The 144179-nt window shown below is 42.4% G+C and overlaps 1 protein-coding gene, 1 non-coding gene and 3 pseudogenes across 2 annotated transcripts; 1 reads left to right on the top strand and 4 right to left on the bottom strand.

The window, feature by feature from the left end:
• Positions 1–70520: 70520 nt before the first annotated feature.
• Positions 70521–70723, bottom strand: LOC116274396 (annotated as a pseudogene).
• Positions 70724–95477: 24754 nt separating this feature from the next.
• LOC116274360 lies at positions 95478–95582 on the top strand. The gene has a single exon (XR_004182986.1). It is a non-coding gene; the product is annotated as a small nucleolar RNA U13 (small nucleolar RNA).
• Positions 95583–107353: 11771 nt separating this feature from the next.
• Positions 107354–110569, bottom strand: LOC108585965 (annotated as a pseudogene).
• A 5854-nt stretch (positions 110570–116423) lies between these two features.
• GSX2 (GS homeobox 2) lies at positions 116424–120802 on the bottom strand. Its single transcript, XM_021939149.2, has 2 exons — positions 119915–120802; positions 116424–119252 (listed from the first exon to the last, which is right to left on the bottom strand). The coding sequence occupies exons 1-2, from the start codon at positions 120486–120488 to the stop codon at positions 118912–118914; spliced, it is 915 nt and encodes a 304-aa protein (XP_021794841.2). The 5' UTR covers positions 120489–120802; the 3' UTR covers positions 116424–118911.
• Positions 120803–132912: 12110 nt separating this feature from the next.
• On the bottom strand, positions 132913–136197 carry LOC101024205 (annotated as a pseudogene).
• Between the last annotated feature and the right edge of the window lie 7982 nt (positions 136198–144179).

Genomic DNA, 144179 nt, shown 5'->3' with positions numbered 1-144179 from the left:
CCCTGATTAAATGGCAGGCACGACCAGTGCTCTGTGGTCAGGCAGTGCTGTGGGAGGCCATCGTCACTGTGGGAAGCCCAGGCTGGTCTGGTGCCTCAGGAAATCTTCCCTGAGGAGATGATTTATTTATTTATAATTGAGACAGTGTCTCCCTATGTCGCCCAGGCTGGTTTCAAACTCTGAAAATCAAGCCTAATTCTCCCACTACAACCTCCCCAGTGCTGGGATTACAGGCATGCGCCGCTGCACCCCACAGTAGGTGATATTTAAAGCTTCGTGCAATTCTGAAGAAAGATGCCACATTCAGCTATTATTTTTAAGTCATTCAGAAAATACATGTCGCATAAGAAGTGTATGTATAGGGCAGGAACATACATAGCAAAGTACACTCCTCTGTCTCTAGAAACGATAGTTTTTATGTCCCAAAGGAACTGTAATGATCTGATATTGAATCACAAAATGACTGAACTCACCCAACTAGGAAATTGTCTTTGTTCAAAAGAGACAATTCAGTTCCCCAAGGATAGGCTATCATGAAATTTGAATGTAACTGAGACTCCAGACTAGTGACATCTCCAAATCTGATGCTTCTCTGTCATCCTGGTGGAGTTATCTTGGAGCGATAAGAGAACTGCGTGCTGTCATCCCGCTCCATGAGCTAATGTTTCACAGGCTGACAATGACAGGGTGATTGGCTTTGATTAAAGCATATTTTCAATTATTCCTTGGGTACTTAACAGCATGTTAGGTTTGCATTATAAAATGAATCCAAGGTCCTCCAAGGATCCCACAAGACGGTCCAAAGTCCTTATTGTGTGTGCATTTGGTTAATTATTGGATTGCTCAGAAACGTATTCATGAATTGACTTCACTGTGCAGTAGATGTCTAAATGGTTAATGAGGATTCCTCCTCGGAGAAAAACCGGACCCGTTTTTGACCCTCCTGCAGGGCTGTGATTTCTAAACCACTAGAGGGAGCAAGAGGCCACCTCAGAACTAAGTCCACCGTGGGCGAGTCCTCATTTTGGTGCCTGAAACCAAGCCAAGTGTTCCCAAATGTTCTGGAAAGGAACCAAGTCAGGGCGTCTCCCATCTCTAAGCCTCCCCAGGCACCCCTGAAATCTGGTGCAGTTCCAGGCCACTCCTCAACAAGCCTGAGGTTCCACTTGAAGGCCCGACGCTGTTTGGAGTCATCCTCAGGACACTGGGGCTCGTGTGTCAGTGCTGGGGGAGGGGAGGAGGAAGTGATGCGATTCCAGCTGCAGCCGCAACCATTCCACCGCGGGCCAGGCCCTATATAGGCGCACAAGTTATTTCAACTGGAAGAGGAACAAATATAAAGCCATGACCACACGGAATCGAGGCGCTTTACGCAAACTAAGGTTTGGGGGGGCGGGGCGGGGGGCTTCTTGGGCTGCTGTCTGGGCTGCCTTTAAGAGTAAGAAGAACCGGGCCTGGGGCGGTGGCTCATGCCTGTTACCCCAGCACTTTGCGAGGCCGAGGTGGAAGGACCACGAGATCAGAAGTTCGAGACCATCCTGGCCAACATGGTGAAACCTCGTCTCTATTAAAAATACAAAAATTAACTGGGCGTGCTGGCGCGTGCCTGTAATCCCAGCTACTCGGGAAGCTGAGGCAGGAGAATCGCTTGAAAAAAAAAAAAAAAAGAAGAAGAAGAAGAAGAACGGGCCGAGCGCGGTGGCTCACGTCTGTATTCCCACCACTTTGGGAGGCCGAGACAGGCGAATCACTTGAGGCTAGGAGTTCGAGACCACCCTGGGCAACATGGAAAAACCCTGTCTCTACTAAATATATAAAAATTAGCCGGGCGTGGTGTCGCATGGCTGTAGTCCCAGCTACTCGGGAGGTTGAGGCACAAGAATCGCTTGAACCTGGGAGATGGAAGTTGCAGTGAGCCGAGATCGTTTCACTGCACTCCAGACTGGGCGACAGAGTGAGACTCTGTCTCAAAAAAAAAAAGAAAGAGAAAGAAAAAGAGAGAAAGAGAGAGAGAAAAACGACCAGAGGTGTGTTTCTTCTAGAGGGAACTGCATGAACAAATGCATAGGGACAGGAGTGGGGAGAGGGTTGGCCGTGAACTCCATCAGTGGCTGCGACCTGATGGCCGTGAACTCCATCCGGGTCTTGCTCCTATAGGCACTTTTGAGTAGATTTAAAATGCAACAGGGCTCCAGCAACTTCAAAGAGATAAGGGAGGAGCTAAACTTAAATTCCACTCAAATTAAATGTCTAAAATTGACTCCTGTAACATAGATCCGTGGCTCATAATGTCCACTTTGCATCAACTGCTGAAATTCTCAAACATTAAAAAAAAAAAAAACTTGGCTGCTGGTAAGAAATGGCATAGTAGGTTTTGCATTTATTATCACAAAAACAGTATTTTGACAGACTAGTCTTCATCGTGGAATTAAAAGATTTAACTTTCTGAGGTTTTTCCATAAAAACAACATTCTAAAACAAACATTCATTATAGAAAATATTTATTATCAAATACTATCCTATCAGCCCTGTGAAAAACCTGATATTATTGTTATTGTGGAAAGCCGCATTTTGTTCACTTGAGAAAATAAAGGTTGGCTGAATCAAAATGATTTATCCAACTACAAGATTCATGTATTTGTGGTTATGTTGCTACAGCCACCAGTAGCACCACACACACACACACACAGACACACACACACACACACACACACACACACAAGATATTGCTAATTCAGATTTAATGCCTGCCTCTATTCTGGTCAAATTCAGGCATGATCATGATGATTTCCAAGATTTGTGTTTATTCTCTAACATTAACACACATTGTACTAAATAAGAGTGCAATGACATATTTTTATTTATAAAGATACATGAAAGTAAACTTGATTTAAGGTATATTTCAATACTCTTTGAGACAATTAGAGACATACCAGACTATCACACACACAAAAAGTAAGGAATGACTAATATAAATTCTGTCAAAGATTCCTGTGGGTGATTCGAATTTGCCAGTGACAGAATCTGGATTAGATTAGGCAGTTCTGGCCTATGTAACTGTTGCAGCCAAAAATCCCTTGAATGTCAGCAATTCGTTTGGTTTAACCTAATACCCACCCATGAACCTAGTTTATTGCCATAGAAGTTTGCATCAAATCTTTATTCTGCACATTTAATAAACAAGTTGTCTAGGGCTATGTGTCATAGATTTAAGTTTTGCCCTTAGCATCCAAATGAGACTGAAAGTATTTCCAAATAATAGGCAATTTAAAACTGCAGGCTCACACTTCAGATAGTGGTTATCTTATCTGCCTGTCTGAGTCCTGTTTGCTTTCACTAAAGCCACTAATAGAACCTGAGAAAGTGGGATTGGAGATTCAAGAGTTCCCTTTTCACCCCACCCGGAGGACGAAGGAAGAGCTTTTCTGATAGGCGCTGCTTAGTACTCCATCTTGGAGCACAGCTTAAAATTCACAGCCCTCTCTGTAACCTTTTCAAGTTTCATTCTAAAGCTGTGTGACAAGTACCTCATCCTTGTGTCACACGTGCAATCACACACACCACCTAGAGGATAAACACCCGCTGGGTCTACATTTTACCTGAAAGTTGAATGAAAAATAAACATTTCAATTACCCTGATACTTCCAAAATCCCGATGGACCAATAGAAGTATACAGGTCATTTCCTTTCAGTTTAGTTTTGCTATTCCATTTTATATGGCCCGGTATTTCCAATGCCATTTTACTCCTTCCAAAGCATATCTGAATATATGAGCTTATTTGATGATCCTCACAGCCACGGAAAGAAAGGGCAGTGATTTATCACCATTTGCACACAGAAACTGAGTAGAAGGCCAGGCATACTGGCTCATGCCTGTGGTCCCAGTACTTTGGGAGGCTGAGGTGGGCAGATCACTTGAAGCCAGGAGTTCAAGACTAGCCTGGCCAACATGGTGAAACTCTATCTCTACTAAAAAATTAAAAAAAAAAAAAAAATTATCCAGGCATGGTGGTGCACACCTGTAATCCTAGCTACTCAAGAGACTGAGGCATGAGAATCGCTTGAACCTGAGAGGCAGAGGTTGCAGTGAGCCCAGAGGGCACTCCAGCCTGGTGATGGAGCAAGACTCTGTCTCCAAAAAAAAAAAGAAAGAAAAGAAAAAGAAAAAAAGAAACTGAGTAGGAGAGGTCACTGATTTACTCAAGCTACTGTCATACTCAGATAAGGAAAGAACAGGGACCCTCCTGGCTCCCAGCAATGATATCTCAAACATCATTGTGCTCTTTGCCATTTGAAATAATTTATGTGCACATAATGGGGACAGAGTTGCTAACCAAAGAACTCAAAGGAAAACATTCTTTTTCTCTTTTCATCTAAATGGGGTGGGCTTTAGTGTTCCTTTGTCTTTTTAGTGTTCCTTTGTCTTTTTATTTTTTTTTCTTTTTGAGACAGGTCTCGCTCTGTCACCCAGGCTGGAGTGCAGTGGCACAATCACAGTTTACTGCAGCCTCAAGCCCCCGGGCTCAAGCAATCCTCCAACCTCAGCCTCTTGGGTAGTTGGACCACAGGCGTGTGCCACTACACCTGGTTAATTTTTCTGTTTTTTGAAGACATGGGGTCTGGCCATGTTGCCCAGGCTGGTCTCTAGCTCCTGAGCTCAAGCAGTCTGCCAGCCTCCACTTCTCAAAGTGCTGGGATTATAGGCGTGAGCCACCACAACTGGTCTCCTGTGTCTTTTTCCTAGCATCATGGTTCACACTGTATAAATGCCACTAAATTCAAAAGGTAATTTGGATACAGTATCTTCTACATGCAAGGCTGAGTACTTGGTGACCAGGAAGAAACAGCGAGGAGATAAGAAATAGAAAGTAATTTCCCAGAAGTTTATGAACAAATTAGCATATGCACAAATGCATGGAACCAGTGACTCAGTGCCTGGGTGGGGCATCGATTGACCAGAACAATGACAACTTTTGCAAGACAGGATTTAGATTCTCACCAGATCACAGGAGTCAACAAATCCTATTCAAGCTCCTGTAAATCTCCTTCTTGTCCTGTATTATCTCAGTTGTCGATGTCACAGTTCCAAGGGTCCCTTCAGCCTGGACATTGTCCTTGACTAACCCATCCCCCTCCCCATGAGAATCTGCCCAGTTCCCTGAACTGGGAAATCTCCAGACTGACCTCCCAAATCATTCTTGGCACCAGGTCTTTCTTTCATTCCTTCTTGCCTCCAGGGCCTTAGTTCAAGTCCTTGCCTTCCCTTGTCCAGACTATGGTCACAGCCTCTTAACTACATCTCCCAACTCCAATCTTTACCTCTTCTCCTCACCCCCCACAGTCCTACCATAATGATCCTTCTGAAATGCGAACCACACTGTGCTATTCAAAGGTGTTCAATGACTATAAGCTTGAGTGCCAGAATCCTCTGCAGAGCCTACCATGCCTACCATATAATACAGGATCCCCGATGCCCTCTCCTGCCTTGCCCCAGACACCCCCACCTGCACCCTGCAGCTCCAGCATCGCAGCTCTTTCAACATTGTGTTGTTTGGGTCAGAACCTGGGCAGCTCAGAAAACACTCTTCGTTTTCCGTCCACTTTGTGTTCTCTGGCTAGTACTTTTGTTTCCTTTCCTTCTTATCCTAGGAAAAGTCTTTTCTTTAATTGCAACACTCCCTGACCTAAAAAGAAGACATGGGAATGTTCCACTTTCTGGCCAAGAGAGAGGAATGCAAGGATATCCTCATCACTTTTCTGGTGGCAGGAGTTTGCTTGTCAGATCCAGAGCTAAAGGAGTGGAGAAGAGTTGGAGGAGAGACTGTGAAATCCTAGGAAGAAAATTCTTTTGAATGTGAATGTTCCCTCTTTTTGTCCAGAGAGTCCTTGTCAAAGCTGGCAAAGCTATAGGTGTCCTGAGTCATTTTGATTTTCTCCATTTCCTCTAAAATCAGCCTTGCACCAATAGACGTGATGGGAAGCCTTGAGTCCTGAACTGTAGATTTTCACCCAAGCTTGATTCTCCCCTAGACTTTCCTGTCTCAAATAATAACACCACCACTCAGTAGCCCAGGCCCCAGATCTAGTAGTCTACTTTGTTCTTCCTTTTCTCTTAACTCCCATTCAGGCCAATAGCAAGCTTTAATTTTTTTTAATTTTTAATTTTTTGTGTGAGGTGGATTATCACTCTGTGGCCCAGGCTAGAGTACAACGGCATGATCTTGGCTCATTGCAACTGCCACCTCCTGGCTTCAAGCAATTCTCCTGCCTCAGCCTCCCAAGTAGCTGGGATTACAGGTGTGCACCACCATGCCTGGCTAATTTTTGTATTTTTAGTAGAGACCGGGCTTCACCATGTTGGTCAGGCTGGTCTCGAACTCCTGACCTCAAACAATCCACCTACTTTGACCTCCCAAAGTGCTGGGACTACAGGCGTGAGCCACCGTGCCTGGTCAATGGCAAGTTTTATTGATTTTTACCTTCCAAGAGTCTCTCAAGTCTGTCCACTCCTCTGTTGCTCCACGGCGTCAATCTAATCTCAAGAGGTTCCTCTCTCCAGGAATCACCTTCCAGTTGCTTACCTACATCAACTCCTGCCTTTGTCAATTCATTCTCCACACAGCAATCAGGGTACCCTTATTAAAACATAAAGTCTTATTTTTGGCCTGGTGTGGTGGCTCATGCCTGTAATCCCAGCACTTTGGAAGGCCGAGGCGGATGGATCACCTGAGATCAGGAGTTCAAGGCCAGCCTGACCAACATGTTGAAACACTGTATCTACTAAAAATACAAAAATTATCTGGTCGTGGTGGTGCATGCCTGTAATCTCAGCTACTCGGGAGGCTGAGGCAGGAGAATCGCTTGAACCCAGTAGGTGGAGGTTGCAGTGAGCCGAGATTGCGCCATTGCACTCCAGCCTGGGCAACAAGAGTGAAACTCCATCTCAAAAAAAAAAAAAAAAAGTCTTATTTTTTATGCAAGTTATATGTAGGTTAATGAAATATAACGTATATTGTATAACTCAGTGGTTTTACGTAAAAGAGGATACTCATGTCACCAATGCCAGATCAATACATAAGACATGACCAGCATCCCAGACATCCACTCATGCCCCTTCCATGCTACCTCCTTCCAAGGGAACCACTCTCTTTTTATTATTATTATACTTTAAGTTCTGGAATACATGTGCAGAACGTGCAGGTTTGTTACATAGGTATACACGTGCCATGGTGGTTTGCTGCACCCATCAACCCGTCATCTACATTGGGTATTTCTCCTAATGCTATCCCTCCCCTAGCTCCCCACACCCCAACAGGCCCTGGTGTGTGATGTTCCCCTCCCTGTGTCCATGTGTTCAGAACATGCGGTGTTTGGTTTTCTGTTCCTGTGGTAGTTTGCTGAGAATGATGATTTCCAGCTTCATCCATGTCCCTGCAAAGGACATGAACTCACCCTTTTTTATGGCTGCATAGTATTTCATGGTGTATATGTACCACATTTTCTTTATTCAGTCTGTCATTGATGAGCATGTGGGTTGGGGAACCACTATCTTTACTTCTAACACCATAAGATTGCTTTTTCCTGCTTTAAAACGTTATGTAGTAGAATCATCCCATGCATCCTCTTCTGTACCTGGCATCTTTTATTCAACATTTTGTTGATGAAATTCATCCATGTTGTGGCTTATAGTTGCAGATTGTTTAGTCTTATTCCTGGGAAGTATTTCATTGTATGAATTTACCACAATTTATTTACCCATTCTACTCTTGATGGATACTTGAGTAATTTTCAGCTTTTGACTATTATGAGTAATATTGCGATGAGCATTCTCATGCCTTTCTTCTGGTGAGTGTATGTATGCATTTCTGTTGAAATATACCTAGGAATGAAATTGTTGGGCATGGGGTATGCATACTTAAGTAGATATTGCCAATTTCCCAAGTACTTATACCAATGTATACTCTTACTGGAAAGATATGAATGTTCCATTTGCTCTGTATTTTGCCAAGATTTGATGTTTTTTTAATCTTAGCCATTCTCATGGGCAGCATGCTCTTTCGTAAATCTGATTAATGTCACCTCCTACTTAGTGGCCATCAGTGGCTTCCCATTGAATTTAAAACAAAACCCAGACATCTAAATGTGGCTCTGCCTACCTTCTCCAATGTCATCTCATACCACTCTTTTTCCTTTCTACAATGGTCTTTTCCTTCTTAAGATCTATCAAGCTCTTTCCCACATCTGGATCTGCAGACTGCTTTCCTCTGCCTGGAAAACTTTCCTCCATCCACCTTCTTTCCCACCTCTTCGCTAGCCTTCCTCCCTACCCCTCCTATCTCAGATTTAATATCTGTCCTTAGGAGGGAAGTCCTTGACCCCTCCTTCCTGTTCTTATTCTCATCATAGGACTACCACATGGCACTGACCCACAGTTTATAGGTACATATTGATCTCTTGGTTTATTTGTTTGTTCCTCTCTTTAGAGTATAAAGTTCATGAAAACAAGGAGCCTCATTACTTCATAAGCCACTCTAGTGTCTGTGCCTGCCAGACAGTGCTTGGCATATACTGGGCATTCAACAAATGTTTTTTGAAAGAAAGAATGAATGAATCCAGTGTATTTCAGACAATGTGTACATTGACCCATTTTGAGATAGGGTCTTGCTCTGTCGCCCAAGCTGGAGTGCAATGGTGTGATCATGGCTTGCTACAGCCTTAACCTCCTGGGCTCAGGCGATCCTCTTGCCTTAGCTTCTCTAGTAGTTAGAACTATGGGCATGAATGATCATGCCCATTTAATTTTAATTTTAATTTTTTGTAGAAACAGGAGTCTCACTATGTCATCCAGGCTGGTCTCAAACTCCTGACCTCAGGCGATCCTTCCTCCTCACCTTCCTAAAGTGCTGGGATTACATGAGCCACCATGCCCAGCCAAAATAATGTCAAATATCACCTTTGGGTATGGAATTTTGACACTCACTGAAGATACATGGAAAACATGGCCGAAAGTGGACTTGGCGAGGGTCTGAGTGGCAGACCAAGCAATGCATAGACAGGCAGCTCAGAGCTTGTCTGTGAGCCAGGAGCCTCGAGAAAAAAGCGTCAGAGGGGAACCCAAAGAGGGTTCTTGAAGAAGGAGAATGTGGCTTAAGTCCTGGGGGAGGGTTTGGGTCTTCTAGGAAATACATTTTTTGTTTGTTTGTTTGTTTGTTTGTTTGTTTTCGACAGAGTCTTAACCCTGTTGCTGGGGCTGGAGTGCAGTGGTGGGCTCAAGGCTCACTGCAACCTCCACCTCCCAAATTCAAGGGATTCTCCCACTTCAGACTGGCTGGTCTCGAACTCCTGACGTCAGATGATCCACTCACGTCAGCCTCCCGAAGTGCTGCAATTCCAGGTGCGAGCCATCACACCTGGCCTAGGAAATGAATTTTTAAAAATAAACAAATAGCCCTCCATGCCTCCAAAAAGCACCCTAATGTTTTCCAGAAGACAGAGCCCTTAGAAACCAGCTGGCTCATATCCTGAAGCCAGTAACTTTGGTGTGAGAAAGAATATGCTTCTAATATTCTAACGTTTCAATAACAATGGAGACAGAATTTGATAACGTGAAAAACAGTATTCCTGGGAAGGAATTTGAGAATACATTAATTATCATAAACTGTTAATTTTGTTCATTTCTGAAGTATGGTCATCCTCTCTTGTGTGAACCTGGTTTCCCTCTATTGTCTGCTCAATTAAATAGCACCCATCTGACAACTACGGCTATGTATTTCCTACTGGACTGGAAAGGCTGAACATCCTCTATGTGTGAATAGAATAGCAAAGCACAGAGCGTTCAAATGACAGCAGGAGCAGGATTTATTGTTATTTTCATTTAAAATGCCATATTAACTTTCCAGATAATTGGGAAACATTCATCCTCCATGACGTATGCATTTAAAAGGTTTACTTTTTGCTCCAATAATCCTACCGATTTTTAGCCACAAAACTGTTTCAAATCCTGAGTTACATGCTCAGCACATCTTAGCGCTATTTAAATGCGCATTTCTGCAAGGCATCTGGTCTTTTAAATTAAATCTATTCATTTTATTGTGTAAAATATCTAATTTCAGGGGAAAAAAAGGTGACAGGTCATATCAGTAATTTTTTTTCTTAAGAGACAAGGTTTCATTATGTCATCGAGGCTGGAGTGCAGTGGCATGATCATTTCTCACTGTAGCCTCAAACTTCTGGGCTTGAGGTCCTCCCACCCGGGCCTCCCAAAGTGCTGGGATTAAAGGTGCAAGGCCCTCTGCCCAGCCCTCAGTGAACTCTTGAGGGTCTCCTGGATGCTCAGGATACAAATATGTCCAAGCAGGTCAAAGAGCTTATATATTTAATGGCCAAAGAGACAGATAAACAGGCAATTGCAGTAAAATGTACTTAGGGCTCCAATAGGGGTAATTATAGTTGATGTGGGACCCATAGGAGTAGTCTACCCCAGACTTGGTGGAAATGGGGATTGTCAGTTAAAACCTCTAAGCAGCTGTTCTTTCTTACTCAATGCCACTCCTCAGAGAAGTAGTCCCAATATCTTGGCTGTAATGTTCCCACGGTAGTTCTCTAACCCCTCTCTGCAAATTATATTCATATCACTGCTATTTGCACACTAAAGGTGTGAGGTGTAAAGGGGAAACCATAATGTAGCAGTCAAGAGTGTAGACTCTGATCAGACAGCCTGAGTTGGAATCTCACCTGCTTCTTATCTGTAACACCCTATTTAACTCTCTATGCCTCAGTTTCCTCATCTGTATGAAGATTAAATGATTTTTCCTGAGTAAAATCATAGAGCACTGCCTGGCATGTACTAAGTGCTCAGTGAGGGTTCTATTATTCCATGACTATCTTTTCTCTTTCACTACATTGTCAGTTTCATAGCAGCAGTTATTATCATATTTATCTTTGTGTCCTACCCATGGACCCCATGGGCCTAAACCATTCTTCAACCCCTCCAGTGTCTAGCATGGTCCCCTATGCACTACAAGTGGGATTAAAAAAAAAGTTCACTGAATTGATGAGGGTCTACAGGTGCCATGTGGACCAAATCCGAGTTCCCTGGGATCATTTTTAAAATGCAGAGACACCATCATTTATATCGAACGCTTACTTAGATACACTATGGCCAAATTATACCTATTTTTTTTTATCCTTGTTGTCAGTTAAGTTCAGTTACCTAATACTTATTGAGCGCTTACTACATGCTGGGCACTTAGTTAAGCATGTTACACAAATCATGTTGCTTAAGTCTCACTTAAAATTTATAAGTCACTTTCGTACTCTTATAGGAAGCCTGAAAAATGGCCATACACCCATTTTTTCCTGGCACCAAAAATAAAACATTGTTAAGCAAATTAAACTTTATACTACACATGTACAATACAGTTAGATTATATATTATTTCAAAGCCATTTTGTTCTGAAAACTTGCTATAATTACAGTGGTATTGTACTTCTCCATGTTATAATTGTAAAATTACCATGTGCATAGAGGGGAGATTCCTTTGTACCCTCATAATAGGAGTCTTCTCCAGGACTCTCAGAGGGGCACATACACAAATGCACAGTCAGCTACGTTGCTAGAATATGTTGTACAGGTCAAACCATAATTAAAATAATTATTATTTATGTAGCACCGTAAATGTATCCACTGTTTGAGTCATAATCACAGTAGAGACAGAAAACAGCAATTATATAATCCAGTCAACTCCAGCAAATGCATGTCAGCCAAGATCCCAGCAGAGATCTGAGAATTAACTTCAAGCAAAAATAACAGGCATATGGAATCACACTCTATTCCTGGGTTTCCATTCGCTTCATTTTTGTGTGGTTTCCGTCCATTCATTTACTCCTTCATTCATTCACTCCTTCAACCTAGTTTCTATGTTGCTTATCATGTGCCTGCCATTTGCTAAGAACAATGTCTACAAGAATAAGAAATGGGCTGGGTGCAGTGGTTTATGCCTGTAATCCCAGCACTTTGGGAGGCTGAAGCGGCCAGATCACTTGAGGTCAGGTGTTCAAGACCAGCCTGGCCAACATGGTGAAACCCCATTTCTACTAAAAATACAAAAATTAGCCGGGCATGTCAGCAAATGCCTGTTATCCCAGCTACTAGGGAGGCTGAGGCAGGAGAATCACTTGAACTCGGGAGGTGGAGGTTGCAGTGACCTGAGATGGCGCCACTGTACTCCAGCCTGGGTGACAGAGCAAGACTCCTTCTCAAAAAAAAAAAAAAAAAAAAAAAAGGAAAAGAAATGGTCTCTGCCTTCAGGGAGTTCTCAGTTCCAGAAGAAGAAAGACAAAGATGAGCACACTCAGAGCCTGCCCCCAGGGGACTTATAACCAAATAGGACTGACTGGCATACATGCAAATAACCCTAACACGGCTGTCATGTGAAACAACAACAACCAGTGAACTCTTACTACATGCGAGACACTGGGCTGGATGTTTTATATATGTTATTTAATTTAATTAATTAATTTATTTATTTTTTGTGACAAGTCTTCCTCTTCACCCATGCTGGAGTGCAGTGGTGCAATCACGGCTCACTGCAGCCTTGACCTCCTGGACTCAAGCGATCCTCCCACCTCAGCTTCCCAAGTAGCTGAGACCACAGATGTGTGCTACGAAGCCCAGCTAATTTTTCTTTTCATTTTTTGTAGAGATGGGGGTCTCCTTATGTTGCCCAGGCTGGTCTCAAACTCCTGGCCTCAAGCAATCCTCCCATCTCTGCCTCCCAAAGTGCTGGGATTACAGGCATGAGCCACCATGTCCAGCAGAGGGAAATTTATTTAGAGAGAAAAGAGGACATTCACTTGGTGTTCTTCAACAGCTAACCCAGATGACCAAAACCCTCTTCCAGAAGCTCTTAACATATCCTACAACACCAAAAAAATGATTTATGCCAATGCCCCATTTCAAACAATAAGCTTCTAATGCAGAATTAGTGTCAAATGAAGTACAAAATATTTAATCACTATCCTTTACTATCATGTTCTCTCTCAATTTACATAACATCCTGATCTTTTACTTACCAAAATCTCAGTTGACACAAAAAGCCTGTGAAGTAGGCAGGGCAAGTAAAATTATCTTCATGTTGGCCGGGTGCAGTGGCTCACACCTGTAATCCCAACACTGGGAAGCCAGGGCGGGTGGATCACCTGAGGTCAGGAGTTCAAGACCAGCCTGCCCAACATGGTGAAACCCCATCTCTACACAAATACAAAAACTAGCCAGGTATGATGACTTGTGCCTGTAATCCCAGCTACTCGGGAGGCTGAGGCAGGAGAATCGCTTGAACCAGGGAGGCAGAGGTTGCAGTGAGCTGAGATCACACCACTGCACTCCATCCTGAGCGACAGAGCGAGACTCTGTCCACCCCCACCAGAAAAGTGACCTTTCATGTCATGGATGGGAAAACAGACTTAGAGAAGTTAAATGACCTACCCCAGACACAGTGCCAGTAACAATATTAGGCTAAAACATAGCTCTCCAACTCCCCGAAGATTGACCCCTTCTACTAAGTCTGGTGATTCCTGACCCCTTAACTCTGGGATCCAGTCGGGACCCCTCTCTGCTTTTGTATGAATGGTTTACACAAGCATTTGCCCCCTAATGGGCTATCAAAGGTATGGCTAACATCAAACACTATGATTTCACAGTTAACCAAATGTAAATAAAGCGGAAATCTGCTACCAAACATCCTAAGAAACAAACACAAACCCAATAACTTTTGAATTCTATTTTTATTCAAAACTGGACTTGAATTTGTTCTCTTACTCAGTGTCATTCCAACAGTGAATCAATCCAAAAGTATTTATTAACCACTACTAGGGTCTGAATATGTCCCCCAAAATTCATATGTCAAAACTTATTTGCCAATGTGATAGTATTAAGAGCTAAAGACTTTAGGAGGTGAGGAGGCCATAAGGATGGAGCCCTCATGAATATGATTAATACCCTTATAGAAAAGGTTTCAGAAAGCTGCCTGGGTCTTTTGTCCTTCCACTATGTAAGGACAGAGCAACAAGTGCCATCTTGGAAGCAGACAGCAGCCCTCACCAGACAAGGATCCTGCCAGTGCCTTGATCTTGGACTTCTCAGCCTCTAGAACTGTGAAAAATAAATTTCTGTTGTTTATAAATTACCCTGTCTAAGGTATTTTATTATAGCAACCTGAACTGACTAAGACAACCATTCACCATGCAGGAAGAGAGCCAATTATAAGAAGTCATCCCTGACCTGAAGGGGTTTGAGTCTAATTGGGGGAAATGATAAACACAGAAGAAACAATCAGTAAGTAATGTCAACTGTGATAGTGTCTGAAGGAAAAACTAGGCTCAGGATGTAGATAAAACAAGCCACCCCGCTGAGGTGTATCCGTTAGAGCTGTGCTGAGTGAGCCCTTCAGAGGACAGAGATCAGCCCTCTGCACAGTAGTCTAGTCTTCATGCCTCACTATCCTATACTGAAATCTCCTTAAGTGAGGAGGTGCACATCTTTATTCTCACAGCTTTATTGTAGTGAGTTGTCAAAGAGTGTGGCCTCTGGAGCTAGACTCTCTGGGTTTGAATCCTGTCTCTGTAACTCACAGATTCTGTAACCTTGAACAAGTTATTTAAACTCTTTGTTTTTTTTTTTTTTTTTGGAGACAGAGTCTTGTCAACCAGGCTAGAGTGGCAGTGGCGTGACCTCAGCTCATGGCAACCTCTGCCTCCCAGGCTCAAGCGAGTCTCGTGCCTTAGCTTACCAAGTAGCTGGGATTACAGGCGCGCACTACCACACTTGGCTAATTTTTGTTGTGTATGTGTGTCTGTGTGTTTTTAAGTAGAGATGGGGTTTCACCATGTTGGCCAGGTTGGTCTCGAACTCCGGATCTCAAGTGATCAACCTGCTTCAGACTCCCAAAGTGTTGGGATTACAAGTGTGAGCCACTGCACCCGGCCTATTTAAACTCTTTATGGCCAAGTTTCCTTATCTGGAAAACAAGTACCATTTCATGGGGTTCTTATGAGGAGTAAATGAATTATTAAGTACTTCATGTCAAGGTTCTAGAAAAATGGCTGATACACATTAAATGTTCCATACATAATAACTATTAATACAGTGGTTTGTGCTTGGTCAAGCTCTGTCTGTTCAAACAGAGTATAAAATGATGAGAACAAAAGTGTTGTTGTTGTTGTTATTTGAGATAGGATCTCACTTTGTCACCCAGGTTGATCACGGTGTTATCACGGCTCACTGCAGCCTCAACCTCTCAGGTACAAGCGATCCTCCCACCTCAGCCTCCCAAATAGCTGGGACCACAGGTGACTGCCACCACTAATTTCTGCCACCAGAAATTAGACTGCTGGCTAATTTCTGTATTTTTTTTGTAGAGATGGTGTTTCACCATGTTGGCCAGTCTGGTCTTAAACGCCTGACCTCAAGCGATCCACCCACCTCAGCCTCCCAAAGTGTTAGGATTACAGGCATGAGCCACCGCTCCCAGCCAAGAGCAGGTTTTAATGGCTAAGCCTTTTGAATATACTGATTAAGCAGTCTTTATTGAGCATCTATGTGTCATTGCGGATATAATGGTGAACAAGCTAGACCAGGGCCCTTGAGGAACCAGCAAAGATATGAGATATAGTAGAAGATAGAGTTTCCTTTCATCATGAAAGCTGATCATTTTAAGTCTCTTTTTAAAAAAATTATTACACTTTACTTTTTAGAGCAGTTTTAGGTTTACATAAAAATTGAGCAGATAGTACAAAGAGTTTCCATATACTCCCATCTCCCCTAGTTTTCCTTATCATCAATGTCTTGAATTAATGTGGTACATTTGTTACAATTGATGAACCAATATGAACATATTGTTATTAACAAAGGCCATAGTTTTTTTTTGTTGTTGTTGTTTGTTTTTTTTAAATGGAGTCTCACTCTGTCACCCAGCCTGGAGTGCAGTGGTGCGATCTCGGCTCACTGTAACCTCCACCTCCGGGCTCAAGCAATTCTCCTGCCTCAGTCTCCCGACTAGCTGGGATTACAGGTGTGTGCCACCATGCCTGACTAATTTTTGTATTTTTAGTAGAGACAGGGTTTCACCGTGTTGGCTAGGCTGGTCTCAAACTCCTGACCTCAAGTAATCCTCCTGCCTCAGCCTCCCAAAATGCTGAAATTACAGGTGTAAGCCACAACACTCGGCAAAGGCCATAGTTTATATTAGGATTCACTCTTTGTGTTGTACAGTTCTATGGGTTTTGACAAATGCATACCATCACATATCCACCATTGTAACCGTGATGCTTCACCCATCCACTCCTCCCTCCCTCCTCTCCAACCCCTGGCAACCACTGATCTTTGTACTGCCTCAAAGATTTTCCTTCTCCAGAATGTCATATACGTGGAATCATAAAGTAACCTTTACAGACTAGCTACTTTTAGAAATATGCATTTGAGTTTCCTTCATGTCTTTTCATGAGTTGATAGCTCATTTCTTTTTTATCACCGCATAACATTCCATTTTAAGGATGTACTACAATTTACTCATTGATCTCTAAAAGGACATCTTGATTGTTTCCAGTTTGGGGCAATTATGAATAAAGCTGCTATGAATATCAATGTGCAACTTTTTGAGTAGACATAAGTTTTTAATTCATTTGGGTAAAAACCCAGGAGCACAATTGCTAGATCATGTAGTAAGAACGTTTAACTTTGTAAGAAACTGCCAGACTGTCCTCCAAAATGGTTGTACCATTGTGCATTTACAACCAGGAATGAATGAGAGTTCCTGGTGCTCCACATCCTCACCCAGCATTTGGTGGTATCAGTGTTTTTTTAAATATATTTTTACCATTCTAAGTATATGTATATGTATATGTATATGTTTTGAGACAGAGTCTTGCTCATTCTAAGTATATGTATCTACATTCTATGTATATGTATATGTATATGTATATGTGTATGTGTATGTATATGTATATGTTTTGAGACGGAATCTTGCTCTGTCGCCAAGACTGGAGTGCAGTGGCACCATCTCGGCTCACTGCAACCTCCACCTCCCGGGTTCAAACAATTCTTCTGCCTCAGCCTCCTGAGCAGCTGGGATTATAGACACCCATCAATATGCCTGGCTAATTTTTGTATTTTTAGTAGAGATGGGGTTTCAGCATCTTGGCCAGGCTGGTCTTGAACTCCTGACCTCATGATCCACCCACCTTGGCCTCCCAAAGTGCTGGGATTACAGGCATGAGCCACTGAGCCTGGCCTAAATTCTTTATCAGATACATGTTTTACAAATAATTTCTTCCAGTCTTGTCTTTTCATTCCCTTAAGAGTCATACTGTGGCCAGACACGCCTGTAATCCCAGCAATTTGGGAGGCCGAGGTGGTGGATTGCTTAGGCCTAAGTGTTTAAGACCCGTTTGGCAACATGGCAAAACCCTGTCTCTACTAAAAAAATTTAAAAAGACAAAAACAAAAAACAAAAATTGGCTGGGCATGGTGGCACACGCCTGTAATCCCAACTACTCGGGAGGCTGAGGTGGGAGAATTGTTTGAGCCCTGGAGGTCTAGGCTGCAGTGAGTCATGATCATGCCACTGCACTCCAAACTGGGCAACAGAGTGAGACCCTGTTTCAATTTATTTATTTATTTATTTTAAAGAAGAGTGATATTGTTTTGAATGCAGGTTAATATTCCTTAATCCCCTGAGGTCAGTGTTGCCCAGTGCCATAGCTTTAAGACTACCTTCTTTCACAAAATAGATGAGAAAGGAAAAAACAGAATGTCTCATGCCTGTAATCCCAGCATTTTGGGAGGCTGAGGCAGGTGGATCACTTGAGGTCAGGAGTTCAAGACCAGCCTGGCCAAGATGGTGAAACCCTGTCTCTACTAAAAATACAAAAATCAGCCAGGCATGGCAGCAGGTATTTGTAGTCCCAGCTACTTGGCAGGCTGAAGCAAGAGAATCACTCAGACCTGGGAGGCGGAGGTTGCAGTGAGCCGAGATTGCACCATTGCACTCTAGCCTGGGCAACAGAGTGAGACTCCATCAGGGAGGGAGGGAGGGAGGGAGGGAGGGAAGGAAGGAAGGAAGGAAGGAAGGAAGGAAGGAAGGAAGGAAGGAAAGAAAAAAAATCCTGAAGATCTCAGAACAGTCTCAAAGTGCTTACTTATGTATGTTCATAGCCATACTGATGACATCAAACATTTTTTTGTAATTAAAAATTATAATAAATAACGTAATGTAATGCATATGCTAATTAGCTTGATTTAGACACTCCAAATTTCAAAACATTATGTTGTATACCATAAATACATACAATTTTTATTTGTCAATTAAAAAATAGAAGATAAAAAATAATTAGGATAAATAAGCTCAAAACATTTAAGAAATTACATGTGAATGGGGCTTCATAAAAAAAAAATTCCATCCTAGCCAGGCGCGATGGCTCACGCCTATAATCCCAACACTTTGGGAGGCCAAGGCGAGTGGATCACCTGAGGTGAGGAGTTCGAGACCAGCCTGGCTAAGATGGTGAAACCCCATCTCTACTGAAAATATAAAACTTAGCCAGGCGTGGTGGCGGGTGCCTGTAATCCCAGATACTCGGGAGGCTGAGGCAGAGAATTGCCTGAACCCGGGAGGCGGAGGTTGCAGTGAGCTGAGATCATGCCACTGCACTCCAGCCTAGGTGGAAAAGCGAGACATCATCTCAAAAAAAAAAAAAGAAAGAAAAAGAAAATCCATCCTAAGTAAATGTTTGGGAATAAAGGCTAGGTTTTTTCCCCCTCTGCTTTTTTACGTCTATTGAGTTTCTTCGCTTCAGAATGAGCCTCTGTATTAATAAGATCCTCTGGAATCATATTCACAAAAGGGTATTAAATCCTTGAAGGGTTGTTATAAATCTTGTGTCTTGGCCATATTAATAGAAATCCAGCCTAGGAACACCTCCCTCATCCCCGAGCCCCTTCCCCAATGTCAGTTAATCATCCACATCAATGACTTTACCCATCACCTACAGGCAGCCAGTCTGACTGGCTGACCCGTGGCAGTCATTCTGCCTCAGAAATAACTCCGAAGGACAACCCGGGCAGGGAGGAATATGGGAAATTATAAGAAGGACCTAGGCATGGATGTGGACCAGCTGAAAGTTTTCCAGGAACATTTGAAACACTCTTTTTACGCTTGTGACAAGTGACATGGGTTTTCTTAATGAGCACATGCAGCCAAAATCCCAATTCATGCACTGGAAGGAGAAGTCTCATAGAACAAGCAGCAGAGCTCTGAGGAATGGATTCAGAAACGATTCCAGACCCAGAATGTGAAAAGTTAGCTTTAAATACCCTGCTCTCAGACCACCCAGGAATGGTATCCAGACCTCATCCTGGCCTCTAGAGAATTCCCAGGGCCACCTGTCAAAGTGACTTGTCAAGCATGAATAAAAATGCCATCGGGGGAAGGAAAATGCAACCTAAAGCCTTCCAGCAGAGGAAATATAAAGAATAATATTTTCCACACGACTGAGCTAAAGGGTTCATTTAAAGAAAAAACCACTTGTAAGTACTAGGGAAAATTCCAGGTAACTGTACTTAAAAAAAAAAAAAAAAGCCCAAAAATCTAGTAAATATTTTGCTGGGAAATTCACACTTAAAGAAATGGCCTTTTAGGCCCCTGGGGAGAGGGCATTAAGCTGACACATTTTTCAAATCAAAATGGCTGCTCTAAAAACATAAACCTTCAAAATGAACACCGCAGAGAGCCCGTTTCTTCCTGTGCTGAGCACGCTCACTACCCACTCAGAGTGCCCTGTGCCAAAGCAAAGTCAAACCCCGTAGAAACCTGATCCCCACTATGGAAAAACCTGTGCAGCACCCTTGTTTTCTGTTGTGCTTTGTTTTGTATTTCAGATGTGCTGGTCACATCTGTTCCTTATCTCCCCTCTTCCACTGTGATTTTGTTTACAGGATCCCAGAACAACGGGGACTGCAGAATCTCCACATGGATGACAGGAGACAAGGCTCTCAGGGGGTAGTCACTGTCTGCAAAAAGTGGAGCCAAAGGCTTTCAGAGCAGCTGCCAACACTCCAAGTTACTCAGGCTCATGGACTGGGAATGACTGGAAAGGAGACTGCCTTGTCTGGGGAAGATCCAGAAACACAGACACAGTTTTTAAAAAGTAATCTCTTTACAACGGCCTGCTCATCTCCTCTCTCTGCTTAGAAGTTTTTGTATTCTGTAAGGAGCCTTCTAATGGGCTTCTGTCTGCCTTGGCTTCTGTCCCTTTGGTTCTCCCAGTCTACTCTCTCTCTCCTTTCTTTCATCCCTAGATTCCAGGAAGTCAAGGTCAGGGCAACTTACCAGTCCCTAAACACCATTATTTTGGCAGGATGCTTTGGCAATGGAATGAATGCCTACAGAAGGCCTCATCTAGTCACCCACAAATTCATGAACATAGGTGTGACTTTTCAAAGTAGAATCCAGGCTCTTAGTCTTTGTTTTTTATCTTTTGTTGTTGTTGTTGTTGTTGTTGAGACAGAGTCTCACTCTATGGCCCAGGCTGGAATGCGGTGATACCATCTTGGCTCACTGCAAACTCCGCCTCTGGGGTTCAAGCAGTTCTCCTGCCTCAGCCTCCTGAGTAGGTGGGATTACAGGCACCCACCACCACCCCTGGCTAATTTTTGTATTTTTAGTAGAGATGGGATTTCAGCATCTTGGCCAGGCTGGTCTTGAACTCCTGACCTCGTGATCTGTTCACCTCGGCCTCCCACAGTGCTGGGACTACAGGTGTGAGCCACCACACCTGACCTGTTTTTTATCTTATTTTTAAAAGTCATATGTTGAGCATGAAAAAATCTAGACTACAGTGTTACTCAAACTGGGGGTTGCTAGCAGACAGTGCTTCTCATGACTCTTACTATTGGTCAATGGAGAAATGAAGAAATTGAGAGAATGCATTTAGAAAATTTCAGAGCACTTTCACAGAATAATCTTATGTCTGTTGAATCTAATAATAAAAATTGGAGAGTCTATGTTTTACATGTCTTTGGTTTGCTATTTCACTTTTCTAGTTATTCATTTTTAGTATATTTACAAGGATATCAGTCCATAATGGAATGGAAATAATTCAAGAAGAAGGAAACTTTTTCACACACAGTTTGAAAAGCAAACCACAGACAATACAAAAAAAAAAAAAAAGAAAGAAAGAAAGAAAAAAAGAAAAAAAAAAAAAACACCAAACACTCATTTAGCCATTACTCAGGCTTTGTCAAAACTTAACATTTTGGTCGGGCGCGGTGGCTCACACCTGTAATCCCAACACTTTGGGAGGCCGAGGCGGGCGGATCACGAGGTCAGGAGATCAAGACCATCCTGGCTAACACGGTGAAACCCCGTCTCTACTAAAAATACAAAAAAATTAGCCGGGCATGGTGGTGTGTGCCTGTAATCCCAGCTACTCAGGAGGCTGAGGCAGGAAAATTGCTTGAACCCAGGGGGTAGATGTTGTAGTGAGCCGAGATCGCACCACTGCACTCCAGCCTGGGCGACAGAGCAAGAAACAGTCTCAAAAAAAAAAAAAAAACTTTAACATTTTACCATATTTGCTTTTGCCTTAATTTTTATTGATTGGTTGATTGATTGAGACAGACTCTCACTTTATCACCCAGGCTAGAGTACAGTGTCCCACATGGCTCACTGCAGCCTCAACCTCCCGAGCTCAAGGCATCCTCACACCTCAGCTTCCCAATTAGCTGGGACTAAAGCCCATGCCACCATGTTTGTCTAATTAAACATTTTTTTTTTTTTTTTTTTGTAGAGACAGGATCTCACTATGTTGCCCAAGCTGGTCTCAAACTCATATGATCTTCCCACCTTGACCTCCCAATGTGCTGGGATTATAGGCACGAGCCACTGCACTTGGACATTGCCTTTTTTTTTTTTTTTTTTTGAGACAGAGTCTAGCTCTGTCACCCCTAGGCTGGAGTGCGGTGGCCCAATCTCGGCTCACTGAAACCTCCACCTTCCTAGTTCAAGTGACACTCCTCCCTCAGCCTTTCGAGTAGCTGGGACTACAGGCATGCGCCACCACGCCCAGCTAATTTTTGTATTTTTAGTAGTGACAGTGTTTCACCATGTTGAACTCGAACTCTTAACTTCAAGTGATCCACCTGTCTTGGCCTCCCAAAGTACTGGGATTACAGGCATGAGCCACCACGCCGAGCCTAGCCATTGCCTTTTTTAAAGAGATAAAAAATTACACAATTTTCCTCACCTTTCCTCTCTTCCACCCTTCTCTTGACCCTTCCCTCCCTCTTCATTCTCTTTCTTTTCCCTCCTCTTCCTCCTTTCTTCCTTTCTCCTTCTACGCACCCCACTTCTATTCCCTCCCCTCCCTCCTTCATCTGCCTTCCACTTCTCACTTTCCTTACACTGCTTCCTCCCTTCTCTCTTCTCCCTTTCCCTCTATTTTTTAGGTAAATTGAGCATGGTAGACCTCCATAGTTGGGAGAGAGAGGAATCCACAGTGGCCCAGCATGAGGAAGCAGAGCCTGGGCAGGATGCATAAGTGGGATGCCAGGTGAAGGGATGTGGAATGTCAGTGCCCAGGAGAGGTGAGCAGGTTGTCCATGCAGCAGGGCAGTCTCTGGCATGGGGAGTCAGGGCTCAAACAGGAGAGAAAGCCTGTCACATGGGAGAATGAGATGGGAGATTAGCTGTACTCCAGAAGATTGATCAAATAAATGAATGTGATAAGGATAATGAGAGTCAAGTCTCTATGGAAAGGGAGAAAACTAGGATAAATTCTAAACTGTTGAACTAGAATTAGATGCTTTGGTGAAAACTTAAAGTTTTTCATACATAGAGATCAATGAATAATATAGTTTTAAATGTGTATATATGCATATATATTTCTATTCCCTAGCTCCGTGTGCTGAGAGCAGCAACACCCGAAGAGCAGTGAACACACCTAGTGCTCAGATCTGGTTTCTAAATATTGTTTTTCACTAAAAGGAATGAGGACTTCTTGGAGAGCTGGCTGATTCTAGAGTTAGGACTGAGAATGCACACGATGAGCTTGGAACATCTTGTACTAGAAATCAAGACAGTATCCCAACAGTGATGAGGGTCTGTCAAAGGACACGGAAGTGAACTTGAATGGGCTTCCCCTGGCCAGTGTGGTCAGGATTTGAACATTAAATAAATAATGATAGTAACAAATTATAATCTATTTGCTAAAATAAAGATCATGAGCCCATGCAGATGTACATTAAAACATGAGTAAATTAAGAGTTTGAAGGGATGGGAGATTTACACAGTTATTCATTATAAAGGAAAAGAGAGTATCTTTACAGTGAAGAAGCTGGCAGACACCACAGTAATCATGTGATCCAGCTGAACACCATCATTGCTTGAGCCCAAGAGTTTGAGCCTGCAGTGAACTGCGATCATGTCACTAGACTCTAGACTGAGTGACAGAGCAAAACCTTATCTCTAAAACAACAACATTATTCTGGTTTCTTAGAGTGTGTTTAAAAAAAATTATACAAAATGAACATCATCAGTGTTAATTAAATAAAACTTAATAGGAGGGCATTGTTTAGACTGGGCTCCTACCCTAGGCCCAACAGACCAAAATGGAGTTAAACCAAGCCAGAACTAAGTTGTTTATCTGACCTTCCAAGAAATCAGGAGGAAAAATAGCCAAATCCCTAAACAGGCCAGTTTCATCCAGCACGATAAGGAAGTTCCCTCTGCTTTAACCCTTGCAAAAAGGTAACCTGGACCGGGTGTGGTGGCTCACACCTGTAATTTCAGCACTTTGGGAAGCTGAGGTGGGTGTATTGTTTGAGACCAGGAGTTTGAGACCAGCCTGGCCAACATGGCGAAACCCCATCTCTACTAAAAATGCAAAAATTACCCAGGTGTGGTGGCACACACCTGTAGTCCCAGCTACTGGGGAGGCTGAGGCACAAGAATCGCTGGAACCCAGGAGGAGGAGGTTGCAGTGAGCCAAGATCATGCCACTGCACTCCAGCCTGGGCTATAGAGTGAGATTTTGTCTCAAAAAAAAAAAAAAAGAAAAGAAAAGAAAAGAAAAGAAAAAAGAAAAAAAGTAACCTGAAGTAACTTAACATTGGCCAATCAGCTTCGTTTCTATTGTTCTGTTTCCTTGTTCTCACCTTACAAAATCCACTTCTCTATTGCCCCCTGCCAATCTATTCTTCCATTTTGTAGAATAGAGGCTATCTCAACTCATAAATTCCAAATAAAAGCCAATTAGGTCTATAACTAAACTAATGATTTTGTGTTTTGACATCAGTAATGGGACAAATTGAAATTGTGCACCATCTGATACCATACAATGAGAAGTACATGACATTGCTTCTGTGATCATCCTGCTACATGAATCTAATCACAAGGAAATATCAGAAAAACCCAAATTGAAGGGCATTTTACAAAATAAGCTAACTACAAGCTTCAAAACTATCAGGGCCATAAAAGTCAATAGAAGACCAAGGAACCTTTATATATATATATTCTATAAATATATATATATTTTTTCTACAATTTAAAACTTTTAATTAAAAAGTAAACTTTAATGTCGAAAATGCAAACTTGGGGAAGAGAGAAATGCTCACACGCAAGGCTGTCACTTCACACTTGGAAGGTTGCACAGCGGCCAGGCAGAGGCGTTCCTTACTTCCCAGACCGGTGGGGCGGCCAGGCAGAGGTGCTCCTCACTTCCCATATGGGGTGGCCTGGCAGAGGCGCTCCTCACTTCCCAGACGGTTGGCGACCGGGCAGAGGCGCTCCTCACATCCCAGTCAGTTGGCGGCCAGGCAGAGGCGCTCCTCACTTCCCAGATGAGGCGGCAGCCAGGCAGAGGCGCTCCTCACTTCTCAGACGGTTGGCCACCTGGCAGAGGCACTGACCAAGGAAACTTTCTATAATGGAGTAGATTAAAGGAACATGATAAACTAAACATAATGCCGATTTGGAATTGAATCCTTTTGACCTAAGTGGCAAAACTTGAATGGGTTGTGAAGATGAGAAACTAACAATGTTAATATTAATTTCATCTTTTTTTATTAATATTCTGATGATGGAGTCTCGCTGTGTCACTTAGGCTGGAGTGCAGTGGTGTGATTTTGGCTCACTGCAATCTCTGCCTCCTGGGTCCAACTGATTCTCCTGCCTCAGTCTTCCGAGTAGCTGTGACTACAGGTGCCTGCTACCATGCCTGGCTAATTTTTGCATTTTTAGTAGACATGGGGTTTCTCCATGTTAGCAAGGCTGGTCTCGAACTCTTGACCTCAGGTGATCCACCAGCTCAGCCTCCCAAAGTGTTGGGATTACAGGCATGAGCCACACAGCTGGTCTATTTATTTATTTGAGATGGAGTCTTGCTGTGTCACCCAGGCTGGTGTGCAGCGGGGCAATCTCAGCTCACTGCACACCTCTGGGCTCAAGTGATCCTCCTGCCTCAGCCTCCCAAGTAGCTGGGACCACAGGTGCATGCCACCATGCCCAACTAATTTTTGTATTTTTTGGTAGAGAGAGAGTTTCACCATGTTGGCCAGGCTGGTCTCAAACTCCTGACCTTGACTGATCTGCCTGCCTCAGCCTCCCAAAGTGCTGGGATTACAGGTGTGAGCCACTGGACCCAGCCTCCAGCCTCATTTTTTCTTTTCTTTTCTTTCTTTTTTTTTTTTTTTTTTTTTCTTAGAGGTGGAAGCTTGGTTATGTTGTCCAGACTGGCCTCACACTCCTGGGTTTGAACTCCTGGGTTCAAGGGATCCTCCTACCTCAGCCCCTGGAGTAGCTGGGACCGCAGGGATGTACTACCACACGCGGCTCATTTCCTTAATCTCCTCACCTTTAATATTTTGTCTCTACCCTATCTTAACCATACACTCCCATGGCCTTCTCTAGATTTTGTCTTTCTTAACATTTTCTTAAGCCTTTTTCTATAGCCTCAATCAAGCATCCCATTTTTATATTTCCAGCTCATTCCTTCCCATATTCGGACCTCCATTCTTCTGGTTGCTCAGACCAAATACTTTGGAACCATTCTTGATCCATTCCTTGTGGCAGAGGAGAGGAAATGTGTAAAGGAGGGTGAGGCCCTACAGCCAAGAGTCGGGATAGCATGAATGCAAAGAAGAGTAGCACTGGGGCTGGCTGCAGTGGCTCATGCCTGTAATCCCAGCACTTTGAGAGGCCAAGGCATGCGGATCATCTGACCAGTCTGGCCAACATGTTGAAACCCCATCTGTACTAAAAATACAAAAATTAGCCAGGCATGGTGGCTCCAACCTGTAATCCCAGCTACTTAGGAGGCTGAGGCAGGAGAATCTCTTGAACCTGGGAAGCGGAGGTTGCAGTGAGCTGAGATCACACCACTGCACTCCAGCCTGGGTGACAGAGCGAGGCTCCATCTTAAAAAAAAAAAAAAGAGTAGCATTGGATTTGGGAGTGTAAGGTTACAGGTGAACTTGCAAACAGGAATGTTGTTGGAGGTGGGGACAAAATCCTGATTTTTTTAATGTTTTGGAGACAGTCTGCCACTAAGGCTGGAGTGCAGTGGTGCAATCATGGCTCACTGTAGCCTCAAAATTTTGGGCTCAAGCTATCCTCCTGCCTCAGCCTCCAGAGTAACAGGGTCTATAGGTACACCACCGCACCTGACTAATTTTTATTGTTTATGGAGATGGGGGTCTCACTGTGTTGTCAAGACTGGTCTTGAACTCCTGGCCTTAAACAGTCCTCCCTGTCTTGGCCTCCCAAAGTATTGGGATTACAGGCATGATCAGCCAATCATGATTTGAATTGAGGAAATAATCATAGTATTTCTCAAGGAATTGCTTGAATCTGAACACTCAAGAAGCACTTATTAAGCAATCAAATGATGTGGGCTAAGTCATTTTCAAAAGTCTTGAACCTTTAGCTTTGAAAGTCGGACTAATGAGTTTGTGCCTTATTTGTTTCTGAAGGTCTTTTTGAGTCTTGCCTTAGGAAATTAATCTGGCAGAAGCAGGCACAAAAGATCTTGTGGGTTGAGGAGTCAATAAAAAGACTACTGGAATAGCCCAAGTACGAGCTTATGGGACACTGAGATGGGAGCCGGAGGTTAGGGGGTGGGCAGAAGTGGGGAGAACAGTGGCACTGAGAATCACAATAAAAGGAAGGAAAATCCACAAACATGCCATAGAAAATAAGTCAGATTTGGAACTGATTAGATGTGGATGGGGAGAGAGGAGAATCAGAGAATGAGTCAAAGCTAGCCAGGAGTGTTTCAACCTGATTCCTGAGAATCTTGTTACCTAGCAGGAGACACTGTTTCTTAGATTTGGTTTCAGGGGAAGATGATGGCTTTGGTCTGAAATTGTTGGGGTTTTTTTGTTTTTTGTTTTTTTCTCGAGACGGAGTCTTGCTCTGTCTCCTGGGCTGGAGTTCAATGGCATGATCTTGGCTCACTGCAACCTCTACTTCCTGGGTTCAAGCAATTCTCCTGCCTCAGCCTCCTGAGTAGCTGGGATTACAGGCAGGTACCACCATGCCTGGCTAACTTTTTGTATTTTTAGTAGAGACGGGGTTTCACCATGTTGACCAGGCTGATCTCGAACTCCTGACCTCGTGATCCACTCACCTCGGCCTCCCAGAATACTGGGATTATGGGTGTGAGCCACCGCACCTGGCCTTAAATTGTTTTTTTTTTGTTTGTTTTTGAGACAGAGTTTTGCTCTGTTGCCCAGGCTAGAAGTTCAGTGGCGCCATCTTGGCTCATTGTAACCTCCACCTCCTGGGTTCAAGCAATTCTCCTGCCTCAGCCTCCCAAGTAGCTGAGATTACAGGTGCATACCACCACACCCAGCTAATTTTTTGCATTTTTAGTAGAGACGAGGTTTCGCCATGTTGGCCAGACTAGTCTGGAACTCCTGACCTCAAGTGATTCACCCGCCTTGGCCTCCCAAAATGCAGGGATCACAGGTGTGAACCACTGCGCTTGGCCTTAAATATTTTTAATTTTAATTTTTTAAATTGGTTTTTGAGATGAGAACTCACTCTGTCACCCATACTGGAGTGCAGTGGCATGATCACAGCTCACTGCAGCCTCAACTTCCTGGTCTCATGCGATCCTCCTATCCACCTGAGTACATGGAATAACAGGTGTATGCCACCATGCCTGGCTAATTTTTTAATTTTTTGTAGAGATGAGGTCTCATTATGTTGCCCAGGCTAATCTCAAACTCCTGAGCTCAAGCGATCCTTCCACCTTGGCCTCCCAAAGTGCTGGGATTAGAGACGCCAGCCACCTCGTCCCCTAATATTTTTCACTGATAGACCTGGAAGACAACCTGGGAAAGGCAGTAGTTAGAAATTAGGTCATAGAAGTAGAAAGGGCACTTGAGGCTGCAGTCTGTCAAGTTGCATGGAAATGAAAGTTGAAACCCTAAGATATGATGAACCACAGTCGTAACTATAACTTCCTTTTAATGAGACTTGCTTTCTTCCAACAGCTGCCTTAAATATTCTAAATATTTCTCTCCCACTCGTTATGGTACAGTGTAAGTAAGTGTTGTTATCTCAGTATTGCAGACCAGAAAGCTAAGGTTCAGGGGAATTAAATAACTTGTCGTCTTCACAGAACTCACAAGTAAAGAACCAGAACTTGAACCCAGATCCGCCTGATCCCATGTAGTTTGATGTCAGAATTTGGTAGTCAAAGGAGTCAATGAAAGAGACAGAGAAGCAGTTGTTAGGAGAAAGAAAATTATATATTTATTTTTATTTTATTTCATTTTTATTTTTATTTTTTTGGGACGGAGTCTTGCTCTGTTGCCCAGGCTGGAATGCAGTGGCGCAATCTTGGCTCACTGCAACCTCCCTCTCCTGGGTTCAAGTGATTCTCCTGTCTCAGCCTCCTGAGTAGGTGGGACTACAGGCGTGTGCCACCATGCCTGTCTAATTTTTTTTTTGTATTTTTAGTAGAGACGGGGTTTCACCATATTGGTCAGGCTGCCCTCGAGCTCCTGACCTCGTGATCCGTCCACCTTGGCCTCCCAAAGGGCTGAGATTACAGGCGTGAGCCACCGCGCCTGGCTTATATATTTTATTTGCTTATTTATTTATTTATTGAGATAAGAGTCTCACTTTTTCATCCAGGCTAGAGTGCAGTGGTGTGATCTCGGCTTATTGCAACCTTTACCTCCCAAGTTCAAGTAATTATCGTGTCTCAGCCTCCTGAGTAGCACAGAAACACCCCACCATACCTGGCCATACTGTACACCATACCCATTACAGAAGCACCCCACCATACCCGGCCAATTTTTGTATTTTTAGTAGAGGTGGGGTTTTGCCATATTGGCCAGGCTGGTCTTGAACTTCTGACCTCAAGTGATCCACCTGCCTCAACCTCCCAAAATGCTGGGATTACAGGCGTGAGCCACCATGCCTGGCCTAGAAGAAATAAAATTATAATGTTGTGGGGCTACTGAGGGTAAAGAAAGAAACCAAGGAATTTCAAGAAGGAAAAGTTCACCAGTCAAATACTGCAGAACTAAGAAAACACAACAAAACCCACTGAGTTTGGGTGTTAGTGTTGGTTTCAGTGGATGGAGAAGAAAGGTAGATTTCTAGGGTTAAATCTGAACATAAGCCCAGAGTGAGCAGAGGATCCTCTTGGTATTACGGTCACCAACTGTCCGAATGCGTCTAGGACTGTCCCCTTTTTAGCACAGAAAGTCATACATTTCAGGAAACTCCTATATCCTGGGTAACCCAAGGCCACCCTACCCATGGCAGCTGATGTAACCACCCCACCCCCAGCCCTACCTTTTTTTTTAGACAGAGTCTGCTCTGTGACCCAGGCTGGAGTGCAGTGCAACCTCCAATACCCAAGTTCAAGTGATTCTCCTGCCTCAGCCTCCTTAGTAGCTGGGATTACAAGCGTGCGCCACCATGCCTGGCTCATTCTTGTATTTTTAGTAGAGATGGCATTTCGCCATGTTGGCCAGGCTGGTCTCAAACTCCTGGCCTCAAGTAATCTGCCCACCTTGGCCTCCCAAAATGCTGGGATTACAGGCGTGAGCCACGGTGCCTCGCCTTGGTGTAAACCCCTTTTAAGAGAGGTGGAGCAAGGGAAAGCTGAAGATAAGTGGATTGCTTCCAGGTGTAGCAAGGTCAAGGAAAGGTTTTTTTTTATTATTTTTTATTTTTTAGGGTTTGTTTTGTTTTGTTTTGTTTTGATAAAGAAAACTTGAGTGTGTTAATAAACTGGGAGAGGAGATTGGGAAGTGAAATAATTGTTGGACTTGATCCCAGAGGAAGCGAGACTGCATTGTCCTGAAAGACAGGCGGCAATGTCCCCTGTTTCTCACAGCCCTCACAGTGCTAGCTCGGAGTTGCCTGTCCTGGGACTCTGAACAGGCAGTGAGTGCTGGATTCCAGCCTCTGTGCATGCCTTCACCCGACAGTGCTGCGGAGCAGGGTGTTGGATAAAATCAGACACATCAGGGTTCTGCACTACTGTGACTGTGGCTGTCACACCTTTCTGGGCCTCAGTTTCCTCAACTGTAAAAGCCAATAATATTACCAAATAAAAGTGGGGAGCACAGTGCCTAACACATGACAGGAACGGGTAGAGTGTCCCTTATTCCCTTATCCAAAATGCTTGGTACCGGAGTGGGGTTTTGTTGTTGTTGTTTTTGTTTTTGTTTTTGAGATGGAGTCTCACTCTGTCACTCAGGCTGGAATGCAGTGGCACAATCTCAGCTCACTGCAACCTCCACCTCCCAGGTTCAAGCTATTCTCCTACCTCAGCCTCCCGAGTACTTGGGATTACAGATGTGTGCTACCACACCTGGCTAATTTTTGTATTTTTAGTAGAGATGGAGTTTCACCACATTGGCCGGGCTGGTCTCGAACTCCTGATCTCAGGTGATCTGCCCGCCTCGGCCTCCCAAAGTGCTGGGATTACAGGGGTGAGCCACCCCGACTGGCCTAAAGTGTTTTGAATTTGGAATTTTTTCAGATTTTGGAATTTTTTCAGATTTTGGAATATACATAATGAGATACCTTGGGGAGGGGACCCACGTCTAAACACAAAGTTCATTTATGTTTCATTTGCATCTTCTACACATAGCCTGAAGGTAATTTTATACAATATTTTAAATAATCTGTGCTACCTGTCTCATGAGGTCATGTGTGGAATTTCCACTTGTGGCATCATGTCGGTGCTCAAAAGTTTTCAAATTCCGAAGCATTGCAGATTTTGGATTTTCAGGCCAGGGATGCTCCACCTTTATTTAATAACTGTTGAGCATTTTGAGAAGCTGAGGCAGGAGGACTTCTTGAGCTCAGGAGTTTGAGAACAGCCTGGGCAACATGGAGAAACCCCAAAAATACAAAAATTAGCCGGGTATGGTGTTGCGTGCCTGTAGTCCCAGCTACTTGTGAGGCTGAGGCGAGAGGATTGCTTGAGCCAGGGAGGCCAGGACTACAGTGAACCATGACTACACCACCACACTCCAGCCTGGGTAACAGAGTGAGACCCTGTCTCAAGAAACAAACAAACAAACAAACTGTTGCAGTGAGCTGGACTCTAGTTTTCTCAATTCTCTGCTTAAGGTGCACATATTTCCTCTTCCCCCAGGCAAATCCCCACTGGCGTCTCCCCATCAGACAGAGCCTGCCTCCCAGAAGTCCCATCCTGTAACTGATAGGGAGATGGGCAGGGCTTATCAGCATAAATAGAATTTAAATTACTCTAAAACAAGTATTGGGAAATGAAGTTGATACTGATAGCCACCAAGTGTCCTGAGATAAGAGAAGTCCACCCATTTCCCGGAAGAAAGAACTGTTTTTTGATTGCTAAAACTCTCTCTGTGAGAAAAATATATTTCCTGTGAGAAATTTAAAAAATTAAATATGGCATCAGATTCAGCTTTTCGTTATTGTATAATCAGAAATTGGTATTATCATTTCCACACCTTATCAGGATAGGAATATTCAAATTCATAATCTAAAGAGAAGTAGTACACCATTGTGACTAAATCTACTGGCTTCAGAGTCAGAAAACATGGCTTGGATGCCCTCAAGCTTCTGGGCTCAAGGGATCCTCCCATCTGGGAGTATAGGCACCCACCACCACACCCAGCTCCATGGCCCGTAATTCTAGCTCCCCCTAGCTGTGTGGCTATAGTCAAGTTACTTAACCACTCTGAGCCTCAATTGCCTCGGTTATATAAAGGGAATAGAGAATGATAGTACATATCACATTGAATTGTTGGGAAGATTAAATGAGATAGCACATGCAGGGCATGTATCATAATGCTATGAACAGTATTAATTATTAAGTTCACAAATACCTAAAATTATGTATAGTATCTTTTTGGCCTTAAATGCAGTTATTATGTACTAAGTTTTCAAAAACTAATTATCTGTATTTGGCATATCTCCTAAAGCTCTGATAACTGATTAATGTAGGAAATGACTATTTACTGAATGAACTGCACAGTACAATCAGTTTGAGTTTGGGCCCTGTATTCTTCTTTGTTAGCATAGCTTTCTAACTGTAGCTTTTTGAACATGTTCATGTGGCTAGGAAAAGTTAATAAAGGTTTCGAAGAATTTCCCTTTACCACCTAAGAAAACTTTAGGTGCTAGGAGGTTCTGACTCAATTTACCCCAAACACAAAGGCTGAATTAACAATCGGCCCACATTTTCTTTTAATCAATGGCATTGATTTTATTTTTAAGTGCAATAAATTAAAATTTAGACTACATTTAAAAGGATCTTATCAAAAGAAAATACATGCAATGAAAATTAATTCAATGTTTATAATTCAAATTTTTAACTTGTAACATTGTCATTAGCAACTGCCTATTTACATGACCTATAGTACCTAACTTTTTTTTTGTCAGCAATTCTCTCCACTGTAGCAAATAGATGCAAAGATAGAAACATGCTAAGAGGTTTCAGGGTTTTTACTTCTTTGCTTTCTCAAATATACTCCTTTGTAAGAAACTTATTTAAATAATGGTTTTAAAATATTATTTTAAAGGGAGCATCTGTATACACTTTTTTATTTCACAAGCTAGGAATATACTTTGAGAAATTTATTTTATGCAAAACATTTACCTTCCTTTTAAATTTATTTTCAATCTTCACACACATGTAAGCATGACATTTTAAAAAGGAAAGACAGAATTTGTGTTTATTTTATTTATTTATTTTTAAGAGACAGGGTCTCACTCTGTTGCTCAGCCTGGAGTGCAGTGGCGGCAATCATAGCTTACTGCAGCCTCAAATTCCTAGGCTCCAGTGATCGTCCCACCTCAGCCTCCTGAGTAGCTAGGAAGATAGGCATGTACCACCACACCTGGCTAATTTTTTGTTTTTGTAGAAACGAGGTCTAGCTATGTTGCCCAAGCTAGTCTTGAACTCCTGGCCTTAAGCAATCCTCCCACTTCAGTCTCCAAAGTGCTGGGATTATAGATATGAAGCTGGCACAATGGCTCACAGCTGTAATCCCAGCACTTTGGGAGGTCAAGATGGGAGGATTGCTTGAGTCCAGGAGATTGAGACCAGTCTGGGCAACATAGTGAGACTCCTTCTGTATTTTAAAATTTTTTTAAAGTATTTTATGGTGGCTCATGCCTGTAATCTCAGCACTTTGGGAGGCCAAGGCAGGAAGATCACTTGAAGCCAGGAGTTTGAGACCAGCTTGTTAAACATGGCGAAATCCCATATCTGCTAACAATACAAAAATTAGCCAGGGGTGGTGGTGTGTGCCTGTAATCCCAGCTACTCAAGATGCTGAGGCAGGAGAAGCACTTGAACCTGGGAGACAGGCTGCAGTGAGCCAAGATCACACCACTGCACTCCAGCCTGGGTGACAGAGTGAGATTCTGTTTAAAAAAATAAAAGAAATTAAATTTAAATTTTAAAAAAGTAAATATAGGCGTGAGTCACTGCGTCCAGCCCAGTTTGTGTTTAGTATTTTTAATTAGGCCTCCCAGTAAATGTTGAAAGGTTGTGGGAGTTGGGAAACGAGTTAGGAGACTATTGAATAGTTCAGGACAGGTGATTTTTGGCTTTTCCTAGAGGGTGACAGTAGGTAACAGAGAGAAGTAACAAAGACCAGAGATGTTTAGCAGGTAGAATTGAGAGGATTTAATGTTTGATTAGATTTGAAGAATTAAAAAGGTGCAAGAGGCCAGCAAAATTTCTGGCATGAGCACCTAGGTAGGTGGTGATAACTATGGGAGTAGGAAAGGGTAACGTGGAAAAGCTGAGATGAAGATGTCCAATGGAAAAAATGGATGTTGGTACTTGAAACTTAGAGGAGAAGTCTCAGCTGGAGCCTTGGATTTAGGAGTCATTGGCATTTAAAAGGTATTTTTGCCAGGTGTGGTGGTGTGGTGGTGCACCTTGCAGTCCCAGTGACTCTAGAAGCCAAGGGGCAAGAGGATCACTTGAGCTCAGGAGTTTGAGACCAGCCTGAGCAATATAGTGAGGCCTCATCTTTAAAGAAAGACTGGGCATGGTGGCTCATGCCTGCAATCCCAGCACTTTGGGAGGCCAAGGCAGGCAGATCACCTAAGGTCTGGAGTTCGAGACCAGCCTGGCCAACATGATCAAACCCCTTCTCTACTAAAAATATAAAAAATTAGCTGGGTGTGGTGGCAGGCACCTGTAATCCCAGCTACTCAGGAGGTGGCAGGCACCTGTAATCCCAGCTACTCAGGAGGCTGAGGCAGGAGAATCTCTTGAACGTGGGGGGCAGAGGTTGCAGCGATCTGAGATTGTGCCACTGCACTCCAGCCTGGGCAACAGGAGCAAAACTCTGTCTCAAAATAATAATAATAATAATAATAATAATAATAATAATAATATAATAAAGTGAATGCGATGGCTCATGCCTGTAATCCCAGCACTTTGGAAGGCCAAGGTGGACAGATCACTTGAGGTCAGAAATTCGAGACCAGCCTGGCCAACATGGTGAAAACCCATCTCTACTAAAAATACAAAAATTAGCTGGGCATGGTGGCATGCACCTGTAATCCCAGCTACTCGGGAGGCTGAGGCAGGAGAATTGCTTGAACTGGGGAGGCAGAGGTTGCAGTGATCTCAGATTACGCCACTGCACTCCAACCTGGGTGACAAGAGTGAAACTTGGTCTCAAAAAGAAAGAAAGAAAGAGAGAGAGAGAGAGAGGGAGGGAGGGAGGGAGGGAGGAAGGAAGGAAGGAAGGAAGGAAGGAAGGAAGGAAGGAAGGGAAGGAAGGAAGGAAGGAAGGAAGGAAGGAAAGAAAATAAAAGAAAGATAAGACAAAAAGGGGAATTTAAGTCATAGGAGTAGATGAGAGATATCCAGAAATGTGATATGTGTGGACTCAGAAGAAAGCAACAATACTAGAATATAAACCTGAAAAAGTCCAACATTTTAATGTTTGAGTAGAGAAGAACAATCTGAGTGCTGTATTACAGACACTAGGAAGAGAATGTCTTAGCAGAGAGCCACTGCACGCGTCGAATTAATGAGCTGTCAAATAAGAAAAGTGGGTTGGGCTGCGGCTCACGCCTGTAATCCCAGCACTTTGGGAGGCCGAGGCAGGCAGATCATCTGAGGTCGGAGTTCTAAACCAGCCTGACCAACATGGGAGGAAACCCCGCCTCTACTAAAATTACAAAATTAGCCAGATATGGTGGCTTACGCCTGTAATCCCAGCTACTCAGGAAGCGTCGAGGCAGGACCTGGAGGCGGAGGCTGCGAGCCAGATCGCCACTGCACTCCAGCCTGGGCAACAAGAATGAAACTCCATCTCAAAGAAAAAGTGAAAAGAAATTCTTCTGGACTTACCAACATTGAATGGAGATCATGGAAAGCCTTAAGGAGAATGGCTGGGACACGTGAAGGTGGGCCTGGAATGTCAAAAGACAATGTTTGTTTTAGTACAGTCCAGTCGGCACTGGAGACCCACCGAAGGTATCCCAGCAAGGGCCGCGATTGTAGATGTGCTTAAGAGATATTAACCCGCCAAGCCGCGGCTCACGCCTGTAATCCCAGCACTTTGGGGAGGCCGAGGCGGGCGGATCACAAGGTCAGGAGATCGAGATTCACCGTGAAACCCCGCCTCTCTATTAAAAATACAAAAAAAAATTAGCCGGGCTGCTGTGGGCTACTTCGTAGTCCCAGCTACCGGGAGGCTGAGGCAGGAATGGCTGGAACCCGGGAGGCGGAGCTTGCAGTGAGCCGAGATTGGCGCCACTGCACTCCAGCCTGGGGTACAGAGCCAGACTCTGTCTCAAAAAAAAAAAAAAAAAAAAAAAAAAAAGAGATATTAACCCATGGGCTGGTGTGGTGGCTCACTGTAATCCCAGCACTTTGGGAGGCCGAGGTGGGCAGATCACGAGGTCAGGAGTCTGACCAGCCTGACCAATATGGTGAAACCCTGTCTCTACTAAAAATACAAAAAATTAGCTGGGCGTGGTGGCATTGCCTGTAATCCTAGCTACTCAGGAGGCTGAGGCAGGATAATCACTTGAACCTGGGAGGTGAAGGTAAAGGAACACAGCTTGCACCACTGCACTCCAGCCTGGGTGGCAGAGTCATAAACTCTGTCTCCAAAAAAAAAGAGAGAGATTTTAACCAGCAGGGAAGTAGAGATCAGAAGGCACAGACTTGGAGATAGCCTGTGAAGTTAAGAGAGGCAGTCCAGGCAAGAGGAAAGATGGCCTGGAACTAGGTGCGCTTGAGGCAAAGTTGAAACCAAGAGGCACAGATTGTTTCAGTGATCTTTCACTTGCAAGTGAGGAAAAACTTTGGTTTAAATAATAACAGACATTATTGGCCACATCAGCTTAAAAACCCAGAGGCAATGTTACCCCAGGCAGAGCTGCATCTAGCGGTTCAATAATGTTTGCATGACCCATTTTTCTATATGTCTCTTTCTGCCTTCTATGGTCTGCCTTTACTCCCCAGGACTCCACTTTGTGGCTCTCGGCAACTCTAGGATCTCCTCCCTCTGCTCATAGAAAAAAATGACTTCTGGCTGGGCCTGGTGGTTCACACCCAATCCCAGCACTTTTAAGTGCGTCAAGGTGGGTGGATCACCTGGAGGTCAGGAGTTCAAGACCAGCCTACAACATGGTGAAATTCCATCTCTACTAAAAAATAAACACATTAGCTGGGCGGGTGGTGCGGCCTGTAATCCCAGCTCTCAGGAGGCTGAGGCAGGAGGATCGCTGAATCCGGAGGTGGAGGCTGCAGTGAGCCGAGATCATCCCACTGCACTCCAGCCTGGGTGATATAGCAAGACACAGTCAAAAAAAAGAAGAAAGAAAGAAAGAGAGAGAAAGAGAAAGGAAGGAAGGAAGGAAGGAAGGAAGGAAGGAAGGAAGGAAGGAAGGAAGGAAGGAAGGGAGGGACTTCCTTAATTCTAGTTCTCACACTATGCAGGGAAATTGCCCAGCTTTTCCACAACAGAAGGCCAACAAACATCTCCTTGTGTCTTGTTATCTCTGACTGTGCAGTATATTACCCCAGACCAATCAGAGCCCACCCCTGTCATTTGGAGTAAAGTTGTTTCCACCCAAATCACATGACCAAGAATGAGGGAAAGACATTGTGGGGTAAAGATAAAGGGAAAATGGAAGACGGATGCCAGGGAAGTAACCAATAAATGATCATTACCAATATGAAAAGTAACTTTTCTTTTTCTTTCTTTCTTTCTTTCTTTTTTTTTTTTTTTTTTTTTTTTGAGACAGAGTCTTGCTCTTGTCACCCAGGCTGGAGTACAATGGCATGATCTTGTCTCACTGCAACCTCCACCTTCTGGGTTCAAGCGATTCTCCTGCCTCAACCTCCCAAGTAGCTGGGATTACAGGCACCTGCCACCACACCAGGCTAATTTTTGTATTTTTAGTAGAGACAGGGTTTCGCCATGTTGGCCAAACTGGTGTGGAACTCCTGACCTCATGATCTACCTGCCTCAGCCTCTCAAAGTTCTGGGATTATAGGGGTGAGCCACCATGCCAGGCAAAAAGTAACTCTTCGTTGCTTCACTCTTTGAAATTTTGTTTCAAGAGCTTTCAGATAAATTTACTAACGGAGTTAATACAACTCAATTAATTCAGTTTTGGTAAAAGTATTCTAAGTAAGATGACTTCGCTAGGAAACAAATAGAATTTACTTACAGATAAATTAGTTGAGTATTTTAAAAGAACATATAGCATGTGGAGCTAACTATTGAACAAGAAGAATTCATTTTTAGGAAGGATGGGTTTTGATAAAGAGATTAGCCTCATTTGTTATTATATTAAAAAATGCCAAAATTATTTAAAATAGATTATCCTCCTCAATAAGTTAATTGTATTTCTGTACAAACCCCATGAGTTGTTCCTATTTTGTTTATTTACAGCCTCCAATCTGCAAATCAAGATCTATCTATAAATCCCAGTATCTTCTCTTTTGCACTATGTCCCTGCAACTGTGCCTACCTCCCTAAAGTTCAAGGACAGTAGCCAGAAGTTCCCAAAATCTTTAAGCAACTTTTGTATCACCCTCTGTCAATCCTAAGGCAGGGAGAAATTAAAATCTTCCTGCTTCAGGCAAACAGCTAAGTAAGGCTCTGCTGATCTTGGCTGGCTGTCTTACTGCTCTAAGATGGCCTTTGCAAGACTCTCTCCCATGTCATCTCTCCTCCTCCAGCAGAATAGTCCAAGTTATTTACATTGGCAGTAGCAAGGCTCCACGAGGGAGAATGAGAAAGTACAAAACCTCTTGAGAGCTAGTCTCGGAATTGGCATGCTGTTTCTTCTCCTGTATTCTCTTGGTCAAAGCAAGTTACAAGTTCAGACCAGATGCAAAGGATGGGCAACAAGACTCCATTTTTTTTTTTTTTTTTTTTTTTTTTTTGAGATAGAGTTTCACTCTTTCCCTCAGGCTGGAGTGAAGTGGCACTATATTGGCTTACTGCAACCTCCATCCCCCAGGTTCAAGTGATTCTCCTGCCTCAGCCTCCTGAGCATTTGGGATTATAGGCGCCTGCCACCATGCCTAGCTAATTTTTGTGTCTTTAGTAGAGATGGGGTTTTGACATGTTGCCCAGGCTGGTCTCTAACTCCTGACCTCAGGATATCCACTGGCCTCAGCCTCCTAAAGTGCTAGGATTACAGGCGTGAGCCACCATGCCCAATCAAAACTCCATTTTTTGATGAGAGCTGCTGCAATACCATGTTGCAAAGGGCATGGATACAGGGAGGGCATTAATTAGAGCCTCTAATGCGATCAATCACATTAACTAGAAGAAGTATATGAGTTCAATTTTTGTTGTGGAGTATCTAAAATGTAATAATGGGCAAATGGATACCTTCGATGATAGTGGTGGCAGCAGCAGTGATAGTGTCTATTGAGGTTTTGTGCATGTTTTTTGAAACTTACAACGTGCATCCATTTCAAAGAGTTTTATCTTTAAAAAATTATAAGCAAAGAAATCTGAAAACAGATTAAGCCTTTTAGAAGCACACTTTTCTAAACCATCTACATTCTTATCAATGTTTTTCTAAACAGTTTGACAAATTGAATATTACATTTTTATGGTAACTGCCATACTTCTTTATAATTTGGGACAAAGATTACATCTTTTTAAAGAAAGAAACAGGTGCGTGCTTACCTTCTTCTCCTTGTAAATGGTTCCAGATGGTGACTATTCATTTCAGAAGCTTCTTAAGAAACATCTGTTCACAATATTTATATTTGACTTTATTATATTTTCCAAAAATTGAATTTTAAATACAGTTTCCTTTAAATTAAAAAAACATTCATTTTTCCTATTCATAAGAAAGTCTTTCTGTTAGTTTTGTCACACTTTGTGCACAAGCTCTGCATTATTATATCACAAACAAAGCTAGATTTAAATGGCAACTTTGTGAAAGGAAAGGGAAAGAAATACATCCAGCCTTTTAAAAATAATATTTGAATATTGTCTTACACAAATTAATTATTTCTTGATTAAAAAATCAAATTGATTTCAGTTTCTTTTTTCAATTTCTGTACATACAGTTTTACAACTTATTTTAAATATTTTTGGGGAGGAAAAAAAACCAGGTTGTCCTTGGATATTGATCACGAAGCTGATCATTCCTCTTGCTGTGTGAAGAGCTTTTATGACAAAATGCATTCTCCCGAAACAAAGTACATAATGATTATAAATGCAGCAAAATTGCACACTATGAAAAGCCAAAATGCAATGAGGGATGAAAAAAGAAACCCTTTTCAACATTTAAACAATAATATAGCAAAACCCTGTGTACATTGTAAGGAGCAGCTTTCTTAAGGATTTGTAAGAATTCTAACTTGTGATATGACAAAGATAAACAGAAAAGAAACAGAAAAGTGGACAGTCTACTTAGTACTTGGTTCAGTTAGTCCTTAGGATAAAATGATACTGGGGTTGGTCAAGTATCCAGCCTCAACCTGGTTGATCTCATCATCCCTCTGCCTCCTTAGTCTCCCTTATTCTTCTGAATGAAGAGATTCAGAAGATTCATGTTATGGGATAATGTGGATATTGGTTCACATAGCCTGGCCAGTGTTCATTCACTCTTCTTGGAGTTAAGTATAGGTGTCCCTCCTTTCTCTTGGGAACCCACTGCCCATTGTCAGTCCCTGTAGCTGAGTGAGTGGGGTCAACCACATTCTCAGCTCCTTTTGTTGACTGCTAACTAAGACCAGACCAATCAGAGCATCTCTTCCCTTAGCCACAGTGACTGATTCAGGAATGGCACCCACCCAATCAGACCCACTCTGAACCAATCCCACAACTATTGCTGAAGGGACCAGAAAAGAGGTATTTTTTGTTGTTGTTGCTGGATGCAAGTTGTGAAGATTAGGTGAAGTTCTGCTGGCCTTCACCTTTCTGACAAGGACCTTCCAGAGACTAAAGTGTACATGAGGGAAATTCTAGCCAAGAGATGGACCTGACTCAGTGACATAATTGAATCCCGAAATCCGGCCGTGTGCAAACTGGTCTGTGTGAAAAGCCAGTAGAGTTCCCCATTTTGCTCTGGGAAATTTTATTAATAGTAAGAGTTTTTCTGGCCTTTGCAACTACAAGAATTCAAACAAAGAGAAGGAAAGGGGAAGTCAAGTTGCATGCCTTGAAGAGAAAGAGCACATTTCTCTATGCCCATTCAAATCTCACTAGGGTAGGGACAGTGCCATTGACTTCATCATATTCCCGATACTGCAAAGACATTATTTTCTAGAAACTTGATACACATATATTAATATGACTTAACAACAAAGCAAGTGAAAGGCAGCCATTCACAGTCCGCGTGGTATGCAGTGAAGGTCTAGGTAGTTGGTTAATATGGGCAAAGCGCAAGAATGAAATAAGAGAATGCAATGTCCAGATGCCCCCTTCAGTTTCTGTACCTGTCAGCTAACAATTGTGCCCCAGCCGAGCAAAAGGATTTTCTTCCACTGGGTAGGAGAGGCACTCTCCGATGACCCAGACTGGTTAACTGCTTCTTTCTTTTGAGGAAACGCAACACAAATAATTTTTTCAACTTTTATTTTATGTTCAGGGGATACATGTGTAGGTTTCTTACTTGATACATTGCATGACACTGAGGTTTGGGGTACAGATGGTCCCATCACCCAGGTAGTGAGCATAGTCTCCTATAGGTCATTTTCCAGGCCTTGCCTCTCTCCATCTCTCCTTCTTGTAGCAGTTGTCAGTGTCTACTGTTCCCATCTTTATGTCCTTATCTACCCAATGTTTAGCTCCCATTTAAAGTGAAAACAGGCAGTATTTGGTTTTCTGTTCTTGTGTTAACTTCCTTAGGATCATGGGCCTCCATCTGCATCCATGTTGCTACAAAGGACATGATTTCATTCGTTTTTATGGCTGTGTTGTATTCCATGCTCTATGTGTATCACATTTTCTTTATCCAGTCCACTACTGATAGGTATCTAGGTTGATTCCATGTCTTTGCTATTGTGAATAGTGCTGTAATGAACATACAAGTGCATGTGTCTTTTTGGTAGAACAATTTATTCTCTTTTGGGTTTATACCCAGTAATGAGATTGGGTAGATCTGTAATGGATGGAATGGTAGTTCTGTTTTTAGTTCTTTGAGATATCTTCAAACTGCTTTCCATAGAGGCTGAACCAATTTACATTCCCACCTTCAGTATATAAGCATTCCCTTTTCTCCACAGCCTCTCCAGCATCTGTTATTTTATATTTTTTGAGACCGAGTTTCGCTCCTGTTGCCCAGGCTGAAGTGCAATGTCGTGATGTCGGCTCACCACAACCTCTGCCTCCCTGATTCAAGCGATTCTCCTGCTTCAGCCTCCCTAGTAGCTGGGATTACAGGCATGTGCCACCACGCCTGGCTAATTTTGTTATTTTTAGTGTTTACATGGTTTCTCCATGTTGGTCAGGTGGTTTCAAACTCCCAACCTCAGATGATCCACCTGCCTCACTCAGCCTCCCAAAGTGCTAGGATTACAGGTGTGAGCCGCTGCAACCAGCCAGCATGTTATTTTTAGTCTTTTTAATAGTAACCACTCTAACTGGTATAAGATGGTATCTTATTGTGGTTTTGATTTGCATTTCTCTGAAGATTAGTAGTTTTGAGCATTTTTTCATATGTTTGTTGGCCACTTGTATGTCTTCTTCTGAGAAGTATCTGTTCATGTTCTTTGCTCATTTTTTAATGGGGTTATTTGGTTTTTGCTTGTTAAGTTCCTCACAGATTCTGGATATTATACTTTTGTCAAATGCATAGTTTGCAAAAATTTTCTCCCATTCTGTGGGTTATCTGTTTAGTCTGTTGATAGTTTCTTTGCTGTGCAAAACCTTTTTAGTTTGGTTAGGCTCCACTTGTCAATTTTTTTTATTGCAATTGCTTTTGAGGACTTAGTCAAAAATTCTTTGCTAAGGCCAATGTCCAGAATGGTATTTCTTAGGTTTTCTTCTGGGATTTTTATAGTTTGAGGTATTACACTTAAATTTTAAATCAGCACTTTGGGAGGCCGAGACGGGTGGATCACGAGGTCAGGAGATCGAGACCATCCTGGCTAACACGGTGAAACCCCGTCTCTACTAAAAAATACAAAAAATTAGCCGGGCGCAGAGGTGGGCGCCTGTGGTCCCAGCTACTCGGGAGGCTGAGGCAGGAGAATGGCGGGAACCCGGGAGGCGGAGCTTGCAGTGAGCTGAGGTCCGGCCACTGCACTCCAGCCTGGGCGACAGAGCGAGACTCCGTCTCAAAAAAAAAAAAAAAAAAAAAAAATTTTAAATCCATCTTGAGTTAATTTTTGTATATGGTGAAAGGGAGGGATCCAGTTTCATTCTTCTGCATATGGCTAGCCAGTAATTCCAGCACCTTTTATTTTATTAAATAGAGAATCCTCTCCCCATTGTTGTTTTTGTCAACTTTATCAAAGATCAGATGGTTGTAGCTATGCAGCTTTATTTCTGGGGTTTTCATTCTGTTCCATTGGTCTGTGTGTCTGTTTTAATACCAGTATCATGCTGTTTTGGTTATTTTTAACCTTATAGTATAATTTGAAGTTGGATAATGTGATGTCTCTGGCTTTGTTCTTTTTGCTTAGGATTGCTGCAACTATTCAAACTTTTTTTTTCTTTTATCTATTTTGGCTACATATGAATTTTAGGGCTGGGCACAGTGGCTCACGCCTGTAAGTGTGCCTCAGCCTCAGAGACCAAGGTAGGTGGATCACCTGAAGTCAGGAGTTTGAGACCAGCCTGGCCAACATAGTGAAACTCTGTCTCTACTAAAAATACAAAAATTAGCTGGGCATGTTGGTGGGTGCCTATAATCCTAGTTACTTGGGAGGCTAAGGCAGAAGAATTGCTTGAGCCTAGGAGGTGGAGGTTGCAGTGACCTGACATTACACCATTGCATTGAGCAAGACTCTGTCTCAAAAAAAAAAAAAAGAATTCTAGGTTAGTTTTTTTCTAATTCTGTGAAAATGACATTGGTAGTTTGATAGGAATAGTGTTGAATCTGTAGATTGCTTTCGGTAGTATGGCCATTCAAATGATATTAATTCTTGCAATCCATGAGCATGGAATGTTTTTCCATTTATTTTTATCATCTATGATTTTAAATAATTTTTTAGAACAAAGGAATCATTGGATGTCCTGCCAAAACTAGATGGGAGAAAGCCATATGTATCTATCAATTGTGATTTCACATTTTTTCTTGTGAAGTTGTTCTCATGTTGTAAAGAAGAAAAAGGAAAAGGAAATAAAAAGAATAATGGTTTTGACTATCACAACTGAAATACAACTTCATAATCATTTTGTTCCATCTTTTTTCCATCTCGCCCGCAAGTTTTCTGACGGCAAGCGTGTCGCCGCTGCCGCAAGCCGCCGAGATCGACCGATTGATTTATCTTTAGTGACGGTCCGATCCGATCCGTCTTGGTTTATATCCTAATGGTATAAAAGAGTAGGTAACTGGCTGGGCGCCATGGCTCACACCTGTAATCCCAGCACTTTAGGAGGCTGAGAGGGGCAGATCACCTGAGGTCAGGAGTTTGAGACCAGTCTGGCTAACATGGTGAAACCCTGTTTCCACTAAAAATACAAAAAATTAGCCAGCGTGGTGGTGCATGCCTGTAGCCCCAGCTGCTCAGGAGGCAGAGGCAGGAGGATCTCTTGATCCCAGGAGGCAGAGGTTGCAATGAGCAGAGATCATACCACTGTACTCCGGCCTGGGTGACAAAGGGAGACTGTTTCAAAAATGAAAGAAAGAAAGAAAGAAAGAAAGAAAGAAAGAAAGAAAGAAAGAAAGAAAGAAAGAAAGAAAGAAAGAAAGAAAGAAAGAAAGAGAGAGAGAGAGAGAAAGGGAAGGGAAGGGAAGGGAAGGGAAGGGGAAAAGAAAAGAAAAGAAAAGAAAAGAAAAGAAAAGAAAAGAAAAGAAGAAAGGCCTGGCGCATTGGCTCACGTCTGTAATTTCAGCACTTTGGGAGGCCAAGGTGGGCGGATCACCTGAGGTCGGGAGTTCGAAACCAGCCTGACCAACATGGAGAAACCCTGTCTCTACTGAAAATACAAAACATTAGCCAAGTGTGGTGGCACATGCCTGTAATCCCAGCTACTCGGGAGGCTGAGGCAGGTGAATCGCTTGAACCTGGGAGGTGGAAGTTGTGGTGAGCCAATATCATGCCATTGCACTCCAGCCTGGGCAACAAGAGCTCAACTCTGTCTCAAAAAAAAAAAAAAAAAAAGAAAAGAAAAGAAAAAAAAGTAGGAAATAGTCCAGTATGATATGTGGGTTGAAAGATTACTAAACTTTTCAACATAGGACAAACTGATTTCACCTTTCCCTTAATTCCTCAGAGCTAATGATTCCCAGAAGAAAAATCTGGGCTCTACTCAGAGTTCCCCACACCCCATGCATTTCTCTAGGAAATGCTGTCAGGCCACTTGACCTTTTAGCACCCATTTCTTTTCTTGCAAGATAGAAAGTGTCTTGATCTAAGCATGTACTTCCCTTCCTGTCTCATGGGGATGAGAGTAAGCTTGGCTACCGGGTGTTAGGAAATGCATTCACCCACAGGAAAATCAGACTATTTGTGTTTGCTGGTCACTGGAGGGCTGCAGATGACAAGCATCATAGAAATTAGAAATATTGATTATGGGTGGAGCGTGGTGGCTCACGCATGTAATCACAACACTTTGAGAGGTCGAAGCAGGAGGATCATTTGAGCCCAGGAGTTAGAAAACAGCCCAGGCAATATAGCCAGACCCTGTGTCAACAAAACATAAAAAAAAAAAAAAAAATTCGCTGGGTGTGGTGGCATGCGCTTGTAGTCCCAGCTACTCAGGAGGCTGAGGTGAGAGGATGGTTTGAGCCCAGGAGGCAGAGGTTGCAGTGAACTGACATTGCATGCTGCACTCCAGCCTGGATGACAGAGCAAGACCCTGTCTCAAAAAAAAAAAAAATTACTGTATTACATAGTTTCATTTTAAGGTCTAGACTAATGGGTTGTTGTCATATCCAACTGTGACAAGAATTTTCTAACTTAATTTCTGCCTTGGCATGTTACATAAGCTTAATAACCAAAACAAATCTTAAATGTGAAAATATTTCACAGGCAGTTTCCAAAGAAAAACATATTTATTAACTGTTGAGAGACTTCTTAGAATGTCGAGACATTTGAAAAATACTACCTACTGCCTTTTTTTCCAGTACAGAGTTTAGTTTTCTTTTTCCTCTGATTCTTTTTTCAATGTTATGGTGTTTGAGAGTATATACATCCACCTTATAATTCCATTTGCTGAAGCTGCCGCTTGTTCTTTGTGCTGTTATTTTGAGACAGGTTCTTGCTTAGTTGCTCAGGCTGGGTCTCCAACTACTGGGTTCAAATGATCCTTCAGCCTCAGCCTCCTGAGTAGCTGGGATTATAGGTATGCACCCCTGCACCGGGCCATATCCATCCTTATGAATGCGATTATTGTTCTTATTAAAAAGAAAAAATGGTGGCTGGGCACGGTGGCTTGCACCTGTAGTCTCAGCACTTTGGGAGGTGGAGGCAGGCGGATCACTTGAGGTCAGGAGTTGGAGACCAGCCTGGCCAACATGGTGAAACCCTGTCTCTACTAAAAATACAAAAATTAGCCCGGTGTGGTGGCGGGCACCTGTAATCCCAGCTACTTGGGAGGCTGAGCCAGGAGAATCTCTTGAACCTGGGAGGCGGAGGTTGCAGTGAGCCAAGATCACACCACTGCACTTCAGACTTTAGCCTGGGTGACGGAGGGAGACTCTGTCCCCCCCAAAAGAAAATTGAAGAGAGCAGCCTAGTATCTTTTGTCTACCATCACTTCCACCACGTGAGAACATAGTGTTCATTCCCTCTGGAGGATGTAGCAACAAAGCTGCTGTTTCCAAGCAACATCTTGGAAAACAGAGACAGAGTCCCTATACGACACCAAATCTGTCTGAGCCTTTAACTTGGTCTTCCAGATATATATATTTGGAACAGCATTGTATGACCACACATTTGAAAATGAAGATGGAAGGGGGAAGTAAGAGTCTCTTGATTCAAAATACATGAACAGGGAAAGGAGAACCATCTTTTATCAGATAAAAAGATCAAGAATTTGAAGAAGCCAAGAGATTAGAGGAACTAGGAAAAAATGAAAAAGGGGAGAGAAAAAAAGGGAACAGAACAGGAAGGGTAAATAGAAAATGCACCTCAGTGTCATTAATCTATTCGATAAAAACATGCGGAGCACCATCTAAGTGCCTGGCACTGTTGGATTCTGGGATACAATGCTGTGCAAAATCAGTGTTGGGCCCCACCTTTGCAGAACTTCTGAATAACAAGGAAGACATAAATAATCAAATAATCACATAAGCAGATGTAAAGCAAGTGCTACTCAGTATCCAGAAGGTCCATCAGAGACAGTGGGAGAAAAGGCAGAAAAACCAACAAAGTGGACCCATCACCTACCCTGAGTTCCAGGGTGGAATGGAGGCTGGCACGACAGAGCTGCCTAATGAGGTGCTGACTGGGCTGGCACAATGTCCAAGAAACACAACAGATTTGGCTCTCAGGGCTTTGTTCGGAAATGGTCAGCTCCTGTGACTTCCAATCCACTTAGGCTAAATGAGAGGGAATTCAGCTGCAGAAACTACACAGAGGGCAGGTGAGCAGGCCAGGGGATGTGGAACTCAGTCCCCGGATCTGCAGGGCAAAACTCCAGTGCCCTACGGCAGGACTGGCAAGAGGAAAGCAAAGCAGCAGGAGCTCAGTTCTGCGCAGGGATTTACAGAAGGGTTTCAGCCAGTAAGGCCTGAACCAGTAGGGGCCAGGATCCCAGATACAGACAGGAAAGGATCAGAGGTGGAGGATAGAGACTGGGAGCGCTACGAGGCCAGCCCATCCCTCAGGCCACTGAGGTCAGGACTTTAGACATTTAGGGGTTCCAGGGTTCATGGAAGTAATTTAAGACATGGAAACAAATTTTAATTGGCAAAATCAAAATTAATAAATGGTTAATTAAATGTCTACAACACATTGCATTATGTCCCTGTCACGCACTTATTAATTTATTTTATTTTATTTTTTATTTTTTGAGACAGAATCTGGCTCTGTCACCCAGGCTGAGTGCAGTGGCACAATCTCAGCTCACTGCAACCTCTGTCTCCCCAGTTCAAGCAATTCTCCTGCCTCAGCCTCCCAAGTAGCTGAGATTACAAGCACCCACCACCTCGTCTGGCTAATTTTTGTATTTTTAGTAGAGAAAGGGTTTCTCCATGTTGGCCAAGCTGGTCTCGAACTCCTGACCTCAGGTGATGCACCCTCCTTGACCCCCCAAAGTGCTGGGATTACAGGTGTGAGCCACCACACCCGGCCACTATTAATTTTTATTTATTTATTTATTTAGAGACAGAGTCTCGCTCTGTTGCCCAGGCTGGAGTGCAGTGGCGCAATCTTGGCTCACCCCAACCTCTGCCTCCTGGGTTCAAGCGATTCTCCTGCCTCAGCCTCCCGAGTAGTTGGGACTACAGACGCCCACCACCATGCCTGGCTAAGTTTTGTATTTTTAGTAGAGACGGGGTTTCACCATATTGACCAGGCTGGTCTCGAACTCCTGACCTTGTTATCCACTTGTCTCAGCCTCCCAAAGTGCTAGGATTACAGGCATAAGCCACCGAGCCTGACCTATTTTTATTTTTTTAAGAGACAGGGTCTCACTCTGTCACCCAGGATGCAGTGCAGTGGTACAATCACAGCTGACGGCAGCCTCCACCTCCCGAGTTCAAGCAATCTTCCCACCTCAGCTTCCCTAGTAGCTAGAACTACAGGTGCATGCCACCACATCTGGCTAATTTTTTAATTTTTTTGTAGAGAACAAAGTCTTGCTATGTTGTGCAGGCAGGTCTTGAACTCCTGAGCTCAAGCAATTCTCTTGCCTCGGCCTCCCAAAGTGTTGGGATTACAGGCGTGAGCCACTTCACGCAGCATACTGTTAATTAGTGTTCATAAACATTTCACTACATTTGAAAATCAGTTGTAGGTTAGATTTTTTGAATTGCAAGATTTTTGTATTATGCATGGTGAATTGTTGAGAAATCGTATTATGCATGGTGATTGTTGAGAAGCTCAAGGTCTGCCATAAATTTAGTAAGATTCAGGAATAAATATTTTCAAAGGCAAAGTCAAAGCAATCCCCACCATTTTTCCCTAACAGACTTATGTGTACTTTTATTTAATGCAGGATGCCATGGCAGCAAAAGATCACAATGAAAGGCAAACTCTAATCAGACTCTGGAGTCACACCGCCCAGTTAAAAGCTCTTCCTCATTCTAGTAGTGTTGACTGGGACAAGACACCTGTAAAATGGGATAATAGGCCTGGCGTGGTGGTTCACGCCTGTAACCCCAGCACTTTGGGAGGCCGAGGCGGGCGAATCACGAGGTCAGGAGTTCAAGACCAGCCTGGACAACATAGTGAAACCCCATCTTTACTAAAAATACAAAAATTAGCCTGGAATGATGGCACATGCCTGCAGTCCCCGCTGCTCGGGAGGCTAAGGCAGGAGAATCACTTGAACCTGGGAGATAGTGGTTGTAATGAGCTGATATTGTGCCACTGCACTCCAGCCTGGGTGACAGAGTAAGACTCTGTCTCAGAAAGAAAAAAAAAAGAGGGATAATAGTAGTACCTACCTCTAGAAGACTGTGGGAAGTAAATGTGAAGTGCTTAGAACAGTACCTGGCACAGAGAAAAATAATAAGTGTCTGTTGAATGAATGGATGAATGAACAAATACATAGATAATATGGGCAGGGGCTTCCAAATGTAAATGGATGAAGCCTTAAGAAAGTCTCAGAATGACTCTGGACTAATGGGAATTTGGGGGTGGCAGCAAAGAAAAGGAAGTAACTAAACAGCTGAACTGGGTCATTAAAGCATTCTAGGGTCATTCTAGAAATTGCATCCAAGTCTTAACAGTCTTACTGCTTCCCCGTTGCCCTCTCTAATCTACTTTCTGGTCTGCAGTCACATCATCTTTAAAACATAGGTCAGACTATGTCACCTCAATGAATTCCCATAAAACTTGAGGGGAAAAGTCCAAACTATGTGCCATATGAGGCCCCAAATAAAAGACTGTAAACTAGTGACCCCCATGTCATAAGGAGTTCACAAATGGAGTTAAATACCCAGTTTAGGTTTTTTTGTTTTTGTTTTTGTTTTTTTCAAGGCAGGGTCTCACTCTGTTACCCAGGTTGGGTGCAGTGGCACCATCATAGCTTACTGCAGCCTCAACCTTTCCAGCTCAAGCAATCCTCCCACCTCATCCTCCCAAGTAGCTGCAGCCACAGGCACATGCCACCACACCTGGCTAATTTCTGTATTTTTTGTAGAGACGGGATTTCGCCATGTCACCCAGGCTAATTTTTTTTTTTGTTTTTGAAACGGAGTCTTGCCATGTTGCCCCGGGTTCAAGCCTCCCGAGTAGCTGGGATTACAGGTGCATGCCACCATGCCTGGCTAATTTTTTGTATCTTTAGTAGAGATGGGGTTTCACCATGCTGGCCAGGCGGGTCCTGACCTCATGATCTGCCCACCTTAGCTTCCCAAAGGCTTACAGGCCTGAGCCACTGTGCTTGGCCACTCAGGCTAGTCTTGAACTCTTGAACTCAAGGGATCCACCAGCCTCTGCCTCCCAAAGTGCTGAGATTATAGGCATGAGCCACTGGGCCTGGCCAATTTACTCATTTAAAAAAACAAAATCTTTCCAAAATAAGTGACCAAAATTTAAAAATTTAAAAATTGAGAGTTCATGTAAAAATGTGGGTTTATGGCTTCTCCTGAAACCCTATGAGACAAGTATTATGTTTAACCTCCATTTTATAGGTGAGAAAACTGAGGAATGGAACCCGAAACTTACATGAAATCACAGTGTTAGCAGAGGGAGAATGGAGACTTGAACCCGGGAAGTCTGGTTCCTTGTCTGTACTCTTTAACTCCCATGTCATATCCCTGCCAGTTAGATGGGATTAGTGCTCTCCAGCCCTCCTCTCTCCCTGTCGCCCCATCCTGGGACCCTCTCATACACATACTTCTCTTTTTCCTGGGACACTCCCTCTACTCTAAGGCCACCTGGCTCTTCCTCATCTTTCTGCCAACTTAAATGTCACCTCCTTGGAATACACTTCTCTGAGCAAACACAGAGAGTCCTACCTAATTTTTCTCTGTTGCTGACATTTGTGCTTCCTTGATAAAGCCTATCACTGTTCCTAATTAATTCTTGTTTGTGACTATTTTATCTGTGTCCTCCACTAGATTATCAGCTCCAAAAAGGTAAACACCATTTCTGTGATTGCTATGGTTTGAATGTATGTGTCCCTCCAAAATTCATGTTGGAACTTAACCCCTAAGGTGATGATAACAACAAGCTTGGGCCAGGCTTGGTGGCACATGCCGGTAATTCCAGCATTTTTGGGGAGGCCAAGGTGGAAGGATTGCTTGAGCCCAGGAGTTCAAGACCAGCCTGGGCAACATGGTGAGACTCCCCATCTCTACAAAAAAAAAAATTTTTTTAATTAGCCAGGTATAATGATGCACATCTGTAGTCTCAGCTACTTAGGAAACTGAGGTAAGAGGATTGTTTGTGTTTGAGATTGCGGTGAGCCATGATCATGCCACTGCATTCCAGCCTGGTTGACAGAGTGAGACCCTGTCTCAAAAAAAAAAAAAAAAAAAAAAAAAGAAAAGAAAGAAAAAAGAGGTGGGGCTTTGGGGAGGTGATTAGGTCATGAGGACTCTATGAATAGGATAAATCTCCTTATAAAAAAAGCTCAAGTGAAGCTGGGCGCGGTGGCTCACGCCTGTAATCCCAGCACTTTGGGAGGCCGAGGCAGGCGGATCACGAGGTCAGGAGATCGAAACCATCCTGGCTAACACGGTGAAACCCCGTCTCTACCAAAAAAATACAAAAAAAATTAGCCAGGCGTGGTGCGGGCACTTGTAGTTCCAGTTACTCGGGAGGCTGAGACAGAAGAATGGCGTGAACCCGAGAGGCGGAGCTTGCAGTGAGCCGAGATCGCGCCACTGCCCTCAAGCCTGGGCGATGACACAGCGAGACTCCATCTCAAAAATAAATAAATAAATAAATAAATAAATAAAATAAAATAAAAGATAAATAAGTAAATAAATAAAAACAAAAAAGCTCAAGTGAGTTCCAGAGCCCCTTTTTTGTCCTTCCACCATGTGCAGACATGGTATTCACCCCCTCTGGAAGATGCGGCAACAAGGCACCATGCTACAGCAGAGAGCAGCCCTTGCCAGGCACTGACCCTGCCAGCACCTTAATCTTGGACTTCTCAGCCTCTAGAACTGTAAGAAATAAATTTCTGTTGTTTATAAATTACCCAGTTTTGGATATTTTGTTATAGCAGCACAAACGGACTAATAGTGATTTACTCTGAGCCTCTGGCAGACAATAGACCTTCAACAAGTAACTGTTGAATAAAGCAATAAATTATCTCATTTAACTGGATGTACAGGTGACGAACATCATAGATGCAGCATTAAAGAGCTAGGATGTCATCCCATTAGGGGCAGAGTCTCAACACTAGTTTTTCCCCTTTCCTAATTAACTAAACTCTAGGCAAAAGTTCTCAGAGGCAGGAAAGGGTTTCCCTTCTTTAACACATGAAATCAGCGATATCCAGCAGGCTTTGAGGTATGGACCTTATGAGAAGGGAAGATAAATGAAAATAACTGTTTATAAGATTCCCACTTGGCTATGATTTGAATGTGTGTTTTCTCCAAAATTCATGATGGAACCTAATACGCAATGTGAGAATAGTAAGAGGTGGGGGCCTTTGGGGAAGCAATGAAGTCATAAGCGCTCCATCATTAGGAATGAGATTAGTGTTCTTATAAAAAAGGTTGAAGACAGCATCTTAGTCTCTTTTGTCCTACAATCCTTTCCACCAGGTAAGAGCACAGCATTCATCCCCTCTGGAGGATATAGCAACAAGGTGCGGTCTTGGAAACAGACAGTGGGTCCCCACCAGACACCAAATGTGTCTGAGCCTTGAACTTGGACTCCCCAATCTCCACAACTAGAAGAAATAAATTTCTAATATTTATAATTACTCAGTCTGTGGTATTTTATTATAGCAGCAGGAATGCACTAAGATATGTCCCCCATCAAAAATAACATAATCTTTAAAAGTTTTACCATCTTTTCTTTTGAGCACTGGGTGTTACCTGAATAGTAACCTCTTTTTATTTTATTATATTTATTTATTTTTATTTTTTGAGATAGGATCTCTTTCTGTCACTCAGGCTGGAGTGCAGTGGAACAATCATAGCTCACTACAGCCTCCAACTCCTGGCTTCAAGCAATCCTCCCACCTTAACCTCCCAAGTAGCTAGGATCACAGTCACATGCCACCATGCCTGGCTATTTTGTGTGTGTGCGTATTTTTTGTAGAGATGAGGTTTCACCATGTTGCCCTGGCTGGTCTTGAACTCCTGGGCTCAAGAGAATCACCCAAAGTGCTAGGATTATAGGCATGAACCACTGTGCCTGGCCTTGAATATTATCACCTTACTCTCCAGACATCCAGCCTTCACCAATCATCCAGGCCTTGGGAAGTAGACCGTGTACTGCAGCAATTTCCTGACTTCTGGGACACCGTCTTCAAGGTAGGGGTCTATATGTACCCATTGTAAATTTGAATTGTGAGAAAACATTCTAATTCATTAGGGCCTGAAAAGTTTTCCTAACAATCAGTAGTTTAAAAACATCCACACATGTGAACACTTCAGACAAATGCATGAAAAGACTAATGGCTTCTCTAGAGTGACAGAAAACTCAATTGTGAAAATCATGAGTTATCACCTACAAGGAATTTATGTGATTCTTTAGTGGGTCATTGGTCAATGTGGAAATGTCAAGTATAAGCCCTTTTCAGTTCCCCTAGGTAAGGTTAGCTATTCTTTTTCCATCTGTGGCTCCTCTAAAGCCATTATCATATTGAAATGCAATGATTTGCCTTTGTGTCTACATCCCCACTAAAATGTGAGCAACTGAAAAGCAGTGAGCACACTACGAACCAATTTGTAACCCCAGCACAGGGCCAAAAACATTCCAGAGGTACTCAGTCACTAGCATGAATAAGTAAATGACATAGTCCCTGACTCCAGGAATATACAATCTAGCTGGAAACTAAGACATAGAAAAGTGGAAAAATAATTCCAAGACAGTTATTTGCTAAGAAGTAAAAGAGAGATTTACAATAATTACTAAAGAGAGAAAAGAGAAACATCAGTATGTGCTGCAATCCACAGGAAGATGTGTAGAAGGAGATAGTGAAGAGAGAAAGAAAGGCTGTCCGGATATAGAAAATGGCATTGTTGCCGGGCACGGTGGCTCAAGCCTGTAATCCCAGCACTTTGGGAGGCCGAGACGGGTGGATCACGAGTTCAGGAGATCGAGACCATCCTGAATAACACGGTGAAACCCCGTCTCTACTAAAAAATACAAAAAAATCTAGCCGGGCGAGGTGGTGGGCGCCTGTAGTCCCAGCTACTCGGGAGGCTGAGGCAGGAGAATGGCGTAAACCCGGGAGGCGGAGCTTGCAGTGAGCTGAAATCTGGCCACTGCACTCCAACCCGGGCGACAGAGCAAGACTCCGTCTCAAAAAAAAAAAAAAAAAGAAAATGGCATTGCCAAGATATTCAGGCAGGAAAACACAAGGCATCTAATGATTTTAATAGATACAGATAGAGTGGAGTGGATGGTTGACTCTGTTGAGATTAATCAACTGATATGGAAACTAAAAATGTTGGCTAGTGCTGTCATTTGAATATTTGTATCCCTCCAAAATTAATGTCAAAATGTAATCTTTGGCTGGGTGCAGTGGCTCACACCTGTAATCCCAACACTTTTCCAGCCTGAGGCAGGCGGATCATTTGAGGTCAGGACTTCATGACCAGCTTGGCCAACATGGTGAGACCCCTATCTCTACTAAAAATACAAAAATTAGCCAGGCGTGGTGGCACATGCCTGTAATCCCAGCTACTCAGGAGGCTGAGGTAGGAGAATCGCTTGAAACGGGAGGCAGAGGTTGCAATGAGCTGAGATCGTGCCATTGTACTCCAGCCTGGGCAACAAGAGTGAAACTCCAGCTTAAAAAAAAAAAAAAAATTAATCCTCATTGTGGTGGTATTAAGAGGTGGGGCATTTGGGAAAGTGATTAACTCTCAAAGAATGGAATTAATAATGGCCTTTAAAAAGAGACCATTAGAGAGCTTCCTGGCCTTTCCATCTCTTCTGCCATGTGATGGCACAGCATTTGTCCCCACTTCTGCCCTTCTGCCATGTGAGGACACAGAGTTTGCCCCTTCCACTGTGTGAGGACACAGAAAGAGATGTCATCTACGAACCAGAGGGTAAGCCTTTACCAGACTCAAATCTGCTAGTGCCTTGATCTGGGACTTCCCAGCCTTTGGAATGGTGGAGAAATACATGTCTCTTATTTATAATTTACCCAGTCTAAGATATTTTGTTATAGTATTCCAAACAAACTAAGAGAGTAAGGAATAGATCAAGAGGGCCTCTGACATTTAGCTAAGAATTTTAGAAATTATTTAATAAACTAGAGGGTATTTGAAAGGAAAGTGCCAGAAGATATTTTAAGAAGTTTAGTTTAGCAAGACAGAACAGTATGAACTGGAGGTAGAGGTAAAAATATTGAGAGTCTAAGTTGGAATAATGACAATGAAAGAGATGAAAAGTGAAAGCTACTTTGTATTTCTTAAGCCTGAATTACTGAGGAGTAGGGGTTTCATACAGAAGGATTGATCAGCCATCGCACAACTAAGAAAAGTATCCACTACAGCTGGAAATGTGGAGATGGAGCTTAGAACAGAAGTCTTTATATGAGATGTTAGAAAATATACTTTGGCCAGGCACAGTGGCTCACACCTGTAATCCCAGCACTTCAGGAGGCTGAGGCGTGCAGATCACTTGAGGTCAGGAGTTCAAGATCAGCCTGACCAACATGGTGAAACCCCATCTCTACTAAAAATACAAAAATTAGCAGGGTGTGTTGGCAGGTGCCTGTAATCCCAACTACTCTGGAGGCTGAGGCAGGAGAATCGCTTAACTTGGAAGGTGGAGGTTGCAGTGAGCTGAGATCATGCCACTCCACTCCAGCTTGGGCAACAGAGTGAGACACCGTCTCAAAAATAAATAAATAAATAAAATAAAAATACAAAAGTTAGCCAGCTGTGATGGCACCCATCTGTAATCCCAACTACTTGGGAGGCTGAGGCAGGAGAATCGCTTGAATCCAGGAGGCAGAAGTTGCAGGGAGCTGAGATCACACCACTGCCCTCCAGCCTGGGCGACAGAGTGAGATCTTATCTCAAAAAAAGGTAAATAAATAAAGTAAAATAAAATAAAATACATTTATAGAAACAAAAAGTAGAATGGTGGATACCAGGGGCTTGGAGAAGGAAGGAATGGGGAGTTACTGTTTAATGGGATGGAGTTTCAGTTTGAGAAGATAATAAAGTTCTGGAGATGGGTGATGGTGGTGATGTTTGCAAAATAATGTCACTGAAATGTATGCTTAAAATGGCTAAAATAGTACATTTTATGCTATATAAAAAATACACAATGTTACATATAGGAACACAAACATAATAAGATGTTAGTTCTACCAACCATCTTTATGAAAGGAATCATTTATCCCATGGGAGAGGTGAGAGCTCTGAGGAAGAAAATTAAGAGCAAGAAAAGGACAGAATCTTAGGGATGCCCACATTGAGGAGAAGGAGAAAGAAGTGAGATTTAGTCAAAGCTTCCAAGACTTGACATCCTTACCAATCAAAGTTCTACCCTACAAATTAAGAGGAAAATACGAGTCCTGTTGATTATTCCTGAAATGTTCAGTGAAGCATTGAAATGCAAAATTGCTGTGGGATGGAAAAGGATGGTAGTGATTTTAAACTACTTTCCAAGTTGTTAGAGTGGCAAGCTATGAATATGTTTTGAGCAAATACCAGTAGCTACTTGGCAAGAAAGGAGTTATTAATGGTCACTGGCTTCTAGCCAGTTTTTCTTGCAGAGCTTGGAGAGAAAAATAAACACATCATAAAAGATATTCATTTCAGTCAGTTGTAAATTTGTGGTTCTGTGCATGTGGGAGGTAGGAAAGGATGAGTATATGTATAGATGTGAAGAGGAATATAAGACAAGGTATGATTTTAGGCTTTAATTACAAAATAAAACACCCAGCACCAATGATTAAGTTTATTTAGAAAAAGATTGTCTAGGGAAGCAGGAGTATTAAAATGGTTTGGTTCAGTTTTCAGCAAGAAAACCTGGTTCTTTGTCACTCCAACCAGGTAGGCAGCTAAAACAAATAGGCCTCTATAAATAGCAAATAAGACTTTCACATGAAAAGATGAAAAAATCATCAATTTAAAATACAACAAATTTTTCCTGGAAAACATACTCATAGCTGTATTCTCTGGCAGTTCCTATTGCTACAGAAGCAAGTTGTAGGGAGAAAATATTTGTGTTTCTCCAAGAATACAGGGCAAAATTGGTATATGTTTGTGTGATAAAAACATTAGAACTTGTATATTTGAGTTGTTTTATTTGTCTATTTCCTCAGTTATCTGGAGATAATACTAATACATCTGTCTTTGCAGTGGAAAATCTAACTTAGACATAACTGTCCTCTAGAGTTAATCCACCATGTCTCATTCTACTGGATGAATGGTTTTTATACTTTCTTTTCTTTCTTTCTTTTTTCTTTCTTTCTTTTTTTTTTTTTTTTTGAGATGGCATCTCACTCTCTGTCAACCAGGCTGGAGTGCAGTGGCACAATCTCGGCTCACTGCAACCTCTGCCTCCCAGATTCAAGCAATTCTCCTGCCTCAGCTTTCCAATGAGCTGTGATTACAGGTGCCACCTGTAATGGATACCACGCCTGGATAATTTTTTTGTATTTTTAGTAGAGACGGGGTTTTACCATGTTAGCCAGGCTTGTTTCAAACTCCTGACCTCAAGTGATCCACCTGCCTCAGGCTGCCAAAGTGCTCTGATTACAGGCATGATCCTAGTCCTTTCTAACTTTTGCAAAATCTCTGATTAAAACGTCTTATAACAAACTGGCAGTCAAATTTAAAATTGTATTAACTTTTAAGAACTGATTTTTCTTAGCTTCAGGAAGTCCTCTTTTCTTTTTATTTATTTATTTTTTATTTATTTAATTAATTAATTTATTTATTTTGATACAGAGTCCTGCTCTGTTGAACAGGCTCCTGGAGTGCAGTGGCATGATCTCGGCTCACCACAACCTCTGCCTCCCAGGTTCAAGCGATTCTCATGCCTCAGCCTCCCAAATAGCTGGGATTACAGTTGTGCACCACCATGCCTGGCTAATTTTTTGTAAGCTGTCTTTTCTGAGCTAAGTTAGGTTAAGCACTTTTTGGGTCTTATTACCTAATATGAAGAAGTTGAATGACATTGGAGACTGAGAACTAGTGGTCCATGGACTGAATTAAGGAAAAAGATATATTTTGTCAGGTCTGAGCTGTGCTTTGAAAGATTTTTAAATGATTAGCCAACATGAAATAATGGGAAATTCACATAAGGATCTGAATTTCAGGATTCTTTTAGAAAAGAAAAGAAAAATCTGACAACCAGGACTCAAATTCTTGAATAGTGTCAATAGAATAGAGTTGATTTACGGTTCCCCCTGCCCTCCAGATCACAATAGTCCCTACCCAGCTGACTTTACTTGTTAAAATTACGTGCTTGACTCTCATGAAACAAGAAACTGATGACTGGGCTGGAAAGCATAGGGATCTCATGATGTTAAAATTTCAAAGCCCTATCAGAGAAAAGAAACTGATCATGCTTAAGACATCCAATACCGGAAGTGGATCGAACTGAAATCAACTAAAGTGGCAACCCCAAGTTCTGATTAGACTGAAGAAATTACCCCCAACCAAACCCAGCTTCCTGATAGAGGAAAGGGAATCATCTTGGGGCAGGGGCGGCCTAGGGTGCTGGTGGTGAATATTATTTATAAATACTCATATACGCACAGAAGTCTAAAACAAGAAATGCAAAATATGTAAAAAGGGGGGGAAATATGACCCCTAATGAAAAGAAAAAATACTCAATAAAAAGCAGACTCATAGGTAACCCTAGTGTTAGAATTAGCAGACAAAAATTTTCAAATAACTATTACAAATATGTTAAAGAACTTAGATAAAAAGATGAGTAAAACAAGTAAAGAGATAGAGAATCTCAGCTAAAATAAGAAAATGAACGAAAAAATAACAATATCTAAAATGTAGTATTGATTGGATAAGTTTAATAACAAATCAATACAGCAGAAAAAAGAATAAGTGAACTGCGAGATAGGTCAGTAAAAATTATTCAAATTTGAAGAGAGAATGAAATAATGAGGAAAACAAAAACAGGGAACAAAGAATCAGAGATGTAAAAGTCAATATTAGGCAACTGAGTTGTCTTTTAGTCTGTTTTATGCTGCTATAACAGAGTACCCATGACTGCATAATGTATAAAGAACAGAGATTTATTTCTTACATTTTTGAAGTCTGGGAAGTCCAAGGTTGAAAGGCTTGCATCAGTTGAGGGCCTTCTTGCTGCATTATTTCATGACAGAAGGTGGAAGGGCAAGAGAGTAGTGTATACATGAGAATGACAGAGAGCGAGAGGGCTAAAACTGATTTCCTCACAAACTAACTCTCACTATAATAAACCCACTCCCATGATCATGATATTAGTCCATTCGTAAGGGCTCTGCCCTTGTGACTTAATCACTTCTTAAATACTCCACCTCTCAACATTGTTGCATTGAGGATTAAGTTTTCTTTTTTCTTTTTGAGACAGTCTCACTCTGTCACTCAGGCTGGTGCGCAATGGCACAGTCTTGGCTCACTGCAACCTCCGCCTCCCAGTTCAAGTGATTCTCCTGCCTCAGCCTCCTAAGTAGTTGGGACTACGCATGTGCCACCACACCTAGCTAATTTTTGTATTTTTAGTAGAGACGGGGTTTCACTATGTTGGCCAGTCTAGTCTCAAACTCCTGACCTTGTGATCCATCCATCTTGGCCTCCTAAAGTGCTGGGATTACAGGCATGAGGCACTGTGCCCAGTCAAGGATTAAGTTTTCAACACATTAACTCTGGAGGACACATTGAAGCCATAGATCTAGCATATAGGTAATTGGAATCCAGGAACAGAGGAGAAACTGGGGCAAAAGAAATATTTAAAAAGATAGTGGCCAAGAATTTTCTAAAATTGATGAAAGATATGAACCCATGTATCCAATAATCACAGTGAACACTAAGCTAGATTAAAAAAAAAAAAAAAGCTATATCTAGAGATATTTTAAAAGAAGCCAGGGTAGGGGAAAGGATCTATTATGCTTATGAATAGAAAAATAAGAATGTTGGTTAACTTCTTAAGAGAAAAAAATGGAAGCCAGAAAACGATGGAATGACATCTGGAAAAAAAAAACAAAGAAACAAAAAAACCTGTCAACCTAGAAATCTATACCTTTAAATGCACCCTTTAAAAATGAAAGCTAAATAAAAACAGAAACAGAAAAAAATTGTCACTTGAAGCCCAGCATTATGAGTAACACTCAAGGAAGTTTTTTTCCAGGAATCTGTGAAGGCCACCAGAATGGGCAAAGATGTGAAAAAACATAAGGTACTCTTTAGAAACTTTCTTTAGAAGACTATTGACCATTTGAAGCAAATAGAATAGCAAAATAATTGATAATGAAAAAATACATGACATTTGCACAATAGCAGAAGGGTAATAAAATTATACTGTAGTAAGTTTATTATATTGTTTATGAAATGATAAAATAAGGAAAAGTTAAGGATACATATTGTAATCTTTAGTAACCCCTAAAAAAATACTGAGAGATATTACTAGAAAAACAATAGGTAAGATAAAATAGAATACTGGCTGGGCACAGTGGCTCATGTCTATAATTCCAGCACTTTGGGAGGCTGAGGTAGGCAGATCACTTGAAACAAGGGGTTTGAGACTAGCCTGGGCAACAAAGTGAAACCCCATCTCTTTTATATATGTATGAATACTGAATAACCCTTATATAATGTATAATATAACATATAATACTGATATATTCAGAATAGTGAATAATCCTTAATTTTTACTTCTTTTTAACTTTTTTTTTTTTTTTTTTTTGAGATGGAGTCTCACATTGTTGCCCAGGCTGGAGTGCAGTGGAGAGATCTCGGCTCACTGCAAGCTCCACCTCCTGAGTTCACACCATTCTTCTGCCTCAGCCTCCCAAATAGCTGGGACTACAGGCACCTGCCACCAAACCCAGCTAATATTTTTTTTTGTAATTTTTAGTACAGACAGGGTTTCACTGTGTTAGCCAGGATGGTCTCCATCTCCTGACCTCATGATCTGTCTGCCTTGGCCTCCCAAAGTGCTGGGATTACAGGTGTGAGCCACTGCACCTGGCCAACTTTTTTTTTTTTTTAATAGAGACAGGATCTTGCTGTATTGACCAGGCTGGTCTCAAACTCTTGGCCTCAAACAATCCTTCAACCTCAGCCTCCCAAAGTGCTGGGATTACAGACATAAGCAGCCATACCCAGCTGCCACTGCCACTGTCTTCTTCTTCTTCCTCTTCCTATTCTTTCTCCTCTTCCTCCTCTTCCTCTTCTTCCTCTTTTTCCTCTTCTTCTTCTTCCTCCTCTTCCTCTTCCTCCTCTTCTTCTCCTCCTTCTTCTTAACTTAATTTATAAACAAGCAAGAAAGGAATAACAAAGAACAGATAGGGATCATTAAACCAATCATATCTATAACTAATGTAATGTAAATGGAATAACATGACAGTGGAAATTGTCAAACTAGATTTTAACAAAAGCAAGACTCAACTATATGCTGTTCACAAGAAATTCTAAGGGCACAGACTGAAAGAAAAAAAGGGAAAATATATACCATGAAAACACTAATAATAAGCGATAATATTACCAAAAAAATTACAGTATACACTAGGTAACCCAGAACTCCCAGCCCCAGGCAAGTGCAATCTAAAGGTACATAGGATCGATTATAGAAACATTCTTAGAGGTGATGAGATTTGAGTCTAGTTTTAAAACAGATGAAGTATAAGTGTATCTATTGGAATAAATTTGGTTATAGTCAAAGAAAACCTAATTTAAACTGGGTTAAATGGTAAAGAACATTTATTGGTTCATGTAACTAAAAAAAACCCAAGGAACATGTCAGGCATGTTTTGATCAGGACTCCAACTCTGTATTTCCTTTTTTTTCACAGCTCTGCTCTCCTCCACAAGTCAGCTTCCTCCTCAGGCTAACTTACCTCATGGAAACAAAGTGTTTACAGCAAGAAGTCTTCTCTCCAAAGACCCCTTTCTATTATCAAACACTTGCACTTCATTCTGATTGGGGCAATCTGGACCAATTCTGAGGCTAGGGAATTCCTTCCTTCCCTCCTTCCCTACTTCCCTCTGCACCCTCCCTCCCTCCCTCCTTTCTCTCTTTCTTTCTTTTTATCTTTCTTTCTTTTTTTCTTTCTTCCTTACTCTTTCCTTCTTTCCTTCCTTCCTTCCTTCCTTCTCTGTCTCTCTTTCTCTCTTTCTCTTTCTTTTCTTTCTTTCTTTCTTTCTTTCTTTCTTTCTTTCTTTCTCTTCTTTCTTTCTTTCTTTCTTTCTCTTTCTTTCCCTTCCTTCCTTCCTTCCTTCCTTCCTTCCTTCCTTCCTTCCTTCCTTCCTTCCTTCCTTCCTTCCTTCCTTTCTTTCTTTCTTTCTTTCTTTCTTTCTTTCTTTCTTTCTTTCTTTCTTTCTTTCTTTCTCTCTCTCTCTCTCTTTCTTTCTTTCTTTCTTTCTTTCTTTTCTCTCTCTCTCTTCCTCCCTCCCTCCCTTTCTCTCTCTCTCTCTCTCTTTCTTTCTTTCTTTCTTTCTTTCGACAGAGTTTCACTCTTGTTACCCAGGCTGGAATGCAATGGTGTGATCTTGGCTCACCACAACCTCCGCCTCCCAGGTTCAGGCGATTCTTCTGCCTCAGCCTCCCAAAAAGCTGGGATTACAGGCATGCACCACCACGCCCAGCCAATTTTGTACTTTTAATAGAGACGGGGTTTCTCCATGTTGGTCAGGCTGATCTCAAACCTCCAACCTCAGGTGATCCGCCCACATTGGCCTCCCGAAGTGCTGGGATTACAGGTATGAGCCACCATGCCCGGCTCCTTCCTTCCTTCCTTCATTCATTCCTTCCTCCCTCCCTCCCTCCCTCCCTCCCTCTTTTTCTTTTTCCTTCCTTCCTTCCTTCCTTCCTTCCTTCCTTCCTTCCTTCCTTCCTTCCTTCCTTCCTTCCTTCCTTCTTTCTTTCTTTCTTTCTTTCTTTCTTTCTTTCTTTCTTTCTTTCTTTCTTTCTTTCTTTCTTCTTCTTTTTTCTTCTCTTAACAGGGTCTCACTCTATCACCCAGGCTAGAGTACAGTGGTACAATCCTGGCCTTGGCCTTGGCCTGCCTGGCTTAAATGATCCTCCCTCCTCAGCCTCCTGAGTAGCTGGGACTACAGGCAGGTACCACCACATCCAGATAATTTTTAAAATTTTGGTAGAGATTGTCTCACTATGTTGCCCAGTCTGGTCTTGAACTCCTGGGCTCCAGTGTTTCTCCTACCTTGGCCTCCCAAAGTGCTAGGATTACAGGTATGAGTCACTGTACCCAGCCAGGATAGGGAATTTCTATGGGCTTAGACCTGAGTGACTACTTATCTCTGAACCAATCACTGTGAAATAGCATATTTTCAGTGAAATAGCATAAAATATGAAATAGCATATTTTATGAAGAATGCTTCTTTCTCATGCCTAAAGTTGTCTCAATTAGTGTAACTCTAGCCTCTCTCGGCTCTGGCAAGATGTATCAACCCATCTGATTGATAATTTTGTAAAAACTGAGAATGCTCTACACAGTTCTGTTTTTTCTTTTGGAAAGGCAGAACTGCCGTTCCATTTGGGGAACTTCTCCCAGAGAAGAGGAGTTCTTTTCTGTTAATTCACGTAGCAGGACCTATCAAAGTCCATCATGGCCTATGACTGGGTGCCTAGGTCTGCATTATTTGGAGTTGAGTCTACTTGTTTAACAGATTTGAACCATGTGCTCTAACTGGCCTCTATGGCAATAAAAGTGCTGTTTGGGACCTTCATATTACCCTGGTTTATCTTTCAACTGATTGTTCAGAATCTAGTTAGAAAAGAGATGACATTACTAGGGACCACTATGAAGCCTCCAAAAAATATTGATTGACTTCGACAATCAAAGCATATGCTTACGGCTGGAGGCATAGTCCACACTTGATATGGTTTGGATATTTGTTCTCTCCAAGTCTCATATTGAAATGTGATCCCTAGTGTCGGGGGTGGAGTCTGGTGGGAGGTGTTTGGGTTATAGGGGTGGATCTCTCATGAATGACTTGGTGCCCGCCCTGAGGTAATGAATGAGTTTTCACTCTATTAGTTCACATGAGAGCCGGTTATTTAAGGAAACTGGTACCTCCTCCTCTCTCTCGTTCCCTTTCTTGCTATGTGACACACCTGCTCCCCATCAGCCTTCTGCCTCAAGTAAAACATCCTAAGGCCTCACCAGAAGCTGAGCAGCTGCTGGTGTTATGCCTGTACAGCCTGCAGAACCAGGAGCCAAATACACCTCTTTTCTTTATAAATTACCCAATCTCGGGTATTCTTTTTCAGCAAAGCAAAATTGACTAACACAATACTACTCAAAGTACTTGACTACTACAAATTCCCTAGGCAGGGAGAAGTAGGTTCCCCAAAGGAAAATCTAGGTGCTGTCTGGATAAGGGAAGAGCCTGAATGTAGGGTGAGAGGATACTGATATGGTTTGATTGATTATCTCTCTGTTTGCTTATGTCAATTGGTCAGGATTACTCAGGGTTCTCCAGAGAGACAGACCCAATAGGATGTATGGACACAGAGATGTAGAGAAATAGAGATAGAGAGAGAGATTTGTTTATTATAATGAATTGACTCACACAGTTATGGAGGCTGAGAAGTTCAAATCCAGGAGAGCTGACGGTATACATCCAGCCTGAGCCTGAGGTCAAGGGCAGAAAACAACCGATGTCTTGGCCCAAAGACAGGCACAGAGAGAGAGAGCATCCTTTCTTACTCAGCCTTTTATTCTATTCAGGCCTTCACTGGATTGGAGGAGGCCCACTCATATTGGAGGAGGGTCATTGCTTTACTAACTCTAACAATTCAAATGTTAATCACATCCAGAAACACCCTCACAGACATACCCAGAATCAAGTTGGACCAAATAGCTGAGCACCCCATGGCCCAGTCAAGTTGACACAAAAAATTTACGATCACAGTCAGGAAACATATTCACAGATTTAATGCTAAAAGATTCACTGCCAAATGCTAAAAACACAATTGTTTACATGGTGTCACCTCTCCATGCTCAATCCTTGCCTCTCTTCCCACGCTGGTGCTTCAACCTCACACTGGCCTTTCTTCATTTAATGGAATTGACCTCACTTTTCTCAGCTCTGGGGCCTTTGTAGATACTGGTCTACAGGCAAAAACATATTCCTCTGACCCCATTCACACCTAACTCCTACTCATCCTTCAAACCTCGTTTTTAATAAATTAGCTGGGTGTGGTGACACACACCTGGGTTACCAGCTACTTGGGAAGCTGAGGTGGGAGGATCGCTTGAACCCAGGGGGTTGAGGCTACAGTGAGCTATGATCATGCCACTGCACTCCAACCTGGGTGATGGTATGAGACCCTGTCTCTTAAAAAAATATTAAAATCTTTTTTTCGAGGTACTTTCTCAAGCAGACTCTGCCTTGTTAACCCAGTCTCTTTCCCCATGATGCATTGCCAAACATCATGTACTTCTGCGTGTGAGTGTGGAAGGACTTAAAACCACAGAAATTTGTTGTCTCATAGTTCTGGAGCTAGAAGTCAAGGTGTTAGCAGGGCCACACTCTCTCCAAAGGCTCTAGGGAAGAATCATTCCTGAACTCTCCCAGCTTCTGGTGGTTGCCAGCAATTCTTGGCATTCCTTGGTATGCCCTCATGCAATTTTTCTTGATAGCACTTTTCTAAGTTTATAATTATATGTTTATTTGACCAATGATTGAATCAGTAATAGCATCTTCATTTACTTTCCAAGTGACACATAAATTAAATTGAGGCATAGTTATTAGAAGTAGAACTGAAGCAGGGTCCAGCCGAAACATTTTCTCTGGGTACAATGACATGAATAAAAACCAAACAACAAACAAAAAAAAAGTGTGAAGGCAAGCCTGAAACTGGACTGTAGGAAGCTGGATGACTGAATCTCCACAAAGCCAGACTGACCCCCAAAATGCTCCAGAGGCTCCCCATCACTCATAGGAAATGCTAATTTTCTTACAGTGGCTTCCAGGACCCTAAACAATGTCCTCATCACCACCTGTACTCTTCTGATCTCTCCGTGACAGCCTTCCTTAGCACTTTCTCTGCTGTAGCCATCCTGGCCTCCTTGATGCTCCCAAACACTCCAGGTATGCTCCTGCCTCAAGGCCTTTGACTGGCTCTTTCCTCTGCCCTGAATGATAACTTCTCAGTGGGAGGATGCCCTGACCACCCTAGTTAAACTTGTAACTCACTCCTCAATACTCATTATCCCACTTCCCTGCTTTTTTTTCTTCCCACTTACTTTCCACAAACATAGGGATTTTGGTCTGTTTTGTTTCTGCTGTATTCCTAGATCCTAAAATAGGGCCTCCACATAGTAGACCCTCAATAAATATTTGCTGAATTAAAACAGACAGAACAAGCAAATATCCACAAAGACAAAGTAAGGCCAGGAATCAGGAGCCAAATAATCAGTTCAAAATCAGGGAAATCCAGGTGCCAGGGTAAGCAAGGAAGAGGGTAGGACCTGGCATGTTAGAAATGAAGTTTAAAGAGTCTGGGTGTCGTGGCTTACACCTGTAATCCCAGCACTTTGGGAGGCTGAGGCAGGCAGATCACCTGAGGCCAGGAGTTCATGGCCAACCTGGTCAACATGGTGAAACCCCATTTCTACTAAAAATACAAAAATTAGCAAGGCATGGTGGCACGTGCCTGTAATCCCAGCTAATTGGGAAGCTGAGGCAGGAGAATCTCTTGAACTTGGTAGGCTGAGATTGCCATGAGCCAAGATTGCGCCACTGCACTCCAGCCTGGGTGACATAACAAGACTCTGTCTCAAAAAAAAAAAAAAAAAAAAAAAGGGAAGTATGAAGAGACAAGACCCAGCTGAGAATTAATCTAGAAAGCACTGCTCTTTGGAGATCAATTATGAGAGCACACTGGACCTCATTATCATGAACAGACTTCCTTGATGCCACGCTGGATGAAAGGAACATGGGGGACCAGGATGGGTAGATCTGTGCACCAGCCAGAGAATGAAGCACTGAGTCAAGAGGCAGAGAAACAAACCAAGCAGACATCAAGACTGGAAAAGCTCTGTAGATAGAAGTCTGGAAAGATGAATGAACAGAGTGAGTTAGAATGGAGTGAGCAGAGACAGAGAGGTGTACAAGGTAAGCCTGGGGACAGATAGGGTTGAATAACCCTAATGAGCACAGGATTCACCTAACCCTTAAATGATATTCCCCAGTCTTTCACCTCAAGCCCTCTACCTGTTCACTCCAATCTCCCCTGGGCCAAGTCGTTTTTCAGGGTCCTAGTGACATACTGGATGACTGAAATCTCAATGTCCAGCCTGACTGCGATCTCTGCCAGTCTCAGACTCCAGCTTCTGACCTATTATGGCTCACAATCATCTCAAATTCAGCAGTGTTCTCACCTGCTTTATCAAAATAATTTCTCTTTCAACCTCAGCTGACGACATTTCCACTCATTCCTCAAAGCCAACAGGCCAGACATGAGGCATTGGCAGAATCTAGATCACCTGCCTAAGAAGCAGGGATCGGGCGCTATGGAGAAGTGACCCCCTCAGTGGGCCAGGCACTGTGCCTGGTGCTTCTCACAAATGACCTAATTTTGCCCTAACAGCATCCTTGCCGACTGAGAATTATTATCCCCAGTTAACATATGAGAAAACTGGGGCTAGGGAAATTGACCAAGGTCAGTTAGCTTCTAACTGGGGGAGACAGGTGGGTGCTCTTTTTAGCCCAGTGTGCTCTCGTACCAATAAACCCCATGACACCAGCATGAGGACTCATTGCCTTTTTCTTTTTAAATAAGTTATTGAGGTAAAATTCAGATAACATAAATTAATACTTTAAAGTAAACAATTCTGTAGCATTGAGTACATTTGCAATGTTGTACAACCATCACCTCTATGGAGTTCAAGAACATCTTCCTCTCGCCAAAGTGAAATCCCTTACCTGTCAAGCAGTTTCTCCCCTTTCCACCTTTTCCCAGCCCCTGGTAGGACTCACAGCTTTGAAACCAGCTTTTTTCCTACTAGATACTGTACATACCTTCCTGCTAGATCAAAAGTAGATTCTTGTCTGTTTTTGATCTAGCAGGAAGGTATGTAGGGTATCTAATAGGAAAAGCACCTTGGGAGGCTGAGGCAGGAGGATCACTTGAGCTCAGGAGTTCAAGACCAGTCTTGGCAACACAGTGAGAAGCTGTCTCTACCAAAAAAAACAAAAAACAAAAAACAAAAAACAAAAAAACCTAAAAATTAGCCAAGTGTGGTGGTGCATACCTATAGTCCCAGCTACTCGGGAGGCTGAGGCAGAAGAGTTGCTTGAGACCAGGAGGTGGAACCTGCAGTGAGCCATGATTGTGCCACTGTACTCCACCCTGGGTGACAGAGAGAGAACTTACCTCAAACAAAGGAACAAACCCCCCCCCGCCCCCCGCACAGATTCTGATAAAAAAGACGCAATGCAAAATAATACTGATGTGAGGGGCAATTACTCATTTATGTTTTGTCATCTCTGTTTAGGAGGCGTGGTGTAAGGACTGACATTTCTGCTCCCTGATACCTACGAGGCAGACCAGATTTCCTGCTCCACTCTGGGTGACTTAAGTGAACGTGGGGGACCAGGATGGGTAGATGTGTGCTCACAGCTGTTGTTGCCAAGCCTGATAAAACAGGGGCCCTCACGCTGTTTATTCTTTTGCAGGTGGGTGAGATAGAAGTCTATAAAGGGGAAAGAGAAGAAGCTGATGCTGAAACTTAAGAAAAGAGAGATTTCTCCAAGACTAGAGAAAGAGAAAAAGTTGTGAAGGAGCCTCTGAGCATGATAGAAGCCCACGGTTTGCACGCATGGAACACCAGTAACAGATGGCTGCAGGAAGCCAGAGAGCCAGGCCAAGGACATAGATACTTTGGGAACCACAGCGAGGGTGTCTGTGGCTGAGGCAGTGGTCAGTGGAGAGGCCCATGGGAACAGTGTCCCTGAGCCTGCCCAGAGAATCCCTGTCCAACGGACAGGGAAGGCCGGTCTGAGTAGCAAAGTCCTGTAGCAGAACAGACTGCGGCAGTGAAACCCAATGCTTCCAGTTAAGATTGGGCCCCGCCCCACTGGCTGGATAAGACAATAACCCTTCCCAACTTGGATTATTTTTTCTGTATTTATTTCTTTATTTTGAGACTGAGTTTTGCTCTTGTTGCCCAAGCTAGAATGCAATGGCATGATCTCAGCTCACTGCAACCTCCACCTCCTGGGTTCAAGCGATTCTCCTGCCTCAGCCTCCTGAGTAGATGGGATTACAGGCAAGTGCCACCAGGCCCAGCTAATTTTTAGTAGAAATGAGGTTTCACCATGTTAGCCAGACTGGTCTCAAACTCCTGACCTCAGGTGTTCTGCCCTTCTTGGCCTCCCAAATTGCTGGGACTACAGGTGTGAGCCACCGCACCCAGCTTATTTATTTATTTTGAACAGGAACCACTCAAACTATCTTCTCTCCCTCTAAGGAGAATAACAATTGTCAATGAAATGGCAGGCTAGACACAGTGGCTCCATGGATAACACTTTGGAGGACTGAGGGCAGGGTGGATCTTGAGGGTTGAAGTTCGAGACCACCTGGCTAACCTAGCCGGTTTTCAGTACAAAAAAGAAGAAAAGAAGAAAAGAAAGAAAAGAAAAGAAGAAAAGAAAGAAGAAGAAGAAAAGAAAAGAAAGAAAGAAAGAAAGAAAAAGTTATTAAGAAATTAAAGAAGAATCATGATGAAACTCTCCATAGACGAACAATGAAGTGTTCTAAAACACAAAGAATTAAAACACAAAAATTAGCCAAGCATGGTGGCGCGTGCCTGTAGTCCCAGCTACTCAGGAGGCTAAGGAAGGAGAATCACTTGAACCCGGGAGGCAGAGGTTGCAGTGAGCCAAGATCACGCCACTGCACTCCAGATTGGGCAACAGAGTGAGACTCTGTCTCAAAAAAATAATAATAATAATTAATAAAATTTTAAAGTAGCAAATGACAGTTGCAGCCAAGTAATTCCAAAAGCCAGCTTCATTCGAGAGAGCCCTGTGCCTCTGCTTATTTCCAGTGATCTACATATGTAGAGAAACTTTTCCAGTAACAAACCATAGAAATTATACCTGAAAGTAGAGTCTTCAACCTGGATTTTTACATGACCCTAACAAAAGGGGGAAATTTCCCAAAACATATCTGAAATGGACTTTCTCACTGCTTTGGCTAGTCAAGATTAAGAATCAGAGATAATTTGATTTAGAACATAGAGATAAGGTGACAATTCATACACTCAAGTATGTAGAGCAACTCATATCTACCCCACTGCATTTGGGGGGAAAGTGTTTCCCTGGTATACTTGTGAGTATAAATAGATGGAAGAAGGTGGACTCAAAACAGTAAACTTCTAATTATACAAAGTGAATGTTATATTTTCTGTTTAGTGAAACCACATCCGTGTAGATTATGATGCTATAATCATTACACCTACCTGTTAATTAGCACAATGAAATAGCTCAAATCTCTGAAAAACTTTGCTTCACTCTTTATTATGTCAAAAATTACAACTCAAATTAAAGCTTCATGTCTCTAATGAAACCTCAACTCTTTTTGTACATTTTCTTATTTAAAAATGCTGTTTTAGCCAAATAAATGTTTCAAAAATTCTGTATTCGGGCCAGGCACGGTGGCTCACGCCTGTAATCCCAGCACTTTAAGAGGCCGAGGTAGGTGGATTGCTTGAGGTCAGGAGTTCAAGACCAGCCTGGCTAACATGGCTAACATGGTGAAACCCCGTCTCTACTAAAAATACAAAAAATTAGCTGGATGTGGTGGTGCATGCCTGTAGTCCCAGCTACTCAGGAAACTGAGGCAGGAGAATCACTTGAACCCGAGAGGCGGAGGTTGCAGTGAGCCGAGATTGTACCACTGCACTCCAGCCTGAGCGACAGAGTGAGACTCCCTCTGAAAAAAAGAAAAAAAAAAATTCTGTATTCACATACTAGCAATCACTTGTTTACATTGTAAACAGGTAGCAGGCTGAAAATTTTTGACAACTTAATTACAGGTTCACAGCTATGAAGGAAAGCCAAAGGGCTACCTTGCCAGGTCTGTAAAACTGACTCACGTACATTGTATGAGCTGTTTGATCTTTGAGTAATCACAAAAAACAAATCAGGCTGGGCATGGTGACTCACGCCTGTAATCCCAGTGCTTTGGGAGGCCGAGGCAGGTACTTGAGGTCAGGCATTCGAGACCAGCCTGGCCAACATGGTGAAATCCCGTTTCTACAAAAAAGCAGAAGTTAGCTGGGCATGGTGGTGTGTGCCTGTAGTCCCAGCTACTCAGGAAGCAGAGGCAGGAGAACCGCTTGAACTCAGGAAGTGGAGCTTGCAGTGAGCCGAGATCATGTGACTGCACTCCAGCCTGGGAGATAGAGTGAAACTCTGTCTCAAAAAAAAAGAAAGAAAAGACAAATCAGCAAAAGGAGGAATTCATTAAAAGAGAATAAAGCTTTGCAAAAAAAGAACCTGTCTTTGGATCTTCAGAAGTGACTAAAATATTTTAATATTTTAGTGCCTCTTTTTGCTTGCCTATGAAATATTGACAGATCTTCCCAACTGGGAAAAAAAGAAAACTCAAAATTCATTATACTCACCGTGTCTTACTTGGTTACATAAAAAGAGGTAGAAAGACAGACTATTGTGAGAAAAGAGAAACAATAGAAGCTGTGGAAACTGGAGTTCCAAACATCAATCTTAATTTGACTGAATAGTAAAAAGTATACAAAGTATGGAAATTGATGTTCTGAACATCAATCTTAATTTGATTGAATAGTAAAAACTATATAAAGTATGGAAATTGATGTTCCAAACATCAATCCGCATTCCTGAGCAATTTTCAAATTGGTCATCAGCTCTCCACTCCTCCTGTCATGAGTCACTTATACCTTAGAAAGTATATCCTCTGAGAATTCTGAGAGGCATCCAGACCTTCCATTAGACACCTTCCAAACCATATGTGCCTCAAAGTTGTGTCTTCATTTTCGTCCTGTTCCATTTCCTTCAGATTTCCAAGATATGCATGTTGACCTTTGTTGTGAGACTACATCCAGATGTCACCTACCTCTCCTCTGGCCTTAAAAAGATTCTATAAGCACAGAGAGATCAGCCTGAGACATCTGAAGACCTAAGCCTGCATCCTACCTGGTTTTTAGATTAAGGGAATGTTAAGATGAGAGGAAAATGAGCAAGGAGAGGTGATAACTTATTTCTAAATAAAACTGGAATATTTTTAAATATCTGACACTGCTGAAGGCCAGGTCATATAGTAGGACTCCCACCAGGCCAGGTTGTAAATATTGATTCTCCTCTGCAACCCCAGTGTTCAGGCTTCAGAGTAACAGTCTTAGTTCCTTCAACCACATTTCTAACCACAAGGTTGCTGCACCCTTCACCATCCTGGCCATCTTCCTTTAGCACATAAAATTGAAAGTTTAAAATTTTTATCTTTTATTTTCAGTCCTCCCACAGCTGTTGGGACTTGGACAAACCTACCTCATAATCAAATATTTGCAGTGTTTTCTAGTTTGAAAAGCACTGTTCAGAAGTTATCTCATTTAATCTTTACAACTGTCAACTTTACAGATAAAGAAAACTGCAGATCAGAAAGGTTAAGGACACATAGCTTATGCCCAAGGACACATAGCTTGTAAGAAAAGAAGCCAGGGCTAGGCGAGGCCCAGTGCAGTGGCTCACGCCTGTAATCCCAACACTTTGGGAGGCCAAGGTGGGTGGATCACCTGAGAGGTCAAGAGTTCAAGACCAGCCTGGCCAACATGGTGAAACCCCGTCTCTACCAAAAACACAAAAATTAGCTGGGTGTGGTGGCAGGAGCCTGTAATCCTAGCTACTCAGGAGGCAGAGGCAGGAGAATCACTTGAAATCAGGAGGCGGAGGTTGCCTTGAGCTGAGATCATGCCATTGCACTCTAGCCTGGGCAACAAGAGTGAAACTCCGTCTCAAAAAAGAAAGGAAAAAAAAAAAAAAAAAAGCCAGGGCTAAAACCCAGTTGTGCCCTTTATCTTCTAGTTCTGGGTTCTTTTCATGTGCCAATTGCACTTTAAAGAAGTAGAAACACTTTGAAGTTTTTGATAAGACTAGTGGCAAGGCTTATTTTCAAATAGTCTATGAATTTTTATAGCTTGTAGAAGCTCTGAGAAAGACATAATTTCATTTGTATCACTTCAGAAGTAATACAAAAAAAATTATCCTATTTCTTTATTTTAGACTCTAGGTCTATTAGAGAACAATAAATTAGATAAACTCAAAACCCACTTAGGCCTTCATATCTTTATTTTTTTTTAATTTTTATTTTTTGAGACCGAGTCTCGCTCTGTCACCCACGTTGGAGTGCAATGGCGTGATCTAGCCACTGCAACCTCCCAGTTTCAAGCGATTCTCTCAACTCTGCCTCCTGAGTAGTTGGGACTACAGGCATGCACCACCATGCCCAGCTAATTTTTGTAATTTAGTAGAGATGGGGTTTCACCGTGTTGGCCAGGCTGGTTTCGAACTCCTGAACTCAAGTGATGAGCCCGCCTCAGCCTCCCAAAGTGCTGGGATTACAGGTGTGAGCCACCAAGCCCGGCCCATACATACTGTGGAGGTGCAAGAGCACACGTGGGCTCCAGTAGATATGAGTGTGGGCAGTGCTGGGCAATACATTGCCTATTCTACTGCCACAGTGGCTTCCTGACCTCTGGACCCCAGAAGTGGCAGTGTATCACCTTGAAGCCAAAAGCCTAGTCACAGTCACCAATTTTTGCTCCTTTCAAAACCATCTTTCAATGGTTTTATAAGCATCTAACTTTCTCAGCTAAGTTCCTTCCTGATTGAAATAGCTTTTTTCCTGCTCTAAACCCTGACCGGTACTAATTGGTGTAAGGTGAGGGATTCTACCCCTTTGTCTTTCTGCATACTGCAATAGGCCACGTAATCAATGGATCAGTCCTACTGTTGCAAATTCAATCAGTCTTAACTGTATTGCAGCATATCCTGATAAGCTCAAATATGTCATACCCCACCGTTTTAGTTCACTCAAGCTACCATCACAAAATATCATAAACTAGGTCGCTTATAGATAACAGAAATTTTATTTCTCACAGTTCTGAAGCTGGGAAGTCCAAGATCAAGGCAACAGCAGATTTGGTGTCTGGTTGAGGGCCACCTTCCTAATGGAGGGAATCTTCTCACTGTGTCCTCACAAGGTGGAAGTAAGGGGTCTCAGGCCTATTTTATAAGGACACAAATCTCACTCATGAGGGTTCAACCTTTGTAATATAATCACCTCCTAAAGGCTTCGACTGCCTAGTACCATTGCCTTAGGGATGAGGATTTCAACATTTGGATTTGGTGAGGGATGCAAATATTCAGAACATAGGACACACCATCTCCAAAGCCTAACTCATTGGTAGACTATGGCTGCTCAGTTTTCTCTACGGTTAAAAAGAGTTTTATTCTGGCCAGAGCAATTAGGCAAGAGACAGAAATAAAGGGCTTCCAAATGGGAAAGGAAGAAGTCGAATCAGTCTGGTTCACAGATGACATAATTTTTTTTTTTTTTTTTTTTTTGAGACAGGGTCTCCCTCTCTGTGTCATCCAGGCTGGAGTGCAGTGGTGTAACTGCATTCCAGCCTCAACCTCCCAGGCTCAAGCAATCCTCCTGCCTCAGCCTCCTGAGTAGATGGGACTACAGGCACACACCACTATGTCTGGCTAATTTTTGTATTTTTTGTGGAGATGGGGTTTTGCCATGTTGCCCAGGCTGGTCTCAAACTCCTGGGTTGAAGTGATCCACCCACTTTGGCCTCCCAAAGTGCTAGGATTATAGGCATGAGCCACCACGCCTAGCCAATATAATCTTATACTTAGAAAAACTTAAAGACTTCACTTAAACGTTGTTAGAAATAACAAAGTCAGTAAAATTTCAGGATACAAAATCAACATACAAAAATTAGTAGCACTTACATAAGCTACTGTAAGTGGGCAATAACAATCTGAAAAACAAATCAAAAAAGCAATCTCATTTACAATGGCTACAAAGAATATAAAATATCTAGGAACCAATATATCCATAGAAATTAAGGACATATATAAGGAAAACTATAAAGTACTGATGAAAGAAATTGAAGAGGACATAAGAAATGGAAAGATGTTCCAGGCTCATGAATCGAAATCATTAATATTATGAAAATGATAATCCTACTCAAACAATTTATAGATCTAATGCAATCTCAATCAAAATACCAATGACATTCTTCACAGAAATAGAAACAAAATCCTAAAATTTATATGAAACCAGAAAAAACCTTACATAGGCAAAGCAATCGTGAGCAAAATAAACCAAAGCTGGGCCAGGCGTGATGGCTTGAACCTGTAATCTCAGCACTTTGGCAGGCCAAGGCAGGAGGAATATTTCAGCCCAGAAGGTCGAGGCTGCCGTGAGCCATGATCGCACCACTGCACTCCAGCCAGAGTGACAGAGCAAGATCCTGCCTCTAAAATTTTTTTTAATTAAAGAGGAGAACAAAGCTGGAGGCATCACAGTACCTGACTTCAAAATGTACTACAAAGCTATAGTAACCAAATCAGCATAGTACTGGGATAAAAACAGACACAAACACCAATGGAATAGAATAGGGAACCTAGATATAAATCCACGCATTTACAGCCCACTCATTTTTGACCAAGGCACCAAGAACATACAATGGGTTAAAGACAGTCTCTTCAATAAATGGTGCTGGGAAAACTGGACAACCATAGGCAGAAGAATGAAACTAGACTGCTATTTCTTACTGTATACAACAGAACTAATCAAAATAGATTAAAGACTTAAATCTAAGACATGAAACTACTGGAAGAAAACATTGGGGAAACTCTCCAAGATATTGGTCTGGGCAAAGATTTTTGTGTAAGACCTCAAGAACACAGGTAACCAAAGCAACAATAGACAAATGAGATTATATCAAGCTAAAAATCTTCTGCACAGCAAAAGAAACAAGCAACAGAGCAAAGAGACAACCCACAGAATGGGAGAAAATATTTATGACTATCCATCTAACAAGAAATTAATAACCAGAATATATCAGGAGCTCAAACAACTCAATGGCAAAAACAAAAACAAAAACAAACAAACAAACAAAAAAACCCACACAAATGATTCAATTGTTTTAATGGGCAAACAATCTGAATAGACATTTCTCAAAAACATACATACATACAGCCAACGGGTATATAAAAACTGTTCAATATCACTCATTATCACAGAAATGCAAATCAAATCACAATGAGATATCACAAGCCAGTTAAAATGTTTTTTATCAAAAAGACAAGGAATAACAGACTCTGTTGAGAATGTGGAGAAAGAGAGACACTCATACACTGGTGGTAAGAATGTAAATTAGTACAGCTATTATGGAAAACTATATAGAGGTTCCTCAAATAACTAAAAACTGCTATATGATCCAGCATTTTCACTACTGGGTATATATACAAAAGAAGAAAAATCAATATGTCAAAGAAATGTCTGCACTTTCATGTTTACTGGAGCACCATTCACAATAGCCAAACTATGGAATCAACTTAAGTACAGGTACCATCACTGGGCAAATGGATAAAGAAAATGTGGTATATATACCCAATGGAATATTGTTAATCTATCCATCCTGTCATTTATATGAACCTGGATGAAACTAGAGGTTACTATGTTAAGCAAAAAAAAAGCTAAGCACAGAAAGGCAAATATCATATGTTCTCATTCATATGTGGGAGCTTAAAAAGTGGATCTCATGAAGATGAAAATAAATTTGTCATTATCAGAGGCCAGGAAGGGTGAGGGGAATGAAGAAAGGTGGGTTAATGGGTACAAATATACAGTCTGATAGAAGAAATAGGACCTAGTATTTGCTAGATCAGTACAGTGACTATGTTTGCCAACTATAGCTTACAATAGTTTATTGCATATTTCAAAATAGCTAGAAGAGAACAAGTATTTCTAGCATAAATAAAAGATAAATATTTAAGATAATGGATATCTCAATTACACTGATTTGATCTTTACAAATAATATAAATGTATTAAATTATCACATATGCCCCAAATGTACGTTTTTAAAAATAAAAATTAAGAGAAAAGTTTAATTTTCAAAAACAAAGATATTACTGACACAATTATGTATAAGAATGCATCAACAGGCAGTTCAAAAAAGTGGAAATAGAAATGGCCAATAAACATATGCAAAAACACAGCCTCATTAAAAATGACAAAGTTCAAATTTTTATTAAAATGAAGTAACACATTTTAGATATATTGTCAAGAAAAAGAAAGTCAAGTTTGGGCCAAATGCGGTGGCTTATGCCTGTAATCCCAACGCTTTAGGAGGCTGAGGTGGGCAGATCGCTTGAGCTGAGGAGTTTGAGACCAGCCTGGGCAACATGGCAAAACCCCATCTCTACAAAAAAATATGAAAATTAGCTGGACGTAGTGGTGCCTACCTGTAGTCCCAGCTCCTTGGAAAGCTGAGGTGGGAGGATCACTTGAACCTGGAAGGTTGAGGCTGCAGTGAGCAGTGATCACACCACTGTACTCCAGCCTGGGCGACAGAGCAAGACCCTGTGTCAAATAAATAAATAATCAAATTTGATATTATCAAATATTGGCAAGACCATGGATAAAATAGGTATTTCATGCTCTGCTGGTGGGAATATATATTGGTGCAGCAACCTGTAAGGGCAATTTGACAGATTCTACTGAAATTTTTAAAATGCACACTCAGTGACTCTGCATTTTAACCTCCATGCACACAAGGAAAAACGTATAAGCACATTCATTGAACCATTGTTTGAAATAGGAAGAGATGTTAAGCTTAAAATGTCCATCAATAAATGACCACCTCAATAAGCCATGTCCATCTTTGAAAAACTAGGCAGCTATTAATAAGGATGAGATGGAGCCATGCATGTATTCTAATCTGAGAAGATCTCCAAATTCCATTGGTAGGTGTAAAAAGTAAGTTGCAGAATGATTCATCAGGCATGCCATTTTTTAAATAGCATATTTTCTACTGTATATCTTTAATAAGCACATATTTATCCATTTAAGTACATTAGAAATGGCCTGAAAGAATACACGCTAAGCAATAATTACCACTAGAGAATACAGGAAGGGTAGCAACATGCTGTGAGCCTCATTTCTTACATTTTACAAATTTGAAAAGCCAGTTAAGTAGAGGGTGGATAAGAGAGTTTCTGTTTGTATAGCCTGTGCCAGAGGTTTTCAATGCTAACTATGGTCCTAAAATTATTCAGAAGATAAAGATATAGATTTTAGACCACCACCTCCGGAAACTTTGACTTATGTACATATAAAGTGAAGCCCAGGAATAAAATGTTTAAAAAGCTTCCCTGGTAAGTATGAAGTGATTGGAGCTATGCTGAAGGTCGCTGTTCCCAGCCCAGCTAAAATTAATTCAACACATAGAAGAGCAGAGAAGCAAGGAAAAGGCATTGGCTATATGTGGGTAGAAATAGCCAATGCTATTGCTAGAAAGCACAGAATTGACTGACCGGTTACTAATAAAGCCATTCTCACAGGGTTAATAAGAATTTTGGACAGAAATATAGCTATAATTAAGCATTAATCAGGCTATATTTTGACCCACTTCTCTGTGACCAAAGTCACATAGCACTAGATACTGATCATTTACAGCCCTGTTTTTCCTAGAGATAGGATTTCTGACATTAGATTCATAAGACTTGCTTAAGAATTACTTAAGCAGGCCGGGCGCAGTGGCTCACTCCTGTAATCGCAGCACTTTGGGAGGCCGAGGTGGGTGGATCACGAGGTTGGGAGATTGAGACCATCCTGGCTACCATGGTGAAACCCCATCTCTATTAAAAAATACAAAAAATTAGCCGGGCGTGGTGGCAGGAACCTGTAGTCCTGGCTATTCGGGAGGCTGAGGCAGCAGAATGGCGTGAACCCAGGAGGTGGAGCTTGCAGTGAGCCGAGATCTGGCCACTGCACTCCAGCTTGGGCAACAGAGACTCTGTCTCAAAAAGACTCCATCTCAAAAAAAAGAAAAAGAATTACTTAAGCAGGCTCTGAATTCCAGTGCCAACCAGTTTGAAGACTCCCACAGCAGAACTGAATCAGCATGAGAACACATTTTTTCATCGCCCTGGCCCATGATTTCACCCTGCACTCTTTGACCAATCAATATCTCCACACTTCAGCCAACTCCAAAACCCTTAACAACCCTAGCCCCAAATTCCTCAGGGAAATGGATTTTAGGTTTATTCCCATTTCCTCATTCAGCAGCCCTTCAATTAAACCTCTTTCTCTGCTGCAGCCCAATGTCTCAGTACACTGATTTGCTGTGCACATTGGGTAATGGACATACTACAGTTACACACACTAATTGGTGTCTGAGAAATTAACTGAGAATGGGGTAGAGCAAGATTGCTGATAGAGACTTATACTGTTCATCCTCCACATAGCAACACCAAATTTTGACAACTAACTACACACAAAAAGCACCATCATAAGAACCAAAAATCAGGTGAGCAATCACAGTACCAGATTTTAACTTTATATCACAGAAAGAGACATTGAAGAGGGCAGGAAAGACAGGGTTGAAGCACTGATGCCACCCCTCCTTCATCCCCCAGCAGCAGCCATGTGGCACAGAGAATCTGGGTGCTTGGGAGAGGGAGAGTGCAGCAATTGTGAGGCTTTGCATTGAACCCAGTGCTCCCGTTACACTGGAAAGCAGAACCAGGTTCTACTCAGCTGACATTCATTTGGCCCAACTCTAGCCAGAGAGAAATTGTCCATCCCAGGGTGGGAGCTTGAGTTCCAGCAAGCCTCATTACCATGGGCTGGAGTGCTCTGGGGCACTAAGTGAACTTAAGGGTCAACCTAAGTCACAAGGAGTGCAATTCCTAGGCAAGTCCTAGTGCTAAGCTGGGCTCAGAGCCAGTGAACTGGGCAGGCATGGGACCTACTGAGACACCAGCTGGGGTGGCTTGGGAGGGTGCTTTTGTCGCCCTTTCCTCATCCCCCAGCAGTGGCCATGTGGTGCAGAGAAATCTTTGTGCTTGAGAGAGGGAGAGCACAGCAACCAGGGGACTTTACATTGAATTAGTGTTGCCCTCTTACAGTGGAGACCTGGCAGGATTCATCTCCTGCTGACAAAAGAGCCCCTGGGCCCTGAATAACCACCAGCAATACCCAGATAATACAGTATGGGCCTTGGGCTCTGAGACACGCTGGCTCAATGTGACCCAGCACATTCCCAGCTGTGGTGGCTATAGGAAAAGACTCTTGCTGTTTGAGAAAAACGGGGGAAAGTAAAAGGGACTCTGTCTTGCACTTTAGGTACCAGCTCAGCTACAGTGGGGTGGAGCAATAAGCAGGCTCTTCAGGTCCCCGAGTCCAAGCCTAGGCTCTTGGTTAGCATTTCTGGACCTGCCATGGACCAGAAGGGAACCCACTACTCTGAAGAGTGAGTCTTAGGTCTGGCAGCATTCATCACAAGCTGACAAAAGGGCCCTTGGGCTTTAAATAAGCATCAGTGGTAGCCTGGCAGAACCCCTCATAGGGTGCTGGTTGTGGTGGCCACAGGGAGAGAAAAGTGGGAAGGACTTTGTCTCATGGTTTGAGTGCCAGCTTTGCTGCAGTAGAGTAGAATACCTGGTAAATTTCTAAGGTTTTTGACTTCAATCCTTCGCTCTCAGACAGCATCTCTGGACCAGTCTAGGTCTGGAGGAACTCACTGCCCTGAACGGAGGAACATAAATCAGACTGGCTTTACCATGTGCTGATCATAGAGCCCTAGGGCCTAGAATGAAGTTGGGTGGTAGCCAGATAGTAGTTACAGCGGGCCTTGGGTGGGGCCCACTGCTGTGCTGGTTTCAGGTCTGAGCCAGCACAGTCCTGGTGGTGGTGGCTAGAGGGTACTTTTGTCCCTCCACCTCCAGTTTTCCAGGAGACTCAGCACAGAGTCAGGGAGAGACTCTGTTTGTGAAAAAGTAAGAGAAAAAAATAAAGAGTGTCTGCCCAGTAATCTAGAGAATTCTTCCAGATCTTATCCATGACTACCAAAGCGATGCCTCTATGAGTCTGCAAGAACCATAATATTATTGGACTTGGGGCCCAAGTTCCTTCAAAATACCTGGAAAGCCTTTCCAAGAAAGATGGGCACAAATAAGCCCAGACCGTGAAGACTACAATAAATGCCTAACTCTTCAATGCCCAGACATTAACGAACATCTACAAGCATCAAAGCCATCCAGGAGAAAATGACCTTACCAAACAAAATAAATAAGGAACCAGGGACCAATCCTGGAGAAGCAGATATGTGACCTTTCGGACAGATAATTCAAAATATCTGTGTTGAGGAAACTCAAAGAAATCCAAGATAACACAGAACAGAAATTCAGAATTCTTTTTTTGTTTGTTCTTGAGATGAACGCCCAGGCTGGAATGCAGTGGTATGATCTTGGCTCACTGCAACCTCTGCCTCCTGGGTTCAAGCGATCCTCCCACCTCAGCCTCCTAAGTAGGTGGAATTACAGGTGCATGCCACCACACCCAACTAATTTTTGTGTTTTTAGTAGACATGGGGTTTTGCCATATTGGCCAGGTTGGTCTTGAACTCCTGACCTCAAGTAATCAGCCTCCCAAAGTGCTGAGATTACAGGTGTGAGCCACTGCGCCTGGCCAGGAATTCAGAATTCTATCAGATAAATTTTAAAAAGAGACTGAAATTATTAAAAAGAAATGAAATTCTAGTGTTGAAAAGTGCAACTGCCATACTGAAGAATGCATCTGGGTCACTTAATAACGTTAAGTAATCAAGCAGAAGAAAGAATTAATGAGCTTGAAGACAGGCTATTTGAAATTCCATAGTCATAGGAGACAAAAACAAAGAGTGAAAAACAATGAAGCGTGCCTACAAGATATATAAAATAGCCTTAAAAGGGCAAATCTAATCACTATTGGCCTAAAAGAGGAGGTTGAGGAAGAGATGGGGATAGAAAGTTTATTGAAAAGGATAATAACAAAGAACTTCCCAAACCCAGAGGAAGATATCAATATTCAAGTACAAGAAAGTTATAGAACATCAGGTAGATTTAACCCAAAAAAGACAACCTCAAGGCATTTAATAATCAGACTCCCAAAGGTCAAAGATAAAGAAAGAATCTTAAAAGCAGCAAGAGAAAAGACACAAATAAAATATAATAGAGCTCCAATACATCTGGCCCCAGACTTTTCAATGGAAACCTTATAGGCCACGAGAAACTAGCATGACATATTTTAAATGCTGAAGGGGAAAAAAACTTTAACCCTAGAATAGTATATTCAGCAAAAAATATCTTTTAAGCATGAAGGGGAAATAAAGACCTTCTCAGACAAACAAAAACTAAGGGATTTCCATCAACACCAGACCTGTTCTATAAGAAATGCTAAAGGAGGCCAGGCGTGGTGGCTCATGCATGTAATCCCAGCACTTTGGGAGACTGAGGCAGGTGGATTGCTTGAGGCCAGGAGTTCGAGACCAGCCTGACCAACATGGTGAAACCCTGTCTCTACTAAAAATACAAAAAGTAGCCGGGTGTAGTGGTGCATGCCTGTAGTCCCAACTACTTGAGAGGCTGAGGCACAAGAATTGCTTGAACCTGGGACGCGGAGTTTGCAGTGAGTTGAAATCATGCCACTGCACTCAAGCCTGGGCAAAGAGGAGACTCATGAAAGAAAAGAAAGAAAGAAAGAAAGAAAGAAAGAAAGAAAGAAAGAAAGAAAGAAAGAAAGAAAGAAAGAAAGAAAGAAAGAAAGGAAAGAAGGAAGGAAGGAAGGAAGGAAGGAAGGAAGGAAGGAAGGAAGGAAGGAAGGAAGGAAGGAAGGAAGGAAGGAAGGAAGGAAGGAAGGAAGGAAGGGAAAGAAAGAAAAAAGAAAGAAAGAAAGAAAGAAATGTTAAAGGAAATTCTTACATCTGAAAGAAAAGGACATTGATGAGCAATAAGAAATCACATGAAGGGACAAAAGTCACTGGTAATAGCACACAGAAAGACATAGAATATTATAACACTGTAATTATCGTGTTCAAAATACTCTTAAGCAGAAAGACTAAGCAATGAACCAATCAAAAATAATAACTACAGCAATTTGTCATGACAGACAGTACAATAAGACATGAAGAGAAACAACAAAAAGTTAAAAAGCAGGAGGATGAAGTTAAAGTGTAGAGTTTTTGTTAGTTTTCTTTTTGCTTATTTGTTTGTTTATGCAATCAGTGTTAAGTTGTCATCAGTTTGAAATAATGGGTTATGAAACAGTAGCTGCAAGCCTTATGGTAATCCCAAATTGAAAAACATACAATGGGCCAGGCACAGTGGCTCACGCTTGTAATCCCAGCACTTTGGGAGGTTGAGATGGATGGATCACTTGATATAAGGAGTTGGAGACCAGCCTGGCCAACATGGTGAAAACCCTGTCTCTACTAAAAATACAAAAATTAGCCAAGTGTGGTAGTGGGCACCTGTTGTTCCAGCTACTCAGGAGGCTGAGGCAGGGGAATCACTTGAACCTAGGAGGCAGAGATTGCAGTGAGCCAAGATTGCACTACTGCACTCCAGCCTGGGTGAAAGAGTGAGACTTCATCTCAAAAAACAACAACAACAACAACAACAAAAATTGACTCTTTCATCATTATATAATAAACTTCTTTGTCTCTAAAGAAGGCAGAAACAAAGAAGGTCATTATATAATAACCAAGGAGTCAGTTTAGCAAGAGGATATAGCAATTATATACGCACCCAACACTGGAGCATCCAGATATACGAAGAAGCAAACATTATTTGAGGTAAAAAGACAGCCCTCAGTACAGTAATAGCTGGAGACTTTAACATCCCACTTTCACAAATGGACAGATCTTCTAGACAGAAGATCAACAAGGAAACATCAGGCTTAAACTGCACTATAGAACAAATGGACCTAATAGATATTTACAGAGCATTCATCCAAAGGCTGCAGAATACACATTCTTTTCCTCAGCACATGGATAGTTCTCAAGGATAAACCATATGTTAAGTCACAAAACAAGGTTTTAAAAACTTCAAAAAAATTGAAATAATATCAGGCATCTTCTCTGACCACAATGTAACAAAACTAGAAATCAATAACAAGAGGAATTTTGGAAGCTATACAAATACACAGCAATTAATCAATATGCTCCTGAAATGACCCGTGGGTCAATGAAGAAATTAAGAAGGAAATTGAAAAATTTGTTGAAACAAATGATAATAGAAACAGAACATACCAAAACCTATGGAATACAGCAAAAGCAGTACTAAGAGGGAATTTTGTAATTATAAGTATCTACATTTAAAAAGAGGAAAAACTAACCTAATAACCATAAATAGCCTAATGGTACATGTTAAAGAACTACAAAAGCAAGAGACCAAACTCAAAATTAGCAGAAGAAAAGAAATATTAAAGATCAGAGCAGGTGGGGCGTGGTGGCTGACGTCTGTAATCCCAGCACTTTGGGAGGCCAAGGCAGGCAAATAACCTGAGGTCAGGAGTTCAAGACCAGCATGGCCAACATGGTGAAACCCCATCTCTACTAAAAATACAAAAATTAGCTGGGTGTGGTGACGTGCACTTGTAATCCCAGCTACACGAGAGGCTGAGGCAGGAGAATTGCTTGAACCCAGGAGGTGGAGGTTTCAGTGAGCCCAAATTGCACCTCTGTGCCTCCTGAGTGACAGAGCCAGGCTCTATCTCAGAAAAAAAAAAAAAAAAAAAATCAGAGCAGAAATGAATGAATTTAAAATGAATGAAAAATGCAAAAGATTGATAAAACAAAAAGTTGGTTTTTTGAAAATAAAAAATTGGCAAATTATCCAGACTAAAAGATAAAAAGAGAGAAGACCGAAATAAATAAAATCAGAGATGAAAAAGGAGGCATTACAACTGATATCACAGAAATTCAACGGATCATTAGTGGCTACTATGAGCAACTGCATGCCAACACATTGGAAAATCTAGAGGAAATGGATAAATTCCTAGACACATACAACCTACCTACCAAGATTGAACCATGAGGAAATTCAAAACCTGAACAGACCAATGACAAGTAATGAGATCAAAGCTGTAATTAAAAAGTCTCCCAGCAAAGAAAAGCCGGGGACCTAATAGCTTCTTTGCTGAATTCTACCAAACATTTAAAGAAGAAATAATACCAATCCTGCTCAAACTGATCTGAAAAAAATAAAGGAGAGGGAAATACTTCCAAATTCATTCTACAAGGCCAGTATCATCCTGATACCAAAACCAGACAAAGACACATTGAAAAAAGAAAACTACAGACCAATATCTCTAATGAATATTGTTGCAAAAATCCTCAAAATATGAGCAAGCTAATTCAGCAATGCACTAAAAAGATCATTCATTCATCCTGATGAAGTAAGATTTATCCCAGGGATGCAAGAATAGTCAAACATGTGCAAACCAATCAATGTGATATAATACATCATATCAACAGAATGAAAGACAAAAACCATGTGATCATTTCAACTGATGCTGAAAAAGCATTAGATGGAATTCAACATCCCTTCATGATAAAAACCCGCCAAAAACAAGCAATAGAGGGAACATTCCTTAACATTCCATAATTTTATTAACATTCCTTAATAAAAGCCATATATGACAGACTCACAACTAGTATCATACTGAATGGGGAAAAACTGAAAGCCTTTTCTCTAAGATCTGGAACACAACAAATATGTCCACTTCCACCACTGTTATTCAACATAGTACTGGAAGTCCTAAATGGAAAAATTAAACAAGGGAAAGATAAAGGGCATTCAAATTGGAAAAAAAGAAGTCAAATTATCCTTGTATGTAGATGATATGATCTTATATTTAAAAAAAAACCTAAAGACTTCCCCAAAAAACTATTAGAACTAACAAACAAATTCAGTAAAGTTACAGGATACAAAAATCAACATACAAAAGTTTGTAGCATTTCTATATGCCAACAGTGAACAATCTGAAAAAGAATAAAAAATGGAATCCCATTAGGCCGGGCGTGGTGGCTCATGCCTGTAATACCAGCATTTTGGGAGGCCGAGGTGGGTGGATCGTGAGGTCAGGAGATCAAGACCATCCTGACTAACATGGTGAAACCCCATCTCTACTAAAAGTACAAAAAATTAGCCAGGCATGGTGGCAGGCGCCTGTAGTCCCAGCTACTCGGGAGGCTGAGGTAGGAGAATGGCGTGAACCCAGGAGGCAGAGTTTGCGGTGAGCCAAGATAGCACCACTGCATTCCAGCCTGGCCAGAAGAGCGAGACTCCGTCTCAGAAAAAAAAAAAAAAAAAGGAATCCTATAAAACTATAAAACCCTGATGAAAGGAATGGAAGAGGACACTTAAAAGTAGAAACATATTCCATATTCATATATTGGAAGAATCATTATTGTTAATGTCCGTTCTATCCAAGGCAGTGTACAGATTAAATGCAATCCCTATCAAAATACCAGTGACATTCTTCACAGGAATAGAAAAAACAACCCTAAAATTTATATGGAACCACAAAGATCCAGACTTGCCAAAGCTATCCTGAGCAAAAAGAACAAAACTGGAGAAATCAGATTACCTGACTTCAAATTATACTACAAAGCTGTAGTAATCAAAACAGCATGGTACTGGCATAAAAACAGACACATAGACCAATGGAACAGAATAAAGAAGCCAGAAAAAAATCTATACACCTACAGTTAACTCATTTTTGACAAATTAAAATGGATTAAAGACTTAATCTTAAGACCTCAAACTATGAAACTACTACAGGAAAACACTGAGGAAACTCTCCAGGACATTGGTCTGGGCAAAACATTCTTGAGTAATACCCCACAAGCATAGGCAACTAAAGCAAAAATGTACAAATGGGATCATATCAAGTTAAAAAGCTTGTGCACAGCCAAGGAAACAACAAAGTCAAGAGACAACCCACAGAATGGGAAAAAAAATATTTGCAAACTACCCATCTGACAAGAGATTAATAACCAGAATATATAAGGAGCTCAAACCACACTGTAGGAAAAATTTAATAATCTGATTTAAAAATGGGCAAAAGACTTGAATAGTCATTTCTCCAGAGAAGCCATGCAAATGGCAAACAGGCATATAAAAATGTGCTCCACATCATTGATCATCAGATAAATGCAAATCAAAATTACAATGAGATATCATTTCACTCCAATTAAAATGGCTTATCTCCAAAAGATAGGCAATAACAAATGGTGGTGAGGATGTGGAGGAAAGGGAACCCTCATACACTGTTGGTGGGAATATAAATTAGTATAGCCATTATAGACAACAGTTTGGAGGTTCCTCAAAAAAAACTAAAAATAGAGCTATCCCACTACTAGTGGGATCCAGCAATCCCACTACTGGTATATACCCAAAATAAAGGATATCAGTATATCAGCTATCACCTCCATGTTTGTTGCAGCATTGTTCACAATAGCCAAGATTTGGAAGGAACCTAAGTGTTCACCAACATATCATTGGATAAAGAAAATATGATACATATATACAATGGAGTACTATGCAGCCATGAAAAGAATGAGATTCTGTCGTTTGTAACAACATGTATGGAACCGGGGGTCATTATCTTAAGTGAAATACGTCAGACACAGAAAGACAAACTTCATATGTTCTTACTTATTTGTGGGTGCTAAACATCAGTACAATTGAACTTATGGAGATAGAGAGTAGAAGGATAGTTACCAGAGGCTGGGAAGGATAGTGAGGGATTGGGGGTAAGTGGAGATGGTTTTTGTTTTTGTTTTTGTTTTTGTTTTGAGACAGAGTCACACACTGTCACAGGCTGGAGTGCAGTGGCATGATCTTGGCTCACTGCAGCCTCTACCTCCCAGGTTCAAGCAGTTCTCATGCCTCAGCATCCCAAGTAGCTGGAGTTAGTCACCTGCCACTACACCCTGCTAATTTTTGTATTTTTAGCAGAGACAGGATTTTGCCATATTGGCCAGGCTGGTCTTGAATTCCTGGCCTCAAGTGATCTGCCTGCCTGGGCCTCCCAAAGTGCTGGGATTACAGGCATGAGCCACTGCACCCAGCCTGCGGATGGTTAGCGGGTACAAAAAGTGTATATAGTAAGAAAGAATGAGTAAGACCTAGTATCTGATAGCACAAAAGGGTGATTATAGTCAATAATATTTAATTGTACATTTATAAATATCCAAAAGAGTGTAATTGGATTGCCTATAATACAAAGGATAAATACTTGAGGGGATGGATACCTCATTTTCCATGATATGATTATTGCTTATTGCATGCCTATGTCATGTACCCCATAAATATATACAGCTACTATGTACCCACAAAAATTTTAACATAATAATTTTTTTTAAAAAAAGAAATTAACTACCAGTGACCAGCCATGGTAGTTCATATCTGTAATCCCAGTGCTTTGGGAGGCCAAGGTGGGAGGATGGCCTAAAGTCTGGAGTTTGAGACCAGCTTGGGCAACATAGCAAAACCTTGCTTCTACAAAACATAAAAGTATCAGCCAGGCATGGTAGTAATGCCTGTAGTCTCAACCACTAGGAAGCTGAGGTGGGAAGATTGCTTGAGCCCAGGAATTCAAGGTTACAGTGAGTTTATGGTCGCCATGGCACACTGCACTCCACCCTGAGTGACAGAGCAAGACTCTGTCTCAGAAGAAGAGGAGGAGAAGAAGTAATAGTAGTAGTAGTTGCAATAGCAACTATTGAAGAAATTGCAGTAGCTTCTTCACGAAATTTAGTCCCAACAATCAAGTGGTTGGAGGTAACAAGACAGCCAAGAGACCTTTTGGAATAAGGGGTATAAGACTAATTGGCACCAAATACCTGATTGCTCTGAGGATACAAAAATAAATAAATAAATAAATACATAAATACATAAATAAATAAATGGTAAGTTTGACTGAGAAAGGGTAGAGCCATTCTTCCATGTGTGCAAGCTCCCAGAACTGTTTAACAGGGTCACAGGAAGTGTTTGTTTGCAATACAGCTCCCCACAGCCCCAGGGGAGGTATGATGTGTAGTGGAGGACACTGAAGATCTGAGATGAGGCTGGGAATCTGCATTTTAACATTTCCTGCATGAAAAACTAGTGGTTCAAAGATGACACTTTGAGAAACATAGCATGAATTTGCTCACGATTTCTTTTAGTTTTTGCACGTTCTGTCTCCAGCCTTGTTTTATTTTATTTCTTTTTCTTTTTTCTCTATAAAAATCCTGAGCTTTCATTTTTAATCCCTATGAAAAATGAGTCATTTGGCTTATTGGTCACTGTATTTGTCTGTTCTCAAACTGTTATAAAGAAATACCTGAGACTGGGTAATTTATAAAGAAGAGAGTCTTAATTGGCTCAGGGCTTGGCAGGCTGTGCAGGAAACATGATGGCTTCTGCTCAGCTTTTGATGAGGCCTCAGGAAACTTACAATCATGGCAGAAGGCAAACAGGGAGCAAGCACCCCATATGGCTGAGCAGGAGGAACAGGGAGAGGAAGGAGGTGCTCTACATTTTTAAACAACCAGATCTCACAATAACTCACTTACTGTCACAAGAACAGCACCAGGGGATGGTGCTAATCCATTCATGAGAACTCCACGCCCATGATCCAACCACCTCCAACACTGGGGACTACAATTCGAAACAAGATTTGGTGGAGACACAGATCCAAACCATATGAGTCTCTTTTGCAGCAATTGTGTATCTCTGCTCTCACATGACCCACCACAGGATTCACAGGGTTGTTTTAAGAAGCTCTGAACTCAAGTGTGGTACAGTACCATTTACAATAAATAGCTCTTTAATGAGTATTCTCAAACTGTGAGATAGATATCTTAATCCTTTAGATAGGAATTGCTGTGGTTCGAATGTGGGTCCTCTCCAAAATGCATGTTCATACATAATCCCCATTGTGGTGCTATGTTGTGGGAAGTCAGAGACCCCGAATGGAGGGACCAGCTGGAGCCAAGGTAGAAGAACATAAATTGTGAAGATTTCATGGACATTTATCAGTTCCCAAAATTAATACATTTATAATTTCTTATGCCTGTCTTTAATGCAATCTCTGAACATAAATTGTGAAGATTTCATGGACATTCATCACTTCTCCAATCAATACTCTTGTAATTCCTTATGCCTGTCTCTGCTTTAATCTCTTAATCCTGTTTTCTTCATAAGCTGAGAATGTATGTCACCTCAGGACCACTATTGTACAAATGGATTGTAAAGCATGTATGTTTGAACAATATGAAATCAGGGCACCCTGAAAAAGAACAGAATAACAGCAATTTTCAGAGAGCAAGGGAAGATAACCATAAGGTCTGACTGCCTGCAGGGTCTGGCAGAATACAGCCATATTTTTCTTCTTGCAGAAAGCCTATAGATGGGTGTGCAAGTAGGAGAAATATCACTGAATTCTTTTCCCAGCAAGGAATAACCCTGGGGAAGGAATGCATTCCTGGGAGTAGGTCTATAGACAGCTGCTCTGGGAGTGTCTGTCTTATGCAGTTGAGATAAGGACTGAAATGCACCCTGGTCTCATGCAGTACCCTCAGGCTTACTAAGATTGGGAAATTCCAGCCCGGTAAATTCTAGTCAGACAAGTTGTCAGCTCTTGAACCCTGTTTCCTGTTAAGATATTTATCAAGACAATGCGTGCACAGCAGAACTTAGACCCTCATCAGCACAGCGAGACATAGACTCTCATCAGTAATTCTAATTTTGCCTTGCCTTGTGATCTTTATTGCCCTTTGAAGCATGTGATCCTTGTGACCTACTCCCTGTTCGTACACCCTCACCCTTTTAAAATCCCTAATAACAACTTGTTGGTTTTGTGCCTCGGAGTCTCCATCATGGTCCTACTAATATGTGATGACACCCGCTGAGGCCCAGCTGTAAAATTTCTCTCTTTGTACTCTTTCCCTTTATTTCTCAGACTGGCCGACACTTAGGGAAAATAGAAAGAACCTATGTTGAAATATTGGGGGCTAGTTCCCCCGATAGTGCTATTAAGAGCTGGGACCTCTTGGGAAGTGATTAAGTCCTGGGGGATCTGCCCTCATAAATGGAGGGAACTAGCTTAGGTCCTTTTTGCTCTCTTGCCCTTCAGCCTTCTACCATGTGAGGACACAGCAACATGGTACCAACTTGGGAGCAGACAGCAGCCCTCACCAGACACCAATGCTGGTGCCTTGATCTTGAACTTTCCCACCTTCGGAACTGTAAGAAATAAATTTACACTGTTTATCAATTACCCATTTATAGTATTCTGTTATAGCAGCACAGATAGACTTAGACAGAAATGACTAAAATTTTTAAAAATTTGTCTGCTGGAGCCAGGCTCTGTGGCTCATGCGTATAATCCCAGCACTTTGGGAGGCCAAGGCAGGCGGATCACTTGAGGTCAAGAGTTTGGGACAAGCCTGGCCAACATGGTGAAACCCCCTATCTAATAAAAATAGAGCTTTGGTGGCTTGTTCCTGTAATCACAGCTACTCAGGAAGCTAAGGCAGGAGAATCACTTGAACCCAGGAGGAGGAGGTTGCAATGAGCCAAGGTCAGGCCACTGCCTGAGCCATAGAGCAAAACTCTGTTTCAAAAAAAAATCTATTCGGTTTTAAATTGTACAATCATTCTAGAAAATGTCTTACAATACAATGTTGTATAAGCTAAGAATAAAAAGTAAAAAGATTAAAAACGGCCAGGTACAGTAGTTCACACTTGTAATCCCAGCACTTTGGCAGGCCAACATGGATGGATCACAAGCTTAGGAGTTCGAGACCAGCCTGCCCAATATGGTGAAACTCTGTCTTTACTAAAAATACAAAAATTAGCTGGGTGTTGTAGCGCATACCTGTAGTTCCAGCTACTCAGGAGACTGAGGCAGAAGAATTGCTTGAACCCGGGAGGCAGAGGTTGCAGTGAGCTGAGATCACACCACTGCACTCCAGCCTGGGTGACAGAGTGAGACTCCATCTCAAAAAAAAAAAAAAAAAAAAACAGTAAAATTTTAAAACATCCACTTTCCTTCCAGCACCAATTCTACAAAGCAAAAGCCACCACTGCTGTTGATATATATACATAAGCTTCATAAGGGTTTGTCTGTTTTCTCTAATACTATATCCCTAATTTTTGGCAGTGTCTAATGCATAGTAATCATTCAATAAATATTCATTGATTAAATGATTAAAGTAATGTTCTGCATGTATGGTTTTTACTTTGGTATCACATTTAGTGTGTATATATAAAATTATATTGTATTCTATATAATTAATATATTATACATTATTTAACCAATGCCTGAACTTTTAGGCTGTTTATAATTTTTCCTATACCAAACAATGCTGATACGATCAACCTTTTATGCACATCTTTGTGTACTTTTGTGATTCTTTCTGAAGAAAATTTTTTAGAACTGGAATTACAGTCTCAATGTGCAAACATATCAAACATTTTTTCTTTCCTCTACTTTTCGATTTAGGGGGTTTTTTTCTAATTACAAAAGTAGTGCATGTTGTCTGTAACAAGTCTAATTATAATGCTAAAAGTTTATTTTGTTGTGTACGAGTCACTATGCCGGGATTTTTTGTGTATTACCCTATGTAGTGGCTGGCTAGGCCAAGGGAGGGTAGCCCATGGAAAAGCCCAAAGTAAGGAAAATTAAAAACAAAAAATTCTTCAGCACAAGAACAGATGAGGAAAGATTGTTTTAATGACAATACAGCAAGAATTATATGTTCTATAATGTAGCCATTTGGTTCAGGGATGAAGTACCTTTCAAAGGATGGTTACTTTTACAATAGTAAGTATAATTCTGGGAGCTGACCTTCTTGGGGATATAAAAGACCTCAATTCTACATTGTTGTGATTCTCTCATCAGGCAGACATCTCATACTAGATCTGTGCTAACAACTAATTGTTAGCATCTCTGACCTTTGGAGACTTTTCCATAAAAAGACAAAGGAGGCAATGGGAAACCACATCTACCAACCTGCGTTTTAATCTTATATAGACCTTCAAGGTAACTATTAGTTTAAGCAGACTTAAACAGAATCCAGATCATCGTTCTCATCCATCTTTTTTTGTTTTTTTGTTTGTTTGTTTGTTTGTTTTTGAGATGGAGTCTCACTGTGTCACCCAGGCTGGAGTGCAGTGGCACGATCTCAGCTTACTGCAAGCTCCGCCTCCCAGGTTCATGCCATTCTCCTGCCTCAACCTCCCGAGTAGCTGGGACTACAGGTGCCCGCCACCACACCTGGCTAATTTTTTCTATTTTTAGTAGATATGGAGTTTCACTGTGTTAGCCAGGATAGCCTTGATCTCCTGACCTCATGATCCACCCGCCTCAGCCTCCCAAAGTGCTGGGATTACAGGCATGAGCCACTGCACCCAGCCTATTCTCATCCATCCTTATTGGACTCTTTGGTCAGTGTTAACTGACTCTTTCCTATAGGATAAATTCTTAAACATGAGATAGTAGTCAATTCTGCCAAAACTCAGTTGTTGTTTCTGAATTTCTCACATTGCTTAAGGTCAACTCCACCATGATGCTATAAAAAGACGTTTCTACATTTTTTCATATATTTGTGTAAGTTTGTTTTTAGATTTAAGTGAATTTTAAAGACGAAATTTACCTATCTATATGGTATGAGGAAGGAAACCTCTTACTTTCATATACAAGACCAATTATGTTACACTATTTATTACATAAACCATACTTTATCAATGATTACGGTGCCATCTTTGTCATATATTAAGTCCTAACAAATACCTAAATATGTTTCTACAATCTCTAATCTATTTACAGATCTACTTGACAGCTGTCGAACCAATACATGCCATTCTGATCATAATACCTTTAAGATAAGTTTGACCATTTAACATAAGAAGTAATAACCAGGCTGGGCTCAGTGGCTCACGCCTATAATCCCAGCACTTTTGGAGTCTGAGGTGGGTGGATCACCTGAGGTTAGGAGTTCAAGATCAGCCTGACCAACATGGAGAAACCCCCGTCTCTACTAAAAACACAAAATTACCTGGGCGTGGTGGTGCATGCCTGTAGTCCCAGCTACTTGGGAGGCTGAGGCAGGAGAATTGCTTGAACCCAGGAGTCGGAGCTTGCAGTGAGCTGAGATCACACCATTACACTCCAGCCTGGGCAACAACAGCGAAACTCTGTCTCAAAAAAAAAAAGTAATAACCAAAGAAAAAGTGGGGGAAAAAATCTTCCTGAGTTGAAGAAAGGAAAAAAAAAAAAAAAACCTGACATGGCAGACAAAATAGTCTAAAGGGATTCCCTACTACAAAAGAATGAGATCTTACACAAAACAAAATGTTTATTGCTGGGCTTCCAGGAAATAAGGTAAACCTCTGACAGTAGGTCCAAACCTTGAACTGACAGCAAAACAGAAGTCCTAAGACCCTTAAAAAGTCAGCTTGTCCTGCAGGCATATGTGATATTAGCCCTGCAATGTAGAGTTCAAATTTGGGGTCAATAGAAAAAAAATAATAAAAACTGAAGCTGAGCTTTCCTGATTAAAGAAAGGAAACAAAAGTGACTCCTAGCAGAAGCTATTCCACTCACAGTTTCATCTGATGAATTTTCTGCAAGTTACAGCTAACCAAATCTGACTGTCAAACATACATGTTAATGAATTTCTTCTAAGTGAGAGCCAGCTGAAATCACAAACAACAGATTTGGACACTCTTAATTGTTTTAATTATGTATAAGATGTTTTAAATAAATGGGAGATCTTTTTTGTAGTTCGTAAATGCGACGATTGGGTTTTCATGTTTTTGTGTGAGATGTGCCTCCCTTAAACCTTGTTACAATGTCAATACATTACCCATCTGATGTGGAAGAAAAAGAAAACAAACAAACAAAAATAAATAAATAGGAATCATAAAGCAATAAATTACAGAAACACAAATATGAGGAATAAAAGATTATCCCAAATGACTAGGTGTTAGAAGAAGTCAAAGTGGATTTTTAGCCATTAAAAATTGTTGAAGTAAAAATTTGAATATATGGATAAAAATTAGTTACAGCTTAAAACAGAGTTAGTAAACTGGAAGTTGGGTAGAATACATTATCCAGAATACAGCCCTCTCACTCCCAAATAGATAGTATGAAATAGAGATTAAGAGATAGAATTGAAAGATTGGAAGGTTGTAGCATATATCTAATTCAAATCCAGAAGGAGAAAACAGATAAGACTGAGAAGTGGCAATATTTGAAGTTATTATGGCTGAGAATTTTCCAGAAGCAATGTATGATATTGATCCACAGATACAGATGCAAAATGAATACCAAGGAGAACAAATAGAAAGAAATCTACACTTAAACGTATTTCTGTGAAATACAAAACACCAATACCTCACCCTACCACTCCCCTCACACACACAGAATGCAACTACTGAGATAAAATAGACTACTTATAACGTACTGACAATTAGAGTGACAACAGACTTTTTCACAATGTGGGAAGGCAGGAGACAGTGGAATAATATCTTCAAAGTGTTGAGAAAAAATTCTGTCAATCTTAAATTGCATACCCAGAAAAACTATCTAATTTTAGGAAATACATTGTGAAGTATTTAGAGGTAAAGTGCTTAAGAGTACAATAAATCTGTAACTTAATTTCAAACATTTAAGACAAAAATACATAAATATATGTGTATACACACGTATTTAAAGAGAGAGAGAAGCAAATAAGATAAAATGTTAACATTTGGAGAATCTTAGTGAAGGGGATATTTTGGAATTCTTTATGCTATTTTTACGCCTTTAGAAGTATAAAATGATTTCAAATTTTCAAAGATAAAACTCCCAATAGCAATAAGAAATATAAGTACCTAGAAATAAAAGATATTAAGAAGACTACAAAGGAGAAACACACTGCATTGTTAGGAGAACACTTAGCATTATACAATGTATATAATTATACAGTTACACACTGTACACATCACAACATCCACCACATTTACCTACAAACTCAATGCTTTTCCTATAAAAATCCCAAAAGGAATATTTGAGTAACTTAAGCTGATTCTAAAATTTATATAACAGATAAAAGACCCCAAAATAATTAAAATAGCCCTGAATTTTTAAAAAAAAACCATGAGTGAGGACATGCCCTGTCAGATAGCAAGACTTATTATGATAAGTCATCATAATATATGTCATCTATGGATGACATAGTACTTAAGACAGCTTAGTATCAGTTCACATAGACAAAGCAATCATCTGAACAAAATCGAGAGCCTGAAAAAAAAGGCCCACACTTATGTGGACACTTGATTTATGACAAAAATGGTGAACTATTCAGTAAATGGTGTTGGGACAATAGGCTACGAAAACAAAAAGAAAATCATATATTTATCATATACCATACACAAAAGAAGCCATCTGTACTGTATTATATACAAAACTTGAATTCTCTTAGAGAACGTTATAGGGTAATTGTTGCGGGAAGTCAGGGACTCCGAATGGAGGGAACGGCTGGCACCGCGGCAGAGGAACATAAATTGTGAAGATTTCATTTTAATAAGGACATATATCAGTTCCCCAAATTAATACTTTTATAATTTCTTACAGCTGTCTTACTTTAATCTCTTAATCCTGTTATGTTCATAAGCTGAGGATGTACATCACCTCAGGGCCATTGTGATGATTGCGTTAACTGTACAAATTGATTGTAAAATGTGTGTTTGAACAATATGAAATCAGTACACCTTGAAAAAGAACAGAATAACAGCGATTTTAGGGAACAAGGGAAGACAACCATAAGGTCTGACTGCCTGCAGGGTGGGGCAGAATAGAGTCATAGTTTTCTTCTTGCAGAGAGCCTATAAACAGATGTGCAAGTAGGAAAGATATCGCTGAATTATTTTCCTAGCAAGGATTATTAATAATTAAGACCCTGAGAAAGGAATGCATTCCTCGGGGTAGGTCTATAAACAACTGCTCTGTGAGTGTCTGTCTTATGCAGTTGAGATAAGGACTGAAATACACCCTGGTCTCCTGCAGTACCCTCAGGCTTATTAGGGTGGGGAAAAAATGCTGCCCTGGTAAATTTGAGGTCAGACCAGTTCTCTGCTCCCAAACACTGCTTTCTGTTGTTTAAGATGTTTATCAAGACAATACATGCACAGCTGAACATTGACCCTCATCAGTAATTCTAATTTTGCCCTTTGCCTTGTGATCTTGTTCTCCTATTTTGCCTTTTGAAGCATGTGATCTTTGTGACTTACTCCCTGTTCATACACCCCCTCCCCTTTTGAAATGCTTAATATAAACTTGGTGGTTTTGCAGCTCAGGTGGGCATCACGGTCCTACCGATATGTGATGTCACCCCTGGAGGCCCAGTGGTAAAATTCGTCTCTTTATACTCTTTCTCTTTATTTCTTAGCTGGCCGACACTTAGGGAAAATAGAAAGAACCTGAAATATTGGGTCAGATTCTCCCAATAGATAAGATTTTTATAACCTTAAGGTAAGGAATTATTTCTTAAACAAGATTGAAAGGCACATATATATTCAGCTACATTAAAATTAAGAACTCTAGCCAGGCATGGTGGCTTATGCCTGTAATCTCAGCACTTGCGAGGCAGAGATGGGCAGGTCACTTGAGGCCAGGAGTTTGAGATCAGCCTGGCCAACATGGCAAAACCCCATCTCTACTAAAAAATACAAAAACTAGCTGAGCATGGTGGCGCACATCTGTAATCCTAGCTACTCAGGAGGCTGAGGCACAAGAATCATTTGAACCCAGGAGGTGGGGCTTGCAGTGAGCCAAGATCATGCCACTGCACTGCACCCTGGGCAACAGAGTGAGACTCTGTCTGGAAAAAAAAAAAAAAAAAAGAAAGAAAGAAAAAGAAAACTGAATGTCCACATGCGAAAGAACAAAGATAAAGATAAGACCTTTATCTTGTACCACATACAAAAATGGACTCAAAATGGATTAAAGATCTAAGCATGAGGCCTAGACCTATAAAATTCCTAGAAGAAAACATAGGGGAAAAGTTTCATGATGTAGGATTTGGCAATGATTTAGTGGAGATCACTGGATAATGATAAAGATTAGATAATGATTTCTTCCTTTGTATATGACACCAAAAGCACAAGCAACAAAAGAAAAAAAAAAGACAAATGGAACTACATCAAACTGAAAAACTTTTGTTCATTAAAGGACACAATCCACAGAGTGAAAAGGTAACCTATGGAACGGGAGAAAATATTTCCAAATCCTATATCTGATAAGGGATCCAGAATATATCAACAACTACAACTCAACAACAACAAAAATCAAATAACCCATTTTAAAAGTGGGTAAAGGCATGGAATACTGTGTGGCTATGAAAATGAATGAGATGGCCAGGTGCGGTGGCTCATGCCTGTAATCCCAGCGCTTTGGGAAGCTGAGGCGGGCAGATCACAAGGTGAGGAGTTCAAGACCAGCCTGGCCAACTTGGTAAAACCCCATCTCTACTAAAAATACAAAACTTAGCTAGGTGTGGTGGTGGGCACCTGTAATCCCAGCTACTCAGGAGGCTGAGGAAGGAGAATCACTTAAAGCCAGGAGGTGGAGGTTGCACTGAGCTGAGATCATGCCACTGCACTCCAGCCTGGGCGACACAGCGAGACTCCGTCTCAAAAAATAAAATAAAATAAATAAATAAATAAATCATGTCCTTTGCAGCAACGTGGATGGAGCTAGAGACCATTATCCTAAGCAAATACAAAAACAGAAAGCCAAACACTGCATGTTCTCACTTATAAGTGGGAGCTAAACATTGAGTGCACATGGACACAAATAAGGCAACAACAGACACCAGGGTCTACTTGAGGGTGGAGGGTAGGAGGAGGGTGAGGATGGCCAAACTATCTGGTACTATGCAGATTATATGGGTGACAAAATAATCTGTACACCAAACTCCTGTGACACACAGCTTACCTATATCACAAACCTGCACATGTACTGCTGACCCTAAAATAAAAGTGAAAAAAATGGATAAAGGATCTGCTTGAGTAGACATTTCTCCAGTGATAATACATAAATGACCATCAAGCATATGAAAAGATGCTCAACATGACTAATCATCAGAGAAAAGCAAATCCAAACCACAATGAGATATCACTTTATACCTCTTCAAATATCAGAAAGAATAAACAAGAAAACCCCAGAAAATAACAAGTATTGGCAGGAATATGGAGAAGCTTGGACCCTTGAACACTGTTAGTATGACTGTAAAATGGTACAACCATGGTGGAAAACAGTATGGCGGTTCTTTAAAAAGTTAAAACAAGGCCGGGCGCGGTGGCTCAAGCCTGTAATCCCAGCACTTTGGGAGGCCGAGGCGGGCGGATCACGAGGTCAGGAGATCGAGACCATCCTGGCTAACATGGTGAAACCCCGTCTCTACTAAAAATACAAAAAAACTAGCCGGGCGTGGTGGCGGGCGCCTGTAGTCCCAGCTACTCGGAGGCTGAGGCAGGAGAATGGCCTGAACCTGGGAGGCGGAGCTTGCAGTGAGCCGAGATCGCGCCACTGCACTCCAGCCTGGGTGACACAGCGCGAGACTCCGTCTCAAAAAAAAAAAAAAAAAAAAAAGTTAAAACAGAACTACCATATGGTCTAGTGATCCCACTTCTAAGTATATCTCCAAAAGAACTGAAATCAGTGTTTTGAAGAGAGATTTGCAAACCCCTGTATCTAGAAGCGCTATTAACGATAGCAAAGAGTTGGGAGCAACCTAAATGTCCATCAGTGGATGAATCAATAGACAAAATGTGATATATATGCACAATGGAATACTATGCAGCCTTAAGAAGGAAAGAAATCCTGTCACATGCAACAACGTAGATTACCCTTGAGAACATTATGCTAAGTGAAACAAGCCAGTTATGAAAGAAACAACACTGTGTGATTATTCCTATATAAGGTATCCAAAATAGTCAAATTCATTGATATAGAAAGTAGAATGGAGGTTACCAAGGGATGAGGGAAAGGGAAAATGGGAAGATGTTGTTTAATGGATATGGAATTTCAGTTCTGCAAGATGAAAAAGTACTGGTGATCTATTTCATAACAACGTAAATATGCTTAACACTACTGAACTGTATACTTAAAAATGGTTAATATGTGCCAGGCGTGGTGGTTCATGCCTGTAATCCTAGCACTTCGGGAGGCCGAGGCGGGTGGATCACCTGAGGTCAGGAGTTTGAGACCAGCCTGGCCAACATGGTGAAACCACAGCTCTACCAAAAATACAAAAATTAGCTGGGCAAGGTGGTGTGCACCTGTAATCCCAGCTACTCAGGAGGCTGAGGCAGGAGAATTGCTTGAACCTGGGAGGTGGAGGTTGCAGTGAGCCAGGATCACGCCACTGTACTCCAACCTGGGTGACAGAACTGGACTCTATCTCAAAAAAAAGTGGTTAATATGATAACTTTTATGATTTTTTTTAACCACAATTTTAAAAATCCTATTTTAGTGCACATGTATAAGTAAGATATACAGAAATTCCTGGCTCAGTGACCCTTCTGGATACTGTGGGAGAAATCAAGTAGCAGTTGGAAGGGGCTAACACAGTTACACAGATCATAAAGTATGCTGTGAGACAAAAGGGGCAGAGTTGTTTGTTTATTTTGTATTTTGGGCTCGTATTTGCTCAAGAGCTTTATGTTTATCAATCAGATAATTTAAGAATGTTTGCTTAAATATCACTTTGGTTTGCTGAAATCAACACAGCCTAAGGATAGAAACCTAGTTTTTCCTCAAATTTTGCCATTACAGGTTGAATTATGTGGGTCCCCTCAGATTCACACATTGAAGTCATAACCCCCAGTACCTTAAGATATATTTTATGTTGTGTTTTTTACCACAATAAAAAAGTTAAAAAATATTTTTAAAATAAATAAACTCAAAATGGATCAAAGACCCAAATATAAACTATAAACTCTCTTAAAAGAAAACATTAAACTGGGCGTGGTGGTTCATGCCTGTAATCCCAGCACTTTGGGAGGCCAAGAAGAGTGGATTGCTCGAGCCCAGGAGTTTGAAACAAGTGCAGGCAACATGAGGAGACCCCCGTGTCTATATAAATACAAAAATTAGCCAGGCATAGTGGAGGACGCCTGTAGTCCCTGCTGCTCAGGAGGCTAAGGTGGGAGGATCGCTTGAGCCTGGGAGGTAGAGGCTGCAGTGAGCTGTGGTGACATCACTGCACTCCAGCCTGAGTGACAGAGTAAAACCTTGTCTCAAAAAAAATAGGGAAGAAGCTTTATGACATTGGGTTTGACAAAGATTTATTGGATATAACATCCTAGGCAACAAAAGGAAAAATTGACAAGATGGACTTCTTCAAAATTGAAAACTTCTGTGCATCAAAGGGCACTATCAACAGGGTGAAAGGGAATCCGTGAAATGGGAGAAAGTACCTGTAAGTCATATATCTGATAAGAGATTGATATATAAGATATATAGAGAATTCTTAAAATACAGTGACCAAGAAAAAAAACCTGATTTTAAAATGAGCAAAAGATTCAAATAAATGCTTTTCAAAAAAATACAAATGGCCAATAAGTATATTAAAAAATGGTCAACACGAGGCCAGGTGCAGTGGCTTGCCTGTAATCTCAGCACTTTAGGAGGCTGAGGTGGGAAGATCAGTTGAGGCCTAAGTTCAAGACCAGCCTGGCCAACATAGTAAAATCCCATCTCTACTAGAAATACAAAAAAAAAAAAAAATTATCTGGGCATAGCAGCACATGCCTGTGGTCCCAGCTACTCAGGAGGCTGAGCCCAGGAGGTGGGGGATGGCTTGAGCCCAGGAGGTGGATGTTGCAGTGAGCCAAGATCATGCCAGTGCACTCCAACCTGGGCGACAGAGCAAGACCCTGTCTCAAAAAAAAAATCGTTAAGCATTAGGTAAATGAATAACAAAACACAATAAAATACCACTTCACATATACCCATTAGAATGGTTATTACTTATTATTTTTAAAAATGACAACAACAAATAATGTGTTGGTGAAAATGTGGAGAAACAGGAACTCTGTGCATTGCTGAGGAAAAATGTAAAATGGAGCAGCTGCTATGAAAAACAGTATGGCAATTTCTCAAAACATTAGACATAGAATTACCATAAGATCCAGCAATTCCACTTCTGGGTATATACCAAAAGAACTAAAATCAAGGTCTGAAAGGGACATTTGTACACCAGTGTTCATATCACACTGTGATTAGTGCATTATTCATAATAACCAAAAGATAGAAACAACCCCAGCGTTCATCAGTGAATGAATGAATGAATGAATGAATAAACAAAATGTGGTATATACATACAAGAGAATATTATTCAACCTTGTCACAAAAGGACAAATATTGTATGATTCCACATATATGAGTGTGGGAACAAGAGTGACTTCTGACTAACCCTGAGTCCAAAAATGCCTCCATAATGTCTAGCTGTCATTACTTTTTGTGTAGGAACAGCTAGTCATTGTAAGTTTCCTCCAAAACCACCCTTAATGCTGTTAGAAACATCATAGGCTGGGATTCCTGTAGCACCTACACATTCCTTCCAGAGCACATCTATTGATACTTTTCCCCCAAGACATCAGCCTCCACAAGGATCTGAGAGGTTGCAGTGCTAAGATTTACCTGTCTTGCAGCCCCTAAGACCATGCTTCTGTCCATAAGTTCCCCTGATAAATCATCTCATACCAACAAACTGTATTTGTCTGCCTCCTTCTTGATTTCTCAGCTTCTTTGGTATTTGGGGACCTCTTTGCACATACAGCCCTTTCACAGAACAATGAGGTACCTAGAGTACTCAAATTCATAGAGACAAAAAGTAGAATGGTGGTTGTCAGGGCAGAAGGGACAGAGGACAGGGGAACTATTGTTTAATGGGTATGAAGGTTTGGTTTGAGAAGATGAAAAAGTTCTGGAGATGGATAATGGTGGTGGTGGTGGTGGTTGCAGAATAACATAAAAATGCTTAATGGCACTGAATTGTAAACTGAAAAATAATTAAAATAGTAAATTTTATGCCGTATATATTTTTCACAATAAAAAAAATGGCTCCTAGGGGCAATTGTAAAGTTGTATCTGGTGTTCCTAGTACAAGAAGACATGGATGTGCCTTATGTGTGTGTTAGATGAGCCTTGTTCAGGCATGAGTCATAGTGCTGTCGGCTGTGAGCTCCATGTTAATAAATCAATGATATATATTACATAAGCTGTCTGTAAATAGAGACACACATAAAACAAGGTTATGTGTTGATTGCTTGACAAAAGTGTCGTGACCAGAGGTTTACAGAATCTAACTCTGTATTTCCCCTGTGAACAACGTTCAGTGTTCACTAATTCATCGTTTTCAACAACTTTCAGAACATAACTATCATGACTAAAAAGAATCAGCTGGGACAGACGCGGTGGCTCACACCTGTAATCCCAGCACTTTGGGAGGATGAGGCGGGAGGATTGCCTGAGTCCAGGAGTTCAAAATCATCCTGGGCAACATAGTGAAACCCAGTCTCTAATTTTTTTAAAAAAGTTTAAAAAAAAATATCAGCTGTATGTTATAAACTCCACAATACATTACTATTTTTGCTTTAAACTATTCAATTATCTTTAAAAGAGATCTTTTAAAAACATCTTTTACATTTACCCACATATTTATTATTTGCAGTGCTCTTTATTTCTTTGGATAGATACAGATTTCCATCTGATATCATTTTCCTTCTACCTAAAGGGCTTCCTTTAACACTTCTTGTAGTGATGGTGTGTTGATCATGAATTCTTTCAGCATTTGTATGTCTGAAGAAGTCTTTATTTCATATTTGTTTTTAAAACATAGCTTTATTGAGATATAATTCATTTGTCATACAATTCACCCACTTAAATTGTATAATCCAATGTTTCTTTGTGGTTCACAGAGTGTGTAACCATGACCACCATAAATTTTAGAACATTCTCCTCACATGAAAAAGAAACTTTGGCTGGGCGCAGTGGCTCATGCCTGTAATTCCACCACTTTGGGAGGCAGAGGCGGGCTGATCACAAGGTCAAGAGATCGAGACCATCCTGGCTAAGATGGTGAAACCCTGTCTTTAGTAAAAATACAAAAACTAGCTGGGTGTGGTGGCATATGCCTGTAGTCCCAGCTACTCGGGTGGCTGAGACAGGAGAATTGTTTAAACCTGGGAAGCAGAGGCTGCAGTGAGCCGAGATTGCGCCACTGCCCTCTAGCCTGGCAACAGAGCAAGACTCCGTCTCAAAAAAAAAAAAAAAAAAAAAAAGGAAACTTCACAATCATTAGTAGTCATTCCCCATTTCTCCCCCTGCCACCTCTTATCCTCTTCCTCCTACATCCTCATATTCGTTTTGAAAAATATTTTTGCTGAGTTGGAATTCTAGGTTGACTGCTTTATTCTTTGAGGAAGGATAGAAGCCACTGTCTTATGACTTGCATGCTTTATTTATTATTTATTTATTATTTGCATGCTGCTTACTTTTGTTCCCCTGTATGTTCTTTCTTCTCTAGCTGTTTTAAAGGTTTTCTCCGTATCTATAGTTGTAAGTAATTTAATTATGATGTTCCTTGGTGCAGTATTCTTCATGTTTCTTCTGTTTAGGGTCTGTTGAGCTTCTTGCATTCATGGGCTGATCAAATTTGGGAAAATTTTGGTCATGATTTCTCCTCTTTTTTTTGTTTTCGTTTTTGTTTTTGTTTTGAGACAGAGTCTTGCTCTGTTGTGCAGGCTGGAGTGCAGTCGCGCAATCTCAGCTCACTGCAACCTCTGCCTACTGAGTTCAAGCCATTCACTTGCCTCTCAGCCTCCTGAGTGCTGGCATTACAGGTATGTGCCACCATGCCCAGCTAATTTTAGAATTTTTAGTAAGGATGGGGTTTCACCATGTTGGCCAGGCTGGTCTTGAATTCCTGACCTCAGGTGTTCCATCCACCTTGGCCTCCCAAAGTGCTGGGATTGCAGGCATGAGCCACTGCACCCAGCCTGGCTGTGATTTCTCTAAAAAAAATTTTTTTTGCTATCTATTTCTCTTTCTTCGCCTTCTGGAGCTCCAGTAACATGTATAGCCCACTTGATGTTAGCACAGCTCACTGATGCTCAGTTCTTTTCTTTTCCATTTTTTTTTTACAAGGGGCTTGCTCTGTCACCCAGGCTGGAGTGCAGTGACCTAATTACAGCTCACTGCAGCCTCAACCTCACTGGGCTCAGGTAACCCTTCCACTTCAGCCTCCTATAGCTGGAACTACAGGTGCATCCCACCACACCTGGCTAATTTTTTTTTCTAGACACAGGGTCTCATTATCTTCAGCCCAGGCTGGTCTTGAACAACTGGTCTCAAGCACTCTGCCAGCCTCAGCCTCTCAAAGTACCAGGATTGCAAGCATGAACCACCATGCCAGCCTCTTTTCACCTCTTTTCTTTTGTCTCACTATATTGTGTTTTGAATAGTTTCTATGCCTATACTTTTTATGTCATTAATCATTATTTGCAATGTATAACTGTTGTAATTATATCTGATATGCTTTTCATCTCAGACATTGTATTTAACAATTCCATAATTTGTTTGTTTGTTTGTCATCCAAGCTGGAGTGCAATGGCACAATGTTGGCTCACTGCAACCTCCACCTCCCTGGTTCAGGCAATTCTCCTGCCTCAGCCTCTTGAGTAGCTGGGATTAAAGGCATGTACCACCACACCTGGCTAATTTTTGTATTTTTAGTAGAGACAGGTTTTTGCCATGTTGGCCAGGCTGGTCTCAAACTCCTAACCTCAGGTGATTCACCTGCCCCAGCCTCCCAAAGTGCTGGGATTACAGGCATGAGTCATGGCACCCAGCTCCATAATTTTTACTTGAGTATTTTTCTTATAACTTCCGGATCTCCTCTTACCATATTCATGTTTTCCTCTACCTTCCTGAATATATGGGGACAAATTTCAAATATAGTAGTTGTTTTAATGTCCTTGTCTGCAATTCTACCAAACATGTCATTTAGGGGTCTACTTCTATTAATTGATTTTTCTTCTCATTGTGTTGTGTTTTGCTGTTTCTTTTCATGCCTAATATTTTCAAATTGAATAGCTGGTACATATTTACTGTGAATTATACTTTCTTGAATTCTAGGGTCTTATTTTTTATTCTTTTAAATATTTTTGAACTTAGGTTACTTGAAAATGGTTTGTTTGTTTGTTTTGTTTTGTTTTTTGAGGCTTGCCTTTAAGCTTTGTTAGGTGAGACCTGAGTCGTCTTTAATTTGGGGCTAATTATTCTCTGTTACTAAGATAGTACTCTTCTGAGTATTATATTCGAATTAAATGACCCTTGTATGTTAGGAGGCCTTTCCTTTCTGCTCAGTGGGAACACAAACTATTCTCAGGCCTACATGAGCTCCACGGATTGTTCAGCCTGTTCCTTTTCAGTGTTCTTTCTCTGGCCTCCAGGTAGGTTCTTCATATGCAAGTACTAATCAATGCTCAGCTGAAAACTTGAAGGGAACTCCCTGCAGATTTCTAGAGCTTTCTTTCTTTCTTTGGGTGCTACTTTTTAACAGGTTTTTAAAGTTTTTTAGAAATATACTGGAGAATCATGCAATGCTACCGGCATTGGATCACAAATCTGCACATTCCTTTGCAACGAGTCCTGCAATGGCAGAAACTTTTATCTCACCTTTATTGTTTACTATGACCCCTGCATTATCTTCAAAATAAGGAAACATGCCATCTTTTCTCTGGTATGACTTTCTTTGTTGAATGACTGCTGCTGGATGTATCTTCTTTCTTAGCTCTGGTTTGCCTTTTTTTACTGTGGCCATTACCATAGCATCCACACCAGCAGTGGGAAGTCTGTTCAGCTGTCCCTTGATCCCTGTCTGTCACAGAGATGATACATGATCATAGTTCCCACTACAAGACCCAAGGGAATCTGGAATTTCATACCAGTGGACCCACCACATCCTTGCTTCAACATCTTGAATGTCTGAAAGGGGCAAAAAGCTAGAGTTTTCTTCCCAGGCAGTTTTCTCCTGCATAAATACTGTGTTCTGTGAATTCTAGACACCTTGTTCTCTAATTCTTAATTCTGTCTCCTCAACTCAAGGAGATTGCTAACCTTTGTTTGAGTTACTCTCCCTGTGCTATGTTCTAGAAATTCTCTCCAGGCAGTAAGCTAAGGTAATCATGGGCCTCACCTCATTATTTCTCCTCTCCTCTGTTAGTTCTTTCTCATCTCTCATCTCCATGACTTATTTTCATGACTTGTAAAATGTTAGAGTTATTTATTGCTCAGTCCTTAAGCTTCTTGTGCTTTTTACTCTCCCTAGTCAGCTCACCTGGTCACAGGACTTTAATATCATCATCATATTCATGACTTCTTAACTTATTTATCTAGTCTAAATCTCACTGGAGATTTGTTTTTTCATTTGCATTTGTGATATCCTCACTTTGATGTCTAATTGTGATCTCAAACAATATATCTTAAAATTGTTCCTCCTACATTCTTCTTAATGATAACTTTTTTTTTCATGGATACTAGGGATAAAGACCTGGGTATGATCCTTGACCCTTTTCTTTCTCTTACTCCTTGGATTCAGTTTATCAGCAAATCCTGGCCACTCTTCTACTAAAACAGTTCCAAGAATTCAGTCTTTCTCATCACTCCGATTACCACCACCATGATCCAAGCCACCATCATCTCTTGCCTGGATAAATTTAGCAGCATCTTAACTTCTCTGCTTCTCTTACCTGGCCTACTGAAAGTCTACTTTCAACACAGTAGCTGAATTCATCCTGATGAATGATTAGTCATAAGTTAGAGCACATCTTCTGCTCAAAAGGCTTCCCAGTTAACTCAAAAGCCAAAGTCCTTTTGATGACTTACAGAACCCAGTCCATGCCCACTCTGACCTCCCCCTCCCTACCCCTATGCACTCACTCTGTGCTAGTCACTTACCCTCCCTGTTGTTCCCCAACTATTTCTGACATGTTCCCACCTACGCCTTTGCACTTGTTGCTACCTCTGTCTGGAATTATCTTGCTCCAGCAAGCCATGTGATCAGTTCCCCACATTCTCTTTAGGTCTCTATTCAAAAGTTACTTTTTCAGTTAGACCTTCCCTGGCTACTTTGTCTAAATAGCTATATACCTTCACATCTATTTCCTTATTTAACTATCAACATCCTTATTTAATTCTCAACTATTAATTATCCTTATTTTAGGATAGATGAGATGAAGTGAATTGCCCGAGGTCACACTGCTAGTAAATGGTAAAGCATGTAGATTGTCTCCAGAAATTTCTCAATAAATTCATCTTATGTACATGATATTTAGCCTATATAACTATTTACATATGTTTATCACATGTATACACACACCTATAGCTATATCCCATCTTCAAGCTATATTTCGTCATAGCTGTTTCTAAGTGCTCCATGATTGATGCAACTGGTAGAGACTTGGAAGAAAGATGATGCACTTACCCAGCTAGCATTTACTGGGCATCTACTAGTAGGTGCTAGGCGTTGTGATGAATGTTAAGGATATAGAGATGAAAGATGCAGTTACTGTCATGAATGACCTCACAGTTGGGAATAGGGAGAAGACAGACACTTAGAAGTTCCATGGAGAAAGAACTAGATAGGACCCCATGGATAAAAAATACTGAATGAAGATTCTAGTCCAACCCAAGAAAGTTTCTAATGGTCAAAGTTGTCTGAAAATGAAATGGGCTAGAGGGTAGAGTTCCTCTCACAGGAGTTGTCCCAGCAAAAGTAGGGTGACTGTTGACCTGGCTGTTATAGAAGGGATAGACTTAAACATAACATGGCTGATCAGGAGCCAGGTAACCAATGTGAGCTAAGGTTTATTAAAGACACTTTTCAACAAAGGTTTATTAAAGACATTTGCAGAGATGTGTGTAGGGCTAATGGAACTAATAAGAATTTTGATGCACCCAGGGGACTAGCAGAAACTAGAAGGCATTTCCACTTCATACCTGAAGGCACAGGGGGAGTCTGATTAAAAGCCAGAGCCTAGGAAAATAGGCTCTCAGAGAGAAAAAGAATTTCTAGAGAGAAGCAGCAACTGCCAGAACTGGAACAATACAGCATTCTCAGAAACAATACACCTGCACTTCTCTATCCTCAGGTTGTTCGGTTATTTGCAGTGCCACTTATTCACCAAATGCAAATGGAAGCCAGAGGCAAGCGCCTGCCAGTGACACAGTTGATAAAGGAACTAATACTATCCACAAAGGTCAGTGCTGGAGAGCACCCAGCAGGGCAGAAGAGGGTGAAATGGATCCAGAGGGAAAACAGGATAATCAGTAGAGTTGGTTTTAAGGGCCCTTTATTTATTCAGAGGCAAAAAAAAAAAATTTCCCTGTAGACTCTACAAATGAACAATTGGGAAGCGAACCTAAACTGTGGGGTGAGTGGAGCCTAGAGAAAATTGGAGCTGAGTGGATAATCTGGCTCTGTCCTTCCCACATCTTTTTCCCATGCAGCCTCATCCTCGTGCTCTCTGGTGCACACCACCAGCCATCCCTGCCCTGGCGCCCGAGAGAAGCGCACCGGCTGGGAAGCCTCCTTCCTGAGCCGGTGTTCAAGGGCGTCCCAGCTCACTGAGGGCCAGGAAGCGAGGCCTGGGCACATGTCCCGTCCGGCCCGGACTCTGGTGCCCGCGGGGTCCTCCTCGCCCTGCTAGATCGCGGCGACCATTTAGAACCCCGGCTGCTAGACAAGCGAAGCTTTCCACGTGGGCAGAGGCGACGTTGTTCAGGTGGCAAGGATCCAAGGCTGAGCCTTCCTCCCCTCTGCGTCCACCCACCGCCCCTCCCCACCCCCGACCTAGAAAAGGACACGCACACAAAAAACTTTCGCCACACTATTAATATATTCGCGTTTCCTCCCACTTTCCCAATGGGCTACCAGCTGCAGAACTCCTGAATAGAAAGCTTAATTGTGCTTTGTCATGCAGAATACCTCGATTTTCTATAGAAGGTTACAAAGGGCCATTTGAAGTATTTCTTTCTCGCCTAATAGTGAACCATTTGCATAGGGTACCTCTGCGCCTGCCAGACCCAGGTAGCTGCTCCGAAGCTCCGGGGGCCCTGGAGTAACAAAACCCAGGGCGGTTTCCAAAGGGCGCCCTCCCCCGCCTCTCGTTCAGCGTTTGGACTTTTCTCTCCAATTCCCTCGGGTCACGGCCAGCCCTAGGCAGCTGATTTGGAGGACGCGAAATATGGCCTTCAGTCCGCGGGTGTCCAGCCAGTTCATCTGATATCTTGGAGGCCTCGGGCCATCCAGGCCCTTCTAGCCTGGACCGGAGCCTCTTCTAGGCCAGGTCTACCGAACCCAGGTGGTGTTTTTCATCTTCTACCTGCAGGTTCAGAGACCAGGCCTTTGCCCACGCGGGGTCCTCCACCCACTTGCTTCCCACGTAAGGCCCAAGTGAGGCGCTGAAGAACTGGAAGTTGATTATGATTTCGGTACCAGGGCTGCTCGTTTCTCCTGGTTGATTGACAGTGCTGCGTTCAGAATACCTTTTCTTGTTGCTTGTTTTGACAGTTCCGATCCAGGTCTGTGTGACATATAAAGCTAATAAAATTCTAATTTCATTGTTAATCTTATTTCATTGCAGTATAGGTTTTTACCCTCACACCTGCATGGCAGGGTGTAATTCCATTAATAAAAAAAATCAACATATTCATTGCATGTCTTTTCCCTGATGATATATTGTGAGCAGTGTGAGTTGAGAAAGAGCCATTTATTCCCACCGTGAATGAGCCTGCATGGGGCGGGAGCTTCACCTGCCCCTCAGTCAATTAGGAATGTATCGAAAAGTCTAGCAGAAAACGAGTTAAATTAACCGTTGGCTAATTTCCTTGTGTCCCTCCTACATAATCCCCCCTTTTCAGCTTGCCCCAGAAATTACCACATGTTGCAAGGTTCAAATAGTGCCTAATGAAACAGTGACTAAACGCTTCTCCCTCCAGCGCCACCGACGGGGGAGCCCTTTCGCCGGCCTTCAAAGCTTGCCCGGTTTCGTGGTCCTGGTTCCCGTATCCAAGAAAGAAAAAGAAAAAAAGAGACGAAAAGGAAGAGAAAGAAATTTTTGACAGGCAGGAAAAAAAAAAAAAAATCTAAGCTGTCAATAACTCTCTATCCAGCGGGTGAAACTACATTACTGCCCACCCACTTCCCGCCACCGATGATGCAGTGGGATTCCAAGATGCCTGTGCCCGAAGTAGAGACCCAAGTAGGAATGGCAGCTTTAGCATCCTCCTCTTTCCCTGGAGAGCTAGGGTCCTGGGACTAGGCGGTTTGAGCCATGGCCAGGGGAGACTGGTTGGGGAAAACGGCCAGGAGAACAAAGGGTAGGGGTAGAGGGCAGATATCAAGGCAGAAGGAGATGGAGACAAGACAGAGAAATGCAGGCAGAGACAAATCACTAGGGAAGCAGATGCAAAGGCCAAAAAAAAAAAAAAAAAAACCACCAGAATAACAGCAAGCACACCTCTAAGTCTCAACTCCCTTATCCCGAGTTAAAACTACATGTATGACTTAAGCAACTTATCAGCCTCTAGCCAAACGCATCTTGAAGCCCTGACACTCAAAATCTTAATAATTAATCATTCTTATTAATTAATTAAGGAGGAAAGGAGGAAGGTGGCTGGCTGCTGCTTGACCCCAAACAATCTAAATTAGGGTTTGTGAAGGAGGTCTCCAAAAGCATGCACTCCCTCTCCTTCCTGTTCTTTCTTTTTCACACTCTCAAAAATTTCCATTATAATCCTTCAAGGTCTGGGGCAGGCAGAGCTTCTCACCCTGCTCCATCCCTTCCCAGCAAACTGAGACCATGCTGGCTTCAGCTTCTTGGAGCTGGCTGCCACTCAGGCAGGGAGCTCTTTCCTATCGGGAGCAACTCCCACCTGCCTTTTTTGCTCTGCACCTGCTGTGGGTGGTTTCTCCTTGAACTTCAGAATCCAACTAGTTGCCTAGAATTAGTTTCGCTACGGTGCTCACAGGCTAAATATTACTACATTCTCTCTCTCTCTTTCCCTCTCTCTCTCTCTCTCTCACACACACACACACATACACACACACACACGCACACCACACACAACATCTTCTCTCTCCTCTCTCCCCTTGCCTCCCTCTCGCTAGAGACTTGAGTCCCCATTTGAAATGGTGCAGCTAATACAAAGTCATCAAAGCACTATGGTTCTTGTCTTAAAGTGACAGCCTGCTTTATGAGACTGTTTGAAATACTCCCCTTGCTTTTCAATGTCTCTCTATCCATCTTTGTCTGCTCTTCAGAAAAGGGGACAATATAAAGCCCAGCCTGGCGAGCTCCCCACGCTCAGTCCTGGGCAGTGCCAACCTCCGCCTTTAAGCAGATTGAAATTGTCACTGCTTCATTAATCTGAAACTAGTTACTTTCCTAAGCACATAGCATAGACTTCCGATCTGTTAGGATTCACTTAGGGGAGCCCCTGGGGCCTTCCTGGGTTTGGGATTTAGAAGGCTCAACCAAGATACAGCAAGGGTTCAGGAAAATATAGGGTTCAGCTTGAAGAAAAGCAGTGCCCAGTACCGAAGGGTGGCATTGACATCAGTGTAAGAGAGCACAAAACGCTATTTTCAGAGACAATGGGATGCCCAGGATTTTGGAGGGTACACTTGAGAATAAGTAGTCTGGCTATGGCAACAGACAAGGATATCTACTGCCACATGGAGCAGCACTACAGGTCTCACGGGCCTCAGATTTTTTTTTTTCCCAAACAGAAGAAACTGGAATCCAAATTTCTTTGCAAGTTGGAGTTTTGCTAATCTTTTTTTTTATCTGAGTTCTGATTCAAGTCTGATTCTAAGAGACATCTTTAGGTCCTGTGCTTCTTCGGCCTTTCCCTTAATTCCAGCCTGTGTTGCCCACTCAAGTGCCAGATGTTGGATATAGAAGCCTTGGGTCCTTGTAGAATTTCTATGAGACAAGTTGCCCCTTTTCTTCATACCCCCACCATTAACAAAAGACAATACAAAGGATTCTATTACTTTTGATATTTCTAGCTGCCTTAGAATAGCAAGTTTTTGGGTTCTATTCTATGTAGTTTAGGGAAGAGATGTGGGCATTTTTTAAGAGCTCGATTTTCAGTAATGTGAGCCTAAAGATTTATAAAATAGATTTATATTGAATTATGTTAATAGACGCCTAATAAATGCACCATTTAATTGCATGGAAAAAAATGTTCCCTTTTAAAAGGTCTGTCACCTTAACAGGTACATTCAAAGATTCCCTGTGAATAATGAAAATAGGAACAATTGCTTTGATGCACTGAGCTGCATTCATCTTCTAGGACAGCTTTGGGCTGTGTTTGGAGAAGATGGGAGGAGCTCTTTTGAAAGGAGTGATTGCTCCTTTAAACCCTATTTCCTCTAGCAAATAGGTTCTATTGGAGTGTCATTCTCCCCTCTCTCACACCCGTAAGGCTGCCCCAGAGCTCTTCTCCATGTCTCCCCTCCATGTTCAGATTGTTTTTCTTCCCCACAACCCAACACTGAGTACCTCCCCATCTCCCTCAAAGAAATCTCTCAAGGAGTGCCATTAAAAGCAAGTGGAACCTGCAGGAAAGGTATAAGTGGGAAGCAAAAAGAAAAAGAAAGGCCAGGGGCGGTGGCTCACGCCGGTAATCCCAGCACTTTGGGAGGCCGAGGTGGGAGGATCATGAGGTCAGGAGATCGAGACCATCCTGGCTAACACAGTGAAACCCCATCTCCACTAAAAATACAAAAAATTAGCCAGGCGTGGTGGCGAGTGCCTGTAGTCCCAGCTACTCAGGAGGCTGAGGCAGGAGAATGGCGTGAACCCGGGAGGCAGAGCTTGCAGTGAGCTGAGATCGCGCCACTGCACTCCAGCCTGGGAGAAGAGTGAGATTCCATCTCGGGGGGGGGGAAAAAAAAAAAAAACCCTGGTTAAAAATTACTCTTTTCCATCTACATCACTACCATCAATGGACCCTTTCTGTCTCTCTCACACACACACGTGCCTTATGCATGCACACACTACACACATGCACATACAAACACCCTGGTGCCTCTGTGACCGCTTTTAGTTAGAACCACCGCCTTTCTGGCAATTGTCTGACCACAGTTAGAGTGGGCCAAGCAAACTGCATTTCTAATCTTTACCAGATATAACTGGACAGAATTGGTGGGGCGTTGTGGAGCTGGGGAGGTTAGCAATGAGGAGATGGAGGGGGAGGTCAGATATCAAACACTTCACATCCCCAAGTTTTTGGTCTCTCCTAAAATTATTAGATATGCTTTAGGGGAGTGGGGAAGGGACTTAGCTATGATGACCACTTCAGAATAAGGACCCCGGAGGAAAAGAGGTCTATGGGCACCAGTGTCTCCATCATACGTGCCCACTGACACCCTAAGGATGGCCTACTGGGTCATTTTTCTTTTGACCTAGTTTGCTATCAGTATCAGGCCCTTGGCCTTAGGCATTAGTTGGTGGCTGAGTGGGAGAGTGAAGGGGAAAAGTCTCTGTTCCTCATCTATGCTCTGAATGTCTGGCCTGGGCCAGGGCATATGGGTGAGAGGTCACCCTTCCTGCTCTCCACTCTGCCTTCCACCCCCAGCTCTTTTCCTGTTTAAAGCTAATGTGAGACTTGCTCTCAAAAAGATGGACTCAACCACACTCACAGCTGGTGCTACCCACTGATTTTCTCTTGGTGGAGCAAGTTCCTGCTTTCTAATTCTCATTTTCACTCTCTTTCTTTCCATTCTTCCTTTCTTTCCATGACCTCTCTAAGAGGTCATGCTCCGGGGGGAACAGAGTTCTGTTTCTGTTTTTCAAGTGGGGCATATTGAAAACTAGTATCTAGTGCTTCCCCAGGTGGAGAAATTGTCAAGGGTGACCCCATACATCTTAAACTTTCCTCTTAAATGGGTGTTTGATATCAAGATTATTTAGCTGAGAATGTGAGTTTCTGAGGGTTGGCTTAAATGTTCTTTTTTTTTTTTTTTTTTTTTTTTTTTGAGACGGAGTCTCGCTCTGTTCCCCTGGCTGGAGTGCAGTGGCGCGATCTCGGCTCACTGCAAGCTCCGCCTCCCGGGTTCCTGCCATTCTCCTGCCTCAGCCTCCCAAGTAGCTGGGACTACAGGCGCCCGCCACTGCGCCCGGCTAATTTTTTTGTATTTTTAGTAGAGACGGGGTTTCACCGTGGTCTCGAACTCCTGACCTTGTGATCCGCCCGCCTCGGCCTCCCAAAGTGCTGGGATTACAGGCGTGAGCCACCGCGCCCGGCCGGCTTAAATGTTCTTAAACTAAAGTGAAACTGTTGGTCTTTAGAATCAGACCGACTCCAAAATACCAGAGCATTATTCTGATTTTAAAACTTCAAAAACATCACTGATATTTTTTGAGGAGTGGGGATAGGGGAACATGTAAAACTTGTTCTAGCACAGTGGGAGACCTCATACTCCCTTCTGAAAGTGACCAAAAAAGTCCACTCTACATCGGATGTCCTAGAAGGAAGACCTCCCTGGGAACCTTGAAGAACCTTTTCTTCTATGGAGAGTGTTCCAACATCGAAATAGGTATCGCTCTCCACCCCCACTTTTTTTTTTTTTTTTTTTTTTTTTTTTGGCTCTGGACACAAATACTTTGTTTATTCTCCTTTCCCTAGGGAACTTCCCCAAAGATCGAAGCGAGAGGTGCTGGGGCCATCCAAGGCAGATCCAAACTATCTAACCGGGGTTGGCGCTGCGGCTATCTGCGGCATGGCAGAGCTGGGCCCACCGCACACGGTACCAGGTGTTCCAAGTGCGTGGCTCCTCAGGGCCTGCGAGCCGGGAGCCCAGAGCTGGGCGAAGCTTAAGAACTGTGATCGGGGCTAGTCATGGACATAGGGGAGGGCTAAGCCCGAGCGCGGAGCCCCAGAGGGGCCGGGCTGGGTAGATGGGACAGGGACCAGAGGGGTCTCCCCACAGCCCAGAGGAAGCTTAGCTTTGGGCAAGAGCGCAAAGAGCTGCAGCAGGAGCTCTTTGTGCTTCTTACTTTCCCGGGTGGAAATACTCTGCTTAAACTCCTGTTCTTTGCGCCTGCAAACTCCCTTCCTCCCACCTCTGTTCTCGCGCGCGGAGAGACCTGCTTCTTCGGAAGAAGGAAGACAGGATCTTTTCGAAAGGCAGCCGGCCTACGCCTCCTCCCTTTCGTGGCGGGCAGGGTGAAGAACCCGGAGCTCTGTGTATGAGAGACGGGAGGAAAGAGATTCAGAGGTTTGAGCCTCCCAGGCCGGGCAGTAGTGAGCCGGCTGTCTGGGACCTCTATGCAGGACAGAGCTCAGCCCATTGCACAAAGCCCCTGCAGCTCCCTTGTCAGCCTGACGCAGTGCGGGCCCTCCTCCCTATGTCCCTTGCCGGAACGAAGAGGAATCTTCCTTCTGAGCCTACTCTGTGTGTGTGTGAGTGCTAAAGACAACACTCAGGAAAAACCGTGGCCAATTTTAGAACCCCAGCCGCACCTGGTGAGATTCAGTCCCACCGGCCTCAAGTAAATCAGACCTAAAGCCCTTGTGTATGTGTGTTGTCATTAACTTCTGTGGCTTGAACCTATTGGGTGGCATCTTTATAGAACCTAATCAGAAATTACACTAGTCGAGGATTAGTGGGGCTCAGCTTGCAGGGAATGAGACCTCTTCATTTTCCTGTTTCCAGCTTCTTCACTTCTCTCCCTAAGAAAACAATCCCAGGCTGCACTGAGGAGAGAGCCAGGTTGCCCTGCAGAGGGAAGAGCTAGAATTAATTATCTGGGACCAGGCTTAAAGAAAGTGATTCTGCTAGGCTTTGGGAAGGGGTTGGGGGGAGGGCGGGGACTAGAAGGGAGCCAAATGACTGAACGTTAGGGAGACCAGGAAAAGAAAACCCAAAACTCACAGATCTAAAGGCATCTCTGGGCTGCTTTGAAAAAGTGAGATTATAAATCTTTGAACAGAATACTTCCCGTCCCTGACTTTTTGTTTTCTCGACATTGAGGGAAACCCTCTAATTTTGCTTGCAGCATCATTTTTAAGTTTCCACTGTTTGCTTCTGACCTGTTTGATGGATTGTTTTCTTCCTAAAACTATTCTGACTCTACAAATTCCTTCACATAATTCAAGTTTCGTACTGAGAGAAATGAGGAAGTAGAAAGAAGAAAACAAATACTAGATGGGGGATTTTCACCCTTCCTTGCTAATTAAAGGTTTACCTGTCATTAACTGTCAGTGCCATTCTAAATGGAATGATTTGTCCCATCAACTGTGAGGAGGTTGCCTATTTTCAGGATGGAGAGGCACTACCTGGTAGATGCCATCATGACTAAAGGTGTCTCTTTGGAAAGAGTTTCTGTTACATAGAAAACCTATTGAGCCACAAACTCCCACAGTCAAGAGACCCACATTACCAAGTTCTTACTCAACATTTTCATTGAAGTCCTCAGACAGCTTTTTCCCGTACATGCCTTTCTCTAGACATTGGAGGAGGGGGCAGGAGAAGATAGGGAGAGCAAACACCACAAATGTAAAACTCTGGTTTTTGTTTCATTTATTTAAATAAATATAAATATAAATTTTATATAAAACTATTCACATACAAAGGGACTTCCAGTGACTTAGATTTTAAATTCTCCTCAGGTGAAATTTCAGAAAGCAAGACCTACAGGGTCTAATTTTCTAAATTATTTTCAACTTGGGTATTTTTGTTTGATAACGACAACAGAAAATAATCAATAAACCCTGTATTCTTATCGGGTTCTGAAAGAGAGTAGGGATGGGGAAATGACATGAGCTTTCAAAAACCCCATACAGTGTTAAACTTAAACAAACCCTGTTTTTCCTCTGTTATATGATGAGAATGAGTTGAATTATAAGTTATTTACATTTTTATAAAACAATCTATAACTTCTAATTGGAGCCCCAGATAAACAGGTCAAGAAGGAGACACGAAGGTTCAGGCCCAGCTTGTCCATTCCAGAACATCTAGGTTCGCTTCTTCTCCAGAGGGGACCACTGCAAGGAGCAAGGATTTGGGCCCCTGGGTGCCCCAAGGTTGGCGTTGCCTGGTCTGCCAGGAGCGGGGGATGTGAGGGAGGAGGCTCTTCCTCATAAGGGGGAAATCTCCTTGTCATCGTTGGCAGAGGCCGGCGACAGGGAGTCCTCATCCTCGGAGCGCGCGTAGTGCACCTGGCTCCCGACGCACTTGCAGCCTGCGTGACTGTTCCTCTGCGTGCCCTTCCCCTCCTTCTTGTGCTTCACTCGGCGGTTCTGAAACCAGATTTTCACCTGCTTCTCCGACAGGTTCAGGTAAGTGGCGATTTCGATCCTCCGGAGTCGAGACAGGTACATGTTGGAAGAGAATTCTCTCTCCAGCTCCAGGAGCTGCGTGCTAGTGAACGCCGTCCTCATCCTCTTGCCGTTGGGTACCTGGCTGGCGTCAGAGCCTCCTGCGGACCGGCGAAGAGAGGGTCGAGAGGTAAGGCTCGGGCAAGGCGCTCCCACCCCACGTGCTAACCAGAAAGCATTTCAGGGACCCATTCAGGGAAGCCCAGCCGAACATTTGTATCTCTTTCCCATTTCAAGGCACGTGGTTGCTTAACGGGGAAGAAGAGAGACGTGCAAAGCAAATAAAGGTCTTCGATGCACAGGACGCGAAGTCACAGGATTAAAGAGGGATAGGGGCTTGCACTATCTGATCGTCTCTCTGAGCCTAGCGGAGAAGCGCGCAGGCTTGGCCAAAAACGTAAAAACGCTTTAGCCAGCCCCGACGCGGGGATGCCACACGGGTTCAAATACACCCACCCCAAACCCCAAGCAGTTAACCTCCAGTTTCTCCGGGGTGACATTCGAAGTCCCTAAGGCCCCAATACTAATAAGGCAATACTCGAGCACCTAGTACTAGGAGTAAAACGCACCAGGCTGAGTGGAGAAGCTGGCAAACTAACTTCCACCTTCGTGGAACCTCTGTGGCCGACTCTACAGTTACACTAAAAGCCCCTCCTCCCTCTTCACCCTGTCCTCGGGCTCCCACTTCCTCCACTGGAGGTGGAAAGTTTGCCCCAGGAGCGCGAAAGCCGTGGAGCACAGGTGCCCCAAGACCCCGCCCTACCCATGGTGAGGCAGTGGAATCTCCGCGGGTCCGCCACGTTGTAGGTGGTGGCGGCGCAGACAGGTGCATGATGTTGCGGGTGCCCCAAGGCCGCCGCGGCGGCTGCCGCCGCTGCTGCTGCTGCCGCCGCCGCGGCCGAGCCAGGCTGCTGGGGCTGATGGTGGTGATGGTGGTGCTGCGGCGGGTGGTGGTGATGGTGCGCATGGTTCACCCGCGGGCAAAACTGCGCGTCCCCAGGAGCCGAAGAGAACTGGCTCTTAAGCAGAGGCAGTGCCCCTGTGGCCCCCGCCACCCCACTGCCTCCGGCCGCGGTAACCCCGGCCCCTGCGCTCCCGCTGCCGGCGCCCACAGACCCCCGAGAGGTGTGCAGGTGCGAAGTGACGCAGAGAGGGCACACGCAGAACGCGCCGCTCTTGCGGGACGGGCAGCCGGGGCCGGACACGGACATCACCAACGGGGACGGCATGCCAAGCGGGATGAAGAAATCCGGCCCGGGATGCGGTTCAGGCAGCGAGGGCGCAGGCCGTGAGGAGTCCTTGATGATGAGCGAGTCGACATAGAAGGAACGCGACATGTCGAGAGGGGTTGGTGGCTGGAAGCCCCGGCGGGTCGCGGCGACCCCTCTCCTCTAGTGTTCTAAGCTCTGCCCTGGAAGCCGGGCACACACGGGCAGTGAAGCCCTTGGGGACGCAGAGGTGTTGGCGTCTGGGCTGGGAACAAAGGGGTCCCCGGAGAGGGTTGGTCCTCACGTCCCCCGCCCGGCGCCCCGGCTCGGGTATTTTATAGCCCCCCACCCCGGCACGTGATGCTGCGGAATACCGCTCGGCTCAGGCTCCTCGGCAGCTCCCCACCCTCGGGATAGGCTGCCCGAGTCACAACAGAAGCCGCGAGGAGGGGCGGGCGCGCGGCGGGGAAGAACTCGGGGGAGGGGGATGGGGGAGACTTTGCAAAGTGTAGGTTTTGTTAATTTCCCGGGGAGGCCGGCCTCCTCCCCCTCTTTCTCCACGCTTTACCGAGAAATCACAGCGCTGCATCCTCCATCCCACCCCCTCTCGCTACTCTGGCCCCAGCCCAACTCTTACCCACGCCCCGCCGCAGAGCGTACCAGGTGGGGACTTGGAGGCCTTTTTAATAGGAATGCTCGGTGTTCCCAGCTCCTCTGTGGTAGGGGTGGCTGCGGCGCGGTGAAGTGTGAGGCCTGCGGTTTGGAGCAGGATTGTGCGGGCGGCGGACTGGCAGTCTTCCAGTCCCTGAGCGCAGCTCTGGCCACGGTTACACCTATCCCTGTCCACAGCTTTTGGACTTGGCAGAGGTCATTCAGGTGGTTGGTTCAGGACAGTCCGGCGCAGAACAGTGAGGCCTCCCAGCTAAGAAGCCGTCAAGCTTTTCACGCTGATGTTGGACAAGGTCTAAAGTGGCTTTGTACTTGGGGCCCTCCTGGGGCCACTCAGACCAACGACCCTTCCTTGTTTCCCTTTCTGATCGGCGCCTCCCACTTCCGCAGAGAGAGAAAGAGGGAGAGAGAGAGAGAGAGAGAGAGAGAGAGATGTTGAAGAGTCATCCTTTTCTTTTTCCAAATAGTCAACACCATGGCATTCCAGGGCAGCCCTACAAACTCCATCCTGAAGATTTTGGAGGGAGGACCTCAAACACCAAGCCCTCTTAAAGACGGAGCAGGGATTAGATAGACCTTCGCTCTGGGTCTGAGGATTTCCTGTCCCCTCATTTTTACCAATCTTGGGCAACTTAGCAAGGCTAACCAGGAAGCACTCTTTCCTCTGCATCCTAAGAACCTAAAAAGGATGAAGAGAATTCAGCCACCCAGGGAATCTTGCCTCTGATTGGCAGAAGAGGCTTTGTAAGGGAAATCTCTTTGGTCCATGGAAGTTTTGCGAACCCCTCACTACCTGAGAAGGGGTGGCTGCCAAGCTATTGGGACTATTAATCTTTGGAGAAGGCAAGGCAGCAGAGGTGGCCATTTTCTCTCTTCATTTCCCCCTGCAGAAAATCTGGTTGGGGCCATGAGGTTGGGCAATAGCTACAAGTCTGATCCTTTTTCCAGAACAGCTAACTTCAATCCTGAGTTCATGATGGTGCTAAGAAACTTAGAGACAGGACTCCCTCCACCTGAGAGAACAAGGTGCCCAAATCCAGGAGAGTGCTAGCTAGAGGCACGGCTGTGTCTTTCCATCCTCTGTCTTCCCCTCTCCATCTCTGTGATGGTCTCTCTTGCCTGCTAGAGAAGTGTAATTGGGTTGTAGGGATGCCCCGCTCTGGGGAGCCCAGGATTTATGGATGGCAATTAAAGTTTTATGAATTGCAGCTGAGGCTGGTTATTGAGCTATTTGAATGTGATTAGAATTCAATTAGAAAGCGGTTAGTGGACGGTGGGTCTCTGGAGTGTAAACAGACAGCTATTCCAGAAATGTGCTAATCCAACATCTTGTGACAACAATTAAGGAGTCTCAGGGCTTAACAGGGGGCAGCTCAGCTGTAACTACTTTTGTACCACAAGGTTTGCAGACACTCAGGCTCACCCCAGCCCACTATTGTTCATGACTGGAGGATCTAGGCAATCCCTGACATCATTTCAGCCCCAGGAAGAAGGCTTGGAGCCCACTGATGGAGACTGGCAATAAAAAAAAAAGTACCCTGCTGAATAGCAGGATATTTTTTACAGACCTAAACTGTCCAAATAGATGACTCGATTTCCCCTATTCACTTTGCAACTATACATGCATATATAGATATAGATATAGATACTCTTTAAGAATAATAGCTTTTTCTCTTTTCCTCCTCTGGGTTAGGTACCAGGTTTTCCATGGTCTGTTTTGGGCTGATGATTTGAGTCACAAAGTTCCCAGCGGTTTGGGGTGTGCTCAGTGGAAGAGCTCCTTTGCTAAACTCCTGGAAATCGCACCCTTGTGCAGACCATTTTACTTTAGAGAATCTTAACTATGCAAGAGGCTTGTGCATCTTATTCAATTTGTGTCTTACTATGGAAACTTTCATTTTTCAGTGCCAAGGAATTTTGAAAAATGTGAGGGGCTCATGGGGTTTCCTAAGGGCTTCAAGGGGAGCAGTGGTTTCAGACCAGGCTAAGGCTGAAAGCAAGACCATGTCTGAAAAACTTGCCCCTTAGGGTACTTGGTTAATTGCTTCAGCCCACCAAGAGCAAGTATACTGGAATCCTATTTCTTGCATAGTCTCTGTCCACTCTGACTCATTTCGCTAGTTCTCTTTGGATCTCAGTGTCTGCCAGTCTCTCTCCCTCCTCCTTTTCTGAGTCCAGCCCCCACCTGGCCCTACTTGCCTATCCCCTCCTCAAAGGAAGCCTACCCTCCATGCCCCCAGGGCAGCACGGCCCCCCAACCACCCATCCACTGGCCCTGCCCAGCCCTACCATTCCCCAGAGTGCAGTGCCCTGAACCAGCAGGAGACCCCAAGTTCAGCTTTCTTTTCCTGAAAGGGAGCAGACAGACCGTTGGCGTGTGCCCATGGTGCCTGAGCCGCCACACAATTTTATTTCTCAGTGATTCTGTCTGATAAAATTTCATCGTCCATTAAGTAATCCCTAAAATGAGAGCTCTTATGAGCCTATAATGAGCTCTAATTGCCACGACTCCGGGAGCCACGTGGAAGGATTTATTTGGTATTAAGCAGTTGGGTACAGAGTACAGGCTGTTACCTAAGCCATTACTTTCATAATTCAAGGAGAAAATTAGTTCTTTTAAAGGAAGGGGGAAATCTTTTTTTATCTCCCTCTTGCTCGGGACGATAGTGGATGGTTTTGTCTTCCTTGAGTGCAAGACAGTGTCACATATGTAATGGTAACAAAATTGTTCTTTGTACTTCCTTCTGGCCAGGGCTCTCCACCCTTACCCTCAACTTAGAAAAAAAATCAAAGCTGTTCTAGAAAGAACGGCAGAGGCATGGCCTTCTTGTCTCTGGATTCTCCACCCTGAGCCTGGGTGAGCAGTTTCCTTTCAGCCCAACCTTGAGATTTGAATTCTTAGTTCCAGCTTTCAAAAGGTCTCCAGTACTTCTTCCCAGCTCTGCGATGGCACCTGACCTGAACCCTACACTCCTGTCTCACTTCTCTTTCTTCCTGTTTCCTTTCAGGGGCAAAGTCAGGGAAAGTAAAGGGCGGGGACTTAGCGTTGCTTATTCAACAGGCCCCAGAGTTCTGACCCGTTCCAGTGCTTAGCTGTTTTTTTCAGGCTGTAACTCCCACTTTGCCCCTCCCTCTGTGTCCTCCAAAATCCTCCCTCCCTTTCATCCCCAGTCTTTTTTTCTCTTAGTTTCAGCATTTGCCCACATGGTTCTCCAGCTCCAAATGGAGGCTGCAGGCTGGGCGGGACAGCCCGGGAGTTGGCGGGGCCGCCTCGGATTTATTTGCTCCTCTTACATTGATTTCATATTAGTTTCCAAAGCGATGAATGATCTCAAAGCTGGGTTTTGTTAGCCGAACACAAACAGGAGACAGGACTTACTTGCCCCCAGCTCCCTTTAATGAGGTCATTATCAAAGCGTGAACAAGTCTATGAATGTTTTATTGAAAGTGCATCGTTAACTTGTATCCATCCTTTTCTCCGAGTGGCATTGTGATATTGCTGTCTGTGGCACATCTTACCCGATATAGCCCGAGATTTCCCCATTCTCTGTAACCAGGCAACCCTTTCTGAATACCCAAAAATTGAAAAGAACCGCTTAGTCTTCAAGAAAGTCCTCAATAATAGTGGAAAAGAACAAAGATCCAGGAGACAACAAAATGCCACAGGGGTGACTTTTCATGAGCAATTATCTCTCATTAATCAGAAGAACAGCTGCAATATTAATTTTCTCTCTTTCTTCCTCTCTTTTCACAGTCCCCAACATTTGAATAATCATAAATTTTGATTTTATGAAGGAGTCACATTTTCAGGGGCTGGAGGAAAGCAGCTACCTAGGTGAAGACAAGGAGAAAATGCTCTCATTTTATTTTATTTTTTGTTTGGGTAAAGCTGCCAACAAAGCAACATGGAAAAAATAAAAATAAGGAATGCCAGAGAAAATGCCCCCCCTTTCTTCTTCTAGATAGCTGTTGAGAATAAGGACTCTTTTCTCCCCCACCCTCCCCTCACAACTACCCCTCCTTTCTTTCCTCCCCCCACCCAGACCCATTCCCCAGTTTTGCTCTGAGCAGGGCGGAGGGAAATGTCCCCGGCGACTGGCGTGGGAGTTTCAGCCCGGTTTCTGCCCGTTTAACTTGCAAACGTGAAGCCAAGCGTTGTGGATCTGACCAAAGAGACACTCTTTGGGCGTAACTTGCATTGTGGCCATCAAAAGCCCGCCAGCCTTGGATGAACTGAGACGTGTATTCAGCAGAAATGGGGCGCTCGCTCTCCTTTCAGGCTCTGGAGAGGCAATTGTTCACAGGATGTGTAGCCAGGGTGGAAAACGTGGGTCCCCCGATAAGGCTATAACCTGCAAACGAGCTTGGGGGAGTTAAAAGAATCTCATTAAAGCTCCGGCTGCAATTAGCAAATACACACTCATAGAGAACTCAAGCTCCTCTTGAAAAGCTGTGGGTCAAGATGAAAGAGGGCAGTTGAGAGCTAGTCCCCACATTCTTGCACTGCTTGAGTGATGGGGGGCTCAGGAGCCAGGCTATTCCTTCAGCTGCCCCAATGTTGTTAGTTTTAATGCAAGGCCAGGGAAGGCCTTTCTAGAGGGAGGGCAGGCTGTGGGCCCTGTGCTCATGCACCACCAAAAATAATCTTGCTTCTCCCTGGTGTTTATTCAGAACGGATGGGCTTTTGAGAAACCTGAATTCGCCTTTGTGCTCACCACAGTTGCAAGAGTTCAATTCGGCCCTGAGAAGAAGGGGCGGGGCGGGGGGGTGGGGAGTGGTAGGGGAGGTCTTCTGAGAAATAAGTGAGGGGTTTGGCTTAGAATTTCAGGAACAACCCAGTCGGAAAAAGTGTTGATGGCGCTTAATGCCTGCCACACAGCCCCTCTGCTCCCCACTTCACTTTAATTAATATTCGCCCACCCCCAAATCCTCAAGCTGAACAAGGCATCCCTCTCCCACCCTCAGAGCTCTCCTCTGTCATCAGAATAAAATTTATTGAGTGCCTACTCTGTGCCCAGCGTGTGCTAGGCACTGCAGGGAGCAGGCCTGAAAAGGCCAAGACAGTATCCAATAGAATATTGTTTCATTTTAGTAACAATGACCTGAGGTGGGGAACAATTATCCGGATAATTGAAGCAAATGCTTCACCTCCCTCCCTCCCTCTCCAGTTCTCCGGGCACTTACTATTTTTTACTACCCTATTCAGAGATGTGGTTTTTGTATTGGAGGGCGGGCGGGGGAGGCAGGGAGTGTGTAAGAGAAGGGTTGAATTATTCACATGCATACCAATTCCCCATTTCCCTTGGTCTAAGTTTTCTAAAAGCTTGGAGCCAAAATAGCTGCTTAGTTATGGGAACAAAGACTTAACAACAAAGAAAAGTCACTAAAATAAGAGCCATCCTTTATAATTTTTAGGAGTTCAGCCCTTCTGGTTTTTGATCTTGGTTATCTACAAAAATCACTTGGAGGGCTTTATAAAAATACTGATTACCTAAGAGATTTCGATTTAATGATGTGAGGCTGGAACACGGCCGGGTGGAGGTGAAAGGAGAGACAGGAGACAACCAGAAATCTGCATGCGGTTCTGATGTAGTTGAGAAATAAACGATAAATCCTGCCCACTACGCCCTCCTATCATGGAATCTGAAGAGAGCAATTTAACTTCTTTGAGCCTTATCTGGTCATCTGATAGTTGGAAAGTGTATATTGAGCGCCTACTATATACCCCAGGCTGCGCGCCAGGAAATTCAGTAGCACAAGACCCGCACCCGGGGAGTTTCCAGGTTAAGCAAGTCAACAAATTAACTCGGAGCTGGTGAGTTAAAAAGGTCGTGTGAATATGAAAGAAAAGCTCAGGGGGCTCTGGGTGATGATAAAACCGAATCTTGAAGTGACATTTAAACGGAGACCTACAAGATGTACGGGTGTTGGCCTGGGAAAGAGGGATGGGGAATGCGTTCCGGGCCACCGAAGGGTGTTCAAGGGAGCCTCGGAGAGTTTTTCTTGGTTAATTGCAAAAACTGAAAGGAGACCAAGGAAAGTGGAGAAAGAATTTCAGTTTCTGCATCTGTAAAATAGAGAAAATGCCGCCGTCTTCGAGTTTTTTGTGAGGAATTAAGGACTGCCTAACACCGGGCCTGGTGCCTGGTAAGGCTCGTGGCTTCTCTTGTTGGTTTTTTTATTATCAGGGACCTGCAGCTCCATGGGCTCTTGAAGCTTGTAAATTACGTATCAGAGTCCCTGGGCTTGGCAACCAGGAGCCAAGAAACCGCTGCACAATCATCTGTCCGTCCCCCCGCGCCTTTTCCGGGCCGAGTGTTGCTCTCTAAGGCTCCTCCACAGCTTGGCGCTCACACCCTGAAGGCACCCAGTGTGGGGTTTTTCTAGCCTTTGGTTTCTGGACATACCTGCGTTCAGCAGCTACATTAACCTCGCCTGCTAGGGGAACCTCGCTACTCCTTGCCCGCATCAAAGGCTCTGGCTTCTTGGCCGCCCCACTTGGGACTGTGCTCTACATTTCAAAACGTTCCTATGATGGTAGAAACCTCCCAGCTTTGCTGCACACCGACCTGCTTTGCATAGGAGGAATACAGTCGCCATTCGAGTATATGACAATACTCGTAGCTACATTTTTTCCGAGCTCTCACTATGTGGCAGTTCCTGGACCAAGAGCCTTGCCTGCTTGACCTCATTTAATCCGCACAACAGCCCTCCCAGATAAAATGCCATTATTTTCTCCGAATTATGTTTGCGGAGAACCCTATTTGACCTATTGAAGTTCAAAGACTAAACCAAGGTCACACAGCTAGTGATGGCAGAGCGTCTTAGGCACTAAGCAATACTAACCACCTAATAACACCTAGCATTTATTGAACACCTACTCTATGCCTGGCAGTGGGTTAAGACTTTAATGCTTCCTTTCTTTCTCACAGCAACCCTGTGAGGTAGGTGCTTTTATTACTTCCTTATTTGTTGGCTGTCCATTTGTTAGTGTGGTTTTCCTATATATTAAAAGTTTCTGATGGCCAGTCCAATGTGGCCCATATGACAGAAAGGGCACGGACTGAAATTAGAATGAGGACAGGGAACATGATTGTTTTTATTCAACTGTGCCCAGAACACAGTAACCGCTGAAAAACATTCGGAGTGGATGAAATCAGTATTTTATTATTTAATTCAAAAGCCCTCATCATAATCAATCCATGTGCTTGTTGACTGCAAACTGCTCCTGGGCAGAAACTGGGTCTGTTTTATATATTCACCAGTGTATGCCAAACGTCCAGCCCAGAGGTAACATATATTAGGATGGCAATTAATATTTGTTGAATGAATGATTCCTTATTTCAGATAGGAAACGGAGGCTCTGAAACACGGTAACCTGGCCAAGGTCACATAGCAAGTGGCAGAGGGAGAATTCCAACCATAGTTTCTAACGCTGAGTCCCTTTTTCAGCCTCCTGAGCTGTGTCCCCGGGGCATAGGGACAGGGCGCGGGAACCCGGTGCTGCGCGGCCAGGGACGGTCGTAAGTCCGTCCTCACTTGCCCCGGTCCCACACCCGGGCGAGGCCAAGGGAGGCAGAAGAAATGAGAGGCTGGAGAAGGCGCTCCGAGGAAGAGGGTAAACAGGTTCTGGGGCTGCGCAAGGCGCTCTCTGAGCGACAGCTCTACCAGGCGCTCTTGCTCCCACGGCTCTAGAACCGCAACCTACTCCTTTCCTCCAGTCTCGGTCTCCCTGGGTCTCCGCCACTCTCTCTTCCTGGCTAACTTATTTCTCACTGGGTAACCAAGGAAATCTAAGCTATCGCACTGACCCCACAGCCTCAAAACAAGCCCATCTGCAAAGGCCACCAAACACCAAACACCCGCGCCCACACCCGGCACAGCGTACTCTCCGCAACGGATGCGCATGCGCGAATGAGGCGGCCGAGTTCGCGTGTGAGTCTGTGCGCATGCCTGAGTGTAACTGGGTAGGGTGTCCTTGAGTGTGTCTGAGCGCAAGCGCGTGTAAAGAGCGAAGGAGAGGTGGGGGCGAGTGTGCATGAGCGCGAGCATGAGTGTGCTGTCGAGAATGAGATTAAGGTACGTGGGCGTGATGGCGTGTGAAGAGGTGAAAAATGAATTAGAATGAGGGCAGGGAATGAGATTTTCTTTTTTTATTTTTAAATTATTTCAATAGTTTTTTGGGGGAACAGGTGGTGTTAGGTTACATGGATAGGTTTTTAGTAGTGATTTCTGAGATTTTGGTGCACCCATCACCCGACTAGTGTGCACTGTACCCAATGTGTGGTCTTTGATCCCTGTGCGCGTAGCTGTGTGAGTGAAGCGTGTGTTTGGGAGCATGGGTGTGTGTGAATATATGAGTGTGTGAATGTGAGACTGTGAGGAATACGAGAAACTGGGCGTGTGCACAGGGTGAGTGGGGTGTGAATGAGAGTGTGAGAACGTGCGTAGTGAGATGCGTGTGCCTGGCCTCTCGAGCCCCGCCTCCCGGCTAGGAACGCCTTCCTCTCGGTGAGGTGCGCAGTGGGCGCAGACCCGCTCTGCTGGTATTGGAGCCTGGCGTGGGCTGGGGCTTGAAACTGTCGTCACTCAGCGAGCCAGAAAGGAGTGGGCGGGAGTGTCTGGGGAGTGCGCTGTCTCCCCATATAGAAGCCTGGACACGCTAAGTAGGAGGGGCTCTGGGAGTATTGCCTCGATGTCCTCCCTTTCACCTGCCCCTAGTATTGCTTACCCACCTGTGGATCATCTTTATGTTCATGAACTCAGGGAGCATCCATAGTGTGCCTATGGTATGCCAGGCTCTACTTGGGCTTGGGAAACCATGAGAACAAGATAGCTTAGATCTCATTCGTTTTGGAACTTCCACAGGGCCTTTTATTAATGTGTAACCAGCTTGCAAAATGCCAGTCATACACAAGTTTTGGCGCCTCTCTCCTCAAGCAGAGGGGCATGGAGATTATGAGACAATGACGGTAATAAGACGATGCATTGAAATCAGTGCAATCCATTTCATCTCCAACCCAACCTCACTCTTTAACTGCACCACTGAGCTTGGGATTGGGTTTAGGAGGTCCTGGATGTGAATCCACCTTCTCTCTGACCATGGAAATAATAATGACCCGCTTCTCACAGGATGGTTGTGAGCATTAAATGAGTTAAGTCATGACATCTCTTGGAACAATGCCTTGCACATACTTAGCACTCAGTATACAAACTACGATGATGTTGATGTGTGATGACGTTCCCTGAGTCTGATGGAATGTTGTGAGGAAAGGAGGAGGATGTGTTTGTGAGCTACAAAGTTTAAGGGATTATTTCTGGATTTAAATTAAATTAGGCCAAAATTAAATTAGGTTAAAAATTAAATTAGGCCAAAATTAAATTAGGCAAAAATTACAAAAATTAGCCAGCATGGTGGTACACACCTGTAGCCCCAGCTACTTGGGAGGCTGAGACAGGAGACTTCTTGAACCTGAGAGGTGGAGGTTGCAGTGAGCCGAGATTGCACTACTGCACTTCAGCCTGGGCCACAGAGCGAAACTTCATCTAAAAAAAAAAAATACATACGTATATAATAAATTAATTAAATTGTGTATAATTTATACAGATTGAGTATCCTTTATCAGAAATGCTGGGGACCAGATGTGTCTGAAGATTTTGGATTTTTTATGGTTTTGGAATATTTGCATGTATGTAATGAGATATCTTGGAAGGGGACCCAACTCTAAACACAACATTCATTTATATTTCATACACAGCTTATTCAGTGTACATAGCCTAAAGGTTTTTGATACAATATTTTAAATAATTTTTTGCATGAAGCAATATGTTTTAAGTACTTGTATGTGGAATTTTCCACTTGTGATATCATGTTGGTGCTCAAAAAGTTGCAAATTTTGAATACTCAGCCTGTATTACATTCTCCTCTAGCATCTGGCTAGTATTATAGTATCAGATACTCCATCTTTCTCCTTTACTGTGACTTCTTTTCTTCTACCAGTGTTATCAAAAGTGCTGTTACCAAGGGAAATAAAAATGCAGCAAGAACCTATAGGAGCTGAATATTCTTTTAGGCAGCTTTGGAAGCATTTTTAGTCCTGTTAAAATGGAAGGGAGTATTTTCACAGTGGCACAAAATGAATGCTGTAATTTAACCTTGTGAGCAAAATTTCTGATTAAATATGACATAGGAGATATGTTTCCCGATTAGTCATGTACCTACCTGGAACAAAGTATTGTGTAAACAATTGCAACACATGCTTATTTTTATTTTAGAGAAGCTGACTTATTAAAAACATTTTTTGATATTTTGATCAAATATTTTGATCACTATGTATAGTACATATATATATAGTGCATATATATGTGTATATATGGAGCGCAGTGGTGGGATCATAGCTCACTGCAGCCTTGAACTCCTAGGCTCAAGCCAATCACAATATAATTTTGTTTAAAACCAAAAGGAACATTTTTAAAGATTGGATTTCACTATTGAGATGTTTTCCCAAGGAAAAAAAAGTATCAAAAAGAAGGCTTGAAAGATTGGAGAATTGATTGCCGATCTAGGTTCTTGAATTTAACAGCGAGAAAGGAATTCTGTCCTTATGTAACTGACCTATCTCATGTTATAACTAGGGAAACTGAGGTCTCGAGGGATGAAATTGTCTTAGTGGTCAGTCTCTCCTACAGTGACCAAATAGGACCATATCAGCTTTGTTCCTCTACCTCCAGTTTTATACACGTGCAGGAAGATGCCCTGGAAACTAGAAGAGAAGGTACAGGAGTTCCAGGTTTCTGCATTATCCGCAGGTCTCTGTTGCTGGCACCTCCATCTTCTGATGACTCCTGCCCAAATCCTTTTAATCTTCTGTGACTCCTCTCTTGCTCTTTCTCTAATCCTGTACATTTAACCCATCACACAGTCCTGATGGCTTTATCTTCAGATGCAACTGGAAACTGACCACTTCTCCACATTCCAACCACTATCACAGGGGTCCAAGCCATCACCACTGCGTAGTGATGACTGGGTTCATTCTTCCTGTACTTGCCTTTACAATCTGTTCTCAACAGAGCAGCCAGAAGGATCCTTGTGAAATAGAAATCTGATCAGGTCAAATCAAGAACAAAAGGCTCTCCATGATCCCACCATGGCTATCTCTGACTACTCCAACCACTGACCTACTTGGTCCCTCTGTTTTCCTTGCTGGTCTGGCCCTTTCTGGCCTTCCCCTCTGTTGAGAACTTTTCCCCTACAAGCCCACACATGTCTTACTTCCTCACCTTTAGGTCTTTCCTCCAAAGGCACTTTCTTTTTGTTTCTTTTTTCTTTTTTCTTTCTTTTTTTGCTTTGAAATTTAGAAATAAATTTTAAGATCTGAAATGTAATTCCTATTATATTTGTAATTTGTATTCACACACTCATTCACACACACCCATGCTCCCAAACACCTACACGCTTCACTCACACAGCTACGCTGACAGGGATCAAAGACCACACATTGGGTACAGTGCACACTGCTCGGGTGATGGGTGCACCAAAATCTCAGATGAAAGGAATTTGTAATAGGAAATATAATATCAACTTTTCCAGAAAACTGTGGCTTACACAATAATGCATTGCCTCTATTGTGTTACAACGTGCATTAGACTCAAATACAAAAACCATGAAACAAACCACCATCCTTCAACAATTTGAGCAAAGATAGAATATATATGGAGTGCAGTGGTGGGATCATAGCTCATTGCAGCCTTGAACTCCTAGGCTCAAGCCAATCACATATTGTTGATCCTAAGGAACAACATAGATGGATTTGCAGAGGATGGGCTGTTTTACTTCAAGCACCATTAAAAAAAAAAAAAAAAAAAAAAAAAAAAAAAAAGAACAAATGCATGGGTTTTTGGGTATATACATTAAATTGAACCTTTGGCACTAGGAGTCAGGGCATTTTGTCATGTAGCATTAACACATATTAGAAAATTGTGTAGTGTCAAAGGGGTAGAACCACCAGCATTGAAGCAGTGTTGTCAACTAGGCAATAAAGTGTTCTGCTGAATGTTTCTTCTTTGTTCTAGTTACTGCATACCTGGTAGCAACTTTGAAATGAGAAAAGGAACTTACACTCCTTTTATTTTCTGTTTAAAACAGAACAGAAAACAGACTGAAACTTAAGCCCTATTATACATTAACAATGTTAAAGAATATCAATTTTACAAGAAAAAGACTAAGATCAAAAAGTGTTTCCAGATCTCAGGCAAATAACAGTGAGTGGTCTATAGACTAGCACAGGGCTTTGTGGTAGTACTTAGCAGAAGCTACTTTGTCATCACCACCAGTAAACATGGATGCAGAATTCTTTGCCAGATATTTTAGGAAATCATGCAAATAGCCCAACAATAACGCAAGGCTCTTCTCGTCAAGGGATGTATAGGCCAACATTTCTCCAATTGTTACAAATAACCTCAGTAGGTATGTGCTCCTTAAACCTGAGACACAGGAGCATCGGGGTGAGCCAAGAGGATTTCCGCATACTGGGGCCTCTCAAATTTGTAGAGCACCTAAGTGTGTAACATCACGTCGAAATATTCTTTTATTCTTGCCACAACTTCATTAACTGCCTATGCCTTATTATCGACGTTTCCCTGTGATTTTTTGCAATTTGCATACTCCTTTAGAATTGCATCTACATTTTCCTTAGCGGGAAGTTAAAACAGCTGCTTCTGCTTGGTAACTAAGTCCCAGTCCCTAACAAGCCATGGTTTCGATTCTTCAGGCACCTTCACTTTAACTTCCATTCTGTTCTTTTTTTTTTTTTTTTTTTTGGTTTCTTTTTTTTAAATTTTATTTTATTTATTTTTTATTATTGTTATACTTTAAGTTCTAGGGTACATGTGCATAACGTGCAGGTTTGTTACATATGTATACTTGTGCCATGTTGCTGTGCTGCACCCATCAACTCGTCAGCACCCATCAACTCGTCATTTACATCAGGTATAACTCCCAATGCAATCCCTCCCCCCTGCCCCCTCCCCATGATAGGCCCCGGTGTGTGATGTTCCCCTTCCAGAATCCAAGTGATCTCATTGTTCAGTTCCCACCTATGAGTGAGAACATGCGGTGTTTGGTTTTCTGTTCTTGTGATAGTTTGCTAAGAATGATGGTTTCCAGCTGCATCTATGTCCCTACAAAGGACACAAACTCATCCTTTTTTATGGCTGCATAGTATTCCATGGTGTATATGTGCCACATTTTCTTAATCCAGTCTGTCACTGATGGACGTTTGGGTTGATTCCAAGTCTTTGCTATTGTGAATAGTGCCGCAATAAACATACGTGTGCATGTGTCTTTATAGCAGCATGATTTATAATCCTTTGGGTATATACCCAGTAATGGGATGGCTGGGTCATATGGTACATCTAGTTCTAGATCCTTGAGGAATCGCCATACTGTTTTCCATAATGGTTGAACTAGTTTACAATCCCACCAACAGTGTAAAAGTGTTCCTATCTCATAAAAATCCTAGAGGAAAACCTAGGTAGTACCATTCAGGACATAGGCATGGGCAAAGACTTCATGTCTAAAACACCAAAAGCAACGGCAGCAAAAGCCAAAATTGACAAATGGGATCTCATTAAACTAAAGAGCTTCTGCACAGCAAAAGAAAATACCATCAGAGTGAACAGGCAACCTACAGAATGGGAGAAAATTTTTGCAATCTACTCATCTGACAAAGGGCTAATATCCAGAACCTACAAAGAACTCAAACAAATTTACAAGAAAAAAACAAACAACCCCATCAAAAAGTGGGCAAAGGATATGAACAGACATTTCTCAAAAGAAGACATTCATACAGCCAACAGACACATCAAAAAATGCTCATCATCACTGGCCATCAGAGAAATGCAAATCAAAACCACAATGAGATACCATCTCACACCAGTTAGAATGGCAATCATTAAAAAGTCAGGAAACAACAGGTGGTGGAGAGGATGTGGAGAGATAGGAACACTTTTACACTGTTGGTGGGATTGTAAACTAGTCCATTCTGTTCTTAAATGTGTCCTCGCTTTCAACAGTGAGGTCTTCCCAGGCTCTTTCCTTCCTTGGGTTCTAAGGTGCTTTGCTGGTACTGCCCCCATATCTGTTTCCAGGAGTCCTCTGTTCTTTCTGGTCTTCCTCATGGATCCTGAAGTGAGGAAGTTCTCTGCAGGGTGACCCTCCATATTCCTGGGAGAGGTGGTTCAAGATTTTTCTGCTGTGGACCAGCTGCCTTCTTTCCTGAGGAAGCCCCTTTCATCTCTGCATGTTGCTTCTAGTTGGTTTTTTGAAGTTGTCTTCTTCTGCAGATTGTTGTCCACAAGTTTGAGAACCCGGCTTTCTGGAACTCATTCAACCCTGTTTTTATTCCAACCAACAATCTTTCTTCTTCCCAAGAACTCCTAGGGATTTCCCAGGTGGAATCTTACAGATCTTATAGGATGGTCTAGAAGGATGAAGTGGGAGATACAATCCAAGATTCTGTAATCAGAGGTTTCTACAGTCAGGATTAGATCTCCTGAGCCTTACTATACAGCAAACTTAGCTTTTCTGAATGGTGACCTGAAATGAGAATCTAGATCTTTCTAGTAGTCGCTTTATCACTCTTTTTAAAATATCAAATCCACTACTGTGCCCTCTGCACTCCCAATCCCTTTTCCATGCTCTATTTTTTTCTCCCATAACAGTCATCACTTTCCAATTATATGCTACATTATATCCTGTGTTTATGTTTATTGTCTCAATCTCCCTGTTAGAATGGAAGCTCCTGCAGGATATTTATGTCTGCTGGGGTCATTGAGAACAACCACCCTATGAGAAGAGGGCCATTATTATTTCAAAGAGAGGGTGAATTCACATCCAGGACCTCCTAAACCGAACACCAAACTCAATGATGCAGTGGAAAGGTGAGGTTGGGATGGAGATGAAATGGATTTGCACTGATTTCAATGCATCATCTTATTACTATCATCATCTGTCTCATAATCTTCTCCATGCCCCTCTGCTTGAGGGCAGAGCCCAAAACTTGTGTATGACCAACATTTTACAAGCTGGTTGCACATGAATCAAATGCCTAGTGGAAGCTCCAAAATGAATGAGATCTAAGCTATCTTGTTTTCATGGTTTCATAAGCATCTAAAGCAGAACCTGGCATAGGAGATGCTCAATAATTGATGAAGGATTGAAAGAAGAATATCTGTGTTCTAGGTGGATGCTTCCCCACCATTCTATTTTACCTGTACATAGGACTACAGTTTATAAAGACTCAAACCAGTTATGTCATTGGGTCAGCACAATTACTTAAGCTAGATAGGACTTTTTGTGGTTTTCTTTTAACCATTATTTCCACAATAAGATATTGAGAGATTAAAGGACTTGCCAAAATCAGATCCTGGATTTAGACTTGCAATCAAAGTATCTTTTTTTTTTTTTTTTTTTTTTTTTTTTGGTGGGAGACAAGTTCCCTTTCCAGACCTCCTGGCTAAATGAGGAAAACTAATAAGTTACTGTATTTGCTGTGGATGCTTCTAAATCCAGTAGCTCTGAGATTAGGGCTAAGGTTCTCCCTCCACTGTTGACCTGTGGAATTCTGTAGCTGCTCACATCACAGCTATATGAGTGGTTTTTGGGAAACACACCATAATGGCCACATCCTCTTGTTTTTATAATTTACACGGGATTGAAAACAAGAGATATTGTCTTGTTGATAGCTAGAGCTCATTTGGAGTCTGCCCTGAATCTCTGGATTTGGCTCAATGCCCGTCCTCATCTGACTTCTCTGGGCAAACCAACTACTGTCTTAGTATTGTATTACTCTGTTTGGATTCTCTGTCAGTCCATCAGATTTAGCTGATGAGCTCATTGACTGAAAATTGATTGAGCAAGACAGTGTCCCTAATTCTCTATGCATACACAGCACCATTGTCTTCCACAGATATTTCATAATAATTGGCATCCCCCTACAAGATCATTGGTATCTCAATAATTAAAATCAATAGCTGTTGGTAAGGCAAGAATTTATCATAATAATCTACAAAAGTGGTAAAAAGGTAATATAATTCAGAAGATGGATGGAAATATAAAATTGCCAATTCTGAACAGGTTTTTAAAGATAATACTTGTTCCTTAAGGACATTCATATTTAATAAAATAAAAGAGTTATTTCCTTATTATCATTTTAATGACATAAATGGTTACTTTTTTATGTGAGTGGGGAAAATATAGCACTTAAACATTTTGAGATAAGGAGTGGAACACTTTATAAAATAACAATTCAGTGTTTAGTTTTCTAGATTTTGCAATCCTCTGTCTACCGTTTAGTTTTTTTTTTTTTTTTTTGAGACAGACAACTCTCTGTCTCCCAGACTAGTTTAGTGGCACAACCCGGCTCACTGCAACTCCTGGGTTCAAATTGATTCCATCGTCAATCGGTAGCTGGATTGCGGGTATATAACACCCGCCTGGCTAATTTTTTTTTTTTTTGGAGCCGAGAGATCTGTCGCTTAATTTCTAGGTGCGGTGGCGGGATCTCATCACTGCAAACTCCGGGTTTACGCCATTCTGCAGCCTCCCGAGTAGCTGGGACTACAGGCACCTCGCCCGGCTAGTTTTATTTTTAGTAGAGACAGGGTTTGTGCCCGTGTTAACAGCCAGGATGGTCTGATCTCCTGACCGTTCCAGCCCGTCTCGGCCTCCCCAAAGTGCTGGGATTACAGGCAGGCCTGGCGCCCGGTAGCTAATTTTTATACTTTCCACGGTAGTGATGGGGTTTCACCATATTGGCCAGGTTCGGTTTTCTCCTGGCCTCAAAAGAGTGATCTGCCTTGGCCTTTACAGTACTGGCATTACAGGTGTGAGCCACTGTGCTTAGCCTGTTAGAATTTAATAGTTCTCAGTTGTACACTATTTCCCTATTCTGGGTGCTCTAAAGCATCAGTGACAATAATTATGAATGTAGAAGGTGCACTGGTAGCCAAAGTTAACTACTTCATTGCTGTTCGTGAGAGGGGTTTTTCTTCTTCTTTTTTTTTTCCTTTTTCTGAGATCAGACAAGTTAGTTAGATTCCAAACAATATGGACCTAATATAATCACAATACCATTTAAATTGGCCACAGAATGACCCTTACCCAGACAGGACTCTTAGTGTATTTAGCTGTCAACAAAATATAAAACTTATGAGAATAATGGCTACTTTTAAATATAAGGCCTACATCATATTGTTAGAGGAACTTCTGGAAATAGGAGACAGTTGCTATTAAAATTCAGTTTATTTTAATTCACCATTATTTACTGAGTGCCTACATATGTTAGGTGCTAGGGCTACAAAGATGACTAGACCCTGGGCCAGGCCCAGTGGCACACCTAAGCACAGCCATCAGTGAATTCAAATAAGTGATAGTGGCATGCAACAATCTGTGGAACCATGGAGGAGACATCTGTTCTTTCTTCCTGCTGGCATCATGGACTCTGAGACTGAATCTTGAACTATTTCTAGGAGATGCTCAGAGTAAAAACAACAACAGCAGGAGAAGAGACTTCTAGGCCAAAGTTTCATGAGTGAGCACAGTCCCAGAGGATGGATATGCATTAAGTAGGTTTAGGTGGAATAGCTGCATGTAGGAGACAGAAGCAGGAAGGGCTGCTTAGTAGCAGAAAGCAAAGGGTGTGAGTGGCAGGTGAAGAAGTGTGAAGACCTCTGTAGTAAGATAAAGGGTCTTTGAAGGACGCTAAGCAGAAAATTGAAATGATTATATTGTAATCATTGTAAAGGATGGGATTGGAAGAGAGAGAAACCAGAGACAGTTAGTGTCCAGTACCAAAGTCCAGACTTGAAATGATAAATGTCACATTAATCAGTGGTGGTGGGAATGGAGAGGAGAGAATAAATTCAAGAGTAATTTGGAAGATAGCACCAATGAGCCTTGGTTACTGATTAGATAGGACAGGGGTACAGAAAGACAAATGGGTCAGTGGGGACTTGGGTTTCTAGGTCAGGTGTCTGTATTGAAGATGATTGTGTTAAGAAATATAGTGGTTACCGATGAAAGATAAGCAGTTTTTTGTTGTTTCAGATGAGACTGTAGATAGAGTGAGTGGAACAGAAGAAAATAAAGTGTTTGGTTATAAACATTTTGAGTTTTAAGTGCTGTAAAAATAGCCAAGAGGAAATTTTTGATGTAGAGTAGCAGTTGGAAATATGGATCTGAATTTAACAGAAATTGAGATTGGAACTGGGCATGGTGGCTCATGCCTGTAATCCCAGCACTTTGGGAGGCCGAGGTGGGTGGATCACCTGAGGTCAGGGGTTCGAGACCAGCCTGACTAACATAGTGAAACCCGTCTCTACTAAAAATACAAAATTAGCTGGGTATGGTGGCACATCCCTGTAATCCCAGCTACTTGGTTGGCTGAGGCAGGAGAATTGCTTAAACCCAGGAGGCAGAGGTTGCAGTGAGCCAAGATCACTCTAGCCTGGGCAATAGCGCAAGACTCAGTCTCAAAAAAAAAAAAAAAGAAAAAAGAAAAAAACATTGAGAGTGGAGGTAAAAATGGCATCAGCCTATATTATTTAAAGCATGTATAATATTTGAAGCAATATGATAAGATGAAATTGCCCAGGGTTGGGGTTATGGTTAGGATGGTGGTCAGGAAAGTCATTGTTTTGGTGTAGTACTTAGAGTCGTTTGAACATACTATGTGATATATTTGTTGGATGCTGAGTCTCTTCTACAGTCTCACTTCCCTCCTCTCAGGACTTGTATAATCTTTGGTGAATCTGTCTAGGGATAATCCAGTACTTACCACTTGACAGTAGAACTGGAACACACATGGGAAACCAAATTAAGGTTGTAATACAGCATGTTTTAAATATAGGATTGGATTTAGAAAGGATTGGTATGAATATGAGATTAGAGTTACAAATAGCCCTGACCACCAGATGACTTGAAAAGGTACCTGAGTACTCTTTCCTCATCCTTCCCATCCAATAGAAACAGAGTGGAGTAGGGAAATCCTGATGGAGGGTTCAGAAACCCTGCCTTCTTTTCTTTCCAAAAGACTTTCTTTTCCATGTAGACCGTAGATGTTTTCTGACTGAGTCAACTTTATATCCCCAAGGTCTGTTGACATTTAACATGCCAAAGATCCATGGAGTGGAGCAGCCAGATGTTTAGGGCCTGGTCCTGGCCTATTACCATGAGCATTGCTCAGATTCCCAGTCTGAGTCAGAATCCTGAGTGACAGATCACAGGATGTTTGTGTTTTCTGAAGGACTTAAAGGGCTTGCAAAATGTTCTGTCTTATCCACCTCCAGAGAGAAGATTGCTCATCTTTGAGATCCACGTAGATGGAAAAAGAAAGGAAAAATGGTATATCGGTGCACAAAATCATATACAGTATCACCAATCATCATTAGCTACCACTCTTGATTTTCCATCTGTCACTTCCTTACCTATCTAATGCCCTCATCCCATTACGTTCTGCATCAACCTTTTTGCTTCAACCAGGCTAGCTTGTTTGTGATCCATGGCACACATAGTTATCTTACCATATGTGGGGCTTCCCATTGACACCTTTCTCCACTTCTACCTTTTCTCAATCATCTATTTTTCTCCTTTAAATTGCTATTCAAAACTATAGCTTCTCCACAAAACATTTGCTTCCTAATGGTAAAAACTTAGGCTGGGTGCTATGGCTCACACCTATAATCCTAGCACTTTGGGAGGGCTAGGCAGGAGGCTCACTTAAGACCAGGAGTTCGAGACCATCTTGGGCACAAGAGTGAGACCTCATCTCTAAAAACAGCAACAACAACAGCAACAGCAAACCCAAAACAAACACATGAAATCATCCCAAATTCCCCAATGATTTCCTATATGGCAATTAAAGTTTTATCTCCCCATAGATATTATACCAAAGGTTTAATTTATACTCATTTGGGTATAAAGTACTTATTTATACATGCCTAGGGCAGATTCCTAATATTTCCATAGCAGTATGTTACAGAGTAGCCCTCACTTAGAGAGGTAGATGAGTAGAATAGAATATTTGACTATATCAAATTGAAGTTTCTTAGATGATGAGAATAATGGTGATAAAAAGTATCATTCATCAAGTGTCTGTCATGCCAGACACTCTACTAAGCATTTTTTAATGTTATTACATTGAACTATGACAATAAAGAGTGAGAAGAGTATCATGCCCATCTTATAGATTAGAAAACAAAGATTCAAACAAGTAATTTGAAGCCAGGCACAGTGGTGTGTGCCTGTATTCCTAGCTACTTGGGAGGCTAAGGCAGGAGGATCCCTTGAGCTCAGGAGTTCAAGGCCAGCCTGGATAACATAGTGAGACCCTGACTCTGAAAAAAGAAAAGAAACAAATAAAGGAGTAATTTGCCCAAGGTCTTAATTTATAGGCAGTGGAACCTGGATTCCAACCTAAGCCTTTATTCCCCCAGCTTTTTGAGGTATTTATCAAATAAAATTTATAAATATTTAAATTGATTGACAAATAAAAATTGTATATATTTAAGGTATATATGTGATGATTTAATATATATATACGCATTGCGAAATGATTACCACAATCAAGCTAATTAACACATCCATTATCTGACGTAGTTACCATGTGTGGTAAGAATACTTAAGATCTACTCTGATAGCAAATTTCAAGTATACAATGCAGTATTAACCATTGTCACCATGCTATAGAAACCCCAGTACTCTTTTTTTGTTTTGTTTTGTTTTGTTTTTTTGAGACGGAGTCTCACTCTGTAGTCCAAGCTGGAGTCCAGTGGTACGATCTCAGCTCACTGCAACCTCCACCTCCTGGGTTTAAATGATTCTCATACCTCAGCTTCCCAAGTAGCTGGGACTACAGGTGTGCACCACCACACCCAGCTAATTTTTTGTATTCTAGTAGAGATGGGGTTTCACCATGTTGCTCAGGTTGGTCTTGAACTCTTGATCTCAGGTGATCCACCTGCCTCAGCCTCCAAAGTGCTGGGATTACAGGCATGAGCCACTGCTCCCAGCCGAAACCCCAGTACTCTTTACTCTAATAACAGAAAGTTTGTACCCTTGACCAACGTCTTCCCATCTCTTCCCCTTACTCTGCACCCCAAACCCCTGCCTCAGCTCCTGAAAACCGCTATTCTACTTTCTGCCTCTGTGAGTTCAGTTTTTTTAGATTCCACGTATAAGTGAGATTGTATAGCATTTGTCTTTCTTTGTCTGGCTAATTTCACTTAGCATAATGTCCTCATTGTCACAAATGGTAGAATTTTCTTCTTTTTATGGCTGAATATATATATACACACACACACACACACACACACATACATACATATATATGGTATATATACATACATACATTTGGTGTGTGTGTGTGTGTGTGTGTATATATATATATATACACACATACACCAAATTTTCTTTATCCATTAACTGTGGATGAATGCAATACTTAAGTTGATATCATAACTTGGCTAATGTGAATAGTGCTGTAGTAAACATGAGAATGCAGATATCTCTTTGAGATACTGATTTCATTTTGTTTGGCTATACACACAGAAGTGGGATTGCTGGATCGTACAGGAGTTCTGTTTTTGATTTTTTGAGGAACTGCCATACTGTTTTTCATAATGGCTATACCAATTCACATTTCCACCAACAGTGTATAAGGGTTCCCTTTACTCCATACCCTTGCCGACTCTCATCTTTTGTCTCTTGGATAATAGGCATTCTTTTTTTTTTTAATTTTATTTTTTAAATTGTTTTTTGGTTTCTGAGACCTCTCAGGGATGAAAATATCATTCTAACAGGTGTAAAGTGATATCTCATCGTGGTTTTCACTTGCACTTACCTGATGATTAGTAATGCTGAGGACATTTTATATACCTGCTGGACATTGGTATATCTTCTTTGAAAAAATGTCTATTCTGGTCCTTTGCCTATCTTTATATCGTTTTTTGTCTTTCGCTATTGAGTTGTATGAGTTATTTTTCTATATTAGTGACTAACCCCTTATCTGATATGTGATTTCTAAATATTGTCTTCTATTCTGTGGGTTTTCTTTTCATTTGTTGCTTGTCTTCTTTGCTGTGCAGAAGCTTTTTGATTTGATGCAGTGTACTACTTCATTATTTTTATTTCTATTGCCTGTGCTTTAGGTATCACATCCAAAAAATTCATTGCCAACAGCAATGTCAAGGAAATTTTCCCCTATGTTTTGTTCTAGGAATTTTGAGGTTTCAGACTTTAGCTTAAGTCTTTTTGCCGTGTTTGTTTGTTTGTTTTGTGGAGACAGTCTCCCTCTGTCACCCACACTGGAGTACAGTTGCACCATCTCGGCTCACTATAACCTCCGCCTCCTGGGTTCAAGTGATTTTTCTCCCTCAGCCTCTGGAGTAGCTAGGATTACAGGTGTGTGCCACCACGCTCAACTAGTTTTTTGTATTTTTAGTAGAGATGTGATTTCACCATGTTGGCCAGACTGGTCTCGAATCCCTGACCTCAAGTGATCCTCCCACCTCGGCCTCTCAAAGTGCTGGGATTAGAGGCATGAGCCATTGTGCCTGGCCTAGCTTAAGACTTTAAGCCATTTCTAGTTAATTTTTGTGTATATTATAAGATAAGCATCCAATTTTATTATTTTGTATGAGGATATCCAGGTTTTCCAACGCCATTTACTGATGACATTATTACTTCTCCATTGTATATCCTTGTCAAAGATTAGTTGACTGTATATGTGTATCAAGCCCATGTCTTTGAGACTGTGGCTCATAATCTTGACAGTATACTATGTTTTAGTATTCATTGTTTAAAGGACAGAAACGGTTTCTAGTATTTTCCTGATGTCTTTCCATTCCTCCTTGTACAGGGCTATGCGCTGAATGCTGCTCCCCCTTTTGCCCATTTTTTTGTTTTGTTTTCAGAAGGGGCTTCCTTAGTGTTTTATGGATCCTCCCTCCCTTTGAGAACAAAGCTTGCTAATGTTCAGATAAAAGACTCTTCATTAGAAAATAGTTCTTTAGCTCAACCAATATTTATCGAGTGCTTACTATGTGTCTAACACTTCAAGGCACTAGGGAAAAGTGGTGAACAAAACAGAATAA

This window comes from Papio anubis, chromosome 3 (assembly GCF_008728515.1).
Source record: "Papio anubis isolate 15944 chromosome 3, Panubis1.0, whole genome shotgun sequence".
NCBI classification, from domain to species: Eukaryota; Metazoa; Chordata; class Mammalia; order Primates; family Cercopithecidae; genus Papio; species Papio anubis.
This window is presented reverse-complemented; position numbering and strand designations above follow the sequence as displayed.

Coding starts and splice junctions, on each gene's coding strand:
- GSX2 (XM_021939149.2), bottom strand. CDS start 120,488: ATGTCGCGTTCCTTCTATGTCGACTCGCTCATCATCAAGGACTCCTCA. Junction 119,253..119,914: donor ATTCCACTGCCTCACCATGG/GTAGGGCGGGGT, acceptor GCCGGTCCGCAG/GAGGCTCTGACGCCAGCCAG.